General features: G+C 47.0%; 3 protein-coding genes across 3 annotated transcripts; 1 reads left to right on the forward strand and 2 right to left on the reverse strand.

Moving 5' to 3' along the window:
- Nucleotides 1-8,752: 8,752 nt before the first annotated feature.
- On the reverse strand, nt 8,753-23,217 carry FAM76B (family with sequence similarity 76 member B). Its single transcript, XM_056858096.1, has 11 exons — nt 23,074-23,217; nt 19,213-19,277; nt 17,704-17,758; nt 16,014-16,169; nt 13,973-14,178; nt 13,044-13,091; nt 12,732-12,812; nt 11,977-12,112; nt 9,929-10,030; nt 8,977-9,103; nt 8,753-8,777 (listed from the first exon to the last, which is right to left on the reverse strand). The coding sequence occupies exons 1-10, from the start codon at nt 23,215-23,217 to the stop codon at nt 9,014-9,016; spliced, it is 1,083 nt and encodes a 360-aa protein (XP_056714074.1). The 3' UTR covers nt 8,753-8,777; nt 8,977-9,013.
- Nucleotides 23,218-24,155: 938 nt separating this feature from the next.
- CEP57 (centrosomal protein 57) lies at nt 24,156-47,239 on the forward strand. The gene is made up of 11 exons (XM_056858862.1): nt 24,156-24,185; nt 28,381-28,537; nt 30,723-30,902; nt 33,533-33,654; nt 34,750-34,866; nt 38,724-38,801; nt 40,552-40,668; nt 42,257-42,337; nt 44,165-44,385; nt 45,741-45,885; nt 47,012-47,239. Exons 1-11 carry the CDS (start codon nt 24,156-24,158, stop codon nt 47,222-47,224), a joined length of 1,461 nt encoding a protein of 486 aa, XP_056714840.1. The 3' UTR covers nt 47,225-47,239.
- An 8,121-nt stretch (nt 47,240-55,360) lies between these two features.
- MTMR2 (myotubularin related protein 2) lies at nt 55,361-96,754 on the reverse strand. The gene is made up of 14 exons (XM_056858095.1): nt 96,653-96,754; nt 81,162-81,237; nt 73,385-73,479; nt 72,212-72,322; nt 70,238-70,339; nt 69,068-69,151; nt 66,389-66,538; nt 65,266-65,454; nt 63,955-64,140; nt 62,527-62,733; nt 61,258-61,350; nt 59,277-59,390; nt 58,049-58,225; nt 55,361-55,550 (listed from the first exon to the last, which is right to left on the reverse strand). Exons 2-14 carry the CDS (start codon nt 81,205-81,207, stop codon nt 55,389-55,391), a joined length of 1,716 nt encoding a protein of 571 aa, XP_056714073.1. The 5' UTR covers nt 81,208-81,237; nt 96,653-96,754; the 3' UTR covers nt 55,361-55,388.
- Nucleotides 96,755-103,643: the final 6,889 nt, after the last annotated feature.

Genomic DNA, 103,643 nt, shown 5'->3' on the forward strand with positions numbered 1-103,643 from the left:
TCTACCTGGGTTTAAATTATGTTTCTCTGCAAAGCACAGAAGCAAGGCAGGGAAACTGTCCTAATCCATCTGCCTGTATTGCAAGAAAATCTGGCCATTTAAAAGCACACATGCACATTCACAATAAAGCACCGCATGCATCATCTCTCCTATGAGGAGATGCATCATCTCTATCACAGGTATCGGCCAGACAAGCAAAGAGACCTCACTTCAGTTCTGAAGCTGTACTTTCCCCTTCTGTTATTCAAACCCACCTGGACAGCTGATACCTTGGAGGAATGCACTTTTGGGTCAGAAGAGTTATGGAGTACAGCCATCACCTTACTTAGGGCTTCAGCAGCATCTAGTGGCTGACAGTGTAAAAACAGCCAGTCATGAAATATGGAGGTAAAGAAGGAATTGTACAGGGCACAAAACATGTGCCTTTACTTATTGTCAAGATAATGCACATTTCCTGTATGCATGTAAATATGACTGAACTTTGCCTCGGCATGTGCCTAAATTTAGCATTCCACAACAGCAAAATTCAATTACTGGATCAAGGACTTTGCTTATTGTGCAAGTTTCACACATTATATTATTTAACTCAGCGATCAAAGTTCTTGCCATTTATTTGTAGGCCAGGGACTGATTGATTTACATTATTTATAGTCCACTTTTCTCACATGGACTCACGACGGATTACACACAGTACAGTCAACAAAATGGGACATTTAAGTAACTAATGCATTAGAATATTTCTTTCTGGAACCACCAGAAAGACACAGAAACACAGCATAAGTATTAACATGACACATTAAGCCAGGGGTATCAAACATACAACCTGAGGGCAGAATCTGGCCCCTTGAGAGCTCTCCACCCCGCAAGCCAGCCAAGGCAGCCACCCCCACACTCACGATCTGGTCTGGCGAGGCATGGCCCGGCCAAGTGAAATTTATGTCATATTCGGCCCTTGTAACAAATGAGTCTGACACCCGTGTGTTAAGCAGTACCAAAATTACATAATAGGATCCCTACTTACAATATGCTGTAAAGGTAAAGGTAGTCCCCTGTGCAAGCACCGAGTCATTACTGACCCATGGGGTGACGTCACATCCCGACGTTTACTAGGCATACTTTGTTTACGGGGTGGTTTGCCAGTGCCTTCCCCAGTCATCTTCCCTTTACCCCCAGCAAGCTGGGTCCTCAGTTTACCGACCTTGGAAGAATGGAAGGCTGAGTCAACTTCGCGCCAGCTACCTGAAACCGACTTCTGTTGGGATCGAACTCAGGTCGTGAGCAGAGCTTTAGACTGCAGTACTGCAGCTTACCCGTCTGTGCCACGGGGCTGTATGTGGCAGTAAAGACCAGAAGTCCCAATCCTTTATCCAAGCAATTTTGTGAAACTATGCTGTACAGTGCAGCCTTATTACCTGCGCAGAAAATCCCTCTTGAATAATTCAGTGTTGCATCGTTTGCAGAAGGCCAGGAGAGTGGGAGCTTTCCTGACCTCCCCAGGCAGGCCATTCCACAAGGTGGGAGCCACAATGGAGAAAGCCCTTGTACGGGCAGTTGTTGACTTTGCCAGTTTGCAGGTTGGTGCCTGCAGAGACCCCTGCTCACATGAGCAGAGTGGAGCATAGGGAGAGAGACAGTCTGATTTTAGACACATAAAGCTTCTTCATAGTGAACCTGCAGGAGCCCCTTGGCGCAGAGTGGTAAGCTGCAGTACTGCAGTCCAAGCTCTGCTCACGACCTGAGTTCGATCCCGGCGGAAGTTGGTTTCAGGTAGCCAGCTCAAGGTTGACTCACCCTTCCATCCTTCCGAGGTCGGTAAAACGAGGACCCAGCTTGTTGGGGGTAAAGGGAAGATGACTGGAGAAGGCACTGGCAAACCACCCTATATATATAAAAAGTCTGCCTAGTAAACGTCGGGATGTGACGTCACCCCATGGGTCAGGAATGACCTGGTGCTTGCACAGGGGACCTTTACCTGAATCCGACCGATTGGTCCACCAAGGTCAGTATTGCCTACTTAACATGGCAGTTGAGCAGTTGGTCCAGGGTTTCAGGCGGAGGTCTTTCACATCACCTACTGCGTGATCCTTTAACTGGGGGCTGAACCTGGGACCTTCTGCATGCAAAGCAGGTGTTCTATCACTGAGCCACAGCCCTTTAATCTAGTAAGTTTTTTTAATGACAACTGCCATGGTAAGGGCTCCGTGGAGCAGAGTGGTAAGCTGCAGTACTGCAGTCCAAGCTCTGCTCACGACCTGAGTTCGATCCCGACGGAAGTTGGTTTCAGGTAGCCGGCTCAAGGTTGACTCGGCCTTCCATCCTTCCGAGGTCGGTAAAACAAGTACCCAGTTAGCTGGGGGTAAAGGGAAGACGACTGGGGAAGGTACTGGCAAACCACCGCGTAAATATTGGGATGTGACATCACCTCCATGGGTCAGGAATGACCCGCTGCTTGCACAGGGGACTACCTTTACCTTTTACCCCATGGCTTACCAATGTTTTTTTTTATTATTTGCAAAGGAAGTAACTGGTAAATGATCCTGAGTATGAACAAAAAACATCTTGCAGGGCCATGCTTTGTGAGAATAATAGGAAACCAGCAGGTTTGTATTACACAATTCTATAACTCAGGCAGAAGGATAAGCCAATGTGTGAACTTTATAGTACATATATACTCCTATCAAAGCCCCTGTACCCCATAGTCTCCCACTGTGACTGAAACAGCTGTGTGCCTTATTTCAGTTAAAACCTATGGGTTGATTATAAGCCAGTAAATTAAATAGCCACATCTAATATGCCCTGTACTTACAGGGACATTGTGAACAGTATATTAGATGTTCAGGTTGGGAAACAAGTAGAGGTTGTCTGAAAACCCTCTTCACAGTCCCCCATGGCACTGACCAAGTCAAACAATTTGTCAGACCAAGTCAAACTATTTATTTATTTAAAACATTTCTACGCCACTTTTCCACCCAGTCAGGGTCCACAAAGCAGCTAACATAAAAGCATTTAAAGCAAATGAAATATAGTTAAAATATAAAAACGCAATTAAAAACGCATCCAAATGCCCAGTTGAGCATTCCACCACAATGCTTGAGTCTCAGGTTGAAATCATGGGATGTATAGTTGTGCACACAGACTTTTCACGGTTTGGGCAGGAAAAATAATGTCATCTCATTTGTACCTCTTCTTATTTAGGAGGTAGCCTTTATCACACAACATGGCTTCACAGTCTGGAGACGGATGCCCTGAATGTGTCAGATTTCTGCAACTCCCATAGTGTATTTCTTCAGTAGCATCGTTATGCCTCATACTCGCCTGATGGAAACACAACACAATGGCTAGGCTCCTAAGAACTGCACAACTAGTGATGCACACCCAAGAGGATGGCTGGGGGCCTTTGGGCATCCTTCTCTTGCAGGCTCTTAAGAACATAAGAACATAAGAAAGGCCCTGCTGGATCAGACCAAGGCCCATCAAGTCCAGCAGTCTGTTCACACAGTGGCCAACCAGGTGCCTTTAGGAAGCCCACAAACAAGACGAGTGCAGCAGCATTATCCTGCCTGCGTTCCACCGCACCCAAAATAATAGGCATGCTCCTCTGATACTAGACAGAATAGGTATGCAGCATGACCAGTATCCATTCTAACTAATAACCATGAATACCCCTCTCCTCCATGAATATGTCCACTCCCCTCTTAAAGCCCTCCAAGCTGGCAGCCATCACCACATCCTGGGGCAGGAAGTTCCACAATTTAACTACGGTATGCGTTGTGTGAATTTTTCCCCCCCTTTTATCTGTTTTGAATCTCTCGCTCTCCAGCTTTAGCAGATGACCCCGTGTTCTAGTATTATGGGAGAGGGAGAAAAATTTCTCCCTGTCCACTCTCTCCAAACCATGCATAATTTTATAGATCTCTATCATGTCTCCCCTCAGCCGCCTTCTTTCCAAGCTAAACAGCCCTAAGCGTCCTAACCGCTCCCCATAGGACAGTTGCTCTAGTCCTTTAATCATTTTGGTTGCTCTTTTCTGCACCTTCTCAAGCTCTGTAATATCCTTTTTTAGGTGTGGTGACCAGAACTGTACACAGTATTCCAAGTGTGGTCTCACCATAGATTTGTACAAGGGCAGTATGATATCAGCAGTTTTATTCTCTATTCCTCGTCTAATTATGGCCAGCATGGAATTTGCCTTTTTTTACAGCAGCCACACTGGGTTGACATCTTCATTGAGCTATCCACTACCACCCCAAGATCCCTTTCTTGGTCTGTCGCTGCCAGCACAGATCCCATCAGTGTATATGTGAAGTTGGGATTTTTTGCCCCAATATGCATCACTTTACACTTACTCACATTGAATCTCATTTGCCATTTTAATGCCCATTCTTCCAGTACACAGAGATCCTTCTGGAGCTCTTCACAGTCCGATTTTGTTTTCAAAGAGGATAAATCAATAAACTATTTTCCCAATTAGGAACTATAAGCATAGCAATCTGGGCACAGAGGGGTTAACTGAAGCAATGTATTTAATAAACCTCTGACAACCCCTCTAAGGCAGACCAAAACACTTTGTGATGGGTTGAGACACAGGTAGAGGTACGGGAGTCTACTGCTCAAGAAAAGAGAGAAAAGCTTCTCTGGTCTTCTCATGCCCTTAACTGCACTTCAGGTGGCTTTTTGGTTCCAGCCAATCGTATCAAGCTCAAGGTAACAGATGTGGTGGAAAGTGCCGTCAAGCCACAGCTGACTTATGGCAACCCTGTAAGGCAGTGGTTCCCAAACTTTTCAGGCCACCGCCCCCTTGGTTCCACAAACGCAACCCCAGCGCCCCCTAAAGGTCAATGTCCCCTGTGCAAGCACTGGGTTATTCCTGACCCAAGGGGTGACATCACATCCCGACATTTTCTAGGCAGACTTTTGTTTGCGGGGTGGTTTGCCAGTGCCTTCCCCAGTCATCTTCCCTTTACCCTCAGCAAGCTGGGTCCTCATTTTACCGACCCCGGGATGGAAGGCTGAGTCAACCTTGAGCCGGGTACCTGAAACTGACTTGTCAGGATTGAACTCAGGTCGTGAGCAGAGCTTGGACTGCAGTACTGCAGCTTACCACTCTGCGCCACAAGGCTCCTCAGCACCCCCTACCCTATCCTATCCAAAGCATTATTCAAAATAGGGGTTTGCATGACTCACCAAAGAAGATAATAGCAATAGCTTCTGGTGTGTGTGTGTGTGTGTAAAGTGCCGTCAAGTTGCAGCAGACTTATGGCGACCCCTTTTTGGGGGTTTTCATGGCAAGAGACTAACAGAGGTGGTTTGCCATTGCCTTCCTCTGCACAGCAACCCTGGTATTCCTTGGTGGTCTCCCATCCCAATACTAACGAGATCAGGCTAGACTGGGCCATCCAAATTTGCCAGCATGGTGCCATAGCTTGATCTATTGTAAATTAGTGAACAACACAGTTGAAGGGGCCCCACCTCTAGCGCCCCCTGCTGCTCTCTTGCCTCTTAGGGCCCCCCTAGGTAATCCCACTGCCCCCTAGGGGGTGATACTGCCCATTTTGGGAACAACTGCTGTAGGGTTTTCAAGGCAAGAGACATTCGGAGGTGGTTTGCCACTGCCTGCATGTGGGCTGAGAGCTCCGAGAGAACGGTGACTGGCCCAAAGTCACCCAGCAGACTTCATGTGGAGGAATGGAGAATCGAACCCAGTTCTCCAGATTACAGGTCTGCTGCTTTTAACCACTACACCCACGGGACTCTACAGCTCAAGAAAAAAAGGGTAAAGCTTCACAGTTCTTATCATGCTCTTAACTGCACTTCAAGTAGCTTTTTGGATCCAGCCAATCCTATCTGCTCGAGGTAGCAGATATGAGATAAAAACAAACTGAAAACTTTAAAAACATTTTCAACCTTTTCTCAGTCCGAGATAGATGGAACTGGACAGGCAACAAGACTTTCAGAATAATGGAAGCTGGACAGACTGTTTTAACAAGCTTTTATTGTGAAATATTGGATTTAGAAAAAGTACAAAAATGTTGACCGTCAAATGTGTTCCAGTACAGAATTTCAATAGTATATACATGTGTAGCAAGCTTAACATCTCCACTTCAAAATGGACACAGACACTACTAAAAAGGGACTGCAATATTCACAGGCTTAAAAAATAAATAACACAAGCCAAGTGAGCCTCGTTGTTCAATGCTAATAAACAGTGGAAAAACCGACTAAAATGCACATTTATAGTACAACGCATCGCCTTGAAAGTCCATGTAAAAATCAGATTCATTGTGAAAATACCCTACAACTCCAGGATTTCATACGCTAGTGTCTAGCCTTTAAAAATTCCAAGTTAAAAAGAGGCTATGAAATTTAAAAACCCAAAATGATATTATACTATAACCAAATGTGAAGTCCCTAATTGCTTTTATACTGGGCTTGGCAAAACTCCAGTACTTAGAAACCAAATTTTGAATCTCTTTCTCTACAACATTCCTACTGCAGCATACATAGCAAGTTTCAATAGGAATGCTTTGATTTGAAATGATCAATTTCATGCCAACATTTTTGACCTTTTGTTTAAAAACCTGAACATATCAGTGATACGTTGCAGTTCAACTGGAAAAGACATCAAAATTCTATTAAATGAAAGTCTGTAATTTAAAAAAAATCTTCCTCAGAGACAGAACAGTCCAATAGGACAGCAGCAGTATATTCTACCCTAGATGTTTTATCGTGTAAGATCAGGAAATAGCATTTATAAACTTACAAAGTTCATTTTAGTATACAAAAGAATTTGTAAAAAAATCTCAATATTGTAGAAAGCAGCTTCCCCACCCCACCCCTTTCAAATTACAATTATTCAGTAGTCTGGTGGGAACAAATCCTCCCAATCTTCAGGTAGCCGGAGGCCCCCCAAAAACAAAACGTTATGCCAGCCGAAGTGCAAGTAATTCCTGCAATAGCAACTTAAGCACCCTTATAGGAAACAGGCTTTCCATTTCATGGAAAGATAGCTCGTTTTAAAGCTGGTGAAAAGAGTGCTTTTTTTAGTCATTTGTACTAACATCACAAAGCATCAATTAGAACTTTTTAACATAGGAAATAAGATTTTCTCTGGCACTACCATTTTCTCTTCCAAAAGACTCTTTTGAGGTTTCTACCATCAGGGAATTCCTCCCCACTCCCACTCCTCCCCAAACATGTGCCTGCTGAGGAAAGTCTGCCTCTCCACCGCAAAACTCCTGAGTCCTGTAGAATTAATTGGTTAGGGGGCAGTTAGTTCTGGAGTGTGTCTGTCCGTGCAGAGCTGGTTTGACAGCTAAAGCCTCACTATCACTCTAGTGCATGCAAGCTAACTAGAAAATACCCGACCCACGACAGCATATTACAGATTGGTGGGGCTGGGGGCGCGGCCTCTTAGAGGGAAGCCCGTCTGCTATTACTGATGTGCATGATAAGCTTCCGTGGAATCCCAGAGTCCCCAGGGATGCGGTTTGGAAGCCGCTGTTTTAGGACATGCCTGTATGGCTCTCACCATGTGGAATGCAATGCTGCCTCAGCTCACCCAACCCCTAAAATCCACAATGTACTTCTGCCCGGTAGGTCAGATGGACTAGCAAGGGCCATACAGTCCCCTTGGGACCAGGGTTTTTTGCTCTCAGCGGGAGGTGGCCAGGGGCATCTTGGTAGCTCCCAGGTCACCTGTCACAACACAGTTACTGTGTGACTGTGTGCACAGCAATGTAAAGCTATTTGGGTTTTTTTTTGGGACGGGCGAGAGGTTGTTATTGTGTACTAATAAACAAAGCGTGTTTCCCTAACCAATTTTTTTTTTAAGAAGCACTAAGCTATGACAAGACATTCCTAAAAGAAATATCTGCATCATCCAATTTAGGAAACACCATGGAGATGACAATGCAAATTAGCATTGAGACAAAAGAGAAATATTCTTTTAAAAGCCCTGTGGTTTAGTGTAGCCCCCCCCAAAAAAAAATTAAATTAAATTAGGCACAAAAAAAGTTAAGGAACTCTCCACAGACACTTCTGTTACAGTTATCTACAGCCAATATTTTCGTTGCTTACCACTTCTTAGCACCTTACCTAGCATCCTAACAACTTTGATTTTAGCATTTGATTTTTCTGTACACGCACATATATATTTATATATACACTCAAAAATTAACCATGATTTTAAAAAAACAACCAAAAAACCTTATATACAAAATACCAGCATTCCTATAAATAAACAGTTGGGAGAAAAGGCACTTGGCAAGAGGAAAAAAGTCTACAGTAAAATTTCAAAAAAACAACAACCCACACATTTTGTTCTGATACTTACAATAAAGAATCTCTCTTTTTAAATTTCTATCACAAGAAATGCAGAACACTAATTACTAAGAATAAAACTTGTTAAAATTCTTTTACATATATTTATAAGGTTGAAACGACTCATAATAAAAGCACCATGATTTTAAAGTCTTCGGCGTACTCTGGCTTTTGCCATCTGTCCCGCTGCCGCTGCTTCTCTTTCCAAAATAGTTGCTGCTGCAGTATCGGTATGGTTGGTATAGTGTTTCCTGATGCCAATCTGCCCCAGAGCCCAGGCCGATTCTGTCCTTGCTCTATATGAACCCAATTTCACTGAATAAGTCGGTGTCACAGCAATGCTTGATGGACAGGCCCCCCTCAAGCTGCTGCCGGTAACGCTTGTTATTGCATGATGTGGTTTTTAAAAAAAGGAGCATTCCGCTCTTCCTGAATGCCAGTTATTGGCAAAACGTCGCCTGTATTAAAAAAAAATTATTATAAACCTTTCTTCAAGATGGCTGAAGCATTTTAACCCACATAGGTTTAAACTTAAAAGTTCATAGCGTTATCAATCGGTTACAAAAAAAAGGTAGTGTGGGAAACATGCCTGCGACTGTGTGCAGAAATATTTCTCTTCTCCTGGCACAAGCTAAGGAGTTCCCAGAGTCATTTTACCTTTTGAATATTCACACCTCTGTGAGCAGCATGCCCTTCAGGGGGATGTCAGCATACTCCCGCTCTTGTCGAACTTCTTGCCCTTGGATAATGCTGCAACTTGTTTGAGTAACTCCCGGTTCTTTGCCTGGAAGAAAGCAAACACCCAATTCCTTTAGCGCTTCATAACCCTTTGGTATCTCTTTGCTTAAACCCAAAACCTTTTTTTTTGCTTCAGTTCTCCCAGTATGAAGACGGCCTCTTCCTTTTTTGTACCACTGTCATGAAGACACCAGAAAACCCAGCTTGAGCTTCCCACTGCATGCACAAGTAGGAATATTCTAACAACAGGTAGCAGACGAGGAAGAATTGGTTTTTATGTGCTGACTTTCTCTACCACTTAAGGAAGAATCAAACGTCTTCCCTTCCCCTCCCCACAACCCCTGTGAGGCAGGTGCCTGTGTTTTCAGAGATTGTTTTATCTCAAAGTTGAAAACGTGGGGAACAGCAGGGGGAGAGCGAGGCGACCTCTGATGGTCGGAACCGGCATGCATAATCAACACAAAGACCCGGAGTAGTCGGAGGGGTGACCGCGAGGGTAACAGCAAACCATAAAAGGCCAGACACACACTCAGGAACACCACTGGAGTGTGGGCTGAACCACTGGCAGCCACAATGTCTCAGGCAGGCGGTAAGTCCCTGGATTCAAACTGTATCCTATAATTATAGTCTATTTAATTTATTCCACAGATCCACGTTTCATTAGGGAAGACAACACTGGGGGAAGGCTTAAGCTTCCTTTCCCTGATCCAAATCAATCCCCCCAGACACGCACCTGGGAGAATGAGTTCCCAAGGAGAACTCTCAGGACACATCTGACAGAAAGTCCTCGTGGTGAGCCCAGACACGACAGAAGGAATATGTCATGTGCAGTCAGGCCCTCCCAAGGGTTTGAACTCACAGGCTGCTTTACCTGAAGCTGTTCCACAGTTTCCTTGTGAGCTCTCTCCATACTGTTCATCTTTGTCCTTAGGTTTGACTCCTGGTACTGAAAATCCGCCTTCAGCTCTGTCAGCTAGGGAAAAAAAGAATTGTTTGGGATCTTTAACATATTGCTTCCACGCGTGTTGATAAAGTAAGTTTTTTGGCCTCCTTGGGGAAAACAGTGGAAAATTAAATCCACTTTTCCATTAGTTTGAAAATTAGCAGAGGAAATATGTATAGAAAACATTTTTATTTGCCTGGGCAAAATAGTCTGAGTCTCTGTTTACAACATGATACTCTACTTCAGAATTTCATCTTATGTTTTCTGGGGGGAAATGAATTATATGGAAAATTAACAAGTACAGCCATTTATACAGCATGTTCCAAAAACAAGCTAACATGGGACAGTAAGACAGCAATCATCTAAAGTGCATTTTAAAAAAGTAAACCTTGAAGCAATGACAGCTTGAACTACTCTGGATTTTGTGCGCATTTTATGTTCCTTTCTGGTGGCAAGAAGCAAAGCTTCATCATGGGGTTTGGCCAGTCACAGATAAATCAAAATTTCAAACAGCAAAACTGACAAAAACGGGAGTACAAATAAAACACACGCCTTCAAATGCCAGCATTACCCCAAATCTTTGGTTCTTTTCGTGATGCCTTTCGTATCATTATCAAGAGACATTTGCCCCTAAAGACTGTCTGCTCCCACTTGTACCTGCCCCAACCACTGAGATGCACTGGAAGCCCTGTGGCATATCTTGGATGAGGGGATGATGGGCCACGAGTGGGGGATTTTGATTGTGGCACCTCACTGGCAGAATACCCTCCTTGCTAATTTCTTTGCATTTGAAGGAAGGGGAGATTGGGGGTAGGTGTGGTTTGAATTTCACCGCTTTTTATTCTCTGCAAACTCTGCTGCTCGACATTTTAAAGTTATTTATGTTTCACTGCTGTTTGTTGTTTATATGGCTTTAGGTTATGTTTATGAGAGCTGTAACTATGATACAAACTGCCTCGAGAGCCCTGTGCACCTCCCAGAGAAGCAGTATTTGTGCAAATGCAGAAATCGCAAAAACAAACAAACACCAAATGCAAAGTGTTGGTTTTAACAGTGCAGCATGCACGCGTGAGTGTGTCACATGCCCCATCTTCTCACCCTCAACCTGTGCAACAACCACACTGTGTGCCACTCACTGCAAACAAGTCACAGGGTTACAGAGGTGTGTGATGACCGAAGAGCCATGCATTCCTAAATGAATGGGGAGGGCAAAAACAAACAAAAAAACCACCATGTAAAGTGCTGGCAAGACTTAATTCTGCCCTGGTGCTTTTCAGTGCCTTGAGGGTATGGGTGCAATTAGGTTAGTTGAGTGCTTTTAGGTAGGATGGCTGTGCTTTGGGGGCAGTGATTTCCTGTCTCCAAGGCATAATCTCGACGACTGATGCAAACATAGGTCTGGCTTTCTAATTCTATTAGAAATTGATGGTCTGTCTCTGTGGCTGTTGATATACGGTATCATCACGTCTGCAGTGCAGCCCAGTTCTTGAAAGAGATCTCAGATTTATACAAGCAGCTTAAGTACTGTTTGCCCTTTTTTTAGAGCGCATTTTATTGTAACTGAAGTTCAGCCACATTACACACTAAATAGGCTTCTGTGGGCTAATCTGGGAACCTAACTATACCGTTTATTACATGTATCTCTATGGGACAATGAATTCCAGGATCCAGATGTCTGACTTAGACTTCTGCAAAGCAACCCATTCATAACTTGAGACCTTCCTGTATTCCTCTTGAGTGGATTAGCTGGAATACAGTGGGCATTTTGACCATCGAGACTGCCCGTGACAATGTGTATGTGTGTCGGGGTCTCTCTCAGTGGGAGGGGGAAATTGAAGAAAATGCCCTCTCCTTACATTACCAGAAGACAATTCAGGATTAAACCTGTATTAACAAAATCCATTTCTACCAATGGCTCTTTTTAAAAATTAGTTTCGACCCACTGAGACAAACGAACACATACATGCGTTCTTTACCTTTTTATCTTTCTCCAGAATTGTCTGGTCTCTCTGTTGCAAAAGGCGTTTAAGTGACATCACTTCTTCTTTCAGTTGACTTATGAGGACGAAATTGTCAGTCCCCCCACTGTCTGCAGACTGATTTATAGAACTACTGTAAAATAATAGCATTTGTTGTGAGCTGAGGAGGAGGGGGCGGGGAAGCTGTACATATTCCAAACTAACAGTTTCACAAACATCCTTAAGGACTAATGCAAAAAAAGTATGTACCTGACAGAAATGGATGAAACTGGCAAATTAGCTTACTAATGGCACACAATATATACACCTGCAGAAATATAATTAAGTATTAGCTTCAAAGGGTCAAATACTTACTAAATGAAGCAGCTACCTTTTACATAAATCCCAACTGTTTCAGAGGCATCTGTGCTCAGTGTCGCTTGTCTAACAAAATGCATTGGGAACAAAGTGTTCATAAGAACCAGAACAAAGCCACAGATTCAAACCTACGTAACAACTGAACGGCTGTTGCTAAAGGAGCATCCTGCGTTGGGCTGCTTAGTTAACCCCCTCCCTCCCCCAGTTTACAGAAATGCAAGTGCAGATCCATCTTCATCAAAAGACAAATTATAGGACTGAACCATACGGCAAATAAAACAAAAGGGGGGGAATAAAAGGAAGGCATAGCAGGAATTGCACCTGCCAGCAAATCATCATACTCTAAGACAGAATAGGAAATTTTCTAAGAAGAAATAAATAATTCTGAATTTTACCTATCTCCATTAGATGGCTTGGATTCCAATTTGGGCTTTTTCTTTGGAGTTTCATTCTGAATAGCTGCAGAGGATTTATGGCTGGAGAAAACAACACCACCAGACCATTTCATGTGTGTCAATAAACATCTACTTTTACACAAAATGTACAGTACGCCAATAATTTAACTAAGATTCAATTTCAATACCTTTATTGGCATACCATCAGTCGATCAAATAAAACCAACCCTCTAAACATCATTTAAACTAACAAAGATTCAGAGACCCAATTTTTTTTAAAAAAAAAGATTGAACAAAATAACCAATATTCACCTCTGTTTCCACAATCCTTGATCTTGTTCTGGACTCAGACTGCTGATTCTGAAATACGGAGCGCAGAACAGGCTTAACAGTGATAACCCCAACAACTGTTTGTGAATTAAGTTACCACCTACCCTTCTCATGGCAAGTGCTGTCTTTATGCACTATTTGGAATCTGCACTTTATTTCATACATAAACATACAGTTCTTTGTCTAAAAGAGGCCCATGCTTTAAAAATACTCTAGCTGTATCTTCTAACACCAGCATGACAGCAGAGAGAAGAATAATAGGTTTTCATATGGCGACCTTCTCTACCACTTAAGGCAGAATCAAACCGGCTTTACAATCACCTTCCCTTCTCCTCCCCACAACAGACACCCTGTGAGGTAGGTGAGGCTGAGAGAGCTCTTAATAGAACTGTGACTAGCCCAAGGTCGCCCAGCTGGCTTTATGTGAAGGAATGGGGAATTGAACCCTGTTCTCCAGATCAGAGTCCACCGCTCCAAACCACCACTCTTAACCACTACTCCACGCTGGCTCTGAAAGTTAACATTTCTTAAATGTGAATAATACTTTGAACATCTGATGTGACCCAAACATATAAGACACACCCCCACTGTGCATACGCTGTTTCTAGAAGTCGATGAAGTTTGGCTTCAACAGCTTGGACAGCTAGTCCAACACCTTAACCACTACACCATGCCGGCCTGTAGGGTCCTAAACATAAAGCCAGCTGGGTGACCTTGGGCTAGTCAGTTCTCTTAGAGGTCTCTCAGCCCCATCTACCTCACAGGGTGTCTGTTGTGGGGAGGGGAGGGGAAGGTGATTGTAAGCCGGTTTGATTCTTCCTTAAGTGGTAGAGAAAGTTGGCATATAAAAACCCAACTCTTCTTCTACGAGAACAGAGCAGCTCCAATTCTGGGTATTTCACAGCACTTACTTGTGGTGGCTGCCGCTGTGACGATGGTGGTGGTGGTGGTGATGATGGCGGTGGTGGTGTTTCAGATGATGCTGGTCTTTTTCGGAGAGAGCAGCGGAGGAAGAATTGGAGTGCGCCGACCCCAAGCTCTTCCTCTGCTCCTTGGTCTTCTGCAGGACTCTCTTGTAGGACAGAGTGCAGAGCCAACACAGCAGCTTCCCATCAACCTTTTGGGAAATCATTCGCAGCAAGTTATGTTACACGCACTGAGCGCTAAAAAGACACACAACAGCCAGAATAAAATGATCAAACACTGCTGCTGCAACTCGTGCATGTATAAAACAAGTTACAAATATGGCAAAGATTCAGTGGCATGTCAAATTCAACATGGCAGACACTCTGCTGAAAGTGGGGTTACTGACAACTCGTCTTTCTAGAGCCATCTGTTTAGCTAGACTGAATGCTAACCCTTCTATGGTTTTGCAAGGCAGAATTTTGAACATACCATACCCAGAAAGGACCTGTCCTTTCTCTTCTGGCTCTATTGATTCATTAGCTCATGCCTTTTTGGAATGCCACTTTTATGAGGAGCTTAGATCCCATTATATCGCTCCCCTTTTAATATATAAATCCAATGCCTCTGAGTCTGACATAATGCCTTTTTTATTAAGTGTCAGGGATCCCAAGGCTACATTGTCAGTGGCAAGATTTATTTCAGTCCTCATATCCCTCAAACATTAGATTTAAAATTACGCTGCTCAAGATCAATGGATCAAGAAGCTTCTAAGGGATAAAGGAAAGTTGGGTTACGAAGTACTATCTGACTTTAACATACAGAAGCTATGATTATACTGGTGGCTCTGTCACCTCATGTTCAAGATGCGCTACTGGTCTGGCCAACACTTCACCTATAATTTTGTTCAACCTATTTCACTTATAGATGCTTGCCTCATGCTATTTTGCAACATGACAACGACTGTAGCAACACAAGGGAATAGGGGAACCAAAAAGCTCTTGGCTGGAGTAAGTGAAATAACATAGGGAGTTTTGTTTTCACGTGACATGTTTGTTACTTTGCAAAGGTGACAAGGTGGGCCTGAAACGTTGTTAGCTTGCCACCTAAGAAATTCTCAAGAATTCTGTGGTGGTTTGACATGGACTAGCCGTGAGCGAGCCATAATCGGACATCTTAATTATTGGGATTTACCAAAGTTAATTTACTTACATTTTATGTCAAAGCTTGTTGAAGGCATTTAATTAGAAAGTAACTTGGAAAGGCTAGTTGGCTTAAGTATCATACCAAAGTACTTTTACTACTTGAAAGTTTCCTCTTTGTGTTTTACTCTGTTCTCCTTGTCTTTTAAAAAGTATCATATCAAATCTGGATCTGTATAGACAGGCTCTGGATCTAAATGCATGCATGTGTGAATGACCACACGAGCACCTCCCTGTTTCTTGGATAACATAAACAATTGTTATCCCTCAAAATCAAGTGCGTAGCTTCGACTCCATCCACATAGACCCCATTCCAATGTTACATCCACATTGATGTAAGACAGAATCTATTCCTCATATGTATAGCCTACACAGTTTCAAGTATGTTTAAATAGTGTGGGGGTTAGTGATGTTAGGCCCCAAGGCTACATTGTCAGTGGCAAGATTTGTTTCAGTCCTTATATCCCTCCAACACTAGATATATGCTGCTCAAGATCAGTTGATCAAGGTGTTTCTAAGGGATAAAAGGAAAGGAAAGTGATGTCAGGACACTGGCTGGCATCCCTAGAAGCTTTCTGGGTGGGGCCCAGGCCAGAAATGATATCTAGTGATGTGTGATGTCACATCCACCCAAAAACCCAGCTGTCACATATGTGCGTCAGGTGACGCTTCAGCCATCCCCGAAATCCTGTTTCAGTTTCTGTCCTGGGCCTTCCCGTCAGAAGCGGGAAAATTGTCTCCACAGCACAGGGGCATCATTATTCTGATTTAAAGGAAGCCAAGAAAAATTTAAATTAATAACTCATAAATGCTCTACTTTATACAGTTCTAACAGCCCAAAATATACCTTTCTTCTTCCCTCTTCTTTGCGATCAAAAGCACACTGCTGCTTGCACTGTTCGCATGTCTGAGGTGGTCCGTATTTCTTTTCAGAGTTTGTGCAACGCTGACATTTTGTGCCAATAAAAGCTGCAATGATATTACAGTACTGACAGGGTTTCGGCTGCAGGGAGAAGAGAACAAATAAAAAATGGTACTTTGTTGTTTTAAATCAGGGGTGGGGAACCTCAGACACAGGGGCCATATGCAGCCCCCAAGGACATTTTTTGTGGCCCTCGGGAACTCCGGGGCCCTGCTGCAGAGGTGGGGCGCAGGGCGGCCCTCCCAGAGGGTGTTTCTGGCGCCACGACTTACAGCGGCGCTGCAGCGCCCTTTGGACCTCCTCTCGCTGACTGTCGGCTGTTGAGCAGTGAGAGGGAGGGGGAAAGAGGCTGGCGGCTCCCGGCGGCAGAACATGCATGCAGGAGCCGATCGGGCTTCGGGGGGGCCTGTTTGTGGACTCTGGGGAGGAGAGGGCATGGAGACTGGGGCCTGGTCGCGCGGGGCTCTGTGCGCCGCCGTGTGTGTGTGGGCAGGGGAGGCTGGGGCCCAGTTGCGTGGGGCCAGCGGGTGTGTGTGTGGGGGAAGGCTTTTCTCTCTTTTCTTCCTCTTTTTCTGTCACTCTTTCTCCTTTCTCTCCCAATCTTTCTCCCTCTTTTTTGTCTTTGTCTCCCTCCGTCCTTTTCTTTCTTTCTCCCTCTCTCTCCATTTCTTTCTCCCTCCCTCCCTCTTTCTCTGTTTTCCTTCCTCCCTTGCTGATCGACTGTGGGCTGCGTCCCCCTGGCACCTTGTTTGCTCGGGCCCGCTGCTGGCTGCCCTTCCGCCTGGGAGGGGGGAGGGGGGGCACCCTGCAGGCCTTCTCTGTGTGGCCTCCCCTGGGGTTGCCAACCTCCAGGTGGTGGCTGGAGACCTGGCAACCCTAGCCTCCCCCCCCCACCGGGAGATCTACACCTGGTATGGCCCCTGAATGATGTCATAAATGTGCAAATGGCCCTTGGCAGGAAAAAGGTTCCCCACCCGTTTTAAATTGTCAGTATGGTAAATGACGATGACCTAGAACTGGAGGGGGTGGGGAAGTAAAACTATTTATTCTAAGCAATCTCCAAAAAATGTTCAGAAAAACATATTTGCACGTTAAAACGATGTTACACTTTCTAACTAGAAGAAATCACTGCATTACTTTTTAAAAATGTAAACATGAACATTATTAATCTGTACACACATTGGTGCAGAATTCTACACATAGCTATAGGTTTAGCAACAATGTAACAAGGATTACAGCCAGTGACGTATAGTACTTAGACCAGCGGTTCCCAAACTGTTTGAGTGAGGAGATAAATTCGTCATGGAGTATTTTACTTTCCAATCTCTTCACGGAGCACTAGGAGATGTCTCACAGAGCACCAAGTGCTCCGCGGAGCACAATATGGGAACCTCTGGCTTAGACTGTCAGACCAGAATTTGGGAGATTCCAGGTTCAAATTCCCTCTGCCGTGGAAGCTTGAAGGGTGACTTTGGGCCTCTCCGTTTTTCTCTGACTAAGGGTTGTTTTGATGATAAAATGGAGCGAATGATATAAGCCGCTTTGGATCCCCAGAGGGGAGAAAAGCAGGGTATAAATAAAGTATATTTAAAAAAAGATACAGATACCAACTCACCGTTCCAAACTGTTTCACATTTTGGGCACACTTCTTACATATTGTGTTAGTTTTGCTGAAAAAGAGTGGGGAAAGTGCAGGTTAGGTTAAACTGTATAATGTATTGGGAAAATTTTTAAGAATGTTAACTGTTATGAAATTTTCTCTTTTGTTCTGAAAGTACAGATATTTTGCAAATAAAGACAACCTCTCAGCTACTTCATTATAAGCATTTTACAATTCACTAAAAAAAACAAAACGAAAAAAGCATGCAAAACAGATAAACCAATTTGTGAATAAAAATGAGCTCTAGTAACCTTCCAGATGGGTATTGCAGGAGGAACAGATTTCTATCCCCCACCCCAAACCCAATAAGAATCAATCTAATTTACTTGATTATAGCCCTGCAATGGATGTATTCCTCCAAGAATTAATGTTTTGAGATCAAAAAATTAGGGAAAGATCTGACTGGCCATTCCAATAGGCTCAGAATTTTAAAGCCAACAGTCAGACATTAACTAGTGACATTCCTGAAAGACCCTAAAATATTTTGTTCAGTGGGTGATCTGGAAAATTAAAATTGAAGATAAAAACCTGCTATTTGCACTCATGTAGATGTAGCCTTGATAAAGGTAGAAAATGAAAAATTATTCAGGGGAAAAAATCGAATGCATCAAAGGGAAGAAATGGGATGAAAGGCAGTAACTGTTGGGGCAAATGTACACTCCACTGCAGTTAAGAGATGCTGAACAGACCATGGGGCCATCCTCTCCTGTCCCCAGTGCTTCCTATCTTAGAGGCAATTCTAGCCTCCAACCATAACAGTGGTCACACACTGCCAGCATGGACATTAAACGTCTGCTTAAAGGCACAGGGATTCAACCGAGAATAATAATACAGAAGGAAATGAGCTGGAACTCTAACCCAGAGGTGCCAAACTCAATTGTCACAAGGGCCGGATATGACATAAACGTTACTTGGTTGGGCTGGGCCATGCCTCGCCAACCCAGATCGAGAGTGGGGGTGGTGGCGGCTGCCTCATGAGCTGCCTAAGAGCTCTCAAGGGGCCAGATTCGGCCCATGGGCCTTATGTTTAACACCCTTGCTCTACCCTATCACGAGATAACTTTGAGTGCCATCCTAAACAAAGCCACAGTCCTGAGCCCAGTGACTTCACTGAACTTAAACAGGTGTGACTCCAGTTAAGTTTGGAAGCATTTGAGTCCCCAATGGGATCAGACTACAACGGAAGCAACTTCAATTCTAGACTCATCTCATTATCAGACTCATGTTAAAAACATTAACGAATGAAGTGGCTCAAGAAGAACTGCTGAGGGGCAGAGTGGAGAGAACTGATGAGTGGGGCACTCACCTCCTCACTTATAAGGCTGAACAATAACTTTCGGCCTTCGGTTCTAAGGGAAATTTCATTAGAATCTAATATACTCTGTATGGATGAATGCACCTTTAAGAGGCCAACAATAATAGAGTTTTTGCATGCAAGTGTGAATTAACAAGGCAAGGACGTACCTCTCTTGTTGAAACTCTGAGCGACAGTAGGTGCATTTTACCATGGGATGGGCAATGCGACATTCCTAAAAAGGAGGGGGAAAAACAAAGAGTAAGTCAGAACTGTTTACTAATGCAAAATTATTGATACTCCAAGCTCACCTCATTTCACCTTTTTAAAATTATACTGGAAACCATTAAAATTGGTTAGTCAAAGCATTTGTCAAAAAATAGTTGGCATAACTATTTGCTGACCAATGCTTTGGCTAACCAATCTTAACAGTTTCTAAAAAGAACTATTTGCTCTCACTTTCTGAATCTGTCAAATCTAAGAAGTCTTAACAAATAGGAGGATACGTGCCTCCCTCTTGCAAGGAATCAACTTTAAGGACCATGATGCAACATGAAAATGTTCTTTGTGGAAACTCTGCAATCTTCCATTCCCCCTAATCATAGCTGTTACAAGCCATTTTGTCTTTTCTACGTGCCTGAAATTTTGGTTTCACTTCTCATCCCCAGGGCAAAAAACATGCTCTGTCAGATTATTATACAATTTAACACATCTTTTGTGTAACACATCTTAAATGGTGGAGATGTAATCACTACTTGAACAGAATTTACAACAACGGACACTCTACAGGATAGTAAGGATACAGCACGTGTATGATGGACCAATTAATATATTAGTGCCGATGTATACACAATCTGAAGTGCACCAATGAAATCATCCCTCCTGGAAGTCACTGGTAACAAGTAACTATTATCTTATGGAAAAGCTGAGAGATGGGGAAGCACACATGTGTGAAGTCACCACATTCCACTAACAATGGGTGGGCAACCACTGTGCTATTAAGTCTTCAAGCTGTTTGTAAACAGCTTTCCTGCCTTTAATTCACATAAGAAGGGGAAATGATACCCAGCTTCTGTTTGTTCAACTGAACTATATGTTTAGTCTACAAATTCAACTTTGTTTGGTGGTTACCCGCTAGGCAGAAATAATATGAACACAGCACACGTGAATGACAACCTTCAGTTTTAAAACAAGAAATGTCAGTTACCTAAAACAATTCCCCATGCAATCAGCATGTGGCAAATCACATGGATAACGTAATGTGTGATTCTGTTCTTAGTGGGAGACAAGCTCAAAACCAAAGAAATCAGTTTTGCCAAGAGTTTTCACTTCTCCAGCGCCTGTTCTCTAGAACACTATGACCCCTATCTGTACCCGATTAAGTTGGCTGCTGTTTACAAAAGTCACAAACCAAAAACAGATAGGCGTTTCTTAGTCTTGTTGATACTGTAGCCTCCTACACCAAACTCTGAAAGTTTTTCCCCCAATAGAAGAATCAACCACCTACAGTAAATCTAGCAAACAGCATTTACAGCAGTGTAGCCAAGGCAAACTGTGACAAAAAGAACCTGAATGACACACCTTGGGTTTTTGTTTTGTGTATGCGTGTTCCCCAAACATACATTTAAAAAGATAAAGTGGGAATAAATATGTGGGATAACAGCACACCCAATAAGAGGACGTCACCCCCCCAAAAAAATTCTGTGTTGCATTCTCCTCCTACTGCATAAAACCAAAGCTGATACATGCTATAATGTGACTTTGCCTGATCCTGAATCCCTGACACTGGAGGTTGAGAGAGAAAATGCTATGCAATGGGGAGGGGCTGTGGCTCAGTGGTAGAGCATCTACTTGGCAGGCAGAAGGGCCCCAGGTTCAATCCCTGGCATCTCCAGTTAAAGAGACTAGGCAAGTAGGTGATGTGAAAGACCTCTGCCCGAGACCCTGGAGAGCTGCTGCCGGTCTGAGTAGACAATACTGACTTTGATGGACCAAGGGTCTGATTCAGTGTAAGGCAGCTTGTGTCTTACCCTGTCCCTTTAATAGAAGGTTAATATGTGGAAATAAGCAGCTGAAGCCTTGCATGTAGGTAAATAACATCCCATGAAACCACTATTAAAGGGGCAGGGGAGTATCCCCCTCCCAACAGTTAGCAACCCACCTGTAGAATAATTTTGTGTTATTATTCGCGTGAGGCTGTGCGCGCACACACACAAACCCTTGCAACGGAGCACACATTTAAGCAGACTTTTTTTTTTTAAATAGAGTGAAGACCAACTCAGGAAGCAAGCCTAATCAGGTTTACTCAGAAGTAATCCCCATTCTATTCAGTGGGGCTTACTCACAGGGAAGTGCTGTTTTTGATGGGCCAAGGGGTCTGATTCAGTATAAGGCAGCTTCATGTAACACTACGGAGAAGAGCCACGGACCCTATATATTGGAGCGGGCGGGGGTGGGAAAGAGAAAAGAAACATAAATGATACTGGATGGGCAGCTCTGGCGGGAGGCCCATACAGGAAATGCTGTGAGCTCTCATTCAGGCTGCGTTTTCTCCGTAAGGTAGCGCTGCACTGAATAACGTGGAGATAATTCACAGTGGGTAGCCGTGTTATTCTGTCTGCAGTAGTAGAAAAGGGCAAGAGTCCAGTAGCACCTTAAAGACTAACAAAAATATTTTCTGGCAGGGTGTAAGCTTTCGTGAGCTGCTGGCTCATGAAAGCTCATACCCTACCAGAAAATATTTTTGTTAGTCTTTAAGGTGCTACTGGACTCTCGCCCTTTTCTACTACTGAATAACGTGGGGAAAGTCGCGAAGCTGCCTTATACTGAATCGGACCCTCAGCCCTTCAAAGTCAGTCTTGTCTGCTCAAACTGGCAGCGGCTCTCCAGGGTCTCAGGCTGAGGTCTTTCCCATCACCTACTTGCCTAGTCCCTTTAACTGGAGATGCCGGGGATTGAACCTGGGACCTTCTGCATGCAAAGCAGATGTTCTACCTCTCAGCCACAGCCCCTCCCAAAAACACATGGAGCTGCCTTATACTGCATCAGACCCTCGGTCCATCCAAGTAAGTCTTGTCTGCTCAGAGACCGGCAGCAGCTCTCCAGGGTCTCAGGCAGGGGTCTACTTGCCTAGTCCTTGTAACTGGAGATGCCAGGGATTGAGCCTGGGACCTTCTGCATGCCAAGCAGAGGCTCTACCACTGAGCCACGGCCCCTCCCAAATTAGAGTCCCCCAAACAATGAACACATGAAGCTGCCTTATACTGAATAAGACCCTCGGCCCGTCAAAGTCAGTATTGTCTGCTCAGCCTGGCAGCGGCTCTCGGGCAGAGGTTCCTGCAACCATCTGGGTTCGCCACCCTGCCCTTTTTATTCACAGTGGGTAGCCGTGTTAGTCTGTCTGCAGTAGTAGAAAAGGGCAAGAGTCCAGTAGCACCTTAAAGACTAACAAAAATATTTTCTGGTAGGGTGTGAGCTTTCGTGAGCCACCGCTCACTTCTTCAGATACCAGTAGTAGAAAAGGGCAAGAGCCCAGCAGCCCCTTAAAGACTAACAAGAACATTTTCTGGTAGGGTATGACACAGCTCACTTCTTCAGATACCACTTCTCTGAATATCTGAAGAAGTATTCAGAGAAATATTCTCTGAATATCTGAAGTAGTGAGCTGTGGCTCCCGAAAGCTCATAACCCTACCAGAAAACATTCTTGTTAGTCTTTAAGGTGCTGCTGGGCTCTTGCCCTTTTCTATTACTGGTATCTGAAGAAGTGAGCTGTGGCTCACGAAAGCTCACACCCTACCAGAAAACATTCTTGTTCGTCTTTAAGGTGCTGCTGGGCTCTTTTCTGCTACTGCCCTTTTTATGTAAACTTTCTCGGCAGCCCCGCTTTCCTGGCTGCGGCGCAGCCCGCCCTCCCAACGCCCCTCTCTCCCGTCTCCTCCGCCGCCGCCGCCGCATACCCTCTCGGGCCCCCCTGCCGCCGCCCCCCTCCTCCTCCTCCTCCGCCCCCCCGCCGGCCTCGGGGAGCGGCACCTTGCAGAGCTGCTGTCCTTGGGAGAGCTCCTCGAAAGGGCAGCGCTGGTTGCACTTGGTGCAGGCGTAGAGGGCCGGGGCCGCGCCGGCTCCCGGGCCGGCAACCGCCGCCGCCGCTCCGGAGGCCCCGGATGTCGCCGCCATCCGTCCTCCCCCTCAGCAGCCAACGGCCCGAGCCCGGCCGGCCGAGGACCGACCCGCCCCGAGAGGAGCGGGGGGCGCGCGGCTGGGAGGCGGGCAGGCCCTTCCCCGCCTCGGGCGGTGGGGGCTCCTTCTCCGCCGCCGCCGCCGCCTCTTCTGTCCTCCTCACGGCTTAGGCCCCGGCTCCTCCTCGGGCTCGCGTCGCGGCCTTCCCCTTCTCTCTCTCTCCCCCCCTTCCTTCTCCTCACACAAACATAGAGAACCGACGCAGCGCCCGCCTCGCCGCCTCGGCCAATCGGAGCCGCGCGGCAAGGCTGCCTTCAAACCTCGCCCCGACCAATCGCGGGTTCCCCCCCTCCGCGAGCGAGCGACGGGCCAATGGGAAACCAACCTCGGGTCTTCTCGCTCCGCCCCCGCCTCCTCTCATTGGCCCCGGGCCGAGCCCCGGTCCTTTTCGTATTCTTCGTCCCGCCCTCCGCTTCCGTCACTTTTTTTTTTCGTTCCGCGCCTGCGCGGAAGGGAAAGCCCGATCCCCTCCGTCCGGCTCCCCCCTCCGCGCGCGCACAAAAAGCGAGAGCGACAAAGCCAATCACGCCGTAGCTTGGTTTAGTCTTGATTCGCCAGCTCGAAGGGGATGGGGAAATAAAAAGCCAAATCCGGGACAACGGACGCCCATCTCGCATTCTCATTGGCCCTTGAGCGCGTCAATCATGCGCTTTACTGTGACGTATAGTTACCTTGAAAGGCAGAAGGGAGGAGCGTTGGTGCCCGGTTGGTCAGTTGCTATGTCACTCTCAGGGCTGCCCTATCGGTGCAACGGCGGCGTTTGTGGAACAGCTGAAGGCGTAGGGAGGCGGGGGGGGGGAAGGCAGAAGCAGCCGCTCCTTGGGCGGCTGTGTTCTTAAAGGGACAGGCACCTTTTGGGGCTGCTTTCCTACGACATGGCGGTGGCTGGGGATCCGGAGCCGGCGGTGAGTGAGAGGAAGGCGCGGGGAAGCTCTTCTCACTCTCTTGGTTGTCTTCTCTCGGCGTGAGCCCTGCGCAGTGGTGAACGGGAAAGCACTCTGCACATGCTCGGAGGCACGCCTTTTCAGGATGATTTCATAACAAGCGCCTGCGTTTCATCTTGTCCTTCCTCGCAGGGTTGTTGTGGATACAAAATGGGGGGGGGGAGAACCTCCCTCCGTCGGAACAACAACCCTGTGAGGTTGGTTTTAAGATGAGAGATGGAGGGACTGGGTTAAATGAACGGTGTAGGAGGGGGGGTTGTCTTTAACAACAGCTTGTCCAGAGTTTTGGGGGGTGGGTTGTCACCGGTACGCTGATGACACCCAACTTTATCTGTTGATGGAGGCCATAAGAACCTAAGAAAGGCCCTGCTGGATCAGACCCAGGCCCATCAAGTCTAGCAGTCTGTTCACACAGTGGCCAACCAGGTGCCTCTAGTAGCCATGAATAGCCCTCTCCTCCATGAACATGTCCACTCCCCTCTTAAAGCCTTCCAAGTTGGCAGCCATCACCGCATCCTGGGGCAGGGAGTTCCACAATTTAATTCCACCCTCTTGAACATAAGAAAGGCCCTGCTGGATCAGACCAAGGCCCATCAAGTCCAGCAGTCTTTTCTCACAGTGGCCAACCAGGGGCCTCTAGGAAGCCCCCAAACAAGACGACTGCTGCGTTCCACAGCACCTAATATAATAGGCATGCTCCTCTGATCCTGGAGAGAATAGGGATGCAACATGACTAGTATCCATTTTTACTAGTAGCCATGAATAGCCCTCTCCTCCATGAACATGTCCACTCCTCTCGTAAAGCCTTTCAAGTTGGCAGCCATCACCGCATCCTGGGGCAGGGAGTTCCACAATTTAATTCCACCCTCTTGAACATAAGAAAGGCCATACTGGATCAGACCAAGGCCCATCAAGTCCAGCAGTCTGTTCACACAGCGGCCAACCAGGTGCCTCTAGGCCAGGGGTCGGCAAACTCATTAGTCAAAAGAGCCAAATATCAACAGTACAACGATTGAGATTTCTTTTGAGAGCCAAATTTCTTAAACTATATAGGTAGGTACACTGTTTATTAACTTAATAAACTTTAACTAAAGTTTTAAGTCTTAATTAAACTATAGGTACACTGAATAAAACTTAATATCATACTTAATAGTGATCTTATTTATTGATAAAAATTAAGTTGTAAGTCCCTGCCATTTCGGAGAGACCAAGTTTGGAGAGCCGCACTCAACGGGCCAAAGAGCCGCATGCGGCTCGGGAGCCGCAGTTTGCAGACCCCTGCTCTAGGAAGCTCACAGACAAGACGACTGCAGCAGCACCATCCTGCCTGCGTTCCACAGCACCTAATATATAATAGGCACGCTCCTCTGATCCTGGAGAGAATAGGTATGCATCGTGACTAGTAGCCATGAATAGCCCTCTCCTCCATGAACATGCCCACTCCCCTCTTAAAGCCTTCCAAGACGGCAGCCGTCACCACATCCTGGGGCAGGGAGTTCCACCATTTATGCGTTGTGTGAAGAAATACTTTTATCCGTTTTGAATCTCTCACCCTCCAGCTTCAGCAGATGACCCCACGTTCTAGTATTATGAGAGGGAGAAAAGGGCCATCCAGACTCCGCCGGTGCTTGGATACTGTGAATGAATGGTTGAGGCAAAGCCGGCTGAAATGGTATCTGTCAAAGGTGGAGGTCCTGTGGCTCAGCTGGGGCGGTTCTGGGGTGGGGTGACAGCTCTTGACGGCATGCAATTAACACTTGTGCCCCCGATCAGGAGACTGGGTGTGACCCTTGATGCCTCCTTGTCAGTAGAGGCACAGGTCACAACCGTGGTCCCAATGGCTTTCTACCATCTCTGTTGGGCCTGGCAGTTGGTGCCTTACCTCTCCCATCCCCACTTAGCCACGGTGATCCATGTGACTGTCTAATTTAGACCGTCACCTCTAAATTATATTACTGCAACTGGCTCTATGTAGGGCTGCCCTTGAAACTGATCCGAAAACTCCAGCTGGTGTAGAATGCCGCGGCGAGTTTCCTTACAGGGACCCCGCTGCGGACACTTATTAAGCCAGTGCTCTACTATATGTACTGTCTCCAGCTGGAATACCGGATCAGGTTTAAGGTGCTGGTTATGACCTTTAAAGCCTTACACAGTCTGGGACCTTCTATGGGACCGCCTCTCCTGGTCTATGGGACCGCCTCTCCTGGTACGCTCTGCTAAGATCATCAAATACCAATCTGCTGGTGGTCCCCGGCCTGAAGAGTGTCTGGCTGGCCTCAACTAGGGCCAGGGCCTTCTCTTGGAAATGAGACAGGAATCTTGTCTTGAGACAATGCATTCCCCTGAATTGAATACTGATCTGGGATTCCTGTCTCATTACCAATGCTAATTTCTCCATGCCCACTACCCCTCTGCTCATCACTCCTAATCCAATCACGCCTTCTTAATGTCGTTTACTTGCTTTTGAGATTTACATTGCCATTGTGTCTAATTCACTCGTCTCTACTCAAGGATAGATGGACTCACATTCTAGCTGTATCTGAAGAAGTGAGCTGTGGCTCACGAAAGCTCATACCCTGCCAGAAATTTTGTTTGTCTTTAAGGTGCTACTGAACTCTTGCTCTTTTCTGTGAAGTAGATTAGGTTGAGAGTCTGTGAGTGGCCCAGGATCACCCAGCAAGCTCCCCTGGCCATGCGGGAATATGAATATGGGTCTCCCATATCCTAGCCACAAGATTCCTTTTGACCCTTAAGCATGGTTTCTAAGGAATGTGCTTTCAATTCTAGGTTAGAAAAGCACCCTCATTTTACAAAACATTCTACAAAAAAGAAAAGCACCCTCATTTTACAAAACATTCACAGCTCAACTGTGGAACTGTCCTGGCCTTGAGGTCAGGAGAGTGAAACCCTGCACTTTTTATTCTTCTTGTCTCAGACCCAGGTTGCAGTTCCATGTTAAGGTTACCTAGGAGTTACCTGGGGCTTAACGTCCAAGTAAGCATATGTAGGATCAGGCTGTTAGATCCACATCTTTGTTGGGAATCGTTCCCATTGATTTTCTGTAAGAAAAAAACACTATGGCCTCGGACAAAAATTGTTCACAGCGTTCTCGCCTCTTGTTGTTTTCTTTGCAATTTCTCCCTTCTTTCAAGGGCTTATTTTAGTGCTTCTCAAGAACAGAGAGGGCCTAGCGTTTGTAAATCTCGCCAGTCTCTGAGCTAACGGGTCTGTAAGTTTGGAACCACTCAGAATATTCCAAGAGGATAACTCAGTCATGGTGTTGCATAGAAACCCTGACTAAACTCTGCGACTGAGTCTCCTTCTCAAGTGATAAATGCTTTGCTTGACTGGCACATATGCAGCAAGCCACAAACGATTTATAAATAAATTTATTTAATACAGTACAAGACCAATAAAAATAGAATCAATATAATAATTAAAACTTCCTGTATATCAATTAACTCTTTTCCTTGCCTTATAGGCTATCCATCCAAATTTGGCGACTTTGAAAGTGATTTCTTGATTCTTATCTGCTAGCATAACTGAGAGAAGAGTCCTTCTATTTTTACCGGGATGGCGGGAAATTATGGGGGTAATCAGAGTTTCCCTAATGTGACTGTAGATCTTACAATCAAAAAAGATGCCCTCTAGGGACTCGATCTTCCCATCTCCACATAAGCATACACATTCTTTAGATGGTAAACCTCTATCTACCCTCAAGAATTGCTGAGGGCAGCGTATCATACCTTAATAAGGTGAAAATCCTTCTATGATCAGGGTTAGACTAAGTATGTGTGACTGGCCAAAGGTCACTCAGTGAGCTTCCGTTGCAGAGTGGAGATTCGAACCTGGATCCCCCAGGTCCTAGTCTTACCCGGTAACCACTACACTATGCTGGCTTCCTTGTTTCTTCTGTCAGTCACATGTCCATCAGATAACTTTCTCCTGCTGTTTTGTGTTTTCGTTGGTGCTCCTCAGTTATGTTTGCCCAGCGGTTCCTCCTTTATGTCTTCTTGTTTCTTCATCAACCACTTCTGCGATCCCCCCAGTTAGCAAGTCTTTTTTTTTCTTCCTGTTTACCAGATGCCCGAAAGAAGGGGGACGAAAACACTTCCTGTACCCCCTGCAAAGTAAAAATTTTTTATCTCTCTTTCAGGGCGTTCTTCGTAGAAGTCACAGATCAGCATCATTCACAGACGGGCTTTCAGCGGCCTCATTCACAGAGTACCCCAGGCACAAGCCTTTCATTAACGCTGACTTGCGGCGGTCCCCTGCCAAGCCGGTAATTGCGTATCCGGAGAGTAACAGCAGAGGTAATATTTCCACCCAGAGGAAATGCAGCCTCTAAATTGCGTTGGGAATAGAAGCCAGTTTGTATATCAGCTGGGAAGATTAATAATCCAGAATCAACGTGAGATTGGCAGCTCCTTATTTGGGTCATGTTTTTTTCCCCTCCCTTTATGGAATCTATCAGAAGATCTGGGAAAAAACCATGTATATTGTGGAATTTTAACACAGCAGGTTCAGAAATGTGATTGTGGAGTTCTTTTTTTTAGTGATTTTTTTCACCTTTTTTTCTTTATCTTTGTTTTTTTCTTTCTTGCCCAAATGAGCAAGGTCAAGAAAAATAACTAAAATGCTGAGTCTTCAGGATGGTTTATTGTTAAGTGGTACTCCTTCATAGTCCATTGCTCAGTGGTAGAGCATCTGCTTGGCATGCAAAAGGTCCCAGGTTCAACCCTGGCATCTCCAATTGCATGCTGAGGCAAAGCAGTCATAATATGGAAGAATTTCATGCAAGCTTTGTGGAAATTTGAAAAACTGATCCAAGTTGTTCACAACCTCATATTTTCCTCTTTCACTACTGATGCTTGGTTTGCTCAAATATTTCTTTGGAATGAATATTCTCATGGTTTTGGTACTATATTTTTAAAATTGCCCTGAAATTTATTTTGGAATGTGGGGAGAAGGATCTTATAAATGGCAAAGGGGAGAGCTGCACAAATCCTACTAGCCTTACACAGTCTGGAACCGTCATATCTACGGGACCGCCTCTCCTGGTATGTTCCCCAGAGAAGCTTACGTTCACGTTATACCAACTTGCTGGTGATCCCTGGCCCAAGGAGTATCCGGCTGGCCTCGACCAGGGCCAGGGCTTTTTTGGCCCTGGCCCTTGCCTGGTGGAATAGCCTCCCTAGTGAAATCAGGGCCCTGCAGGACCTTCAGGAGTTCCGCAGGGCCTGCAAGACGGAGCTATTCCGCCGGGCTTATGGTTGAGGCCAGCGACGGTTCTCATTATAATTACTGGCCTCCATAGTCCTTTCCCCCCTTTCTCTGCTGCTAAGTACCACCCCTTCTATACCACCTTAGGGTGTGGTTAGATTAATTTTATTACAAATTTCTATCTCTGGAGTTTTGGCGCCATTGAGGGGCATTATTAGGCTATTTTAAATAGTATTTTAAACTATTTTAATGGGTAATTGTTTTATTGTGTTTTTAGACTGTAAGCCGCTCTGAGCTTGACCTTCGGGTTGGGGAGAGCGGGGTAGAAATGTAAATAATAATGATGATGATGATGATGATGATAATAATAATAAATGATAATAGGATTTGGATTTCTGTAGCAGGTTTGCGTACCTGTATTGATGGACCTATCCTCCTTGAATCGATCTAACCACTTTTTGAAGCATCATGCTTTAGAGTTCGAAATCCAGCACCTTGGCTTGAGTACAAAAACAGGGTTGGGAGCTGATGCTGCTCTTTGGAGTTCAGGCATCATGTGCTCATGGCTGAGTTTAGATCTGTAGACTCTACAAAGGTTTCCCAAAACACCTTGTTTGTTGTATGCTCGCTTGAGAGCTTATTGGACAGCTTCCATTTAAAAACAGCTTGAAACATAGGCGAGTTGTTCTGGGGAATCTGGAGTGTCACACTGGGATGGTCTTACCTGAGCAGGTGAGGAACACAGAAGTTGGCTTTAATTGTGGTCTACTTAAGGTGCAGGGGAACGAGAAAGATCTTACTGTCTGGGAATCCTTCGTGCCAAGAGTCCCATGGATGGAAACCTTAAAAATATTGTCATATTTCACATTTTAAAGTGCTTTCACAGTCAGGGCTGTTTTTTTTTTTAAATAAACATATATGTATGTGTGTGTGTATAAATTTTATATATACATATATATATATACATATATGTATATATATATATTCATAGCAAAGAATGGCAGTGGCTCTTGTTGTTTTTTTAGACCATTGACCAGATTTTTATCTCACCCTTCTTCTGAGATGTTCGGGCTGGCATCCTTGGGGTTTTCCCATATTAGCGTCACAACACCCCGTGAGGTTAGACTGAGAATGGCTAAGCCAAAGACAGCCAGCGGACTTTGGATTTGAACATGGGTTCTCCCCTGCCCATCCAAAAACCCTTCACCCTGTCCACTAGATTGGCCTGCCCTTCGGCAGACAGGTTTAATTATATTTGCCTTCTCCCGTTGTTAGCGATATTCTCTGCTCTGAAGAACCTTCAGGAGAAGATACGGCGGCTGGAGCTGGAACGGATTGTAGCCGAGGAGAGTGTGAAAAGCCTGGCTAAGGAAACCTCAGATTACAAGAAGGTGTTGAGTGAACAACTGCTGGAGAAAGAGCATTCGAAGCTGGAGGTGGCCAGGAAAAATGAAGGTATTCCTGCTTCACTCCCTTTGCTCACCCACAATTTTATTTGTTTATTTAGGTCCCCAAAGCATCTTACAACAACCTACTCCCCTCTTCCATTTTATCCTTGCAGCAACAACCCTGTAAGGTAGGGTAGGCTGAGCCAGAGAATGGCTGGCCCACTCACTGTCTTCCTCTATGAATTTGGGCGTGTGCCGCTGAACCGCCTCAGCACTCACAGTAGCGAGTCATAGGGGAAGATCAGTCATGATGGGAAAGCTGGTTTTCGGGGCAACTTGTCCACTGTTGGCTGATCTTCTCTGCTAAGCTTCTGACGAGTCCCCAGATTCTCCGGAACGTAATCTGAAAACATAACTAAATGTAGATAAGGAAAGCTACCAAAGAGAGAGTCAGCATGGTGTAGTGGTTAAGAGTGGTGGTTTGGAGCAGTGGACTCTGATCTGGAGAACCGGGTTTGATTCCCCACTCCTCCACATGAGTGGCGGACGCCAATCTGGTGAACCGGGTTGGTTTCCCCACTCCTACACATAAGGCCAGCTGGGTGACCTTGGGCTAGTCACACTCTCTCAGTCTCGCCTACCTCATATGGGGTCTGTTGTGGGCTGGGGAAGGGAAGGTGATTGTAAGCTGGTTTGATTCTTCCTTAAGTGGTGGAGAAAGTCGGCATATAAAAACCAACCCTTCTTCTTCAAAGTTCTGTCTGGAATCAGCAGCCCCTGTCTAGGTAGCCTTGAGCAGAATTAGAATGCAGAGCATGGTTCCAGAAGCTACCCAGTAACCACAGTACCCAATTGTTCTTACTGCCCGTCAGGCCTGTTCGTGCAGTTGTTGAGGGCAGAGCTTCTTGTCGGGCTTCTCACTTAACGTATCTGCAGTTGCTGAAGGCCGAGCTTGAATATCTGGGCATCGGGAACTACACAGCTTGGTCTTTTTTTGCTGTACGTCCACGTAACAGCCTTTCCGGTTCTTGACGTATTCCTAGCTTCAGTCGGGTGTCCCTCCAAGTCTTCTCTTTTCTTAAGGCACAGGGGAAGGAGAAAGCATGGTGCAGTGATTAAGAGCAGTGGCTTGGAGCGGCGGACGCTAACGTGGTGAACCGGGATGGTTTCCTCGCTCCTCCACGTGAAGCCACTTGGGTGACCTTGGGCTAGTCACAACTCTCTTAGAGCTCTCTCAGCCCCACCTACCTCAGAGGGTGCCTGTTGTGGGGAGGGGAAGGGAGGGTGATTGTAAGCTGGTTTGATTCTCCCTTAAATGGTAGAGAAAACCAACTCTTCTTCTTTTCTGGGCCTTTCCAGATTGGAAAAGTCCATCCCTTGTCCCTAAGCCCTTGGTAAGTGATTGTAATAACCCCAATAGGTCCCACTCCCTGTGTTGGGCCCTGCGGGATCTCACCTGCAGGGAAGACTGAGATGTTCCCCCAGGCCTACGGTTGAGGTTAGCAATGATTTTCCGTCGGAGCTGGCCTCTCATCTCCCCCTCCCTCCGCAGCATGGTTAAGAATGGTGGTTTGGAGCGGTGGACTCTAATCTGGAGAACCGGGTTTGATTCCCCACTCCTACATATGAAGACAGCTGGGTGACCTTGGGCTAGTCACAGCTCTTAGAGCTCTCTCAGCCCACCTACCTCACAGAGTGTCTGTTGTGGGGAGGGGAAGGGAAGGTTATTGTAAGCCGGTTTGATTCTTCCTTAAGTGGTAGAGAAAGTCGGCATATAAAAACCAACTCTCCTCCTCTTTACCATTCAAGTGTGGGGAACCTGGTTGCCCCTTCCTGTGTTGGCTGAGACCCTGTGTCTGCCAATTTTAGCACCATCTGTTTTCTGATTTTGATTATAATTGATTGGGAGCCAGCATGGTGTAGTGCTTAAAAGTAGTGGTTTGGAGTGGTGGACTCTGATCTGGAGAACTGGTTTGATTCCCCACTCCTCCACATGAGCAGCGGAGGCTAATCTGGTGAACTGGATTTGTTTCCCTACTCCTCCACATGAAGCCATCTGGGTGGCCTTGGGCTAGTCACACTCTCTCAGCCCCACCTACCTCACAGGGTGTCTGTTGTGGGGAGGGGAAGGGAAGGTGATTGTAAGCCGGTTTGATTCTTCCTTAAGTGGTGGAGAAAGTCAGCATATAAAAACCAACTCTTCTCCTTCTTTATAGTCTGTGGTAGTGGGAGAGTTTAAAAGGTTATGATCGATGTTGGAGTTACTCAATTGATAGTAAGAAATGATGCAGTAATTTATTTAATTAATTTCTACCTCACAAGGTGTCTGTTGTGGAGAGAGAAAGGGAAGGTGATTGTAATTTGGTTTGATTCTGCCTTAAGCGGTAGAGAAAGTTGGCATATAAAAACCAACTCTTCTTAACTGAGAATTGCTGGTTTTAAAATAATATTGTATGAAATTGAATGGTTTTTTTTTAATGATACATTGCTGATGCAACCCACCCTGAGCCCGGCTTCGGCTGGGATAGAGGGTGGGATATAAATCCAACAAACAAATCAATAAATCTGCAGTATGCCCACTCGCCTCCCTTGGACCCTTTCCATTTATTGGAGGGCGCTTCGCAGTAGCTCACCTCTGGGTGCCGTTGGAAATTCCTGGGGGTGATAACTAGCCTCCTCTCGTTGCTGTACCTCCAGAGTTGGCTGTTCAGCTGGCAGGGGCCGAAACTCGCTGCAGCCTGCTAGAGAAGCAGCTGGAATACATGCGGCGGATGATAGAACGTGCGGAACATGAAAAGACCAGCGTCTTGAGAAAGCAGGTATGCCCGCCTGGTCACAATGTGCCTGCCTTTTTTTATTCTTAACTAGCAACGTTGGTTTTGTGAGCTGTGGCTCACCCTGCCAGAAAATATTTTTGTTAGTCTTTAAGGTGCTACTGGACTCTTGCTCTTTTCTACTGCTGCAGACAGACTAACACGGCTACCCACTGTGAATTTTCTTAGCTCTGCGTGTGTTGGGAATTGTTTGTTTGTGTGTGTGTTTACCCTATTTGATTACTTTTAATAAAACCCTTAAAATGCATAAAAGCCTCCTCATTATTGGGTTGCTCTCCATTGGTTTGCTCACCTAGGGACGGAATTGGTGTAAAAAGATCCCCTCGCCAGCCTCTTGCAGAGCTCTCATCTAGTCTCCAGCTAATTTCCCCTAATAAAAGGAGACCTTCCTTCTCTGTCTGGTGTAACAGGTGGAACTCTCTTCCATTGGAAAAGAGGTTGGCAGTGTCCCTGCCGGCCTTGAAGGCTGGATTGAAAATGTCTGTGTTGCCGAAGGACTTTGGATTGGATTGAATAGGGATGGTGCAGGTTACCTCTTGTGGCTTATTGATTTACTCTGGTGCCACTTTAAAAGATGCGAACTTTTTTGTGAACTCCTATAAGAACACAAGTGTGTGTGTGAGGCTGAGAGTGAGTGAGCTGCCTAAGTTCACCTGTGAGTTCATGGCAGGGGAGATTTGATGCAGGGACCTCCTGATTCACAACTCTTGTGTTTAGACAGCGGAGGGGGGCACCTCTGCTTGGCCTGCAGAAGGTCCCAGGTTCAGTCCCTGGCATCTCCTGTTAAAAGGTCCAGACAATAGGGTGATGTGAAAGAGCTTTGACTGAGACCTTGGCAAGCCGCTGCCGGTCTGAGTGGACAATACTAGCTTTGATGGGCCCTTGGTCCAGTGCGGTGTAAGGCAACTTCATGTGTGCGTTCATGTGTGAAATGCTGTGCTGTATTTTTGGGAGACAGCAGCTAACTACCACTGTTGACTTTTTAATATATATATACTGGGTCTGCTTCTGTGATTTGGCAGGTGAAACATTCTTATTTTATCAACGTGCCCATAAAGAGCTTTGCTGTTCTTTTACCAGGCCACGTTGGAGAGCGAGAGCATCCTTGATCAGTCACACATGAAATCGAAGCTGGAGAGGCTGGATGTGCTCGAGAAGGAATACGCCAGGCTGACTACGATGCAGTCCCTTGCAGAGGTAGGTGAGCCTGACTCCTTGGGCACCAGGGCCTAGGATTTGAATTCATCACCGGGGCTGAGCCCTTCGTAGCTGTTCAGCCTGCCGTCGTCCATGTGTTTGTCAAACACAAGAAAGCTAAACATGGGGAGCTGCTGTGGCTCGGGGTAGAGCATCTGCTTGGCATACAGAAGGTCCCAGGTTCAATCCTTGGCATGTCTAGTTAAAAGGATAGGGTAAGAGGTTATGAGGGTGACCTCTGCCTGAGACCCAAGAGAGCTGCTGCCAGTCAGAGTAGATGATCCGACCTTGATAGACCCAGTGGTCTGGCTCTGTATCTAGCAGCTTCATGTGCTCAACAAGGGAGGCCTAATAGAATTAGGGGAGGGGTGGTAGCTCAGAGGTAGAGCATCTGCTTGGCATGCCGGAGGTCCCAGGTTCAATCCCCGGCATCTCCAGTTAAAGGGAGTAGGCAAGTAGGTGATGAGAAAGACCTCTGCCTGAGACCTGGGGAGCCACTGCCTATCTGAGTAGACAATACTGACTTTGATGGACCAAGGGTCTAATTCAGTATAAGGCAATGTGGTACTCAAGGAACAGAAGGGCAGGGCTGGGAACTGGGACTTGGCATGACTACCCCCCCCCCCCAATGCTGAAGGTGCAATCCTGAGCAGTGTTACGCTGTTCTGTGCCGATTACCAGGATTTTAGGTTTTTTTTAAAGGGAAGTTATACCCTTGAATGGACTTAGGAGGAGAGCCAGTGTGGTGTAGTGGTTAAGAGCGGTGATTAGGAATGGTGGACTCTGATCTGGAGAACCGGGTTTGATTCCCCACTCCTCCACATGAGCGGCGGACTCTGATCTGGTGAACCAGGTTGGTTTCTCCACTGCTACACATGAAGCCAGCAGGGTGACCTGGGGCTAGTCACACTCTCTCTTCTTCCTCCTCCTCTTCTTCTTCCTAATCTGCTTAGGCTCCCACTGCAAACATTTCACTGTTGTGTTCTTATTTTTGCGATAACGGCATGTTGAGGCTTGGCATGTGGGTACTTCCAAAAAGGTTTGTTTTGAGTCACATGCGATTTATTTGAGCAACTAACATTCATACCTGATCAGTTAACTAAGATTAAAGAATCTCTCCACTGAATCGCGTTGGGTCCAGAACTTCTGTATGGGGAAACAAAAATCTCTAGCCCCACACTGCGAGAACCTCGGTCGGCTACCAGGAAGAGGTCCAAGCCCGAAAATGAGGCCAAATCATATTATGCAGGTTAATGCGGAGTCTGCCTTTCACTGTATTTTTATCTCATTATACAACCTTGCATCCCCCCCTGCCCTGTGTTACTTTTGTGAGGCTTCTCTCTTCTGGTTCCCCTAGCAACTGGACACGGAGCAAGTGAATATGCCTTCCTCGTGATGCCAAGGGCCATGGATCTGATAAGCAACAACGCTGTCTCAGTTTAACGTTGGTGTTATGTTGCATTTAATTCCTGCCCTTCCTCCAGGGAGGTCACTTGACTTCACAGCGACTCATTTGGCTTTGCTCAGTTCATATTCGGCTCATATTGCAGAGGGCAAAAGAAGGGAGGGGTGGATAAGGAAGGGGGTACACAAATACATACCTGAAGGGCGTGTCTCCATACATATCCCCATGTGTCTTCTGCAGCCCTCTATGGACACCTTATAGTCACATCCTTACTTCAAGTGGAATTAGGGTTGGAAACCTCCAGTTGGTGGCTGGAGATCTCCTGGGATTACGACTGATCTCCAGGTGACAGAGATCAGTCCCCCTGGAGAAAATGGCCGCTTTGGAAGGTGGACTCTATGGCATTAGACCCCACTGAAGCCCCTGCCCTCCCCAAACCCCACCCTCCTCAGCCTCTGCCCCCCAAATATCCAGGTATTTCGCAACCCGGAGCTGGCATCCCTAGGTGGCATCTACTGGTGGGCATTCCTTCTCTATCATGTCCATCCCCTTGTGGAAGCGGCTCACTGAGGACGTATAAGACTTCCAAGGGGATCGCAGTGTTAGTGCATTGTGTGTGTGTTAAGTGCTGTCAAGTCGCTTCCGACTCATGGCGACCCTATGAATCAATGTCCTCCAAAACAACCTATTGTTAACAGCCTTGCTCAGGTCTTGCAAATTGAGGGCCGTGGCATCCTTTATAGTGTCAATCCATCTCTTGTTGGGTCTTCCTCTTTTCCTGCTGCCCTCAACTTTTCCTAGCATTATTGTCTTTTCCAGTGACTCTTGTCTTCTCATAATGTGACCAAAGGACAATAGACTCAGTTTAGTCATTTTAGCTTCTAGGGTCAGCTGAGGCTTGATTTAGATCTAGATTTGTTTTTTTGGCAGTCCACGGTATCCGTAACGCTCTCCTCCAATACGTAGTAATAGGGAGTACAATGGCATGAATTAACTTGATCTTGTATTGCTGCAAAATAAAACACAAGTTCAGCGACCCCCAAAAGACCAACCCCATTTATTTCCACTTGAACTTTAGTGAGCCACAGCTCACTTCTTCAGGGACATGAAGCAGAGATCATGAGGTACAGGAGTGCCTGTTTTTAGGAGTTGCAATGCAGCCGTTTCATTTGCAAGGGCTTTTATAATGGGGTCTCAGCTGCAGGCATTTCTGGGAAGGGTTTTTTTTTTTTAAATTTTCTGTTGACCTCATTTGTAGCTGCCCTTTCTCACTGACATGCAAGGCAGTCTACAAAATATAAGAACAATTCATTCAGTAAACCATGCAGTAGGACTAGGATTGCAGAACAGGGGGAAAAACTTGCTTAAGGAATGGCACAGGGGCCTCATAGTGCAGAGTGGTAAGCTGCAGTACTGCAGTCAAAAGCTCTGCTCACGACCTGAGTTCGATCCCGACGGAAGTCGGTTTCAGGTAGCCGGCTCAAGTTTGACTCCGCCTTCCATCCTTCCGAGGTCGGTAAAATGAGTAAAGTGTTGACGACTGGGGAAGGTCATGGCAAACCCTTCCTTAAACACAGTCTGCCTAGTAAACGTTGGGATGTGATGTCACCCCATGGGTCAGTAATGACCCGGTACTTGAATGGCGGACAACCTTTACCTTTTTAAGGTTGCAAAGGTAGAAGACAATGCTGTAAAATCAAAGTGGGAAATGCAATAAACGCTGCAATAGATTAAAATGCTTTTCACCTATCGAAGCAATCTCTTGACTTATTCCTTTATATTACAGTTCAGATCCCTTTATAAGAATGCCTTGTGAACATTTCTGTTTAGAACGTTCTGCAACATGATAGAAGCGGGGTGTGTGTGTGTGTAAATGGGGTTTTATCGTATGTTGTTACTCTTGGAATTGTAAGCCATCTTGGGCCACAAGGGAAAGGGGATAGAAATATTTCAGTACATAAATAAACATCCTGTGGTCCCCTTCTCAGATGAACACATGAAGCTGCCGGGCGCTCTCAAGGTCAGTCTTCTCTGCTCTGACTGGCAGCAGCTTTCCAGGGTCTTGGACAGAGGTGTTTTGAGAGTCACCGCGGCGTAGTTGTTAAGAGCGGTGATGTGGAGTGGTGGACTCTGATCTGGAGAACCGGGTTTGATTCTCCACTCCTCCACATGAGCGGCGGAGGTTAATCTGGTGAACTAGATTTGTTTCCCCACTCCTACACATGAAGCCAGCTGGGTGACCTTGGGCAAGTTACAGCTTTCTTAGATCTCTCTCAGCCCCACCTACCTCACAGGGTGTCTGTTGTGGGGAGGGGAAGGGAAGGTGATTGTAAGCTGGTTTGAGTCTTCCTTAAGTGGTAGAGAAAATTGACACATAAAAACCAACTCTTCTTCTTTCAATTGGTCTCTGTATTTTTGCTGTTTCTCAGTTTTGCTTTGTTTCTTCATTCAGAAAAAGATGAAAGAGCTGGAGGAGAAGCTCCGAGAGGAAGAACACTCACGGAAACGGATGCAGGAGAAAGCAGCCGAGGTACGCTTTGTGGATGCGGTGGGGTCTATGTTATTCTGCAGAGGGAGTAACTCCTGGGGAGACGCAGTGGATAACTATCTGTCACGTGGTTATGTCACCTTTCCTTTCAAGAGCTCTGGGTGATGGATGTGGCCCACCTCCTTCTCTTCCATTGTGGCCTCAAAACAACTCTGTGCGGTTGGTTGTGCTGCGTATCGCGCACTTGGCATTCCCACTTGATAAAAATCTGTCACGTTCTTATCCCGCCTGCCCTCTCAGGAGTACGTAGCCTGCCCCAGTTTCAACCGCCCTGAACACTAGATCAGGTGATGGGCCCAAGGTCACCTGGTGAGTGAGTGCAACTTGAACCCACTTCTCTGTAATCAAAGTCCAGCACTCTTTAACAGCTACACCGCACCAAGCCAGTGACTAGTAAGCTACAATTAAATCAGAGAATCCTTCATACTATGCAAAGGTCTGTTCAGATGAGCTGTTGAACAAGATAGGACTTCGCTCCTGATCTGTGGATAGGCTCATGTTGCAGTCACTGACCTGCAAATTCTTCCTTCTTGTGGAAAACGCAGCAGAACACTATGCCCAGTGAGTTTCGGGCCCTGCGGGCCTTAAAACAATTCCGCAGGGCCTGTAAAACTGAGCTGTTCCGCCAGGCATATGGTTGAGGACAGCAACAATTTTCCATCTGGCTTGCCTCCTCTTCTCCTCCTCTTCCTCCTCCTCCTCTGTCTCTGCCAATTCCCGCTCATAGTAAAAACTGTTATTGCTGCTCTGGTTATTAGAATAATAGAGTTGGAAGGGACTACCAGGGTCATCTAGTCCAACCCCCGCACAGTGCAGCAAATTCACAACTACCTCCCCCACTACACCCCCAGTGACCCCTATTCCATGCCCAATGATTGAAACAAACAAAACCCTCCAGGATTCCTGGCGATTATGATATTTGCTGCTTTGATAGAAAGGGCACCTGATTTTACTGTTGTATTTTATGTAATTATGGATTGGTTTTAGATTGTTTTTAAAAAGTGGTGAGCCACTCTGAGCCTGGCTTGGCCAGGAAAGGGCGGCCTAAAAATCAAATCAATCCGTCAAATCAATTTCTGGATGAAAACCCAATCTTGCCTGCATGGTGGACTTCCTCTGCTCCTGCTCTTTTTTTGGTAGATGGTTCTGGATCCCTGGATCTGTACATGTGATCAGCATTGGGCCAGTTTGCCTTTCTAAAGTAAAGGCAGCGCTTGTGTCCTGGTTTTTTATTTTTAAAGGTGTGGATGAAAATCGCTTGTGGCCGAGTGTGTCTAAATTGTTCTCAAAGGAGGCAAGGGCATCATACAGGCTATAAGCAAAACATTTGTTGGGGGGGGAGGATTAGAGTTTGGGATCTCAGGTGTTTATTGAAGATCTGGGAAGAATGCAAATTGGGTGGGGGAGAAGTGGGAATAGGGATACTGGACACCTTTTTTTGCTGCCTGCAGCTTGTCATCGCTGTCCCCCTCCTCTCAGCTGATTTTTACTAGTCATGGTGTATGTTTTTGAGTGGTTGACTGCAGGACAGGTGACTTTTAGTCTCTCCATGGAACCCCATTTTCTTCTCCTCTCTGAACCTGTCTGGGAATAAAAATGCACGGCTGCGATGTAAAACCAGCAAGCTAAGGACCGCTCCTTGGATGGTGCGCCCCCCGCCCCCGTCCCAGCCTGAGATTACTCCTTCCATTCTTTTTAACGAAAGAAACTACTTCTGGGTTTTTCTCCACAGCTGCAGACCGGATTGGAGACCAACAGACAGTTGCTGAAAGCGAAGACCCAGTCGGTGCCGGCGTTGCTACCCTCAAAGCCCAAGAAGACAAAGAAGAAAGCAAAGAAGCTGGTCAAGGTAGAGCGAAGGCGCAGAGACGGGTCAGGCGCTCGGTAGTCTCGATAGCCTTGGTGGGGGTCCAGACCTCTGGGTTGGGGGGCCACCTTTCTGAACAGAGGGCAGAGTCTAACAGGCCCCGCTTCGTCACTCCCGGGGACAGCAGCCTGATTGCTTTGGAAGCCAGATGCTGGACCAGAAGGACAAGGACATTTCTGTCTGCTCCAGCCTCCAAAGGAGCTGCGTCCTGGTGCCGTGTAGCTGAGCGTCAAAGGAGAATGTTCTGCCTGCTGGCTGAGCTTTTCCACCCGCTGGCTGGAAGGGGAGGGGCCGTGGCTCGGTGGCAGGAACACCCGCTCTGCGTGCAGAAGCTCCCAGGCCCAATCCCTGCACCCGTCAGATGAAAGGATCAGGTAGTAGGAGATGTGAAAGACCACTGCCTGAGAGCCTGGAGAGCCGCTGCCAGTCTGAGTAGACAGTACGGACATTGATGGGCCACAGGTCTGTCAAAGGCAGCTTCCTCCGTTCATATGTACATGGTAATGGCCAATAGTCTTTTATGCATGGCTGTTTTCCTTGCAGTCACCCCTCTGATGACTCCGGGACTTTGTTTGGATTATGCATGCCATTTCTGACTGTCAGAGGTCGCCTCGTTCTCCCCCTGCGTTTCCCTGCGTTTTGCCTGCATTTTCAGGGACCTGTTTTATCTCAAATTTGAAAACGCAGGGAAACGCAGGTGGGAGAGCGAGGCGACCTCTGACGTTTGGAAACGGCATGCATAATCCAAACAAAGTCCCGGAGTCATCAGAAGGGTGACCGCAAGGGAAACAGCCATGCGTAAAAGGCCTTTGTTGCCTTGCTGTCCTGAGCTTTTAGGTTGCCGTTCTGTAGTTTTACAGCCCATTCCTGGGGGGGGGGGGGAAACCTCTTAGGAGACGGCCTGACCCCGCCGCCAGCGTAAGTGCATGTAATCCCGAGATTACACACACTTACGGTGGTGGGGAGGGCGGCTCCTCAAGCGCCCAAGTGCCGTGGAGCCGCGTCTCGCTCCTCCTTTGGCATGGCCTCTCCGTGGCGCAGGCCACGGCATACAGTGGCCACGCCGGCGCAGGGGGGTGTTTCGGGGGTGGGCCAGGAGGAGGAGCCGCCAGTTAGGCGACTCCCTATCCCGGTTCAACCCGGTACACCGGCGCCAGGAACGGCAGTGCTGCACCTGCTTTTTAGCAGGTGCAGTCTCGCTTTTCCCTGTGGGGCGAAAGGCCCCAGTTAAACAAAAAAAAGCTGCAAAACGGCTTTTTTTAACGGCATGCGCAATTCGGCTTAGGAAGAGCCGCCGCTGCGCCTCTTCCCCACCAATTCCACACGCCGTCAGCTCAGGAATGGGCTGTTAGATACACAAGTCCGTTTGGAATCCCACTTTTCGGGGGGGGGGGAACCTATTTTAAAATTAAATTAAATCTGGGTCTGATTCAGAAGGATCTGAAGTACATCATACGCAAGCAGGCGTTGCACACACATGTGAGCAAGAAGGACCAGCCGTATCTTCTCTGGGGCAGCGGGGCCTGACTGAGTTTCCTTTTAGTGTTAGAGTTTCTCTTCTCTCCATTAGAGCGATTCTGCAATGATCCACTTCCACTCCCAGCCCCACTACAGGCTGCAGCTGGGCGACGTGCCGTTTGTGGCTGGAAAGGTGAGGGGGGGGTGAATTTTCAAAGATGCGGTGGCTAAATGGGATCCTTGAGGAATGGCTGTGGTACACCCATGAATAGCATAGAATCACAGAGTTGGAAGGGGGCCATAAAGGCCATTTAGTTCAACCCCCTGCTCAATGCAGGATCAGCCTAGAGCATCCCTGACAAGTGCTTGTCCAGCCTCTGCTGAAAGACTGCCAGTGAGGGGGAGCTTGCCACTTCCCTAGGCAGCTGATTCCACCGTCGGACAACTCTTACTGTAAAACCTTTTTCCCTAATATCCAGCCGGTACCTCTCCGCCTGCAATTTAAACCCATTATTGCGAGTTCTATCCTCTGCTGCCGACAGGAGCAGCTCCTTGCCCTCCTCTAGGTGACAGCCCTTTAAATACTTAAAGTCAGCAATCAAGTCCCCCCTCAACCTCCTCTTCTCCAGCGGGTGGTGCTCCCTTTGTGCTGTGCATTTGGGAGCTTCCCAGAGGCACCATATGGACCTTGATGGGATCCCGTTGAGCTGTTCCCTGTGTTCCTTGCTGTTTTGAATGACACGCTATGTCAATTAGTGATTTTTAAAAAAATGCAAAGTGGGGGTAGTGGCCAGGGGGAACAAAGCAAGGAAAGTGCAGGGGAAACTTCCACGATACAAATCATTGTCACTTGGAAGCAGTTCTGCACAGCACACCGCAGATCTCATTTATGTATTACAGCTTTTATGTTCTTTAAGCTGAACGATTGCTGATTGAGCCAGCTTGGTATGGTGGTTAAGAGAGATGAACTCTAATCCGGAGAACCAGGTTCAATTCCCCACTCCTGCACATGAGCGGCAGACTCTAATCTGGTGAACCAGGACCGTTTCCCCACTCCTCCACATGAAGCCAGCTGGGTGACTTTGGGCCGGTCACAGTTCTCTCAGGACCCTCTCAGCCCACGGGGAGGTAGGCAATGGCAAGCCACCTCTGAACGTCTCTTGCCTTTAAAACCCTATGGGGCCTCCATAAGTCGGCTGTGACTTGACGGCAGTTTTCACCACCACCATGCTGAATGCATTGATCTGAAGAAAGGGAAATGAGGTCATGACGATGTGTCCCAGTGCTAAGAGAAGAAGAAAAAGAAGAAGAGTTGGTTTTCATCTGCTGATTTTCTTCACCACTTAAGGGAGGCTCACACAGACTTACAATCTCCCTCCCTTCCCCTCCCCACATCAGACACCCTGTGAGGTAGGTGGGGGTGAGAGAGCTGTGACTAGCCCAAGGTCACCCAGCTGGCTTCATGTGTAGGAGTGGGGAAACAAAACCGGTTCTCCAGATTAGCGTCCGCTGCTCATGTGTAGGAGTGGGGACTCAAACCCAGTTCTCCAGATCAGACTCCACTGCTCCAAACCTTTCCTTTTATTTCAGGCTCATCTGGCCAAAGGTCTTGAGCACAACATGCACAGCCGCTTCCAAACCACTGCTCTTAACCACTACACCACACTGGCTCTTGTGGTTGCCCTAATTTCAGGTGCACCAGACAAAAGGGTACATGGCCATAATTGTCAGGATAAAGGGAAGAGGTGGTAGACATGCGTTAGACCATAAAGACTGCAGGAGGTCCAATCCTACCCATCTCCTGCTGAAAAGTTTCCTAGGAAGGCAGCCCTGGGAAATCCCGACCTGAGACAGCGGAGAGTGGCTGCCAGTCAAAATAGCCAGTCCTGGGAAGGTGAACCAAGGCAGTTTCATAGACCCAGACATCACACCAGTCGAAAAGAGGTTACCTTTGTAGCTTAGTGTTAAATTTCCTCCGTCATCTCTCCCCCCCCCCCCCCGTCGCCTTCATTTCTTTCAGTCCACTAGCCCCAGCCACTCCGTCGGGGCCAACGTTCAGCACGTCCTGCACCTCATGAAGCATCACTCGAAGGCCCTGTGCAACGACCGCGTGGTGAGCGAGGTCCCGTTGAGCAGGCACGCAAACAAAGGCCAGCGGTCCGCCGAGTCGTCCGTCTCCTCCCAGGGGGACCTTTCTGAGGTGCTGCTGACCTTGCAGGACGAACTCGGGCAGATGAGCTTGTGAGTCGGAACTCGGATGCGACACTCCTGCACGTGAATCTCTCCACGCGCGTTTGATGTGGGGCCTGTTGGTTCGTAGGCCGATTTCAATGGGGCACTGAGAAGTAAAAGCACTTTTCTCCTGGGATTTTGCCCTGGCGCAGTGTCTTGTTCATATGGGGCCATTCTCTGTGCAAAGCAGTCGTGCCAGCACAATGGACTGCTTTGCAATGGGTACTCGGCCAGTCTGAATGAGATGCAGGGCAAGGGCATCTCAGGGTACTCAGGAAAGTACCCCGAGAGCAAGTGTGGCGTAGTGGCTGAGAGCGGTGGACTCTAATCTGGAGAACCGGGTTTGATTCCCCACTCTTCCACATTAAGTCTGCTGGGTAACCTTGGGCTAGTCACAGCTCTCTTAGCCTCACCTACTGCCCAAGGTGTCTGTTGTGGGGTGGGGAAGGGAAGGTGATTGTAAGCTGGTTTGACTCTCCTTGAAAGGTAGAGAAAAGCGGGGTATAAAAACCTCCTCCTTCTGGCTCCTCAGCATCACATTTAAATCAAGCTACAATGCTGTGTAAAGGGAAGTTCTGGGATTTCTGATCCTGCCCCCTCCCCGAGTTCTAGAACTTTATCCAAACTGCTCGGGGAGTGGGGGGATTGGATACGGTTGCAGACATTTCAGTTTTTTCAAAATCTTCTGTTCGCTTAGCACCTCACCCCCCGCCCTTTCTTTCCCCTTTAGATTTTAGATCTTTACTTCTGCATCAGTTCTATTTAGATCTTTACTTCTGCATCAGTTCTAGAATCCTACTGAAAAGTGCGACTGACAAACAGCATCCAAGAAAATGCAGGCTGAGACGTTAAGAAGAGTGTCCTTTTCAGTCCAGCCCTGCTGAGCTTTAGGGCAGTAATGGCATTTTTTAGTTGTGTAAATATATAAAAAAACGATGTGCTTCTAAAACTTGCAGCTGCTTTAAAAAAAAGGTTAATCTGTCAGTCCACTGAAGCTTTCGTTAATGAGCAGGCTTCACTGAGCGGTGGATTCTAATGGGATGAACTGGATTTGTTTCCCTGCTCCTACACACGAAGCCAGCTGGGTGACCTTGGACTAGTCACAGCTCTCTCAGCCCCACCTACCTCATGGGGTGTCTGTTGTGGGGAGGGGAAGGGAAGGCGATTGTGAGCCAGTTTGATTCTTCCTTAAGTGGCAGAGAAAGTTGGCATATAAAAACCAACTCTTCTTCTTCGTCTAAGTGGGCCTGTAACTCAATGGCACTTTCCATCACCACTAGGGGTTTCCCTGCCCCCAGCAAAGTCATTCTGAACGTGTATATGAAGGACATTCTTAGTGAGCCAGTCTTCCCATTGCATGCTAGTGATCACCAGCGGCTAGCAAGACTCGTCCAGGATGCTCCAACACTTGTCCTGCGGGAAGACCTGGAGCAGGAACGGGAAGAGTTGGTGAAAAGGATGGAGGCCAAGGCGGAACAAATCTCTAAAATTCAGCGGCATCGGGCCCGGGTGAGCTACGCTTCTGGAGTTTTATTCCCATCTTAATTGCTGTACATGTTTCCCTCTCTCCAAAAGACCGGGGGGAGGTGGGGGGGACCCTGATCTTAGACATTATCTTCAAGATTGTGATTTACTCCCCCCCCTGTATTTCCTTTTAACTCATGATGCCTGGTTTTAGAAAAATTGCATCTCAGATTTTTAACGTGGTTCCCGAGTTTTGTGATGTAACGCGAGAAGAATCTATAAACGCAAGAGGGGAATTTTTCCCAGCCATCCACACAGTAAAGAAAAACGGGTTTCTGTAAATATTGAGACTTGGGTAATTATAACCCAACATGGTCATTAAAATTCTATAGTTGACTTCTCCTGTGGGCGAAAATCCCTCATTCCAGAAAGGGGCACGTTACCAATGTGAGGATACAGAGAAGTCAGCTACCATCTAATATTAACTACACAAAATGTTGCCACCAAAACAGTCCCCGTACCGAGATGCACACACGAACACACATGAAGCTGCCTTCTACTGAATCAGACACTTGGTCCATCAAAGTCAGGATTGCCTACTCAGACCAGCAGCAGCTCTCCGGGGTCTCAGGCAGGCATCTTACACATCACCTACTTGCCTGGACCCTTTAACTGGAGATGCCGGGGATTGAACCTGGGGCCTTCTGCATGCCAAGCAGATGCTCTACCACTGAGCCACAGCCCTCAGGGGTTTACTTAAGTTGCTCAATTGCCCCACTCCACTTTAATTTAGCATTCTGGGCCTTTTGAAGCGTGCTTCCTCATTTTCAGGCCTGTTCTGTGATTCCACATTTGGGTTAGTTGATATGGCTTCATGTGGGGGAGGGTCCCTTTTAGTATGTAGATACCATCATCTTGTATGCGAGTGCCCTGAATTTTGCTGCTTTTATGACTGTCACAGGCCACCCAAGTTACTTTTCGACATTATGATGATGACAATGGCAAAGAAGTCTTGGGAACACGTAGTTCAGTTAGGAGGAAGCAATTCCTGAGAGGACTGGGACACGTGCGGTGGATTTTAGGACTGGGAGGAAAGAGCAGGGGAGAGAGGCTTTCTGAAGCACCAGAAGGCTGTCAGAATGAAACGTGTGCGTCTCTGTTTCCTCTCTAGCTGGAGAAACACAGGCGAGAAGGCAAACCCAAGCGCGGTTGCCCTCAACAGCCGAGCAGAGCCAGCGAAGGGAAAACGGCGCCGGCAAAGGCGAAAGACGTCGGCTCGAAAGCGAAGCCCGGGGAGAAGGGGAAGAAGAGCCTTCTGCTGTTGAGGGAAATGCAAAGTATACAGACCTCCCTTCAGAAAGATGATATCAATTGGGACTACTGAGGTGTCTTGCTTGTGTGGTTTTTCCTCTTCTTTTGGTTCCTCTGTTTTGCACTTTTCTCTCTCTCTCTTTGGCTCCAGCCCAGCTGACTTCCCTGGAAAAAAACAAGGTCAAAGCAGCACTTTGTAAACGGAAAGCCCTGCAATTTCCCACCTGTAGGCCTGATCGCATTACAGCCCTAATCCTGCTGGGACCAGGGGTGGGGGAAACGAGAAGACCCTTTTGTTACTTCAGTACATTTCCAGCCCTTTTACTTTCCCGTCAATTATCCATACTTTCTTTTTTTGTTGCTGGCTGCTGTTGTTTTTTTTTTTTGCCGTGAGGCCTAATCCTTGGCCTGCTTCCCTTTACCTCAGGCAATTCCGTTTAATTGCTCGCTTGGGGCGACTCTCACCTGAGGCTGGAAGCAGACGGTGGCTTGGCCCCCACAGGAGAACTGAAGAGGGTACAACAGAGGTCCTGTTACCTGTGCGGGTGGTGTGTACGCCTATCGTCTTTGTCACCTCTGGTACCCAGTTTGTGTGGGGCTTCAGAGTCACGCACAGTGCCCTGGGTTTTTGGCCACACTGTTTCTTTGCTCAAAAAGTATGTGTTCTGCACAAGTAACAAAGGTTCCCTTGTACATCTTCTGCTCTTTTCAAAGTCTGTCTCCTGCTTCACGTGTCACTTTGCCTTTTTTTTTTGTTTTAATGTGAGGGGGCATTCCACATGCTTTGCCACTTCAACATTCTGGAAAGAGGCGCCAATCTTGAAGCTTACCAGCTCCACAGAGAGGTGCGCACGCTAGCCATCTCTTTGGCCGCATCCCATGGACTTATTAATCTCTGCTTAAGGATGCTTATGCTGTTTGCACAGAGTGAGGAAATCTTCTTCAGCCTTTTGTCCCCATTAATGTCATTTTGGGATGGAAGCTGAATAGCTGTTCGGATGTTTTTGGCTTTGGGTTTTTTCCCCTCATTTTAATCGGTATGCAGAAGAACAGGAGGCTGGCATCTTGTTTTTTTAAAAGATGGTCTGGATCGTGCTGTTTTTAATGCCAGCAGCTTGTTTTTGGCAAGCTCTCATGCGCTGGACGAGGAGATCTGGTGTTTGTGATGGTACTAAAAGATTTTATACATGCGTGCACACACACACACAGATATTATTTATTACATTAATAATGTAAAGGGTTTCCAATGATTGGAATCTGCCAATGACTCAAAATTTGCCTGTGCTCTCTCTGAGGTTTGATTGGAATCCAATAAAGGCAACTTGCTAATTGAGTAAAGTGAAATGGAAAACCTTCTCTGTCTTGGAATGCATCTTTCCAAGAACTACTTGAAATCCCCAAGAATACATCTGTCTAACAAATGTGAAAAAGGGGATTGCAAGAAGGATTTAAACCACTCTGTCAAGTATCATGTTAGCTGTTTATGGCACTGGCAAGAGATGAAACAGTTGTGGCCCCTCCACAGTTCTGTTGTTTGCTTCTCTCCTTAACCTGAAGTGACCTGTATTTTTAGGTGTGATGCTAGGATGGGAGACAAAACAGGGACCTGCCAACCTTTACACCACCGTGGTGGAGTGGTTAAGAGCGGTGGTTTGGAGTGGTGGACTCTGGCCTGGAGAACCAGGTTTGATTCTCCACTCCTCCACGTGAGTGGCAGAGGCTAATCTGGTGAACTGGTTTTGTTTCCCTACTCCTGCACATGAAGCCAGCTGGGTAACCTTGGGCTAGTCACACTCTCTCAGCCTCACCTACCTCACAGGGTGTCTGTTGTGGGGAGGGGAAGGGAAGGTGATTGTAAGCTGGTTTGATTCTTCCTTAAGTGGTGGAGAAAGTCAGCATATAAAAACCAACTCTTCTTCTCCTTCTTTATAGTCTGTGGTAGTGGGAGAGTTTAAAAGGTTATGATCGATGTTGGAATTACTCAGTTGATAGTAAGAAATGATGCAGTAATTTATTTAATTCATTTCTACCTCACGGTTCTTCCCAGTGGGGACCCAAAGCAGCTCACAACAACCTTGTGAGGTAGGGTAGGTATGACTGACCCAAGTCACCCAGTGAGCTTCCATAGCACTAGTGGATTCGAATCTGGGTCACCCAGATACTAGTCTGGTTACACCTTTCACTGGCCCTGTTCTTGTAACTTTAGTGCCAGTCTAATGCTCACATTTAGCAGGTGAAGCTTTTCTTGCCATAGAGAGGTGGTGGAGCAAAGATTGTGGTGCTGGGTTCGAGTGCCGGTCTGCTGTCCGGGGCACAAGATCCTGGCTGGAAAGCAAGCGGGCAGCCTTGCTCTCAAGGCAGGGGAGGAATACAGACAAACTAAAGGGTTTTCCCCCCCTTAAGCATAGTTAACTCTTGTTTTTATTGTTGGACTTATTTAAGCGGAGGCTGTGAAGCTTTTATAGGTAGCAAGCTGATGGATGAAATAAAAAAATCTTGATGGGAATGTAAGATCTGCCAGAAAGGCAGATAAAGGTCCCAGGTCTGATTTGCCTGTAGAATGGGCTCTCCGCTGGTAACTCACTTCCCTCCTGCTTTAGAGGTAATGTCTGAAATAAATTGAAAGCAGTGATGGAGCATAAGGCTATCCATGGCTGATAGTCAAAGTGGATACTAGTCATGATGCCTACCTATTCTCTCCAGGATCAGAGGAGCATGCCGAATATATTAGGTGCTGTGGAGCACAGGCAGGAGAATGCTGCTGCAGTCGTCTTGTATGTGGGCTTCCTGGAGGCACCTAATTGGTCACTGTGTGAACAAGACTGCTGGATTTGATGGACCTTGGTCTGATCCAGCATGGCTTTTCTTATGTTCTTGTGATGAAACAGCCTCTGTTGTCAGAGACTTCCTGGTACAGGGAATGCTTTAGAATCAAGTCTAGAGCGGCTCTCGGGTTCAAACCCCTCCTAAGCCACGAAGCCGGATATTTTAGCTTGAAGGCAATACTGCAGGCTTGTCACGTTATAGGGTTTTGTTTTTTGAGGGGCGATTCCAGATAATGGGACAACAGTAGGTCTACTGAAAGATGCCACAAACCAAGCAACTGGTGTTTGCACTGCTGATGCACCTTGGCAGGTAATAAATACCTGTGATCTGCTGCAGAAGTAGGTGTGATTGTTTGGAATTCAAGGCACCTGAATCAAGGTATCCATTGCAGGGGTGTCGGACCTATTCGTTTGGAGTCAATACCTTGTTTGGAATCAATACCTTGCTGTGTTTAAGAAGAGATGTCTTGGACACAATCTGTTTTGTCATGGGAGCTTCCTGCTATATATGTTAAACCAACTGCTTTATACATTATAAGATAAAGTAATATTTAACAGTTGCTTCCTACAAATTTGCCAGTGGTCAGTTCTCAGCCATTCAGCGTTGGGAGGGGTTCAGGATCCATGCTGAGCAAACATTCCAGCTCAACCAGAATGGGGTTCCCTGTCAGTGCAAACTGTGGATGAAGCCAACATTAAGAATTCCGGATTCTTTAAACAAAAGTGCCGTGAAGGGAATGTTAGTCGTGTGCTGCAAAGCCGCAGATCAACTGGCCAAGAGCAAGTCACTGTCCCTCTGCCTCAGTCTCTCCGTCAACTGAAGCAGAATACCTTTGGAGGGGGGGGAACAGCTAGGATCTGCAAGAAGCGGCTGGTTGCTACGCCGTACAATCATATAATTGTAGAATTGTCTTGTCTGTACCCACAGAAAGTGGCTGGCAGGTAATAGCAGTGCTAGATGCTATGTGTGTGTGTGAAGTGCCGTCAAGTCGCAACCAACTTATGGTGACCCCTTTTGGGGGTTTTCATGGCAAGAGACTAACAGAGGTGGTTTGCCAGTGCCTTCCTCTGCATCGCAACCCTGGTATTCCTTGGTGGTCTCCCATCCAAATATTAACCAGGGGTGACCCTGCTTAGCTTCTGAGATCTGACGAGATCAGGCTAGCCTGGGCCATCCAGATCAGGGAACTAGATGCTATAGCTGAACCCAAGTCATTGTGGACTTGATCTGACCTTTTGATGCGGAGGCCACTGGAAGCTTCCCCGTAAACAGGACACAATAGATCAGGGGTGTCAAACACATGGCCCCTTGAGAGCTCGTATCTGACCTGCACGCCAACCGAGGCAGCCACACACACACCCCATCTGGGCTGGTGAGTCCGCTGTGATCTCATCGGCCGAGGCAACCACCCCCCAGTCCCGAATTGGGATGGCAAGCTCACCAAGGCAGCAACTCCCCCTAAGTCCCGATCTGAGCTAGCGAACCCACTGCGGACTCGCCAGCCAAAGGAGCCACCCCCCTCCAATCTGGGCATTAAATGTTACTGTACATATGTCCCGGCCCAACCAAGTGACACTTATGTCATATCCAGCCCTCATGTAACGAGTTTGATACCCCTGCAATGTATACTTTCATTCGGGTACCCTGAATGCCCATAGGCGTCCTCGCTACAGCCCGTGGTGAGCTCTAAAGGGGAAGAGGGTGCTTGGCTCAGCTTGGGAATCTTCCCTGGTAAGCGGAAGGACCCAGTGTACCCGTGTATCTACCGATTGCATTAAATACAGATTTTGGGAGAAATTGGTGCTAGTCAACAGACCTTGTAAACATGCCGCTGTAAGTTCAGTTACTTTGATAGTCACATTAAAAAATGGCGGAATATCAATTGAAGCAAGAAAAAAGCAGGAGAGAGAAGGTTTTGGTATTCAATTTATCTCTTCTTTGAGATGATACATAGTTAATGACAGAGTTTAAAAACAGCAATATCCCCCCCAAAAGGCATCATTAAAAGCCTCACATAATAAAGGGCAACCACCACCCCCGGATTTGGTCTACAGATGCAATGAAAGCAGAACAAAGTTAACGGAACGGAAACACCCTGCAAGCAGAAAGGTAGCAGAACAGGGCTGGCTCGGACCCTTTCATCATGAAGTGCTAGGTTTTTTTTTTGCAGGAGAACATTTGAAAAAGTCTCTTGACCCCTTCCCTGCTGTCTCACTCTGCAGCAGGGGTAGATCAGGTCTAGGTAAGTGTGGCCCAAGTGGACATTTCATTCTGAACACCGCTACTTCATAGAGAAATAGTTGTGCACTTTGCTCCGAATAATGGAGACCAGATGCTGCAGCTAACAAGACTTAATTCTGTTAAACCTTTATCGAGTACTCCAAAGCCAACTTGCCAACTATGACCTCAGCCTCAATTGCAACAATCTGTGTCCATTCAAAAACTTGAGAAGGTTGTTGACCAATCAGAAAGTGCCCCAGAAAACCGGGAGCCGGTGGCGACTGATGAAGAGTGTAGAAGAATTTTGGAAAACCCAGACTCGATGCAGGAGCAGGGGCCAGTTTCCAGCCTTGCAATCCAATGACCCAAGCAAGCTGTTCATCCCCCCCCCCCCTCCAAGGAGATCAGGGCAATGTACTTGGGATTCCCTCCTAACGCAACCTGTTCCTGCAAGAGGAAGCAGGCGCAGGCAAGAGTGTGTTTGCAGGAAAGAATGTGTGCTTAATCCTTCCTGCTAAAATCTTCTCTGCAAATGCCTCCCCAGCCACCTCCGGCAGGAAGGCTGCGCCGCTCACATTTTTATCCCACCCTTCTTCCAAGGAACTCAGCATGGTTCTCCTTACTGCATTTTTAGTCTCCCAGCAGCCCTGGGACTCACTTAGAGCCAACATGGTGGTGTGATTAAGAGCGGTGGTTTGGAGCGGTGGATTCTGATCTGGAGAGCCGGGTTTGATTCCCCACTCCTCCACATGAGTGGCGGAAGCTAATCTGGTGAACCAGGTTCGTTTCCCCACTCCGGCACACGAAGCCAGCTGGGTGACCTTGGGCTAGTCACTGCTCTCTCAGCCCCACGCACCTCACAGAGTGTCTGTTGTGGATGTGCTTCGCTATGAAGGGAGACCAGCTCTGTATGGGGAAAAGTGCATTTCGTGCCCAGTGAAATTCTTCTGGGGGATGGTGCGATATCACTGCAACTGCAGTCTTCAGCGAACCATTCCCCCCCTCCCCTGATGAGTTAAGTGGTTGCCAGTCTCGTTATGTGGGGAATGGGAGAAATAAAAGAGTGTCCTTGGGAAACTGATGTGGAAATGGGTAGGTGGGGGGTTAAATCTGCCCCCAGAGTGTTTCTGGAGGGATAGGATAAGCTTAGCTCCTCTTTCAACTTGCAAAAAAAAATTCTCTCTGGCCCGTCTTACTGGTGCTGTCGTCAGCATCCAGGCAAACAGTGAGGACCTCACAATGCGCACGTCGGTCAGCATGAAATAGGTGTCCACTTATCACCGATGCCAACGGAATACATATGCTCACCCGACATACAAAACACTCGTTTTCCAAAGCCACTGCAAGTTTTCCAGGCCGAAACAGTAGCGATCAGAAGGTCAGAAAGCAAAATTACGCCACCCACTGGCTACTGCTATACGATACATCTTTAATACATTTCCTGTCCATGAAGAAAGGTCCTTGAGTTAAAACAGTTACCGTTCTCAACTTCTTCCACCATAATTATTTATTTACCCCCCCAAAAAAGTTAACCCCCCCCCCCACAAACAACCCCATTTCACGTGTCTCCAAAGGCTTTGTAGCAGCTCCGCCAAGCTGCTGCAATAGAAATCGAAGGCAAAACTGAAAGACTGCGGGTAGGGTTAGCGGCAGAATAAGAAGCCCAGATGTGGTACCGCCCCCCCCCCCCAGCTAGTGTTGACATTTATGTCATAATGATGGATGATAATTGCCAGGATGTATGTGCTGGATCCAAAAGAAAGGGGAAATGAGAAGCAATGCAGGTACCTTGCTCTTTCCCATAATAAGACGTTTTGACTCCTATTAAATCACGCATTTTGTCAGCGCCAGAACACGGCCAGCTGTAGGTGTACAGAGGCCTCCAGCTAACCAAACCCGTCCTCGTCACTATAAAACTTGCAGCGACTTTATTGACGATAGGAAAGCCTTGTATAGAGAGTGGCCCAAGAGTGAAAAGAGTCTTTTCTGCAGCGGCCAATGTGCAATGAACACATGAAGCTGCCTTATACTGAATCGGACCCTTGGTCCATCAAAGCCAGTATTGTCTACTTAGACTGGCAGTGGCTCTCCAGGGTCTCAGGTTGAGGTCTTTCACATTACCTACTTGCCTAGTCCCTTGAACTGGAGATGCCGGGGATTGAACCCGGGACCTTCTGCATGCCAAGCAGATGCTCTACCACTGAGTCATGGCCCCTCCCCTCTGTTGCTAGCCCTTGATATGGCAAGTCAGGGGTGGATCCTGGCCCTCTCCCACAAACCTGCTACCCACATGGGTCTTTGTTTCCAGAAAAATCCCTCCTCAGAAACAGAGGCGACATGCACACAACACTTAGAACTATCTTGATATGGAACATGCCCCGTGCTGATATGAAGCGGATGCCATGCTTGTTTCGTATCCAGGATGGAAGTGTTACATGCGCCACTGCTAATGGTGGCAAGGTGGGGAGAGCAAAGGCATTGCTGCTTGCTGACTCCAAAACTGACATAACCCTCTCTTAAGTACTTAACATGACAAAGTGGAGGGTCTTGATCTCTTCTCTTCGGAAACTGTTATTTCCATCAGCAATGGCTCAGAATCCAAAGGGGCTCCTTCGGTGCACTTAAGCGCTTATGTACGATCACCAAGAATATTCAACTTTTTCCTCCCTGTAGACTTTAGATCTTTGTGTTGTGTTGCTGCCCGCTTATGATTGTTTTGGGGAGCAGCTTGTTGGGGGGGGGGAGTGGGAATAGCAGTAGACCCACTGCGTACCAGCATTTCCCCACAGAGCCCTTTGTATCCGGGTACGTTTGTCTGACATCGGCATGACGGCTTGCGCCTTAGTTCAACGCCAGAATGACCTCTGAACACCTTGAGCTGAATGAACAAATGCTTCTGTTTTTGTCTCGGGAGTCAGGGCAGATTGCTTCCTTATAAAAAAATTACCTTCCTCGGGGACTCATTATAAGAGGCCTTCTTTAAAAAGAAAGAGAAAAAATCTTTCATTTCCTATAGTGCTACAATATTAATTAAAAACTCCCTAGAGGGATGTAGTGTAATAAATAAGCCGTTTTTGACTCTGAGACGCTGCCTTCCGGCTTCAGAGATTTCCATTTTAATCTTCCTCTTCTCCAAAACATAAGCTGCCTCTTACGGACGGGGCCTGGAGAGTTTCGAATCGAAGAGTCTGTCACACGACGGTCTGGACAGGAGCGACGCACTGAGCGGGAGAGCCTGCTCTCTCGGAGGACGAGGTGGACCGGTTGGTGATTTCCCGCTGCAGCTCCTCCACCTTCTTCTGGAGCTCCGTCCGCTTCGCCAGGAGTTCCTTGTAACGATTGTGCACTGGCTCCTGTAGTGAAGAAAAAAAAGAAGCACAGAGTTCTGGCTTGGAGGAGAATCTATAAGCATGGGAGGGTGGGATTCACCGCAGCCCTAATTTTCAGGACCAAAACAACGCTGCAAAGTCACAACACTGGCATGTATGTGCGCTAAGCAAAGGTTGAAGCTTCCCTCCAGCCCAAGGAAACTTTCTCCAACTTCAGCGCCCCTTCCTTTAACAGAAGAGTTACCGAAGTTGGAGGAAGGCTCCTTCGGCTGGAGGAACTCCCTTCTAGCCTATGACAGGGTCCTGTCCAGTGCTTCTGAGTCTGTGCAGAGCGCGCCAATCACACCCAGGCAGCAGCAAATTTCCATCTCTACACTACAGCACTACACTACAGCACTAGGTGCCAACTTCTAAGACGGGTGTCAAACTCATTTGTCAGAAGGGCCGAATATGACATAAATGTCACTTGGTCGGGCTGGGCCATGTGTACCATAAAAATTAATGCCAGGTACCGGAGATTAGGTGTGATATGCAGAGGGGTAGTAGGCATGGAGAAATCAGCATTGGTAATGAGACAGGAATCCCAGATCTCTATTCAGCCTTGAGCTTCATTGTTAGTTGTAATTCAGCAGTGTCTCTTTCTAATCTCCCTTTGAAATCTCTTTGTAAGAGAACTGCTGCTCTTAAATCAGCAACTGAATGTTCTGGAAGGTTAAAATGTTCCCCCACTTGTTTCTACAACCCTCTGCATATCACACCTAATCCAGTCACACTTGCTAATGTCAATTACTTGCTTTTGACATTCACATTGCCATTGTGTGTCTAACTCGCTCTTTCCTGCTTAAGGATAGATGGACTCACATTCTAGCTGTATCTGAAGAAGTGAGCTGTGTGGCTCACAAAAGCTCACACCCTGCCAGAAATTGTGTTATTCTTTAAGGTGCTATTGGACTCTTGCTCTTCTCTACTGCTAGTGACAAACACGGCTACTCATTGTGATCTATCTACATTGGGAGGCAGTAAGCCTCTGAAGACAAGAGCCACTGGAATAGACAATAATGCTAGGAAAAGACAATAATGCTAGGAAAAGGCAGCAGGAAAAGAGGAAGACCCAACAAGAGATGGATTGACTCTATGAAGGAAGCCACAGCCCTCAATTTGCAAGATCTGAGCAAGGCTGTTAAGGATAGGACACTGTGGCGATCTTTAATTCATAGGGTCACCATGAGTTGGAAGATTTGACAGCACTTAATACACACACAAAAACCTCTGAAACGCAGTGCTTGGAGGCAACATCAAGGGAGACCTCGGCCTCTGTGCCCTGTTGTTGGCCCTCCGCAGCAACTGGTTGGCCACTGTGTAGAAGAGGCTGCTGAACCAGATGGGCCACTGGTCTCACCCAGCGGGGCTTTTCTTACGTTGTTATGAGTGAAAGCATGAGCCTGCCCTACTGAACCACACCCTGGGTCCATCAAGGTCAGTCTTGTCTTCTCTGATGGGCAGCAGCAATCCAGGTTTTCAGGCAGAAGTCTTTCACCTCACCTCCTACCTCATCCTTTTAACTGGAGATGCCAGGGATTGAACCTGGGACCTTCATTGTCAAAGAAGACATGTTACTATGGAACCCTGGTCCCATCCCATGCAGGCTTGGGCCTATACAAACCCAGCCTCAGTCTACAAAATTAGCCGCTGATATGAAATCTTAGGAGTTTATCTGTTGACCCCCATTTTATCAGGACAGTCCTGCAAACCAGAAAACAACCCTCAAAGCATTGTGTTCTGCATTCTTCATACATGGTCTTGGAACAAACACATGAAACAAGACACTTGGAAATTTCCAAAGCTGGAGCTACACTAGGAAAAGGAAGAGGAGGAGTAGGAAGAAGAAGAGGAGTAGGAAGTGGAAGAGGAGGAGGAAAAATAGTTGGTTTTATATGCCAACTTTATCTTTCAAGGAGAATTGTTTAAGGAGAACCCAAATCCTTCCCTTCCTCTCCCCATAACAGAGGAGGTAGGTGAGGCTGAGAGAGTTGAGAGAACTATGACTGGCCCAAGGTCACCCATCTGGCTTCATGTGTAGGAGTGGGGAAACCAACCTGGTTCACCAGATAAGAGTCCGCCGCTAATGTGGAGGAGTGGGGAATCACATGAACACGTGGAGCTGCCTTATACTGAATCAGACCCTTGGTCCATCAACGTCAGTATTGTCTACTCAGACCAGCAGTGGCTCTCCTGGGTCTCAGGCTGAGGTCTTTCACATCACCAACTTTCCTAGTGCCTTTAACTGGAGATGCTGGGGACTGAACCTGGGACCTTCTGCATGCCAAGCCGATGCTCTACCACTGAGCCACGGTCCCTCAAACCCAGTTCTCCAGATTAGAGTCCACTGCTCTTAACCACTAAACTGCTGCTTGTAATTTGGATATCACGAAACATATCAGAAGGGGACGTGGGGGGGGGGGGCGGCAAGCGGAGGGCTCTGATTTTCACCTGACCCCTTGCCGTGTGCTTAATCTTCTCACCTGTGGCTTCATCCGTGGATTCCACCGGATGTAGTAGCCCACCCAAAGCTCTAGGTGGCGCATGCTGGCCACAGGATACAAGACGTGGTTGGTGTAGCTGGCATACAGAGGGTTGGTGAAGTCTTCGAGATGGCTGTTGATATAGGACCACAGCGACACCGTCTTGTTTGGCAGGCCCTGCAAAGAACACGAATGCTTTAGTTGGCATGCGGGGCAGCGTTAAACCACCAGAGCAGCACAGTTCTGTGGAACTCAAAACCATAGCCACATTCCAAGAAAACTGAGGGAACATCTATGTAGAAGAAGCAGGGGGGGAAGGCAACTTTCTAATGATTCATTATAGTTAAGCTCTGCTTTTCGGACCAATCTCTCAAAGCGGCTCACATCAATCGCAGCAGGCTTACAAACCGAGGCCCGATTTAAACGTGAGACTGGCGGAGGAAGAGTTCCCCTGTGCGACCTCACCTGGGTCTAGTGTTTATGAGAGCTGTCCCACAATCCAGGCAAAACAGCTAAACAGACTTTGCACGTGAGATCGTGCGCTGGTGTGCAAATCAAGCACATGCAGCTGTTTCGCGCAGATAGCAGGCAGTCCGGTTTAGCAGGCAGTCCGGTTTAACTGAAACACTGTTCAAGAGCTGACATCATATTTAAATTGCATAACGTTTAAATCAAGCCCCAAAATAAATGAGGAAAGGAGGGGAAAAGGAGGAGATTTTTTTTCTTTTCTTTTTTTTTACATTTAACAAAGGATCTCAAAAGGATACACTTTTAACAAACCCCAGGAATCAAACCCGGTTCTCCAGATTAGATTCCACCGCTCCCAACCACTACACCATGCTGGCTCTCAAGGATGTGGTGCATAGCAACAGTACCATGCTACCAGGTCACAGCAGGCTCCGAGTGCATGTGCGATAATACCCAAAGCACCGAGGAAGCCTTCCAAAACTAGTAGTGGAAGCCAGTGAATTCTGATACAACCTCACTCCATTCTTCCCAAGGGCCGAACTGCAACTTCAGCACCAAATTCCACTCTCGGTAGCTAGAGTCTCGGGCAGAAACGGCTGTTATTGATCAGCCCTTTGGCAGAACAGGCTCCGATTCATGTTGATCAGCCCCTAAGTGCTTTGGCTACTGTGCAAAGGAGATTTCTCAGTCCTATACCGGCTTGGTCAAACTAGCAACCGAGCAAGGGGTGGGTGGGGTTGGGGGAAGCCGAGTATTTTACCTCTTTCACCCTCTGCTGCTCGCTATTACACAGGAATGTCCCAAACAAACAGCTGTAGAGGTGGTCCAGGACGGTGATCAGAAAGCACTCGCTGAATTCAAATGCTGTGGGAAACTTCAAAAGACAAGCGGCAGGCAATGTGTTTATTTTTGCTGGAACCTCGCAAGACATGGAAACAGAGCCTTACAAGGAGTTTATACTTAAAAGGGGGGTGAGAAGGTGGAGAGAAGAAAGAATACAGGGTCCTCCCCCCCTATTTTGACTCCCAGCGAATAATTTGTTTGCATTACTGTCTGGCAACGGTCTTCTGGTCAGAACTGTATAACGGCTCTCTCTCCGTTGGCAAGACATGAGACTGTTTTACATATTCAGCCAGGAATGCTGACTGAGAGCCAAAGGCCAGAAGGGGATGACTGCCGCATACACCCTACATGAAGTGTGCAAAAAGCGTATAGGGAGGGGGGGAAGGTCTAACTGGATCAGACCAAAAGTTCCAGAGTCTGGAGTCCCGTTTTCAACAGCAATCGGCCCAATGCCTGGGGCCGTACACAATCTAGGGTTGCCAGGTGCCTCTTTGCCACTGGCGGGAGGTTTTTTGAGTGAAGCCTGAGGAGGGCGGGGTTTGGGGAGGGGCTTCAATGCCATAGAGTCCAATTGCCAAAGCAGCCATTTTATCCAGGGGAACTGATCTCTATCAGCAGGAGATCTCTAGCTAGTACCTGGAGGTTGGCAACCCTAACACAATCGCATCCTGAGTTGGACCAGCCTAAGCTCATTGAAAACACAGGTGTAGACTGGAGTAACTGTGTGCTGTGAAAAACCTACAAAGCAGGGGAATGAAGGATGCTGGCTGACCCTGCTGCTTGTCCCCAGCATCTGATACACTGTCTCTGTACGAGGAGGGTCATCCAGATAACAGCCAAGAGACCTATCTTGGCTGTATAGCAGCCAAGAGACCTATATGTCATAAAAGTGTCTAATCCTTTCCTTGAAGCTGTGGACGCTGGGCTAGACATCTGGGGGCAATGAGTTCCATACATTAACTATGCATGTAAACTTTGCATCCAAGTTTTTTCCCCCAACATCTGCACCAAGGTAATTCAGATGCCATGCCAAGAAAAGACAACATTCTGCAGCTTGAATAAATTATGCTTATTTACACATGCACACATGTTTTCCACAATTCATTGCTTCCCTGGGCTGCAGACAGGGACAAGGAGCTAAATAGATTCCTATCGGAGACCTAACTACCTATATTCCCGTTCAGCTCCTGTCTAGTTTCTGAGATTTTACCAGACGTTACCAGTACAGATTCTGCTATTTCACAGGCTGATCACAGAAGCCATGCCTTCCAGCATCTTACAGATGGAGACAGGGACATGCTTGTTACAGTGCTATTTTTATGCCAAGGATCATGAATTAATTACAAATCGGTGAGAGTCACCAAGTTTTATTTATTTATTTTTCAAATTTGTAGTCCGTCCTCCCCAGCAGGCCTGCTCAGGGCAGATAACATCATTTAAAACCTAACAACCATCATCATCCTAATCATAATAATGCCAACAATAAAATTAAGCCTTAAAACCAGTAATCAAAGATGGCACATAAATCCCACTCGAGTTTGGCTTGGACCTGGACTGTAGCCTTGATGATAACACATGTGGGGTCGCCCATTGTGCTTGACTCAGACCTAGGCCATGGTGGCAATGATAACCGTTGTGGGGTTGCCCAACAGGCTTGGCTGAGAGCTGGGCCACGGTGACACTGCCAATGGGTAAAGACCTACCCACGGGGTAAGCCTACCTCTATTGCCATTGTCCCCCAGCTCCAACCTGAGCAGAGCCTGCCTCGATGCCAGAACTGTAAGGGCTCAGCTTGTTCCAGAGCTGTTTTAACATCCCAAGCCACCTTGGGTCAAGACCCTGCCTCCCTCTGCTCAAATATCTGGTTGATGGTTTCTCACGCAAGCCTAGAAATCTACCTGTCTTGTCATTTGCCAGACACTGTCGATAAACTGGAGAAAAACAGGAGAGCGGTCTGCGTCCGCATGGTTCTTGTCTCCGTGACCCAATCTCTGAAACAGAGCAAGACACGGGGTAAGAAAACAAACAAACAAACAAACATATAACCCATCTATACAGTCAGATAGACAGAAGGATCAACATGGCTTAAGGTTGGCAAACCACCAGGGTCCCATGCTCACAACCAAACTTAAGGCATTCTAAAAACACAGCCAGATGGGAGAAAGGAGTGCTAAAACAGAGGAGCACAGCAGGGAACTGATCCGGATGTCCACACACCCTAAGTGTTGATAACAGTACAGTGGGCGTGAAGGGAGAGGCCTCACTGGTGGCATGACCTTTCACGGGCCAGAGCCCACTTCGTCTGCTGCATGAAGGGGACCCCTTCAGTAGGTAGGTATACATACTGTGAACAGAGAGAAAAGAAAGGGGACAGGAGTGCAAAAAGCTTGGGGAAACACATGAACACATGAAGCTGCCTTATACTGAATCAGACCCTTGGTCCATCAAAGTCAGTATTGTCTACTCAGACCGGCAGCAGCTCTCCAGGGTCTCAGGTAGAAGTCTTTCACATCACCTATAGGCCTAGTCCCTTTAACTGGAGATGCAGGGGACTGAACCTGGGACCTTCTGCATGCCAAGCAGATGCTCTACCACTGAGCCACAGTGAGCAGTACAAAAACGATGACCCGTTCTGCTCTTTTCCACAGCTGGTTGACATCAACATGTTAAATTTCTAATCTTCTTGTAAACCATTTTGAATATACTTTTAAAAAATATAATAGGAGTTGAAAAATCTAGATACCTAGGTTTTCCTAGGCCCTTTTTGCCTCTTAAGAGTAATTTAAAATAAGGCCTTGGAGATCTCTTCAAGTATTTGAAGGGCTGTCACTTAGAGAAGGGCAGGGAGCTGTTCCTGTTGACAGCAGAGGATAGGACTCGCAATAAAGGGTTTAAATTGTGGGTGGAAAGGTACTGGTTAGATATTAGGGGGAATTTTTTTTCAGTAAGAGTTGTTCAGCAGTGGAATGGGCTACCTAGGGAGGCGGTGAGCTCCCCCTCCTTCGCTTGCAGTCTTTAAGCAGAGGCCGGACAAGCACTTGTCAGGGATGCTGTAGGCTGATCCTGCATTGAGCAGGGGGTTGGACTAGATGGCCTGGATGGACCCTTCCAACTCTATGATTCTATGATCTCCTGTTTCGGGCTCTCTTCAGAAGTCATCCACTCACCAGCTGGAACCTGTGCCCGAAACTCAGCCATTCCTTTTCCACCAGGACTTCGAAACCTCGTATCGTCCGGTAGTAGCCATCTAACATGAGCATAGCCAGGGAGGTGAGCTGAGCAGTTCGATCCCAGCCGTCGCTGCAGTGTACCACCACTGAGGTCTTCCCTGATTCCACCTTGTCGGCGATCCGAAGAGCACCCGCAAGAATGAGCTGTGTGAGAAGGGGGGGCATATGCGATTTTAACCTTCATCACCAATGGGGAACTGCTTGACGCAAGACCTCACCTGGAGTACTGTTTAGTTTGGGGCATTGCAATTTAAGGATGTAGACAAGCTGGAATGTGTCTAAAGGAGGGCAACAAAGATGGTGAGGGGTCTGGAGACCAAGTCCTATGAGAAATGGTTGAAGAAGCTGGGTATGTTTAGCCTGAAAAGGAGAAGACTGAGAGGGGATATGATCACCATCTTCAAGTACTTGAATGGCTGTCATATAGAGGAGGGTGCCGAGTTGTTTTCTGTTGCCTCAGAAGGTCAGACCAGAACCAGCGGGTTGACATTAAATCAAAAGAATTTCTGTCTAAACATTAGGAGGAATTTTCTAACAGAGCGGTTCCTCAGTGGAACAGGCTTCCTCGGGAGGTGGTGAGCTCTCCTTCCCTGGAGGATTTTAAGCAGAGGTTAGATGGTCACCTGTCAGCAATGCTGATTCTATGACCTTAGGCAGATCATGAGAAGGAGGGGATCTTGGCCATATTCTGGGCATGGAGTAGGGTGTGTGGGGGGGAGGTAGTTGTGAATTTCCTGCATTGTGCAGGGGGTTGGACTAGATGACCCTGGTGGTCCCTTCCAACTCTATGATTCTATAGCAAAAGAGGAATAAGGATGTGCTGTTGAGTTACAACCGACTCATGGAGACCCCATCTGCTGGGCAATCTAGGCAGAGGTGGTTTGCCATTCTCTGCATAGCATCCCCAGCCTTCCTTGCTTGTCTCCCATTCAAGTACTGACCTTGTCCAACCCTGCTTGTTCCCAAGCTCGGGTGAGCCCAGGTTGAGCTGGGCTATTCATATTGCCCCACAGAATATTCCTATCTGTGATTGTGACTAGAATGGAGAAAGGGAACTGTGAGGTAGGTGAGGCTGAGAGAGTTCGGAGAGAGCTGTGACTAGCCCAAGGTTGCCCAGCTGGCTTCATGTGTAGGAGTGGGGAAATCAACCCGGTTCACCAGATTAACCTCCGCAGCTCATGTGGAGGAGTGGTGGAGGTTCTCCAGATCAGACTCCACCACTCCAAACCACCGCTCTTAACCACTACACCACTGATGCACTTCCTGTTCTCTGACCAGCATCAACAGGAACTGCTGAGACCACACCTGAAAAACAACGTCCAAAAACAGCACGCATGGATACGTGAGTATACACAACCAACGTACTTTAAGATGTTCCAGCCAATGAGTGGATTCCAAATTAGACAGCCAGTGCGACTCTTCTATAGTAGGGTAGACTATCTCCTTGAGTTTCCTCAGCGATTCTCTCATCACATGGATATTGTGGATGTCCAGGAAGACCAACTCCGCATTCTGATAGGCATCTTCGCTTTCATAGCCTCCTCCTTTGGCCTGCACCAAAAAAGGCACATTAGATCATCTAGGAAACATCCCCCAAACTGCAACCTCAAAGTAACTAAGCCTCACTATCTATCTGACTTCCCATGGTTGTTAACAATCAGTATGGGAGGCCTTCTATGAACCCCATTTATAGTTAGTTGTGGGGAGAGGCAGGGTCTTTTCCGTGGTAGCCCAAATTTACGGAAGAAACTCTGCAACATGGTAAATGAACATACCCAGATTTAAAAAAAAGAAAATACAAAATCTTAATTTATAGATTACTGTTTGTGGAAGAGAGTGGGGTTTTTAAAAACAATTATTGCTTTGTTGTGCTGTTTTAATGTTGTTTGTTTATAATAATGGTGGAAAGTGCCATCAAATCCCAGCAGACTTATGGTGACCCCTCGCTGGGTTTTTAGGGCAAAAGACGAACAGAGATGGTTTGCCAGTGTCTTTCTCTGTGTGATAATCCTGGAGCTTCCTTGGCGGTCTCCCATCCAAATACTAACCAGGGCTGACATTGCTTAGCTTCCAAGATCTGACGAGATAGGGCTAGCCTAGGCCATCCAGGTCAGGGATTGTTTATCATACATTAACCATTTTGTAAACCCTCTTAAGCTTTGGAGAAAGTAGAGAATAAATACTTTGTCCCGTACAAGGGTCCCTTTTGTTTAAGATGAAAAGGATAGCTCTGTTTTGTTTACCTCACCTTGGAAAGTTTGAACAATGGAAGTCCAGGGTGGGGTCTTCTTAATCATAGCAAAGGTTATGACCAGGGGTTACAACCAATCACGGTCTCTGTAAAATGGGCACAAACACCGCTTGGTTGCTGTGCTTGTGGGCATCCTCCCTCCTCACCCTCATGAACAGAGCACAGCCGAAATCTTCCTTGGTTTGGGAAGCCTTCGGTCAAAATCGAATTTTGCAGGAGTGTGTTGAAAATTTCGCTTTCAACCTCCAGTTTTTGGGGATGAAACCAACCCAAGTCAACAGGGCATGCAACCAAAGGGCTACTTCCACCCATGGGCTTCCGTGGATCTTATCGGCCCCAAATCTAATTATAACTTCTACAAGCACCGCTGACAAACTGGTAGACAATGCCTTCTGGACTATTGTAGAAAGGCTGGAATATCCAACCTTGTTGGCTACGGCGTTCACGCTTGGCCGGGCATCGAAGATGAAGATCTTGTGAGACTGGGCGTTGGAGTCCATGATCGTCTGCAAGTACTTCTCGTCCTCCTTACTTCTCTTGCCGCTCACCCCAACCATCGGCTGGCTGCAGCGGGTGATCGTGGCTTGGCTTTCCGGGTGAATCCAGGACAAAACCTGTAATGAGAACAATAAAGATGATCAAAGCGTTCACCCAAACAGGGAATCAATCATAGAATTGGAAGATACATGCCCCATGATCCTCTTGATGCATGTGGTCGCCATGTTGTTTGAATTACCATGCTGCACAGCTCTGGTAGACACATGCTAACCACTGACTTTTCAGGGTTCATGTTCACACATACCAAGGATGTACGTGCGTTCACACATACCAAGGCTGTACAGACCTTGCTCCTGTTCACATAACATGGCAACTGTATGTATTGGGGGGACCACAGGTAGTGTGTGTTCCTGTTCATAGAATCATAGAGTTGGAAGGGACCACCAGGGTCATCAAGTCCAACCCCCTGCACAGCGCAGGAAATTCACAACTACCTCCCCACAACACCCCCAGTGACCTCTACTCCATGCCCAGAAGATTAGATTAATTATTTTAGATCAATATAAATTATTTTACTCCATTTGGCCTGTGCTTGTTAACTCATCCAATTCCCACTGGTGTACTGTTGCCAACATCCAGGTGAGGGCTGGAGTTTTCCAGAATTACAACCCATCTCCAGACAACAGAGCGGTTCTCCTGGAGAAAATGGCTGCTTTGGAGGGTGAACTCTGTGGGGTCACATTCCCACGGAGCCCACTCCCCTCTCCAAACTACAGGCCCTGCCCCCCAAATCTCCAGGAATTTCCCAACCCAGAGTTGCCAACTCTACACTGCTGCAATGAAGACTACCAGAGGTCGTGTTAAGGAAGCATCAGTACATCGTGAGACAGTTTTTCCCAGTCACACATGAAGCTGCCTTATACTGAATCAGACCCTTGGTCCATCAATGTCAGTCTTCCTGGATCCGATTCTGTTGTTTCCGTCTCTCTCTTGCCTTTATAAAGCTATCCCCAGAGCCAAGCTAAAATTCTCCTCCTCCACCGTACTTACAGGTATGCGTCCCCTGGATCGGAATGTCGCCACTCTCTTCAGTTCCTCGTCGGGAATATTGGCAGGAGCAGCTAAAAGGGCAGGATAGGTGTCGCAAAGCTCGTACCGCTCGTTCACCTTGGTCAGTCTCCAACTTTCGTTAGGAATACCCTGTAGAAGAAAAAGCAGCATAGTAGAAAATTGCCCTATGTGAATAGTCAAGGCTACCCCCTCCGCCGATGTTCATTCTAATTACCTAAATGGAAAACCACTGGCCTATATCCTAACGCTTCACCAAGCAAAGCATGAAGCCTTCCTCCAGTCTAACCAGACTTCTTCCAACTCAAATAGCTCTTCCACCAGTAGTAGTAGAAGAGCTGGTTTTTATATGCCGACTTTCTCTACCTCTTAAGGGAGACTCACACTGGAGAATCTCCTTCCCTTCCCCTCCCCACAACAGACACCTTGTGAGGTAGATGGGGCTGAGAGAATGTGACTTGCCCAAGGTCGCCCAGCTGGCTTCATATGTAGGAGTGGGGAAACCAACCCGGTTCACCAGATTAGCCTCCGCCGCTCATGTGGAGGAGCGGGGAATCAAACCCGGTTCTCCAGATCAGACTCCACCACACTAAACCACTACTCTTAACCACTACACCACGCTGGCTCTCAGAAGGCTTTGTTTGGTGGAGGAAGGATCCATGGCCTGAAGGAACCTCTTCCAGACTAAGTTAGGCTACTGCCCATTACTACTGTGTGTCTGAGAAGAAGTAGTGTTTGTTTTTATAACCCAATTTTCTGTGCCTTTAAGGAGTCTCAAACCAGCTTACAACCACCTTCCCTTTCTCTCCCCAAAAACAGACCACCTTTGAGGTAGGTGGGGCTGAGAGAGTTCAGAGAGAACTGTGACTAAACCAAGATCACCCAGCAGGCTTCATGTGGAGGAGTGGGGAAACAAACAGGCTTACGGTTGAGGCCAGCTACGGTTCCTATATATAAATGCTGGCCTCCCTAACCTCCCCACCACGATAATACCTTTTCCTATTCAATCTAGTATTATTTCACCTGCGCGCCTGTGTTTGTAATTCACACTTTAGAGGCGCCTAGGTAATTTAGGATAATGTTTATACAATTTTATAGGGCTGTTTTAAATTTTTTAATGTTTTATTGATTTAATAGGACATTTATATTTTGTAAGCCACTTTGACCCCGTTTAGGCCAGGGAGAGCAGCGGGTTATTAAAAGGAAATAAATAATAAATAAATAAATAATAAACCCGGTTCACCAGATTAGTCAGCCGACCATGTGGAGGAGTGGGGAATTGAACCTGGTTCTCCAGATTTGAGTCCACCGCTCTTAATCACTACACATGCTGGCTCTTATCCACAAGGTTAGGAATGTGTATATTATTACTTCTTGAGTTTTGTGATAAAAGCATAGCTGCCATGTTTAAATTGTAGCACAAAGAAAGGAGCACAACATTTCAGGCTGATAGTTTGGGCTGGGACCACAGCTCAGATGCTGACCACATGCCTGGTACAGAGAAAACAGGTCCCAGGTTCAACCCACAGCATCTCCAGTTCAAGGATCTCAAGAATCAGGGCAGGGAATGACCTCGGTCTGAGACCTGGAAGAGCTGCTGTCAATCACAGCCCATTGTATGTGGTGAGAAGAACCACAACCTGGACTCCACAGAAGGCCCCTCTTATGTATGACGGTCTGGACTCTGTAACAGTGAACAACGTTTTGGCAGGAGCGGCTCAGATAACGCCACTGTCATATGAACAACATGAAGCAGCCTTGTATTGAATCAGACCATCGGTACATCAAGGTCAGTATTATCTACTCAGACTGGCAACGGCTCCTGAACACGTGAAGCTGCCTTATACTGAATCAGACCCTTGGTCCATCAAAGTCAGTATTGTCTACTCAGACGGGCAGCGGTTCTCCAGGGTCTCAGGCTGAGGTCTTTCACATCACCTACCTGCCTAGTCCCTTTAACTGGAGATGCCAGGGATTGAACCTGGGACCTTCTGCATGCTGTCTTCAGGGTCTCTAGTAGAGGACTTCTACCTACTTCCTGGGCTTTTTTTAACTGGAGCTGCTGGGGATCAGCCTACCTTTGCTACATAGATGCAATTCTGCAGAAGTGGGCTGATTGAAAGTTCTTGCAATATAAACCAATGGGGATTTTTTGCGAAGCTCCTGTGGGGGCATTTTTGGGGGTAGAGTGCCCAAATGTTCAGGGTAGCTTTCAGGGGCTCTCCTTGCATGAACCCCAAAGTTTGGTTAAGATTGGGTCATGGGGTCTGGTGTTATGGGCTCTGGAGAGGTCAACCCTCCCTCCTCCACAGACAAGCATTAGCCGATTAGCGAACCAACAGAGAATCTGACTCTTACCTTCCTGCTTGTGTATGGAGGTGGGAGGGGGCAACCTCTTCCAGACTTCCTATCCTGCAAGTTTGGGGGCTCTACCTAAAAAAATGCCCTCCCCAGGTCAACCAGCTGGCTTCATCTGTAGGAGTGGGGAAACCAACCCAGTTCACCAGATTAGCGTCCGCTGCTCATGTGGAGGAGTGGGGGAATTAAACCCAGTTCTCCAGATTAGAGTCCACCGCTCCAAACCACCGCTCTTTACCATGCTGGCTCCCACGCTGGAAAATGAGTGCTACAACAATCTGGAGCTGGAACTGAAGGGCTTACCTGTCGTCTGTACTCCAAAACAGGGTCGTAAACCTTCCAGCCATTTTCTGGGAAAACCTCTTTGTATTCAAATGCAAAAAGGGACTTAAAACAAAAGAGAGGGAGAGAACATTCAGCTTTTTCCAGCTTTTTCCCCACTCTATTTGGCGTTTCAAATAACAATTTCCTCACATCCTTTTTGTTTCTATAATATTAAAGCACAAAAGAAAAAGCAGAGAGAGAGAGAGAGAAAGAAACCGAAGCTGTCTTTGTACATTGTAATTAGCACATCAATGTACATTTCTCCATATTCTTTTGTTAGCGGCCTGTTACTTAGAAAATCACCAGGGGGAACGGGAGGGGAAGGGTGGGGAGAAGATGAAGTTGGTTTCTAAAGCAACACTGAAAAGAACTCTCCTTGAAAGCACAAACATGGTGCGATCTTTCTAACCTTATTACAGGACTGCCTTTTTGCTTCACTTTTCACAGAGACGTTTGCAGATATGTATGAAGCTCTATATTTTTGTCACTTGGAAAACAGACATGACAAAACTTGGTTCCCCCCCTCCCCAATTAAAGAACTTTTACTTGATGAATCAAGTACTATAAAACCAGAAGTCCATCCAATTGAAATACATTTGCATTACCAGAGTCTTTGCCTAGGTCTGGGGTCCCCCGTGGGCGCCACGGTGACTGCTGACACCATTTCTGGCACCTACCAAGTGTTTTTAGGAAGTGGGTGGGGCCAGGTAGGGCTTTTGCCCAGCAAGGCTTCTGATTGGCTGTGCAGATTTTACAAAATGTGTTGTGGTAGTAGCTGCCATGTCAGAATTCTCAATGTGCCTGCAGTCTCAAAAAGGCTGGGGACTCCTGGTCTAGGTCTTATTGAGATACTGAAGGAAGGGTAAGATATCTTACAATTTAATATGCAAAAAGTCATAGGGTTGGATGAAACACAAATAAAAGGGCATTCACAGAAAAGATCTCTTTCCTCCTCCTCCTCCTTGCCCACCCCTGAAAACCTGCTGTTGGGGGGCCACTGAGAACACAGTGGGTGGATGCAACCGGAAAAACAAGTCGGCTGAAATCTCTTCTGCAATTGTGTGAATTCTTGCTCAGTTGGTGGAAGAGCTCAAACAAAAGAGGAAGGAGCGATTTGTACCGATTGCAAGGGTGGCAGAAAGCACTTACCAAATGGTTCGATACTGGAAAGGCATATTTCATTAAGTTTTCAAATATGGACCTTCTCGTGCGGCCCTCAGGGCGATGCGCAAACCGCAGGTTCCGAACGTCCTGGGAAAAGGTCATGTAAAACAGAGTCCTGTCCTGAAGCATTATTTAGAAACTGAGCATAACAGAATAAATTACCGCGATAAATAATCCGATAACAGAGCAAACAATGGGGTAATAAAAGTGAAGATAATAGAGCAAGAAATGGGATCTTTGGGTGGATGGCCCCTTTTCTTCAGTATCATATCCCTGAAGTTGTTCAGGAGGCCACGTCCCTTCTTATATCACTTGGCATTTTGTGGATGACCATTCTGTGACTGATAACCAGAGGAAAATTCATTTGGATTTGCTGTTTTTATCTTGCCTGTGATGTTTTACTGTGCATCTGATGCACTTTGAGAGACTGCGCTGAATTCAAAATGTCATTCACATGATATTTTAAAATAAAAGAAGTGATGAAAGTAATAATCACGTCAAATTTGTCTGGCATGGAACCCTTGTGTTATAAAAGATTCTGCAGCTCCTCTTAAGGCATATTTTCAGAATATGTCGGATGCCAGCAAGGCAGAGCTGACTGTGGACCTTAGAATATGCCAGACATTTTTCTATGACACTGTATTGCAGGGAAAGATGAACAAGCAGGGAAGCCGAGCTGCTATCACTGAGCTCTGCATTAAGGAACTCTGATGATCTTCCAAGGAACCCCAGGATCCCCCAGAAAATGGCTTACAAATCCCTAGTCTCACTGAGGATACAACACAGCCGACTTCTAAGTGGCATGGCAATATTGCCAGGTCACTATTCAATCATTTTCCCACTACAGCCCAAGATTTCAGAGCACATGGCAATGCATGCAACATATCCTTATCCTGGAGAGGCAAGGATGGGATGAAACACAGTGACTTCCCTGAGGTCACCCAGGTGAACCTCTGTTGCTATAATTACGGAACAAATCAGAGAACTGACTTTGTGGCATCAGGGCTGTCCAACAACTACCATGGGTACTCAGACCAAGATTTCCTCTAAGCCACCTCATAGAATCATAGAGTTGGAAGGGACCACCAGGGCCATCTAGTCCAACCCCCTGCACAGTGCAGGAAATTCACTACTACCTCCCCCCCACACCCCCAGTGACCCCTACTCCATGCCCAGAAGATGGTCAAGATGCCCTCCCTCTCATTATTTGCCTAAGGTCATAGAATCAGCATTGCTGACAGACGGCCATCTAGCCTCTGCTTAAAAACCTCCAGGGAAGGAGAGCTTACCACCTCCCGAGGAAGCCTGTTCCACTGAGGAACAGCTCGAACTGTTAGAAAATTCTTCCTAATGCCTAGACGGAAACTCTTTTGATTTAATTTCAACCCGTTGGTTCTGGTCCTCTTGATACCCCAGAGTGCCGTACCAAGCCCGGATTGAGGGGAAGCAGAGGAATGTGCGTGAGCAACGCTCTTGCCCTACGGATGTCTCTCCCAGGCCAAAACAGCGATTTACTGCAGAGGTGTTCCAGAACACACACACACACCAAGTTAATAGGGATGCCCAGAGAGAAGAACATAGTTTTTTCTGCTCAAATGTCTCCTTACCCTCCCTGAAAGCCAAATAATTTATATTTTTCTTACATTTTTACTCTCCTTTCCTCCCTGCCTCAGCTTTTCTGCTGATGGTGACTGACTGAGGCAAATAAAAGCACCCAAAAGGCTTTGCAGAATTACAGTTTGATACTCAGATTCTGTTAATGCAATATATGCCATTGGGAAAGCCTATCTCCAGCTGTAGGAATCCACGCCTCTGGATCTAGTTAGCTCTGGTTTGAAGCCCACTGCGGCAGTCTTCTGCCAGAACACATTACAGAAATTTGAATTCATGTAACTTAGGAACTTAATAAATCATCATGGTGGGCTATGAGCCCACCCTCAATTCACCAGACTAGATTACCTTGCACACAATTTCAAGCCCGTAAGAATTTTCTCCGCGGCTAGAAGCACCTCCGATTTTCTCTACACGGTTGATCACTCCTAGAGGGGCGTCGAGAACAAAAGGAGGAACCTGGGAAAAGTTGCAGCATGTTAATGCTATACTTAAAACATTCTGAAGCAAGGAACTGCTGCTATACAGAGCTGGGATTGGCCCAGGGCAAAAAGTCTGGACATGAAGTTGACAGACAATAAACTGAGGGATACAGGAAGTTGCCCGAGTCAGATCATTTGTCCATCCAGCCATTTATGGTCCACTTTGGCTGACAGCAGCTCTTTAAGGGAAGGGTTGCCAACCTTTTTTGAGCCTGCAGGCACCTCTGGAAGTTTGAAAAGGGGTGGTGAGTGCCACCCTAAAATGGCTGCCAGAGGAGTCAAAGCCAAACCCCAAATGGCTGCCGCAGGAGTTACCTGGAGATTTTGAGGATGGAGCCTGAAGAAGGTGGGGTTTGGAGAGGGGAGGGATTTCAATGCCATAGAGTCCAACTGCCAAAGCAGCCATTTTCTCCAGGTGAACTGATCTCTATTGGCTAGGGTTGCCAGCTCCAGATTGGGAAATACCTGGAGATTCTGAATACAGAGCCTGTAGAGTTTGTAGAGGGAAGGGACTTCGATGCCATAGAGTCCAATGGCCAAAGCGGCCATTTTCTCCAGGTGAACTGATCTCTATCGGCTGGAGATCAGTTGTAATAGCAGGAGATCTTCAGCTACTACCTGGAGGTTGGGAACCCTACGTGGAACACATGAAGCTGCCTTATTCAGAGGTGGCCATGGGTATTATTTGCACCAGCCCTCCTGATCCTCCCGTGGCTGCAGCTGCTATTGCAGCCGTGGAAGAAGCACTGCCTTACAATGGCCGTACCCACTTTCTGACAAGCTCAGCAGGTGCCAGGGGAAGTACTGGGCGATGCCATGGAACCCAAAGGCGTCATACTGAGGAATCCTGCTCTAACGTCTCAGGCAAAGGGCCTTTCTCTCAGTCCTACCACTCAAGATCCTCAAATAAAGAAAGCAGGGTTGGAGCACCGCACCTTCTGGCTGCAAAGCAAGCGTTCTCCCGCTGAGCTATGCAGCCCCACTTGAACTTCAAACAGTAGGAAAGAACTTATTTAAAAAGAAACGTATTAAGACTTACCCTTTCCATGCTTTTAAAATACAGTCTGTAATTTGTAACTGTCAAGGTTCCTCTAATAGCTCCAGTAAATGGGCAGATATGAGTAACATCTTTTGCTAGGGGAAAAAAACATATAAATATTTCCATTGCCACAATGAGTTTTGAAATCCTTTTAACATCCCTGTGGAGCCGCAGCTGTGGATTTAAGCTGAATTCTCTCTCAGATTCACCAAGAACAGGGTGCAGACATGTGAACATTAACCAAAGGAGGATGATAGGGGGTATTAGTCAATACAAAATGGTGGTGGAAATGTCCATGGGAGTGGTGGTAGGCAATGAATTTATCAATTCATCTTTATTGTTGTGACTGATGGACAGCCCTGAAGGTTATCCTGCCAACCCTCTGGAGTTGTTTTTCCTCAGACATTCTAGCCAAAGGATGCCTTGGTCCTTACCGTGAAGGCTCTTTCTCTTCCGAGGCGAAGGGCATCTCAGGATTGGGTGTTTTCCCGCTGCTTCCAGGAGGCAGGACTAAAGGAAACTTCCTGTCTCCTTGGCGGGAAGACCGCCCACTATCCTCAGTTACTTGCTTGCCTAGCTCCTAGAGAATTGCTAAACAAGGCTGAGAACAGTACACATGTAAGGAAGGAAACAGGAGTGTTAAAAACATTGAACAGTGAACCTAAATGACCCCGGAGGGTTAATTGGAAACTGGGCCGCCAAAACGGGCGGAAAAAACTTGAGAACTTCAAGTCCAAACGCACTGCTTGAGCGTGAACAATCAGGTGTTGGCCGAGAGAGCGCCGTGCATTTCTTGATCCAATAGACAGTGGAGTCAGGAGCAACCTGGTCTGCAAATGAGTAGATATTCCATCCGGGTGGGCCAGATGCCCTTCGCCTCGGAAGAGAAAGAGCCTTCACGGTAAGGACCAAGGCATCCTTCTCCTCCGAGGCAAGGGCATCTCAGGATTGGGACCTTCTAGAGCTCCCAGAGAGGGTGGGTCAGTTCTGTTCCAGCACGTGTTGGAGGACCCTGCGTCCGAAGGCCGCCTGAGCAGAAGACCAGGTGTTAATTCTGTAGTGCTTGATGAATGTGTTAATAGAAGACCAGGTGGCCGCACGGCAAATTTCGTCAACTGGGGCCTGTCGGTTGAACGCCGCTGAGGTCGCCGAACTGCGAAGGGAGTGAGCAGTGATCCCTTCTGGAGGAGTGACCTTAGCAGCTTTGTAGGCTTCTATGATGCACCTACGCAGAGTGTAGCTTATGGAGGCGGACGACATTCTTAACCCCTTGTTGGGGTTGGAGATATTGATGAACATCGAGTCAGACTTTCGGAACTCTTCTGTTCCGAATGTAGATGCGGATAGCCCTGCGAAGGTCCAGGGTGTGCCATGATTTCTCGGCCTGACAAGAAGGTTTCGGGCAGAATGATGGAAGAGAGATGTCCTGGGCTCTGTGGAAGAAGGAGTTTACTTTTGGAAGGAAGGCTGGATCCAACCGTAGGACGACCTTATCCTTATGGAAGGTGCACAGGCCCTTGTGGATTGAGAGGGCTCTGAGTTCAGAAACTCTGCGGGCTGAGGTGATAGCCGTTAAAAATAGTACCTTCATCCGAAGGAACTGAAGGGGTATCTTCCTCAGCGGCTCGAATGGGGCTGAGGTGAGAGCCTTTAAGACTAGGTTCAGCTTCCAAGTGGGGAAGCGGTGGATGGTCGGTGGGCGCATGTGTGTGACACCTTTTAGGAAGGCAGAGATGTCCCTGTGTTGAGAGGTGGCAACGCCCTCTATAGAAGGAACGACTGTGGAGATGGCTGCGATCTGACGTTTGAGAGTTGAGGCTGATAATTTAAGCCTCACGCCCTCCTGTAGAAATTCCAATATCTTGCTAACTCCTGGATTTAAGGGGTTCACTTTCTTTCTCTGTCCCCATCTAACGAAGGCCTTCCAGGATGCAGTATATATTCGTCGCGTCGATGGCTTGCGAGCTTCTAGGATGGTAGCCACCACCTCTTGTGAGTATCCGCAAGCTAGGAGTCTTGAGCGCTCAAGAGCCAAGCGGTCAAGCAGAACCACTGGGGCTTTGGATGAGTCAGAGGGCCCTGCTGAAGCATGGTTGGAGAGGTTGGGATCCTCCAGGGCTCCTGGATGGAGAGGTTGCGGAGTGTCGCAAACCAGGGTCTGCGTGGCCAAAAGGGGGCCACTAGAAGGACCGTGGCCCTCTCCTGTCGAATCTTGCGCAGGACCTTGGGAAGAATTGGAATCGGTGGGAAAGCGAATAGCAGTCCCTGGGGCCAGGGGAGGAGGAGAGCATCTGTTCCCTCTGCCCTTGGGTGGAAGTACCTGGAAAAGAACCGAGGGGTCTTGTGGTTGGAGGCAGACGCGAAGAGATCTATTACGGGATGACCGAACTTGGCTGTGATGGTCTGGTAGGTCATCTGGTCTAAGGACCACTCTCCCTCTTGCACTGTCTGTCGACTTAGCCAGTCCGCTTGCGTGTTCAGGACTCCGCTGATGTGCTCTGCCTTCAATGATTGCACGTTGGCCTGTGCCCACTTGAAAATCAGGGACGTCTCCTGGTGAAGGGCCGAGGACCTGGTCCCTCCCTGCTTGTTGATATACGCCTTCGTGGTCATGTTGTCCGAGCGCACGAGGACGTGATGGTGTTGAATGTCCTTTGCGAACGCCCGCAAGGCCAGCCGGACCGCCCGAAGCTCCAGAAGGTTGATATGGAGCCCCTTTTCCTGTGGTGACCAACGACCTTGTGCTACCTTGGAATTGAGGGTTGCTCCCCAGCCTTCTAAACTGGCGTCCGTGAAGACTTGCAGCGGATCGTCGTGGAGGTACTTCAGAGCCTTGCCCAGATTGGATGGGTTGGTCCACCATTGGAGGCTGTGCTTCACAGAGACTGGCACTTGGATTAGTTTGTGTGTCTTGCGGGTGATGTGTCTTTGAAAAGGTCGGAGCAACCACTGGAGTGGGCGAAGGTGGAATCTTGCCCATGGAACGATGTTTATGCACGAGACCATGTGACCCATGAGTTTTGCTAGCGCCTTTAGACTGGATCTTCTGTTCAGTATAGTGGCTCTGGCTAGGGTGATTATCTTGTGGATTCTTTTCCGTGGTAGGGAAAGGCTGTTGGTAGTTGAGTTTATGTGGACTCCGAGGTGGATGATGTTCTGGGAGGGTTCCAGGGAGCTCTTCTCCAAGTTGAGGACGTATCCGTGATCCTGTAGGATCTGTGCCACTCTCGCGGTATGCGCCAGGGACTGGTGTCGAGATTGTGCGCAGATCAGGATGTCGTCCAAGTAAGGGTGTACTTGGATAGATTCCTGTCTGAGGGATGCCATGATGGTGATGAGGATCTTGGAGAAGACTCGGGGCGCTGAGGAAAGACCAAAAGGGAGTGCCCGGAACTGGTAGTGTTCCCGGGCATAGGTAAAGCGGAGGAAACGTCTGTGGATGGGGTGGATAGGAATATGAAGGTAGGCTTCTTTTAGATCCAGCGCCGTCATGTAGGTTCCTGGTAAGAGGGATTCCACAATGGAGCGCATTGTTTCCATCCGAAAATGCTTCTTCAGGATCCTGCGGTTGACAAACTTCAAATCCAAAATTGCCCTCCAGTCCCCATTTGCTTTGGGGACTGTAAAAAAGATGGAATACACTCCCTGAAACCATTCTTGGTTTGGGACCATCTCTATGGCTGCCAGTTTTTGAAGATGGAAAATGGCCTGAAGAGTTCTTTGATGTTTCTTCTTGTTTGCTGGAAGTGGGGAAGGAATGAAGCGATCCGGAGGTGGGGTAGAAAATTCCAGGAGGTAGCCCCTGGAAACAATCGGCATGGTCCAGTTGTCGGGGTTCGATTGTTGCCACCTTGTTGCGAACGCTTGCAGTCTTCCGCCGATGGGGAGGGAGCTGGAGTCATTGGGGGTTAGGTTTAGCAAACTTGTCGGATTTATCTGACCGGGTTTGCTGGCCTTGCCTAAGGAATCTGCCGCCCTTACGAAAGGTTCGGGAGTTGGAACTATTGCTGCTCCAAGACCCTTTCCTGGACTCTGATCTGTATCTGAAGGGAGCTCTGGGGGCACGAAAGGACTGGTATCCGGATGGGCGATTGTCCTTTCTCAATTGCTTAGGCATCACGTGTCTCTTGTCCCTAGTTTCCACTAGGATTTTATCCAACTTCTCTCCAAATAACCTCCCCTCTTGGATAGGATAGGCCATCAATGTAGACTTGGCCTTGAAGTCAGCAGGCCAAGCTCTGAGCCACAGTGCTCTTCTGACTGAGGTGACCGAAGCCATGGATTTGGCTGAGAAGGAGATAGCATCCAGAGAAGCATCAGCCATTAAGGAAGTTGCCTTAAGTACCCTATCCAGTCCAGCAACCACACGTTGGTTCTCCTGAGGAACCAGCTGGATAAGTTTCTTTATCCAGAGGTAGGAAGCTCTGGCAAAGATGGAAGTAGTTGCGTTTGCTTGGATCGCCATGGCAGCAGCCTCATGAGCCTTCCTGGTCAGTGATTCAGATTTCCTGTCTAGTTGGTCTTTGATGGAACCAGCGCCATCCTCAGGAACTAGGCCGGGGTTTTGAAGGTCAATAACTGGAGCCTCCACCAGGGGGACCTTGAGGAGGCTCATTGCATGAGGTGCTAGGTTGTAATTCTTTTTAACCCCACTAGGAATTGATTTCCCTGAGGTGGGGTTGTCCCATTCGTCTGTAACCGCTTGCAGAAAAAATTCTGGAAATGGTACCGTGTTAGTCTGGGGCCTTTTCCTAGGAAAGCACTCCTGCACTCCCCGCTTGCGTTTTGGGGAAGGATCTTCTAAGGCTTCCTGATCCTCCATGAGGTCCAGTGCCAGAAGGGCCTTAGCTAATAGACTCTGAAAATCCTCCCCAGAAAACAGCCTTGGCTGTTGCTCATCTGGAGGGGGAATGTCTTCGTCTGAGTCGTATTCACCTTCCTCGCGCTCCCCTAGATCCGAGGACTGATCCTCCTCTGAGGAAGGGTCCTCATCTTGAAGCCCTGTGGACTGAACTGTGGCCTTCTTGGCCGCCTTAGTGGGCCACTTAGCGGAGGTAGAGGGGCCAGGACCTGGATCCTCTCTATCAGTGCTAGCAGGGTAGGAGGAAGAAGAGTGTGGGGAAGCTTGTTGCACTACCCAGGGGAAGGAGGGGGGAAGCCTCATCTGAAAGGCTTGGAAGGCTTGCCATTGCCTCTGTAAGGCCAGGTTAACCAGGTCACTAGCCTCCTCACTGGAATAGGTCCGCCCCTCACTCCCAGCACTCAAGGGGGGGGGGTTGCCACCTCCCGCCTGGAGCCCTCCTACCGGTAATCCGACGAGGTTCAAAGGCTGCACCGAGGTAGCAGGCTGAACTGGGGTCGTCTTTTTGGCGGACGATGGAGCAAGCTTGGAAGAGCCGACCTTCAGCTTGCTGGAGCGCCTCTTTCTTCTCTGTGCGCCCGGGAGCGGCGCCACCTTCGGCGCGGCTTTTCGCGCCTTTTTCTTTGAAGGCGCGGGCTCCCCTTCCTCGCCCGATAGCGTTGCCGCGGCTGCCTCCCTGTCCGATGATCCGCCGATGCGGTCATTGGAAGGGGCCTGGGCGGAGTGGACCAGCCCGCCAGCCTGAAAATCCTCGACGGAGAGGAGGTCGTCCTCCCTCTCCGTTGTTGCGTCGGCCATCTTGGATGAGTGGCCGGCTTCTTCTAGTCCCTCGCTAACCCGCCCTAGCGGGAAGGGGGGGACGAAAAAACGAGGGGGGGGGACTAGAAATACGAGGAGACAAGGGAGGACGAACAGGCACAAAGGGAATTTTTTTTTTTTTTTTTTTTTTTTTTTTAAACGAACTAAGCTAGAGCTAGAGGAGGTCGCTGCTCTCCGGAGCAAGGCAGGACAAAGACTGAGGATAGTGGGCGGTCTTCCCGCCAAGGAGACAGGAAGTTTCCTTTAGTCCTGCCTCCTGGAAGCAGCGGGAAAACACCCAATCCTGAGATGCCCTTGCCTCGGAGGAGAAATGTTGGCTTCTGTTCATCAAAACCTGAAGATATTGAGCAAACAACCACATGAGCAGACATGGGATGCAGAGGTTTTTACACAACTATTTCCTAGCCAATGATTGTTCTGGAACACGGAAGGAATTCTGTTTAGTCAACATTTGAGCCGTCAAAGAAGGATTGGGTGTCGGGTCAAGATTTTTGACTGAGATGTATTTTTCCCCAAGAAATTACCTCACCACGCTTCTTTGTTTTAAGAGGAACGGGAACACAGTGAGCGAACCGGCTTGCAAACCTATCCCGTATTTAATGATCTTGTTTACAAGACTTAATATTGAATGTTCAACCAGAGCTCACAAATCAAATCTTCCAGATATGACAGGAATTTTTTAACTGAGGATTTACCAGCTAACCACAGTCATCCTTCATGCCATGTTGGTTTCCTACCTATAAGAACTAGATCAGATGCTATAAGATGCCAGATCAGAGCAACGGGCCATCTAGTCCAGAATTCTGTTTCCAACATTAGCCGAACAGATGCCTGCAGAGGCATACAACAGAGCACAGAGGCCAAATTCTCTCTCAGTTATTGCTTCCTGTGAGTGGTCACTGGAGGGTTACTTCCTCTGAACATGGACTTTCCTTTCAGTCATCATGGCCAATGGCCATCGCTGGACATATCCTCCATAATTTTGTCTAAAACTCACCTGCCTCATAGAAGAAACCCACCTTTAGGGGAAGAAACCCACCTTTAGGGAAGGTGGGCTGGCAGATTTGTCAGTACTGTTAAAGGCTAGTCAATGTCAATCGATTAATTTACTATTTATCCTTTTTCCTGTGCCATGTGGGAGTTGCCATTTGTGGAGATCCTGGCCTGCATCCTAACCCTCCATTGAGCCAAAGTTTGAAGTCCTCCTCCACTCTAAGCAACCTTCTTCCAACTTAAGCCATTCAGGTTGAAAGAAGGTTCCTTAGGCTGCTGGTGGTGGTGGTGGTGGGGAAACCCTTATTGAACCATCAACACAGTGTCACATTGCAAGTCTCTTCATTGCCAACTTTTCCTCCTCAATCCAGTTGCTCACTGATCCGTTTCGAAACCTGGCCTTCTTTGGAATGTTATGCAGATTTGAAAGCCCCTCTGGTCACACCATGAAGCACTTCTATTGACTTGTACAGTATCTGTTGACATGGGAGATGCGAAGAGGTCACTGGCTGATACGGTGGCCCACTGGCTTCCTGGTTGCAGCCAAGGGGGCCACTGCACCTGTGACACCTGCCCAAGGTCATTCTTCGCTGTGCCCAGATCAACACAAAGGCTGCTACTCACTTACAATATACCCAGGACAGTTGCAGATGTAGGAATGGATGACCCAACTTCAATGGCAAATATATACCTCCGAGAAGGGAACAGTGGGGCTTGGGAATGTGGTCCAGAAGAAGAAGAGTTGGTTTTTATATGCCGACTTTCTCTACCACTTAAGGGAGACTCAAACCGGCTTATAATCACCTTCCCTTCTCCTCCCCACAACAGACACCCTGTAAGGTAGGTGGAGCTGAGAGTGTGTGACTAGCCCAAGGTCACCCAGCTGGCTTCATGTATAGGAGCGGGGAAACCAACCCGGTTCACCAGTTTAGAATCCGCCACTCATGTGGAGGAGCGGGGAATCGAACCTGGTTCTCTAGATCAGACTCCACCACTCCAAACCACCACTTTTAACCACTACACCATGCTGGCTCTCCATTGCCCATTACAATCAGTGCAAATGTACTCAGCCAGCCAACTACAAAACAAAAGATCTGTACTTACCCATGTCCTTAATGGTTTCTCCAGGTAGCAAAGGGGGCTCCTCCATTTCGGCCAATTTATTAGATTCTCTGAGGACCTAAGACAGAAATCCCCATAACAAATGCATTAGCGTGGATTGTTCATAGACTGGCTACATGAAGGTTGCTCCTGAACAATTGGGAAGCAGATTTTTATAATGTGTGTGTGTAAAGTGCTGCCAAGTTGCTGTCAACCTATGGCGACCCCACAGGATTCTCAAGGAAAGAGACGAACTGAGGTGGTCTGCCATTGCCTGCCTCTGTGTAGCAATCCAGGACTTCCTCGGTGGTCTCCTATCTAAATACTACCCAGGGCTGACCCTGCTTAGCTTCTGAGAGCTGACCAGCCTGGATCATCCAGGTCGGGGCACAAGATTACAAAATCCTTATTTTAAAAATAAGGCGGGTAGGCCCCGTCTGAGATGAGGTCTCTCCTCTTCTTTCTTACCTCTTCTGAGATGAGGCCTGCTAGGAGAAACACATGTGCATTATCTAAAAACAAAGACGGTGTGCACTTTTCCTCGGAATCAATATTCTTAACTGGTGTGCTTTCACGTAAAACTGCTGAATCAGAAATCAATCAGGAAGTAGAATCTCGTTAAGACTAACTCGTTAAGTTTTTCTAGTCTGTCTAGGAAGGTTGTTCTCTTTTATACAATGGTGTCTTGCTTAGAAACACTACAGATTGTTTCTCTTTTTTACAAAAATGTTTCTATTTTCAAATTTCATAATCGGGCATACAATACAAAACAACAACACATAAACCATACATTAGAGACATGAAATCTACAACAAATTAATAACAAGCTTTCCCTGGGTGGGCATAACCAATTTTGTTCCCATCTTATAATCTTCCCTGTATTTGACTATACCAGCTTAGTCACATTAGAAATATACTACTTGATATATGATCCTTCACTCACGTGATTATGCACCTTATACTAACTCAATAATTAACCTTAAATCTGCTATCTCATTTATAATCTCTTATCAGTTAGTTAGTAATAATAACTGAATTCCAATATGCACTTTTGTTTCTCTATTCAACGGGTTGCATCCAGTGGTCATTCTCTGCCAGAGGAGGCACCATTTTAGCAGGATCAATGAGCTGCAGTAGGAAAGTTGCATTCTTTGAAGACTTGCTTTTGGTTCACTGGATACAACCCAACATATATCTGTCTCCCAACTGAGGACATGCCATGCATCTGGACTTAGTGATCTCCAGTCCATTAAACTTCTGTCACAACAAACCTGTTTGGCTCTCAGGCGACATAAGACTTGTCCAGGTTTTTGCTGCAACTGGACCACACGCCTACCTCTCTGCAAATATCAGCAATCACGAAAGTGCATCCTCAGCTCACACCAATTAATGACAATCTCGTTTTCACGGTTGTTGAAATGTGCTGGCATTTTCCTAAGTTTTTGGATGTTCAGACTCAAACAGGGACAATCCCTGGTAAATTTTCCAAGCGTTGACATAGGACAAATTTTGGACTGCCTCTGCACCATCTTAAGCACGCTCACAACAATGCATTTTATATGTGAAGTAATCACTGTCGTGTATCTTCATATATACATCTTACGGCAGGGATCCCCAACCTTTCTGAGCCTGTGGCCACATTTGGAATTCTGACACGGCACGGTGGGTGCAGGAACAAAACGGCTGCCGGAGGAGGTGGAGCCAGCCATAAAATGATTGCCACAGCTTAACTTCAGTAACACAGTGCAGACCCTTGTGCTGTGGCGGTAGCTGCTACCAAAGCAACATTTTTTAAAAAAATCTGCACAGCCGATCAAATCTTCAGTAGTCAATCAGAATCCTTGCTGGGCAAAAGCCCTATCTGGCTCCGCCCACTTCCTAAAAACGCTTGGCGGGCATCAGAAATGGTTACGGTGGGGCTCCCAATGGAGTGCCCACCAAAACCATTTCTGATGCCCACCAAGTGTTTTTAGGAAGTGGGCGGAGCCAGATAGGGCTTTTGCCCAGCAAGAATTCTGATTGGCTGTGCAGATTTTTTAAAAAATCTCAAACAGAGGCATGCTTTGAAATCAGTATGGAAACTGGCAGAGGGATCTTCCTTATTGTTAAGAAACAATTGGACACATTGTGCAGAAACTAACAAAAAAATAAACTCGATACGCTCAGACTGTCCAGCATTCATAGATGGACATTCTGTATCGCAATGGAGAGAGGGTTGCCAGAGACATTTTGTTGCTTTAGGTGGAAAATCCAAATGATGGCCCCTTTGCTGTGGTTTTTTTAAAAAGCCCTATAATAATAAAACTAAATAATTGACCAAGGGACTCAAAATCTGATTACTTGAGTCAGCTGCTCCACAATGTCACATTTCATACACAGAAGCTACTCCGGTATAGTACGGTAGGCTAAATGAATTCCATATATAGACCCCTGCTTATGACAAACCTTTAAACATATAGAAAGACTGGGGGAGAAAATGTAAGAGCTGAGCAAGATCCAAACAGAGTGAGAGCAGAGGCTTTGGGTTCTAATGTTGCGCTCGGATTTTATACAAGTAAACCTCTGTGATTTGCACTTGTCTCGGATCATCATGGAAGAAATCGTCAGTGTCTGCCTCGGTAGTACCATCTGATAGCAATGCTGATTCTGTGAACTTAGGCAGATAGTGAGAGGGAGGGCAGAAAGGTTTGCATCAATGTCTGGCTCTCATGGCCCTTTCTTGCATGCCCAGGGTAGTGCCGATTGCCACTTTGGGGTCAGGAAGCAATTTTCCTCCAGGCCAGATTGGCCAGGGATCCTGGAGGGTTGTTTTTTTTTTGGCCATCTTCTGTGCATGGAGTAGGGGTCACTTGGGGTGTGTGTGTGGGGGAAGTAGTTGTGAATTTTCTGCATTGTGCAGGGGGTTGGACTAGATGACCCCGGTGGTCCCTTCCAACTCTATGATTCTCTGATTCTCTGACCACAGTAAAATAAAGTAAACGAAAGAACAAAAAACCCCACCACTGTCAACAACCTTTCTTTCTTAGAGAAAAAGGACTTCCCCCGCAGGGATTAAACAACCAGATGGGGTAAATAATTCAAGTAGGGATGACTGGACCCGGCAAGGCCGCTAATCCCACAGAAACGCCACGCATCTTAATCTTTCCACTTTTTATGAGCCCATAGCGGGAACAAAGCGGGAACACCATAAGCAGATGGCCTGTTTATGAGGGTGATGCGTATCGAGGCACTCCGGAGGAGTTGCGTGCGGTAGGACGAGGAGGCCAATCTGATCGTCTCGCAACATTCCTTTCTCCTGAAAAAGCTGGACACCAAAGGCAGCCTTTGAGGCATGCAAGGAAACAATAAAAGCTGGGAAGGTACTCGGCTTTCTCCCGCTGTTGCTTTTTATGGGAAAACTCTGGATTAAAACAAACAAATAGTCAAAATGCCTGCTGCAGTCAAATTATGAAAACTCTTTAAAAAAGGTACACATTCCTATGACCATCATTGAGGTATGAAGGCATGAAGCTGCCTCATACTGAGCCATTCCACTGGGCCTATCAAGGTCAGTATTGTCTACTCACATGAACACATGAAGCTGCCTTATACTGAATCAGACCCTTGGTCCATCAAAGTCAGTATTGTCTACTCAGACTGGCAGTGGCTCTCCAGGGTCTCAGGCAGAGGTCTTTCACATCACCTACTTGCCTAGTCCCTTTAACTGGAGATGTCGGGGATTGAACCTGGGACCTTCTGCATGTCGAGCAGATGGTCTATCACTGAGCCATGGCCCCTCCCCTACTCAGATTGGCACTGGATCTCCTGGGTCTTGGAAAGAGCTTTCCCATCACCTACTACCTGATCCTTTTGGCTGGAGATACAGGGATTGAGCCTTGGGACCTTCTGTACAGCAATCATATGTTCTACCATTGAGGCACAGTCTCTTACCATGGGAACAAGCACCACTTACCTGCCAATATCTACCCGAGCCAATGAGGCAAGCACCCCCTTTTAAATAAAGAAGAATGGAAATAAGAGCTTTGTGCATGCTTTCTTCTGTCAGCCACCATTTCCTTGGCGTTGCTTTCCATCCATAACAAAAAAAGAAGAGACACCTACTTTAAAAACAGCTAGATTCGAGTCCAGTAGCACCTCAGAGACCAACAAGATTTTGGGGGTATAAGCTTTTGAGAGTCAAAGCTCCCTTCGTCAGATACTTCACCAGAGCTTCAACTCTCCAAAGCTCGTACCCCCAAAATCTTGTTGGTCTTTAAGGTGCGACTGGACTTGAATCTAGCTGTTCTACTGCAAACCAACACGGCTACCCTCTGAAAAAGGAATAAAGCTGGGAATTCCATGGAACTATCAGTTCATGACAACGGATCGTTATACAATTATTGTGCTATAGTGCAAAAGCAATTACTAACTTTTCCAAAAAAGTCCTCAGAGACCCTTCTGGTCGTGTTCTGGGTTAAGAAGAAGAAGAAGAGTTGGTTTTTATATGCCGACTTTCTCTTCCACTTAAGGCAGAATCAAACCGGCTTACAATCACCTTCCCTTCCCCTGACACACACCCTGTGAAGTAGGTGAGGCTGAGAGAGTGTGACTTGCCCAAGGTCACCCAGCTGACTTCGTGTATATTAGTGGGGAAACCAACCTGGTTCATCAGATTAGCCTCCGCCACTCATGTGGAGGAGTGGGGAATCAAACCCGGTCCTCCAGATCAGACTCCACCGCTCCAAACCACTGCTCTTAACCACTACACCACACTAGCTATGGTGGGAGGGTTGCCTGGTCCCTCTTTGCCACCAGCGGGAGGTTTTTTGGGCTGGAGTCTGAGGAGAGAGGGGTTTGCAGAGGGTAAGGACTTCAATGCCATAGAGTCCAATTGCCAAAGTGGCCACACTGCTACCATCCTGAAAGACGAAACCCTGCAATAAACTAAATCTAGCTTTCAACTCAAAAGCCATCTTTAAAAAAAAAAAAAAAAAAAAAAACATGCAACTTTCTGGGGTGGAGGCAATTTTAGGCTCCCATCTCCCCTTCAGGGGATCACACATAAAGAACCAAGACCTGAAAACATAAGAAAAAGCAGCACTGAAGTGATACCTCCTCTTTTATCACTCCTTTGACATGTTTAAAACAGTGTCCAAACCAGCCTTCTCCCCAACCCCCAGTCCTGGTACAAATCTTCCATTTTACATAAGAAAGGCCATGCTGGATCAGACCCAGGCCCATCAAATCCAGCAGTCTGGACACCGAGGCCAACCAGGTGCCTCTAGGAAGCCCACAAACAAGACGACTGCAGCAGCATTGTCCTGCCTGTGTTCCACAGCACATAATATAATAGGCATGCTCCTCTGATCCATTTCTATGTGCTTCTGAAATTGCATGATTGGGTATAACATCTTCGAAACTCAAAGACAATCCTGATTCACCCCCCCCCAATCATATACAGGCTCCCATACACCCAATACCCAGCAAATTCAATGCAGTGTGTTGCAAAACCAGACTGCAGCATAGGAATCATGGTGGGAGCTTGAAGGAGGATGCTCAAATAACTTGAGTTCTTCTGGGGTTGCAATGCGTAGGTCCCCCCCCCCTTCTACTAAAACAAATCAGCAATGCATCTCTGTAAATGGGTGCGGAGGCACGGACTGTCTGTGATTTTTCCTAAGGAAACAAAAAGACTAATGTTGTACAACCTCATTTTCATTATGCCACATTTATGGAGCGTGGGCTCTGGTATCAAGGGATGGATTGTCACTTAGGCACACAAAGCAAAGGTCCCAGATGAGAGAGGACTGTAGTATTGCTCAAAATTCAATGATGTTAACAAGAGTTAAAAACATCAATACCCTGTTTAAAAATAATACAAACCTCACCAATACTGGCAAAACACATTACCGGTATCTAATTAGTTCTGTTCTAGCATTTTGCAAATTTTCTCTAAATTTGAATCCTTGTTGCTTTTTTTTCTTTAGACTCACCCTGCTCAAGGGAAAGAAAAAAGAAGAAGAAAAACCTCTTCCCCTTCGCAAAAGAAGATCGCATATAGTTTGTTAATATCGGAGGAAATACTGTAGCCAGTTAGAAAATAATGGATCACCTCCGAAGAGGACATCTCAAGGCCATTGACTTATTCCCTTCAGCCTTCTGCTCCTCACGAACGACAGTCATAAATAGTTTCTGAACAACATCCTTGCTGTATGTCTAATGCCTACGCAAACACCCAAGGACCTTGAACATTATTAAGATAAACTTCTTCTTTTTTGCCTGTCTTCTGAAATGTGAACACGCTCAGGGGGCCCTTTCCTTTTTCTCCTTGCCACAGAGACAGAAGATTGACCGAGTCTGGCTTTCCTTGATCTAATTTGCACTAAATCAATATCTTGTAACCTGGGCTTTGGCAGGTCTATGACGAGAGAGCTATAAATAGAGGGCAGAGAAGGGCGAAATTAAGAGAATCCTGCTCAAATAAGCAAAATCCTATCACATCATAGGACATTAGGGACAACCTCCCACCCACCCCAAAAAAAAAACCTCGCAAAAACAAAACAGTTGTGTATTGTGCCATTTTTAGAAATGAAAGCATTTTTAAAAGGTGTAGTATCGTTCACCGGGCACTGACTATCAAAGAAATCACTACATGACCTTCAAGGTTCTCAGGGACGCTTCCCACATTATAGAAAAGGCAGGTTGTGTATATCCTTCTGCCTTTTCTGCAATGCTTAATGGAATATGTTCATGGGGGGGGGGGGACGACAAAATTCTGATGTCTTGGTCAACACAGGGGACCCATGGAGCAGAGGGAAAGCCCTTTGATATAAAAATGTGCCTTTTATATAATGTGGGAAGCGTCCCTGAGAACCCTGAAGGTCATGCAGTGATTTCTTTGAGAGTCAGTGCCTGCTGAACAATACTACACCTTTTAAAAATGCTTTCATTTCTAGGAGAGGGGCCAAGGCTCAGTGGTAGAGCATCTGCTTGGCATGAAAAAGGTCCCAGGTTCAATCCCTGGCATCTCCAGTTAAAAGGGACTAGGCACGTAGGTGATGTGAAAGACCCTGGAGAGCTGCTGCCGGTCTAAGTAGACAATGGACCAAGGGTCTGATTCTTTGATGGACCAAGGGTCTGATTCAGTATAAGGCAGCTTCATGTGTTCATGGGGGAGGGTTACAGGATTTTGCTCTCATGCACTATTTAGGTTGCATCTGAGTAATGTGATGGGGGACCCAATGGGAATCTTTGGGAAGGGGAACCTATGTTGGGTCTCAGCTACATGGTCCTTGAGGCATTGGTAGGCAACCAGGTTATGTTAAGTGGTCAGAGATAAGAGTTCTCCCATTACTTGGGAGATACTCAGCAAGTCTGGAGGGGGTTCTAGACTTAGCTGGGAAGACAGACACGAGGCCCAAGTACACATAATAGTGTCAGCCATGTTTGTTTGTTTTTTAATTCACACCCGTTCACATATAGGGTCTTTGTGCCGCTCCAATTCCAGAAGTGCACTCACAGAAAAACGCCTGAGGTGACCGAGTGCTGAAAGACGAAATGGAGAATGGGGAATAAGCTCAGCTCACCTTGTCCAACTGCCCCCTTTGGTATAAAAATGTGCCTCTCCCCAGCTTCACCCATAATGAAGAAGAAGAGTTGGTTTTTATATGCCGACTTTCTCTACCACTTAAGGAAGAATCAAACAGGCTTAAAATCACCTTCCCTTCCCCTCCCCACAATGGACACCCTGTGAGGTAGGTGGGGCTGAGAGAGTGTGACTAGCCCAAGGTCACCCAGCTGGTTTCATGTGTAGGAGTGGGGAAACAAATCCAGTTCACCAGATTAGCCTCCGCCGCTCATGTGGAGGAGTGGGGAATCAAATCTGGCTCTCCAGATCAGAGCCTACTGCTCCAAACCACTGCTCTTAACCAGTACACCACGCTGGCTCCCACTACACATGGTCAACAGTCTCTCACATCACCTGCTACCAAATCCTTTAACTGAAGATGCAGGGGACAGAACCTGAGACCTTCTGCGTACCAAGCAGATGCTGTACCCCTGAGCCACAGCAACTCCCCATAACCATTAAAATCTAGCCTGCTACCTTACTCCCTGCTTCTTGGTGATGCTGGACACCAATGACCCAAAGAGGATGAAAAGATAGACCTGCAGCGGTGTGGAGCATTTTAAACACATTAGATCAGTCCTGAGCATTCATGTCTCCACACTAATGCAGTTTGGGTCAAACTCTGAGGTTTGCTTTCAGAACAGTGATGCAGAACCTATTAGTTTGTTCAAATATATATATATATATATATACCCTTCCCTTTCAGTTATAATCAGCGAAGCAATTAATAAAATTCGTCAGGAGACAAAATGCAAACTAAAAACTGTACTAAAAAAAGATGCTAATCAGAGCAGAACAACAACAATTTTAAAAAGGTAACTGCAGTAGCAATTCATATGAAGACATCTATATCACAGCCCAAAAGGAATCTTTGCTGGACCATGGTGGCTTTTGATGATCCTGATAATCACTAGGTCTTTCCCCGTAAGTAACAGGGTTTGGGATGCTAGGGATCTGCTGTCTAGGCCTGCCGACCTCCAGGTAGCAGCTGGAGTTCCTCCAGGATTACAACTGATCACCAAACCACAAGAGATCAGCTTCCCTGGAGAAAATGGCAGCTTCAGACAGCGGACTCTATGGACATCACATCTCTGTTGCACTTTCTTCCCTCCCCAAACCTTGCCTGTCTCAAGCTCCACCCCCAAACCTCCAGGAATTTCCTGATCTGGAGCTGGCAACCCTACTGCCAACTCTTATTAAATTTCCTGTCCTGGTCATCATGAAGGGATTATTTTACTCATTATAGACAACTAGACTGGACTTATCTGTAACTACAGATTCCATCGGTTGCTGCTACCACTTCAGGTGTTATATGAGAATGGTAGGATGTGTATTATTTATAATAAATCCATCAGTCCTCAGGAAGGAGGGAGATTCCTGCACAGATTATATTCTGTACGGGAACCCGCCACAAACTGTGCAAGCAAGCCCTTGAAATGTAGGAGTTGTTGAAATGGAGAAAGAATCAGGCAGGAAGCCAAAAGAGAAAAGGTTGTGAGAACGGAAGTCTTCTGTTACATTCACACTGAACAGGTCATGATAAAGAGAGAAAAAAATTCTAGATATGATACACAATTAAACGAGTTGGTCATGGAACCAACAAGAAAGGACATAAATTTTGATTTAGTACTAGGGGCAGCCAGGGCTTGGAAGCCTAAAGCAAGCCCTGCTGGATCAAGCCAATAGGCCATGGAGTCCAATATCCTGTTTCTCACAACGGTAAACCAGATGCCGCTAGGAAGCCCATACGCTAGGGTTGCCAGGTCCCTCTTTGCTGCTGGCGGGAGGTTTTGGGGGCAGAACCTGAGGAGGGTGGGGTTTGGGGAGGCACTTCAATGCTACAGAGTCCAATTGCCAAAGCGACCACTTTCTTTAGGGGAACTGATCCCTATTGGCTGGAGAACACTTGTAATAGCGGGAGATCTCCAGCTAGTACCTGGGGGTTGGCAACCCTACCACACGCAGCAGCTCAAATTCAAAAGCCTCTCCTGATGCTGCCTCCACCAGCAACTAGTGTTCTCTGAACATGAAGCCTCCTTTTAGCCATCATTTATTCCATTTACCGTCTACCTTTCTTGCTGGGACTCAAGGCAGATTACAAAAAGCTCATGACTAATACCTGCTGATAGACCTGTCCTCCACAATAAGTCAAACCAGGACTGCCAGGGTCCGAGTGGGCTCGCCAGCCCAGACCGGGGGGGCCGGGGTTCTGCCTCAGCTGGCAAGCCCGTAGCGTGCTCCATAGCCAAGATCAGGAGCAGGGTGGTGGTGGTGGCTTCCTCAGCTGAGGAGCCCAGCTCGTACATCGTACTCCCCAACTTCGGGAGTGGTGGCAGAGGGCAATTCAAGTGCTGGGCTGGAGCCCCCACCTTCCGATCCCCGCTGGGATCTCCACATGGATCGTAAGGCCCCCGCAGCCCAGAACTGGAAGCAGGGGGGTGGTTGCCTCGGCTCGCGGGCCGGATAACAGCCCTCAAAGGGCCTGATCCAGCCCCCGGGCTTTATCTTTGACACCCTTGCGCCAAACTTTTAAAAGAAGGAGGACATTTAAATACGTTTTCTTTTTTAAAAGCATCAGCCCAAGCGTTAAGAGACATATGTTAAACATAACCATAGCCATAAACATTTTCCAGGCTGGCGAGAAGACCAGCCAGATGATCCAAGATCTTTGCCAATCCCAAATGCCTCTGATTTATACAGTCAAATGGGGGGAACGAGAAGACATCTTTCTTCAATATGACTTTACAGCACATGCTATAGGCACGCACTCTCACACAACTACTATCCAGCTTCATCCAAAAATGATGTCGTTAGAAATCCAACCAGTTCTCCGATTCAGAATGGCCAGAATTCAGGATGTATTTTAGCACCCATTTAAGATCTGCGTGAACAGCAAAATAGCCACTACAGCAAAATAGCCCTACAGCAAAATAGCCACTGTGTGAGTGATTTAAAGATGCTCCCCAATCATGGTGTGGCATTCCCTGAGACCCAGGTTAATTCATGTGGTGAATATTGCTTATTCTCACACACTTTTTGGTTATTCCCCACCACACACAGACTTTCTGAATGCCCCAAATTTAGTTTTATTTGCTACTCTGACTGATCCATTCGGTGCTTCTTGAGGGTCACTGGCTTGCCTTTAAAGAGATATCTCCTTTAAAGCTGCTCTTTTATGGCTGGTTTTATTGATGCGCTGTTTGATTATTGACTAGAAGTTGCCTAAGGAACCTTTGGCTGAGAGTTCTGGGGTAAAGACAGCCCCAATAAATAAAGTTTCCCAGTTTTAAAATGTAAACTTAACATACATTTTTAAAGGTAGTGCAGATTTTACAAACATGTGTTTGAAAGCACACATCACACACAAGTTCCCTTGTCAAAGAACCATGACAGTCTTGTTTCTCTTTACATAAGGTGTGAAATGGCTCTCAGATGCAAGGAGATAGGAGTCAATAGCTTCTTGGGCATTTAATTCCATTCTATAAATACCAATGCTTAGAAGTTCCTTATTAATTTCATTGTTTGCATCTTGATCCCTTCTGGGAAAGGCGTGTAGGATTCTTTGCTATCATTACGGTTGAACACGCTTAGCCCACAGAATAAGGCATGCTATAGACAGAGAGCCCTGACGTGAATAGAAGAACAGTTGGTTTTTATAACACACTTTTTCTCTACCTTTAAGGAGTCTCAAAGCGGCTTCCAATTGGCTTCCCTTCCCCTCCCCACAACAGACACCTTGTGGGGTAGGTGGGGCTGAGAGAGTTCTGAGAGAACTGAGACTGGCCCAAGGTCACCCAGCAGGCTTCATGTGGAAGAGTGGGGAATCGAACCCGGTTCTCCAGATTAGAGTCCGGCGCTCTTAACCACTATCACACTGGCTTGCCTGATCTTGTCAGATCTCAGAAGCTAAGCATGGTAACCCTGGGTAGTATTTGGAAGGGAGACCTCCAAGGAATACCAGGGTCATGATGTGGAGGCCGGCAATGGCGAACCACCTCCAAACGTCTCTTGCCTTGAAAACCCTACGGGGTCGCCATAACTCAGCTGTGACTTGATGACAAAAAGAAATAGACAGAGATGCATGGATATTAAAATGGTTGGCCCCTGTGCATGGGATGCTCTCCCTTGTTACTTCAGCTTTCCTTTTATCCCCCTTCTAAAGCAGTAAGTACCACTCCTTGACAAGATCTCTCTTCTCCTTTCCATGCCTACGACAACCTCTTCAGGCTATTCAATCATGGCTTGCGTGAACCGGCGTACACATGCTCAGGGATAATGCTAGCTATCCATGCCAAGGAACTGTGAAGGGCTTTTCTGACATAATTGGAAATAACTCAAACCACATGGACATCATACCAATGGATAAACACCCAAACACCACAGTCTGTCTGTCTGGCAGCAACAGCGCTTCTGAGGTAGACCTCAAGAGATCCCCCTCCAACAGCCTGCTGATGCTTTTCACTGCGGCACCTCATGCTCAATTTGAGGCCACCTTTGGGAACGCTTGCCTGCCCTTTCCTTGCTTTTCTGTCACAAAGCTGTCCTGATTTTCTTCTCCCACCTCCTACCATTGTCCACAGCTACAGAAAAACACACCTCAAAGGTATTCTGGGAAGAGACAGGCTGCGTGGTGTAGTGGTTAACAGCAGTGGTTTGGAGTGGTGGACGCAAATCTGGTGAACCGGGTTGGTTTCCCCGCTCCTACACATGAAGCCAGCTAGGTGACCTTGGGCTAGGCACAGCTCTCTTAGAGCTCTCTCAGCACTACCTACCTCATAGGGTGTCTGTTGTGGGGAAAGGAAGGGAAGGAGTTTATAGGCTGGTTTGATTCTCTTTAAAAGGTAGAGAAAGTCAGCCTATAAAAACCAACTGCCAGCATGGTGTAGTGGTTAAGAGAGTGGTGGTTTGGAGCAGTGGAGTCTGATCTGGAGAACTGGGTTTGATTACCCACTCCTCCACATGAGCGGCAGAAGCTAATCTGGTGAACTGGATTTGAAGAAGAAGAATTGGTTTTCATATGCCAACTTTTTCTGCCACTTAAGGGAGAATCAAACCAGCTCACAATCACCTTCCCTTCCCCTCCCTACGACAGACACCCTGTGAAGTAGGTGGGGCTGAGAGTGTGTGACTAGCCCAAGGTGACCCAGCTGCCTTTGTGTGTAGGAGTGAGGAAACAAATCCAGTTCACCAAAGTAGTGTCTGACGCTCATGTGGAGGAACGGGGAAACAAACTTGGTTCTCCAGATCAGACTCCACTTCCCCAGTCCTACACATTAAGCCAGCTGGGTGACCTTGGGCTAGTCACACTCTCTCAGCCCCACCTCCCTCACATGGTGTTTGTTGTGGGGGGGGGGAAGGTGACTGTAAAATGGTTTGATTCTTCCTTAAGTAGTAGGGAAAGTTGGCATATAAAAACCATCTCTTCTTCTTCTCCTTCAACTCTTCTTCTTCTCCTCTTCTTCTTCAACTCTTCTTCATTACTGATATTCTAAGAACTGAACTGTAAGTTTCCTAGGGCTCCACAGATCACAATTTGAAAACTACTGTCCTAAGCAAACACCCAAACTTCGTGATGCTAACCAAGATCTAACAGCAAGGCCAGACTTGATTCTGTCTAGAGCGTGTTAGGAATTGAGATCCCCAATGCTCAGATTCATACATATATTTGGAACTCAGTTTTTGTTTCCTGTAGCTGCAACCTTCATCAAAAACAAGTAGCTTGGAGAAAATATCCAAGGTCATGCTGCAGATTTTAAAAAGATAGTGTTCCCCCAATGCAATCCTCATTTAAAAAAAAAAAAAAAAGGAAAGAGAATTTCAAGGCCGGCTCTCTGACAGCCAGAACTCGAATCCCTCATGCAGGGATTCATTTGGGGAACTGGTTGAATGAAACAGAAGAAGAGTTGGTTTTTATATGCCAACTTTCTCTCCCACTTAAGGAAGAATCAAACCGGCTTACAATCACCTTCCCTTCCCCTCCCCACAACAGACAACCTGTGAGGTAGGTGGGGCTGAGAGAGCTGTGACTTGCCCAAGGTCACCCAGCTGGCTTCATGTGGAGGAGTGGGGAAACAAATCCAGTTCACCAGATTAGTCTCCGCCGCTCATGTGGAGGAGTGTGGAATCGCACCCGGTTCTCCAAATCAGAGTCCACCGCTCCAAACCACCGCTCTTAACCACTACACCATGTGAAAACCTCCATGAGAAACAGCCCTCCTGTGAAAACCTAACTACATCAGAAAAACAAGGTGATCAACATGCTAATTTTCCACACACACCCTTGTGCTCCCCTCAACAGGGCTACTTTACCCACAGATACGATGTGAAAACGAAGGCCATTCCTCCCGAGGGGTCCATATTGTGTCGAAAGCGAGCACAAGAGGTAACGCCGTGCGCATGACAACGGCCCTGCGCTCACGCTCGATGCTACAAGCTCAGAAAGAAGCAGCTACTATTTACTCCAGAAAAAGAAACACTGACTGAACACAATTTGCACCGGTCTCAATTCTCCAGATTGTACAAACCGGGAACAGACCAACACTGTCTCAGATTGAAACAGACTCAACAGCAGGGTCCCCAACACGGTGACCCCAGGAGCCACAGCACCCACCGCCACCTTTACTCGTACCCACCAAGTATTTTTATAAGGTGGGTAGGGTTAGGTGGGGCTTTTGCCCAGGCCAGCAGGGCTTCTGATTGACCATTTGAGATTGGATTGATGGTGCAGATTTTTAGCAGTGTTGCTTTGATGCAGCCGCCCCCGCAGTGCAAGGATCTTCACTGCGTGACTGAAGGGAAGCTGCTGCAGCTGTTTTAGGGCTGGCTTTGCCTCCTGTGGCAGCCGTTTTGTGGCTGTGCATATCGAGTTGTGTTAGAATTCCAAAGGTGCCCGCAGGCTCAAAAATAGGGTTGCCAGGTCCCTCTTCGCCACCGGCGGGAGGTTTTTGGGGCAGAGCCTGAGAAGGATGGGGTTTGGGGAGGAGAGGGACTTCAATGCCATAGAGTCCAATGGCCAAAGCGGCCATTCTCTCCAGGTGAACTGATCTCTATCAGCTGGAGATCAGTTGTAATAGCAGGAGATCTTCAGCTAGTACCTGAATGTTGGCAACCCTAAGCTACATTCTCATTATTGCAAAGCCAAGCCTTCCGGGATAGGGTTGACTAGCAATCCTGAGAAACTGGATTGGATCCACATATTTTTGGATATTTTTTAAGCAAAGGGACTTCAATGCCATAGAGACCAATGGGCCAAAGCGGCCATTTTCTCCAGGGATACTGATCTCTGTCGGCTGGAGATCAGTTGTAATAGTAGGAGATCTCCAGCTATTACCTGGAGGTTAAACAAATAAGAGCATCACTATGCCTGTACCTAGTAGGTTTGGAAATCAGCACAGTCAAAGCACAAAATTACAAAATTATTATTAGTGATTAGGACAAATTACAACAAGTGTTATACAACAACAACAAATGCTATCCTACTATGATACATATATACAAAATTCTCTCAATGTCAACCACACAGGTGTACACATATTCTCGATGCTATAGATGCAAATATGCAATTTTTCTTTATGGTGAGGTTGAAAAGTCCAATTCAAGTAGGATATCCAATGAATGGTATAATCCAGCTCATTCTAATCACTAATAATAATTTTGTAATTTTGTACTTTGACTGTGCTGATTACCTGGAGGTTGGCAACCCTACTCAAAAAGGTTGGGGAGCCCTGCTCCACAGAGACTAGCTACACTTTGCCAGAACATTATAGTTCTTCCTTCATGGAAATGGACACCAAGATGTTGCTGCCACACTTGACATTTCACATGGCACAACCCAGTAAAAGCGCTTTTTGCGTGACGGTTCTGTGGCCTATGCGGCCTAAAGACTTACCCTTAAATCCGGGGAATAGTTCTCTGTGGAGGTGGAGATGGAATCCGACGAGACAGCAGAAGCAGACTTTGTCTGCGCTGAATGGTCCGAATGAGAAGTGGACGCATTGCTGAAAGGCAGGATGCAGAGGAAGAAAGGAAGACAATTTAGCTTTGCAGAACTGCATATTCGGGAGAAATTTCTTACAGCCGCTGACTAACTGGTCCAGAGACCATCAGCGCTTAACCTTCAGCAATACCAGTGCACAGAAACTTGCTACAGACATGTGAAGCTCACCTTTGGGCCTAATGTGCAGGGTTGCCAACATCCAGGTGGGGCCTGGAGATACCCCAGGATCGCAACTGATCTCCAAAGATCAGCCCCCCCTGGAGAAAACTGCTACTTTGGCATTATACCTTGCTGAGGCCCCGCCCCTTCCCAATCTTGGCCGTTCCAGGCTCCATCCCCAAATCTCCAGGAATTTCTCAGTCTGGAGTTGCCAACGCTACAAGTTAGTGTGAAGGGACAGACCCGGTGTGAATGAAATTTTATGTCTGCAGTCCTGAACTTATTTGAAATTTAAAGGGATCTATTTCCGTGAGTTGTGACTTAAGCCTCAGAAGGCTGTTTCCGCCCCCCCCCCCCGTCACAGATGCGTAAAACAATCCAATAACCTTTATCAAAATTTCAAAAAATGTACCAGGTGTGTCAGAAGTATAGACTGGTCTAATTAATCAGTGAACTATTCAGATCGCTATCACCATGGAGACTAAAAATATGCAGAAGGAGAAACAAATGATGAGAAACAACCTTTACAATTAATGCATTGTATTATAAAGTAGAAGTCGGCCACCCCCTGAATTAAGCCTGGTTACTCAGCTGTTAAAAGTAATGGATCTACCTCCAAAAATGGCAGCCCCACATTGAGTTCTTGCCTTCCTCTCCACAGAGGAATTCTTTTTTGTTTTTATGAGCCTTTTTGATTTCCTCTACTTTTGTTGCTGATGTTCCCAATTTGTTCTTACATAAGAACATAAGAAAGGCTATGCTGGATCAGACCAAGGTCCATCAAGTCCTAGGGTTGCCAACCTCCAGGTAATAGCAGAAGATCTCCTGCTATTACAACTGATCTCCAGCCTATAGAGATCAGTTCACCTGGAGAAAATGGCCGCTTTGGTCATTGGACTCTATGGCATTGAAGTCCCTCCCCTCTCCAAACCCTGCCCTCCTCAGGCTCCGCCCCAGAAACCTCCTGCCAATAGCAAAGAGGGACCTGGCAACCCTAATCAAGTCCAGCAGTCTGTTCACACAGTGGCCAACCAGGTGCCTCTAGGAAGCCCACAAACAAGACAATTGCAGCAGCACCATCCTGCCTGTGTTCCACACCACCCAATATATTAGGCATGCTCCTCTCATCCTGGAGAGAATAGGTATGCATCATGACTAGTATCCATTTTGACTAGTAGCCATGAATAGCCCTCTCCTCCATGAACATGTCCACTCCCCTCTTAAAGCCTTCCAAGTTGGCAGCCATCACCACATCCTGGGGCAGGGAGTTCCACAATTCAACTATGCATTGTGTGAAGCAATACTTCCTTTGATCTGTTTTGAATCTCTCGCCCTCCAGCCTCAGCAGATGACTCCACGTTCTAGTATTATGAGAGAGGGAGAAAAGCTTCTCTCCTCCTTCTTGTTGTAACAATATTTCTGTTTTATATCCCATTTTTATGCAATCAACCCAAAAAGCAGGCACCACTGTGCTTATAAACTTTGGTAGTAGAGTTTAGGGTGGTAGGGAAGACAACTGCCGTTCATCCTGATCAGGGAGAACCTGTGAGAGAAACTGGAGTAGTATACTTGAAAACTGTCAGATCATGAGGCTTCATAAGCCTGATCAGCATCCTTGGATGAACCAGGTGCGCACCCTAGAACCCTCTCTGGAATCCTCTCCAACGCGCAGGGGTTCCAGAGCAAGCAAGATGGCCCAAAGTTGAAACCGCCATTCTAGGAGAAAATACGGTTCACCCTCAGAAATCAAACGGTTGTCTTCAGAAAGATCCTAACTCCTCTTAAATTACTCGCCTCAGCAAAATTTGCTGCTGACTGTAAGCAATTCTATGTCTGACTTTGGCTTGAGCGTTCTTCCTCTGGAAGAAAATGCAACCGGACGGGAGAGAACCCAAAATCAGAAGCATCTCCTGCTGAATCTCTATCTGGGACATATTTCCCCACAAGCAGTTGCAAAAGGGACCCTATATTTGGACTGCGAGAGAGCTTTTTCTAAGAACGTCAGTTCTCTTCTCTGTCAACACACAATAGCCTGCAGTGTCTGAAGCTGTGTTCAAGCACTGTTAGTCATTTTTAAAAAAAACTGGGTGGGGGGGGAGAACAAAAAGCCTGCAGGCAGCGTAAACCAACCAGTAAACAAAGCGTGGATTGTCGGGATCTCTCTCGCTGGCCTCCGAGAACAGAAAGCCAAGACCTATTGAAATGCAACACCCTGTTCTCCTCAGCAACCACCCTCGGCCTCCATTGAATCGTACTTTTCATGACTCAAAAGCACTCTAAGAGCACAGTACTTTGGTACTGGCTATATAACATGAGGACCCCAGCTTGCTGGGGGTAAAGGGAAGATGACTGGGGAAGGCACTGGCAAACCGCCCCGTAAGCAAAGTCTGCCTAGGAAACATCAGGATGTGACGTCACCCCATGGGTCAGGAACGACCCGGTGCTTGCACAGGGGACCTTTACCTTTTATATAACATGCAGCTAACTGAGAGAATCCAAGTTTTCCTTTTAAAAACATGGTTCTAGCCCTTAAGCTACAACGGTCAGACTTGACAGTGTATGAGAAATGCCTGCAAAAGGGGGGGGGAATAATCAGGGCAAAACTCATTCTCTTCCCCAAGGTTTTTTTTTTGTTTTAAATGAGAAGCAGCCTAGGGAAGATTCAGATTAAGGGAAGGGAATAACACTTGCCTTGCCGCCTTTCCCCCTGTTCTATCCTCTTCCATTTGCTTTTCCACCTGGAAGAGGAAAAAGACACACGTTCCCCATGCCTGCCCTCTCCAGAGGAAAAAAAGCAGTAGGGTGTGAAAGGTTTGAGCAGGGATGCGGCTGAAAAGAAGGGCAGGGGTCCCTTTTCGAGCCCACCGGCTTTTTTGGGATTCTGACACAGCATGGAGGGGGGGGGCACGCCCACGCAATGGCTGCCGCACTTTATCTTCAGACTAAAGAACCACCTCTATACTAATAATACAACCACAAATTCAGTATAGGCATCCACCCACTTAAAAAATCAAATAAGACTATAACTTTAACAACAACGTCTACAATAACACATAATGACAACAATACACAACAAAGCCTATATACATTGTACTTGTACTATAAGGTCCTTCTACGAGGCTCATTGCAATCATTGCAATCTAGTAAGGTGACCACTAGTCGAAAGAACTTCATGGATGTATAAGAAGAGATTCCAAAAACATTTAGCAGAGGTACAAGTCTAACCACTAGTCCAAAGAACTTCGCGCACGCATGATGAAAATCTCCAGAAGCAGATGGTAATTACACTGAAGAAATGTTCTTGAAACGGTTGTATTACTCGAGAAGACGGACTGGTGAAAACGTGTACCTCTGCTAAGCCCTTCTGGAAGCTTTTTTTTTATTTATTTATTTATTTATTTATAAATTTTTATTAAATTTTTACAACACAAAACAAAACGATACAATAAAAACACAACAAAAGAAAAAACAAAATACAAAAAAAAATACAAAAGAGTATCTTTATATACTAATTATTACTTTCAAATTTACCAAACTGTATTGTAATAGCTAAAGTTTGGAAGCAGATACGTAAACCTTCAATTGTTGACTGGAGAAAGAAATTATGGTTGCATATGAGGATGGCCAAATTAAAGGAATTCCAACATGGAAATGACTTGGAAGAATTTAAAAAAATATGGTCTAAGGCCGCCTCATATTGGGATAAAATGGCAAAAATGGATTTTACAATATTACTTAGCGAGTTATAGAAATTAGTTTTAAAAAATTTATATTATATAGTTAATAAGTTTATTTTAAAAACTGTTTAGACGCTTCTTCGGAAGTCGGGTGAAGGGTCACTTTTTGAGGTGGGTGGAGGGTGGTATCTTTTTGGATTTAACGGTTTGGTAACAGCCCTTCTGGAAGCTTGAAGCAGCAACGTACCACTGTTATCCGCTTCTGGAATTTTTCAGATATAAAGTTATAGTCTATTTGTGTACAGGCTTTGTTGTGTATTGTTGTCACAATGCGTCACTGTAGACGTTGTTGTTGCTATAGAGAAAGTTATAGTCTATTTGGCACTTTCTCTCCAGTCACACAGTGAAGACCCTTAAGTGGAGATGGTAGCTGCAGCCAAACCAACATTTTAAAAAAAATCTGCACAGGTAATCAAATGCAAAATAGCCACACAGAAGCCTCGCTGGGCAAAAGCCCCGCTTGGCCATGCCCTCTTTCTAAAAGCTCGGTGGGGCCCTGGAAAGATGCCAGGCAGTGCCATCTCGGAACCCCAGGTGTAGCTAGGGTTGCCATGTCTGGGTTAGGAAATACCTGGAGGTTTTGGGGGCGGAACCTGAGGAGGGCGGGGTTTGGGGAGGGACTTCAACGCCATAGAGTCCAACTGCCAAAGCGGCCCTTTTCTCAGGTGCACTGGTTGGCAACCCTATTGGGGACCCCGGGTATAGCCCATCTGCTTTATATGCAAAAGGTCTCAGGTTCAATCCCTGGCATCTCCAGTTCAGGGCTGCAGTAGCAGGTGATGCGAAAGACCTCTGCCTGAGACCCTCGAAAGCTACTGCCGGTCAGAGCAGACAATCTTGACCTCGATAGACCGATTGTCTGATTCAGCAGAAAGGTGGCTTCGTGTAAGCAGACACCCAGCTGGCAAGAAAGGGGTTAAACAGCTTCCTCTCACCACCCCTTGGCTGGACCGTCACTCATCCTAAGCCCCACTTACCATGGCTGCTTTGCTATAGGAGGTGGGGGGTGGGTAATGAGAACTACATATCATGTTTAAATTTAATCCTCAGAAGCCGGAAGGGCTCAATGAGATTCCCAGCAGTCAGGGGGCACAGATTTGACACTCTGCCTAAATCTCTGCCCTTGCCTTCCCTCATAATTGATTAGGAGAAGGAGAATAAGGCCAACAACAGTTATAAAATTGTCACGTTTGCAGAATTATGATTAGCAGAAGGAGAATAAAGCAAACAACAGTTATAAAATTGTCCTGTCGGCAGAATTAAGGTGTGCTAGGCTTGGCGTTTGGGTTTCCTTGATGGCAGATTATGCCGCTGCACCTTTCTTTTTTAAATGATGAAATGCATACACAACTCTGATAACGTGCAGTTTGTCAACTGCACCAAACAGTTGTGCAACCCAAGATTTGACAGCCTACAAACTAAAGCACACACAATATATATGTAACTGCTTCTCCACCCAAGACTCAGCATGAAATATCCTATTTGGATCTCAAAATAGAAAGGCAGATGGTATGTGTTCCATCCATTCTACAGAGTGTATTAGAATACAGAAACACTGCGGCCTGCCTTAACCCCAATATGCACCTTTTTTGGGGGGGGGGGAAATCACTGGATTGCTTGTGACCTCCCCGCTCCCCGCCAACTATTAAAAGTATTTCATTCAAACATGGATTCTTTTCCAGGGAATGTTGCAAGAATCCCAGGTAGCATTGCTTTAGGTGCCTTATTTTTAAAACAGATTGGAAAGAATAGTCAGAATCATAGAGCTGGGGAGGGCCTGTGCCTCAGTGGTAGAGCATCAGCTTGGCATGCAGAAGGTCCCAGGTTCAATCCCCGGTCTCTCCAGTTAAAGGGACCAGGCAAGTCGGCGATGTGAAAGACCTCAGCCTGAGACAGTGGAGAGCTGCTGCCGGTCTGAGCAGAATACTGACTTTGATGGACCAAGGGTCTGATTCAGTATAAGTCAGCTTCATGTGTTCATGTGTCCAACCAGAAGGACTCAGAAGAGACATACCCCATTGGGGAGTAAGGTGGGGTACAAACAAAGTAAATGAATAATACGAAATCAGCCTTATACCAAGTTAGACCATTGATCTATCTAGCTCAGTACTGTGTGATCTAACCTGCAATACCTGTCCCAAGATCTCAGGTGGAGAAAGGTCTTTGCCAGCACTCTGCTTCTAGGGTTTCCAGCCCAGAGCTGGCAACCAGCGGGAGGCCGGGCAGTGGACACCTGGTGAAACGTTATCGCGTGACACCACTTCTGGCTGAATAACTGGAAGTAACATCACCACACTGTGCAAAGCTCAAGGGTTTTCCTGAAACTCTATGGTAAAAACCATAGAGGTTGGGGAAATTTCTAGAGTGTTGTGGACTACAGCACTTCTGGGTTCCTAGCCGGAAGTGATGACACGGTGCTGTGTGACACAATTTCCCACGCCACCCTGGTGGGGGTTCCCCCTGGCACCAGGCAACCCTACTTGCTTCCCTAGATGCTTCACATGGAAATGTTGGGAATTAGACCAGAGAACCAGCATGGTGTAATGGTTAAGAGCGGTGGTTTGGAGCGGTGGACTCTGATCTGGAGAACTGGGTTTGATTCCCCGCTCCTCCACATGAGCGGCGGATGCTAATCTGGTGAACTGGATATGTTTCCCCACTCCTCCACATTAAGCCAGCTGGGTGACCTTGGGCTAGTCACACACTCTCAGCCCCACCTACCTCACAGGGTGTCTGTTGTGAAAAGGGGGAGGGAATGCCATTGTAAACCGGTTTGATTCTTCCTGAAGTGGTAGAGAAAGTCGGCATATAAGAACCAACTACTACTCCTCTTCCTCTTCTTCTTGTGCATCCAAAGACAGTGTTGCTGTCAGTGTTGGATGTCTGGGGCTCTGGCTCATGGACTATGCTGTAGGGTCACCCAAAATCTGGAAGTGGCTTCGCATTTGAAATAAACATTCTCATTTAGGGCCCTCCCAAAGTCCATT

This window comes from Euleptes europaea, chromosome 12, assembly GCF_029931775.1.
Source record: "Euleptes europaea isolate rEulEur1 chromosome 12, rEulEur1.hap1, whole genome shotgun sequence".
Taxonomy (NCBI): domain Eukaryota; kingdom Metazoa; phylum Chordata; class Lepidosauria; order Squamata; family Sphaerodactylidae; genus Euleptes; species Euleptes europaea.

Coding starts and splice junctions, on each gene's coding strand:
- MTMR2 (XM_056858095.1), bottom strand. CDS start 81,207: ATGGAGGAGCCCCCTTTGCTACCTGGAGAAACCATTAAGGACATGG. Junction 73,480..81,161: donor AGAAACCATTAAGGACATGG/GTAAGTACAGAT, acceptor TTTTTCCCCTAG/CAAAAGATGTTACTCATATC. Junction 64,141..65,265: donor TGAACGCCGTAGCCAACAAG/GTTGGATATTCC, acceptor TTTTTGGTGCAG/GCCAAAGGAGGAGGCTATGA.
- CEP57 (XM_056858862.1), top strand. CDS start 24,156: ATGGCGGTGGCTGGGGATCCGGAGCCGGCG. Junction 40,669..42,256: donor AAGCAAAGAAGCTGGTCAAG/GTAGAGCGAAGG, acceptor TCTCTCCATTAG/AGCGATTCTGCAATGATCCA. Junction 45,886..47,011: donor TTCAGCGGCATCGGGCCCGG/GTGAGCTACGCT, acceptor TTTCCTCTCTAG/CTGGAGAAACACAGGCGAGA.
- FAM76B (XM_056858096.1), bottom strand. CDS start 23,217: ATGGCGGCGACATCCGGGGCCTCCGGAGCGGCGGCGGCGGTTGCCGGC. Junction 17,759..19,212: donor TCAGAGTTTCAACAAGAGAG/GTACGTCCTTGC, acceptor ACTCTTTTTCAG/CAAAACTAACACAATATGTA. Junction 12,113..12,731: donor AAGCCATCTAATGGAGATAG/GTAAAATTCAGA, acceptor ATTATTTTACAG/TAGTTCTATAAATCAGTCTG.